The sequence below is a fragment of the Saccopteryx leptura genome, chromosome 3 (genome assembly GCF_036850995.1).
Source record: "Saccopteryx leptura isolate mSacLep1 chromosome 3, mSacLep1_pri_phased_curated, whole genome shotgun sequence".
NCBI classification, from domain to species: domain Eukaryota; kingdom Metazoa; phylum Chordata; class Mammalia; order Chiroptera; family Emballonuridae; genus Saccopteryx; species Saccopteryx leptura.
This window is the reverse complement of record NC_089505.1, coordinates 227,708,088-227,813,577: the sequence shown is the minus strand read 5'-3', so window position 1 is coordinate 227,813,577 and position 105,490 is coordinate 227,708,088. Positions and strand designations below refer to the sequence as shown.

The 105,490-nt window shown below is 46.9% G+C and overlaps 6 protein-coding genes and 1 long non-coding RNA gene across 10 annotated transcripts; 5 read left to right on the top strand and 2 right to left on the bottom strand.

The window, feature by feature from the left end:
- The first annotated feature begins 15,327 nt into the window (after positions 1–15,327).
- VAMP8 (vesicle associated membrane protein 8) lies at positions 15,328–18,479 on the top strand. The gene is made up of 3 exons (XM_066372339.1): positions 15,328–15,476; positions 16,823–16,981; positions 18,033–18,479. The coding sequence occupies exons 1-3, from the start codon at positions 15,474–15,476 to the stop codon at positions 18,171–18,173; spliced, it is 303 nt and encodes a 100-aa protein (XP_066228436.1). The 5' UTR covers positions 15,328–15,473; the 3' UTR covers positions 18,174–18,479.
- Positions 18,480–22,362: 3,883 nt separating this feature from the next.
- VAMP5 (vesicle associated membrane protein 5) lies at positions 22,363–32,531 on the top strand. Of its 2 annotated transcripts, XR_010750364.1 has the most exons (4): positions 22,363–22,444; positions 29,254–29,391; positions 29,792–30,567; positions 30,785–32,531. XR_010750364.1 is itself a non-coding variant. In XM_066377847.1 (3 exons), the coding sequence occupies exons 1-3, from the start codon at positions 22,442–22,444 to the stop codon at positions 29,999–30,001; spliced, it is 351 nt and encodes a 116-aa protein (XP_066233944.1). In that variant the 5' UTR covers positions 22,363–22,441; the 3' UTR covers positions 30,002–32,531. The 2 variants fall into 2 exon arrangements, 1 of the variants encoding a protein (XP_066233944.1); XM_066377847.1 differs by having other exon boundaries at positions 29,792–32,531.
- Positions 32,532–33,937: 1,406 nt separating this feature from the next.
- On the top strand, positions 33,938–35,974 carry RNF181 (ring finger protein 181). 2 transcript variants are annotated; one of them, XM_066377846.1, is made up of 5 exons: positions 33,938–34,089; positions 34,716–34,846; positions 35,039–35,148; positions 35,323–35,397; positions 35,642–35,974. In XM_066377846.1, the coding sequence occupies exons 1-5, from the start codon at positions 34,004–34,006 to the stop codon at positions 35,699–35,701; spliced, it is 462 nt and encodes a 153-aa protein (XP_066233943.1). In that variant the 5' UTR covers positions 33,938–34,003; the 3' UTR covers positions 35,702–35,974. The 2 variants fall into 2 exon arrangements, with proteins under 2 accessions (XP_066233943.1, XP_066233942.1); XM_066377845.1 differs by having other exon boundaries at positions 35,323–35,409.
- Positions 35,975–36,369: 395 nt separating this feature from the next.
- On the bottom strand, positions 36,370–41,053 carry TMEM150A (transmembrane protein 150A). Of its 2 annotated transcripts, none has more exons than XM_066377843.1 (8): positions 40,949–41,053; positions 40,220–40,402; positions 39,380–39,427; positions 38,955–39,041; positions 38,188–38,255; positions 37,734–37,861; positions 37,329–37,506; positions 36,370–37,118 (listed from the first exon to the last, which is right to left on the bottom strand). In XM_066377843.1, the coding sequence occupies exons 2-8, from the start codon at positions 40,282–40,284 to the stop codon at positions 36,880–36,882; spliced, it is 813 nt and encodes a 270-aa protein (XP_066233940.1). In that variant the 5' UTR covers positions 40,285–40,402; positions 40,949–41,053; the 3' UTR covers positions 36,370–36,879. The 2 variants fall into 2 exon arrangements, with proteins under 2 accessions (XP_066233940.1, XP_066233941.1); XM_066377844.1 differs by lacking the exon at positions 40,949–41,053 and adding an exon at positions 40,493–40,879.
- A 3,450-nt stretch (positions 41,054–44,503) lies between these two features.
- On the top strand, positions 44,504–48,098 carry LOC136400693 (uncharacterized). Its single transcript, XR_010750361.1, has 2 exons — positions 44,504–46,429; positions 46,645–48,098. It is a non-coding gene; the product is annotated as an uncharacterized lncRNA (long non-coding RNA).
- C3H2orf68 (chromosome 3 C2orf68 homolog) lies at positions 47,373–49,266 on the bottom strand. The gene is made up of 4 exons (XM_066377798.1): positions 49,073–49,266; positions 48,877–48,995; positions 47,876–48,027; positions 47,373–47,512 (listed from the first exon to the last, which is right to left on the bottom strand). The coding sequence occupies exons 1-4, from the start codon at positions 49,177–49,179 to the stop codon at positions 47,390–47,392; spliced, it is 501 nt and encodes a 166-aa protein (XP_066233895.1). The 5' UTR covers positions 49,180–49,266; the 3' UTR covers positions 47,373–47,389.
- Positions 49,267–53,222: 3,956 nt separating this feature from the next.
- Positions 53,223–99,946, top strand: USP39 (ubiquitin specific peptidase 39). The gene is made up of 13 exons (XM_066377797.1): positions 53,223–53,695; positions 66,889–66,958; positions 71,588–71,682; positions 73,415–73,551; positions 75,766–75,918; positions 78,907–79,132; positions 80,393–80,470; positions 83,171–83,238; positions 83,734–83,922; positions 87,025–87,167; positions 95,384–95,519; positions 97,977–98,063; positions 98,871–99,946. The coding sequence occupies exons 1-13, from the start codon at positions 53,425–53,427 to the stop codon at positions 98,916–98,918; spliced, it is 1,701 nt and encodes a 566-aa protein (XP_066233894.1). The 5' UTR covers positions 53,223–53,424; the 3' UTR covers positions 98,919–99,946.
- Positions 99,947–105,490: the final 5,544 nt, after the last annotated feature.

The window sequence follows — 105,490 nt, the reverse complement described above, 5'->3', positions numbered from 1 at the left end:
CCCACGGCACCCCTAACCAGCAGGAAATAGCCAGATGAACAGTGGCACCCCTATCTAACATAAAAGGTCAGAATGTGAGGTCCGTTGGCAATGGGGGAAGGTCATGTGAGGAACCACCCGCACCTATGTGCGCCAAAAGAAACTTTCCAGGAGTCCTTTGGAAAAGAGTGACCATCTGTCAGCCAATGAAATTTCGCCATGTCATATTAGCTTGACAACCCTAGACAACCTTTAAATTTCCACCACGTGGGCCTGACCTGTGGTGGCACAGTAGATAAAGCATCGACCTGGAAATGCTGAGGTTGCCGGTTCGAAACCCTGGGCTTGCCTGGTCAAGGCACATATGGGAGTTGATGCTTCCAGTTCCTCCCCCCTGTCTCTCTCTCTCTCTCTCTCTCTCTCTGACTCCCTCTCTCTCCTCTCTAAAATGAATAAATAATAAAAAAAAATTTAAAAAAAATTTCCACCACGTGGTTTCCCCCCTGCGACTTCTCTGGCCCATCTCACAGACCAAGATGTGCTCTGAATAAAACTTTTATTATTCCACACACACACACACACACACACACACAAAGAACATAGAAATAATAGAATAATGATAGACTGTTGAAAGTTTTAAGTATTAAAGTTCAAATTGCTGTTGGAGCATTGAGAAAGAAATGAATTATGATTGGAGAAATAGGTAAAGTTTTTTTTGAAAAGTTAAGCTTGGCTGCCTGACAAGTTGGTGGTGCAGTGGATAGAGCGTCAGACTGGGATGCGGAAGGACCCAAGTTCGAGACCCCGAGGTCACCAGCTTGAGCGCTGGTTCATCTGGCTTGAGCAAAAAAAAGCTCACCAGCTTGGACCCAAGGTCGCTGGCTCGAGCATGGGGTTACTCAGTCTGCTGAAGGCCGCGGTCAAGGCACATATGAGAAAGCAATCAATGAACAACTAAGGAGTCCCAACGAAAAACAGATGATTAATACTTCTCATCTCTCTCCATTCCTGTCTGTCTATCCCTATCTATCCCTCTCTCTGACTCTCTCTCTGTCCCTGTAAAAAAAAAAAAAAAAATGGACGAAAAGTTAAGCTTGGCTTTAAATGTAAAGAGTGTAAAGAGGGAAATTGGAAGTTTTAATAGTGTTTTAAAAAGTTCTGGCCCTGGCCGGTTGGCTCAGTGGTAGAGCGTCAGCCTGGCGTGCAAGGGGTCCCGGGTTCGATTTCCGGCCAGGGCACACAGGAGAAGTGCCCATCTGCTTCTCCACCCCTCCCCCTCTCCTTCCTCTCTGTCTCTCTCTTCCCCTCCCGCAGCGAGGCTCCATTGGAGCAAAGATGGCCCGGGCGCTGGGGATGGCTCCTTGGCCTCTGCCCCAGGCGCTAGAGTGGCTCTGGTCGCGACAGAGCGACGCCCCGGAGGGGCAGAACATCGCCCCCTGGTGGGCAGAGCGTTGCCCCCTGGTGGGCATGCCGGGTGGATCCCGGTCGGGCGCATGTGGGAGTCTGTCTGACTGTCTCTCCCTGTTTCCAGCTTCGGAAAAATACAAAAATAAATAAATAAATAAATAAATAAATAAAAAATAAAAAGTTCTTAATCGCCTGACCAGGCAATGGCACAGTGGATAGAGCATCGTCCTGGGATGCTGAGGACCCATGTTTGAAAACCTGAGGTCTCCAGCTTGAGTGAGGGGTCTCATAGACATTACCCCATAGTCCTTGGCTTGAAGTCCAAGGTTGTTGGCTTGAAGCCCAAGGTCACTGGCTTGAGCAAGGGGTCACTGGCTCAGCTGGAGCCGCCCCCATCAAGGCACATATGAGAAACAATCAATGAACAACTAAGGCAGTGGTTCTAAAACTTTTTGAAATCAGGGCGCATTTAAAATCCTACAAATAGTCCTGACCATTTGGCTCAGTGGTAGAGCGTCGGCCTGGCATGCAGGAGTCCCGGGTTCGATTCCCGGCCGGGGCACACAGGAGAAGCACCCATCTGCTTCTCCACCCCTCCCCCTCTCTTTCCTCTCTGTCTCTCTCTTCCCCTCCTGCAGCCAAGGCTCCATTGGAGCAAAGATGGCCTGGGCGCTGAGGATGACTCCATGGCCTCTGCCTCAGGTGCTAGAATGGCTCTGGTTGCAACAGAGCAATGCCCCAGATGGGCAGAGCATCACCCCCTGGTGGGCATGCTGGTGGATCCTGGTCGGGTGCATGCGGGAGTCTGTCTGACTGCCTCTCCGTTTCCAACTTCAGAAAAAAAAAAAACCAAAAAAAAAAAAAATTCTACAAATAATTGTAGGTGCATTATATACAAATTTCTGAGAAATAGGTTATATTAATTAATTCAAATATTAAAGAAAATATTAAAGTCCAAGCATGTTTTTATGGTAATTAAATGAAATAAATACGACAAAATTAAATTTATTCATTAAAAAAACATTTTATGTTACATTTTTTGAGTTATGCTTTTTAGAGTTCATAAAAAAGAGGGGTTAAAAGTTAAAAAACAACAAAAAAGTTATCTTTTTGTATATATAGATACATTCTTAGTAAGATTTAGTAAATTCGGCAGGTCCCAGCTCGAATGTTGTTGGTCGAATAAATTTTTATTTTTTATTTTATTTTATTTTTTTAAATTCATTTTAGAAAGGAGAGAGAGAGAAGAGAGAGAGAAGGGGGGAGGAGCAGGAAGCATCAACTCCCATATGTGCCTTGACCAGGCAAGCCCAGGGTTTTGAACCGGCGACCTCAGCGTTTCCAGGTTGACGCTTTATCCACTGCATCACCACAGGTCAGGCCCAAATAAGTTTTTAAATATGATATATATGTTTGCTCACTTATAGTTTGTATTGGGTGTAGGGGGCAAGCTGTAAGCAGGCAGGATGGTTATAGCCTAAGGCTTAGTTTTAAGACTAAGCTTTTCCCCATACCCTTGACTATTGCATGATGTGGGTGGTGCACTCATGAGGAATCCAATTATGCTTCAGATAAGTGACTTTGTATCAGAGACTTCCTTATTTGTATATTGGATTAAAGGTTTTGGTTTCTACACTATAAAGTGGGGCAGACCAAGAGCTTGCTCTCTCAGTTCCTGCTATCACTATTGCAGGGGCCTCCCTTATCTCTTGCCCTTCATGGGAAAAGCTGGTTTTCTGCTTTCCCCTTGTCTTCTCTTGTGGTTTGCCTGTCTTGGTGAGACACCAATAAACAGAATGGCCCAACATCCTTCGACTCCACCATTTCTTTACTGTCTGCCCGAATCCAATGGGAACCTGCATGTGAATGGCCACGATGGTGGCTCCTGGCCCTACAAATGTGTTAAGTTTTTTCATTGTTGTGTTAATGAGAAACATGAGCCTGATGTGTCCTAGTGATTTCTTCAATGTTTGGACATTTATTTGAAAGGCAAACTCTCATTTCCTCATCAATTCATCAAAGAATTCCTCTCTTTTTACTCTTAATTGTGTTGAGTGCAGAAACCCCCCACCATACATATCATCTTAACTTTACACCAAACAAAGGATAGAAGAAACTTGCCTCCAGTCTTTCCGGGGAACATGGGGGGTAGTGTAAACAATCCAGCACCACAGTTTAACAGCCTTTTGCAACCTAATCAGGCAAGTGAGGTGGGGGGTTGGGCAGACTGTCAGCTTACAGCCAATTCCCCACACCTCTGTCCCCCCAAAATCTAAACTCCAAAACCTCTGTTGGTTTTTTGGTCCCCAACAGGCACATAGTTCTCTGGAATACCATAGGGCACACCTGGAAATTTTTTAGGGCAAGTGCACCCTGGTGCACACTTTGAGAACCACTGAACTACGCTGTTGTTGCAAATGAGTTGATGTTTCTCATTTCTCTCCCTTCCTGTTTCTTTCTCTTTCTCTCTCTCTCTCTCTCCCTCTCTCTCTATCTCTTTTCCTCTCTCTTATGCATGCACTGAGATGAGTCTCAGGGGGATAAGCTTTGAAAAGTATGATGATAACCATCTTGGAATGCCAAGCTAGGGAGTTTGGCCTTTATCCTGGGGGTAGGGTGCTGCTTGTGGTTTGGGAAGTAGGCGCTGATGTGAATAGGAGGGATAGATATGAGAGACATGACTCAAAAAAAGACTTAGCCCTGGCCGGTTGGCTCAGTGTTAGAGCATCGACCTGGCGTGCAGAGGTCCCGGGTTCGATTCCTGGCTAGGGCACACAGGAGAAGCGCCCATTTGCTTCTCCACCCCTCCCCCTCTTCTTCCTCTCTGTCTCTCTCTTCCCCTCCTTCAGCCAAGGCTCCATTGGAGCAAAGATGGCCCGGGCGCTGGGGATGGCTCCTTGGCCTCTGCCCCAGGCGCTAGAGTGGCTCTGGTCAGGACAGAGCGACGCCCCGGAGGGGCAGAGCATCGCCCCCTGGTGGGCAAAGCATCGCCCCCTGGTGGGCATGCCGGATGGATCCCGGTCGGGCGCATGCGGGAGTCTGTCTGACTGTCTCTCCCCGTTTCAAGCTTCAGAAAAATACAAAAAAAAAAAAAAAAAAAAAAGACTTAGTGATATCCCACCATGGCCAGTTAGCTCAGTCGGTTAGAGCAGTGGTCCCCAAACCCCGGGCCGCAGACTGGTACCGGTCCGTGGACCATTTGGTACCAGTCCACAGAGAAAAAATAAATAACTTACATTACTTCTGTTTTATTTATATTTAAGTCTGAACGATATTCTATTTTTAAATTTTTTAAAGATTTTTTTAATTTTTTTAATTCATTTTAGAGAGGAGAGAGAAAGGGAGAGAGAGAGACAGAGAGGGAGAGAGAGATGAGAGAGAGACAGAGAGAGAAGGTGGGGAGGAGCTGGAGGCATCAACTCCCATATGTGCCTTGACCAGGCAAGCCCAGGGTTTCAAACCCGCGACCTCAGCATTTCCAGGTCGACGTTTTATCCACTGCGCCACCACAGGGAAGGCGATATTTTATTTTTAAAAAATGACCAGATTCTGCCTGACCAGGCGGTGGTGCAGTGGATGGAGCATCGAACTGGGATGCGGAAGGACCCAGGTTCGAGACCCCGAGGTCGCCAGCTTGAGTGCGGGCTCATCTGGCTTGAGCAAAGCTCACCAGCTTGGACCCAAGGTCGCTGGCTTGAGCAAGGAGGTACTCCGTCTGCTGAAGGCCCATAGTCAAGGCACATATGAGAAAGCAATCAATGAACAACTAAGGTGTCGCAAGGAAAAAACTAATGATTGATGCTTCTCATCTCTCTCCGTTTATGTCTGTCTGTCCCTATCTGTCCCTCTCTCTGACTCTCTCTCTCTGTCTCTGTAAAATTAAAAAAAAAAAAAAAAGACCAGATTCCCTCTGTTACATCCATCTAAGACTCACTCCTGACGCTTGTCTCGGTCACATGACACATTTATCCGTCCCACCCTAAAGGCCAGTCCGTGAAAATATTTTCTGACATTAAACCGGTCCGTGGCCCAAAAAAGGTTGGGCACCACTGGGTTAGAGCATCCTCCTGAAACACCAAGGTTGTGGGTTCGATCCCCAGTCAGGGAACCATATGGGAAACAACCAGTGAATGTACAACTAAGTGGAACAATAAATGAATGCTTCTCTTTCTTTTTCTCTCTCTCTCTTTTTCCCCTTTCTGCTTTCTGTCTCTCTAAACTCAATCAATAAATAAAATATATTTAAAAAGCAAAAAGCTAAGCCCTGGCCGGTTGGCTCAGTGGGAGAGCGTCGGCCTGGGATGCAGGAGTCCCGGGTTCGATTTCTGGCCAGGGCACACAGGAGAAGCGCCCATCTGCTTCTCCACTCCTCCCCCTCTCCTTCCTCTCTGTCTCTCTCTTCCCCTCCCGTAGCCAAGGCTCCATTGGAGCAAAGTTGGCCCGGGCGCTGGGGGTGGCACTATGGCCTCTGCCTCAGGTGCTAGAATGGCTCCGGTTGCAACAGAGCATCGCCCCCTGGTGGGTAGAGCATCGCTCCCTGGTGGGCATGCCAGGTGGATCTCGGTCGGGCACATGCGGGAGTCTGTCCAACTGCCTCCCTGTTTCCAACTTCAGAAAAATACAAAAAAAAAAAAAAACAAATAAAACAAAATAAAAAAGCAAAAAGCTTAGTGATGTAAGATGGCTTAGGGATTCCTAGCTTGGTAGAATGGGAGTACTTACTGCCCAGGAGGAGAAACATGGGGAAACAATAAAGGGATTGGTTTGGCTATTGGAAATTTCTATAGACTATCCACAGACAGGGTATTGAGAGGCAGCAATAGCAATTGAGAGAGAGATCAGGAATGGGCTACAGATTTGGGGTTTGTCCATAAATGGCTATTAAAAGCATAAAGGTATTGTGCTTTTCTTGGATTTTTTTTTAATTTATTCATTTTTTTTAGAGAGGAGAGGGAGAGACAGACAGAGAGAGAGGAGAGACAGAGAGAGAGAAGGGGGGGAGGAGCTGGAAGCATCAACTCCCATATGTGCCTTGACCAGGCAAGCCCAGGGTTTCGAACCGGCAACCTCAGCATTTCCAGGTCGACGCTTTATCCACTGCGCCACCACAGGTCAGGCCAGTATTGTGCTTTTCTAAGGAGACCAGAGTTTCTCAACCTTGGCACTATTGACATTTTGGTCTGTATAATTTGGTGTGTTTTTTGTTTTTAATTTTATTTATTCATTTTAGAGAGGAGAGAGAAAGGGAGAGAGAGAGACACAGAGGGAGAGAGAGAGAGAGAAGGTGGGGAGGAGCTGGAAGCATCAACTCCCATATGTGCCTTGACCAGGCAAGCCCAGGGTTTCGAACCGGCAACCTCAGCATTTCCAGGTCAACGCTTTATCCACTGCGCCGCCACAGGTCAGGTTATAATTTGTTTTTGTGTGCGTAAATGGTCTGTATAATTTGTTTCCATTGCAGGAAATTTCTTATTCTTGGCCTCTACCCACTAGAAGCCAGTACCACACTTGTCTCCCCATTACCACCCTGCCAGTTATGACAACTGAAGTGTCTCAAGACAGTATTAAAGGTCCCGCGGAGGGCAAAATCAACCCCATGGAGAATTGTTGCTCTAGGAGAGAGGAGAGAGTCAGAAGAGAAGATGGTCCAGGGCATAAACTTCAGGTTCTAAGAGCACTGTCAGAAAGGAAGAGAGTACATTAGGAGAGATAGGGGTGACTGTGTCACTGATGGGGTGACCAGTAGAGTAACAGTCTACAAATAGGGGTTTGAAGACAATAAAGGCCTTGACAGTGGTGACAGCTCTATGACTTTTCAGGGACCAATTCCAATCGAGCTTCCTGAATGTGCCTTTTTTTTTGTTTTTTAGTCTTTTCCCTGAGAGTTACAGGAAAAAACTGCCCACTTGGGTCATAAATAATAAGACTGGCCTGACCAGTGTGGTGCAGTGGAAAGAGTGTCGACCCGGAACGCTGAGGTCCCTGGTTCAAAACCTCAAGGTCACCAGCTTGAGCATAGGCTCTTTGGCTTGCGTGTGGGCTTGCCAGCTTGAGCATGGGGTCACTGGCTTGAGCATGGGATCATCAACATGATGCCAAGGTCTCTGGCTTGAGCCCAAAGTTGCTGGCTTCAGCAAGAGGTCACTGGCTTGGCTTGAGCTCCCACACTCCCTACCCCCTGACCAAGGCACATATGAGAAGCAATGACTGAACAACTAAAGTGTCACCACTATGAGTTGATGCTTCTCATCTCTCTTCTCCCTTTTTCTCTTCCTGTCTCTCTCTCTCTCTCAAATCAATAAAATTAAAAAAAAATTTTTTTTTAAATAATCTACAAAGACTGGGATATATGTCAACATATCCTTAAAGTTTACCTGATTGCTTTGCAGGCTGTTAATATTCATTCCTTTTCCCTGTTCTCTCATTCCATTTTGTGTATGTCTTCTTTTTCAATTGTAAAGTGCTTTAGCAGAAATATAGAGCCTGACCAGGTGGTGGCGCAGTGGATAAAACAGCGGCCTGGGACCTGGAGGACCCAGGTTCAAAACCCCGAGGTCACCAGCTTGAGCCCAAGGTTGCTGGTTTGAGCAAGGGGTCACTCCATCTGCTATAGCCCCCCAGTCAAGGCACATATGAGAAAGCAATCAATGGACAACTCAGGTGCTGCAACGAAGAATTGATGCTTTTCATCTCTTTCCTTTCCTGTCTGTCTGTCCCTATCTGTTCCTCTCTCTGTTTCTCTGTCACACACAAAAAAGAAATTATACCTATATCAATTTAATCCTAATAATAATCCTGCAAAGTGGCTTTCATTCTTATATCCATTTTGTAGATGAGAAAACTGAAGTTCCCAGAGGAAAACGGCCTGCCCCAGAATATACAGCCAGGCAGCAGTAGAGCTGCTACCACATCTGCTGATCACACAGGAATGGAGAACACTGTTTACCACACCACCATTCCTTCTTTGGCTACAACTCCTACCACTTAGCATCTTTTTCTTACAAGTTTTGACACTCTATTTCTCCTGGGATAGAGCTTTCCTTGACTGTAGAGAAATCAATGACCTTTTTTTTCCTCTTCTTGTACCCTGTCCATAGTACCATTTCTGTTCACAGTGTATTATTGGGTGCCTTACTAAATGTTTCACCTTATGAAGGTGTTAGCAAAACAGTCTTCATCACGTCAAAGGGTAACACTATAATATCTGTATAGGTGAGGCCAAGCCTGTAGGTAGAGATGAGGATGAACAAGTGACAGGCCCAACCGTGGCTGCTTTGGAATCTCCTTGATGGTCACTGGGGCTAGGCTAAGTGTCAGTTCCCTCAGGACACAACTGTATGTCCTAGCAGTGGCATACCAGATGCCAGTAACTCCTCAACTATTGTAACCCTGATTCCTGCCTGGAGAATCCTCCTCTGTTGCTCCCTGCTCCCCTCAGAAATCCTACCCTGGCCTTTGGTTTCTTTTTCTTTTTTATTTATTTATTTATTTATTTATTTATTTATTTATATTTTTCGGAAGCTGGAAACGAAGAGGCAGTCAGACAGACTCCCACATGCGTCCGACAGGGATCTACCCAGCACGCCCACCTGGGGGCGATGCTCTGCCCATCTGGGGCGTCGCTCTGTTGCAACCAGAGCCATTCTAGCACCTGAGGCAGAGGCCACGGAGCCATCCTCAGTGCCCGGGCCATCCTTGCTCCAGTGGAGCCTTGGCTGCGGGAAGAAAAGAGAGAGACAGAGAAGAAGGAGAGGGGGAGGGGTGAAGAAGCAGATGGGCGCTTCTCCTGTGTGCCCTGGGCGGGAATCGAACCCGGGACTCCTGCACGCCAGGCCAATGCTCTACCACTGAGCCAACCGGCCAGGGCTCTGGCCTTTGGTTTCTTGGTATCTCTTTTCTACCCCTACCCACCAACCCACTCGGCATCTGGAACTCTTTTTTTTTTTTAATTTGACTATTTTTGTAATTTTTTTATTTTTTATTTTTATTTATTCATTTTAGAGAGGAGAGAGAGGGAGAGAGAGAGACAGAGAGACAGGGGGAGGAGCTGGAAGCATCAACTCCCATATGTGCCTTGACCAGGCAAGCCCAGGGTTTCGAACCGGCGACCTCAGCATTTCCAGGTCGACACTATATCCACTGCGCCACCACAGGTCAGGCTAGAACTCTTAATAATAGTAATCACCATAGCCATCATATCATGAAGGTTTTCTAAGTGCCAGGCTTAGAGATGTTACAGAAGTTTGTTCAAGTTCATATAAATATTAAAATATAGATAAGCATATCTAGGAGAAATATAATTAGAAGGACAAATATACTGTGACAGAAAGTGATTTGACTTTGGTGATGGGACAACAATGCAATCAATAGTCTAAATCAGTGGTAGTCAACCTGGTCCCTACCACCCACTAGTGGGCATTCCAGCTTTCATGGTGGGTGGTAGCAGAGCAACCAAAGTATAAATAAAAAGATAGATTTAACTATAGTAAGTTGTTTTATAAAGATTTATTCTGCCAAACAGCAAAAATCCAACATAAAGTACTTGGTAAGTAATTATTATTATATGCTTTAACTTGCTGTAACTCTGCTTTATAAATTTTATAAAGTAAAGTTACTTCCCTACTTTATAAATTACTATTACTGTGGAACCGGTGGGCGGTTAGAAAATTTTACTACTAACAGAGATACAAAAGTGGGAAGTAGGTATAAAAAGGTTGACTACCCCTGGTCTAAATGCTATAGAAATGTACTTGAAACCTATGTACTCTTATTAATCACCATTACTCCATTAAATTTAATTTCTAAATAAAAATATTTAAAACATAAAGAAATATATATAATTTGAGCCATATTTGTAATTTAAATTTGTGTATGTGTGTGTGAGAGAGAAAGAGAGACAGACAGACAGACAGAAAGAGAGAGAGATGAGAAGCATCAAATCATAGTTGCAGCACATTAGTTGTTCATGGATTGCTTTCTCGTATGTACCTTGACCAGGGGGCTCCCACCCAGCCAGTGAATCCTTGTTCAAGCCAGTGATCTTGGGCTCAAGTCAGCGACTTTGGGCTTCAAGCCAGCAACCATGGGGTCATGTCTATGATTCCACGCTCAAGCTGGCAACCCTGTGCTCAAACTGGTAAGATCACGCTCAAGCTGGATGAGCCTGCACTCAAGCCAGGACTTCAGGATTGTTTTTTTGTTTGTTTGTTTTGTTTTGTTTTTTACAGAGACAGAGAGAGAGTCAGAGTGAGGGATAGACAGGGACAGACAGACAGGAACGGAGAGATGAGAAGCATCAATCATTAGTTTTTCGTTGCGCATTGCAACACCTTAGTTGTTCATTGATTGCTTTCTCATATGTGTCTTGACCGTGGGCCTTCAGCAGACCGAATAACTCCTTGCTCAAGCCAGCGACCTTGGGTCCAAGCTGGCTAGCTTTTTGCTCAAGCCAGATGAACCCGCGCTCAAACTGGCAACCTTGGGGTCTCAAACCTGGGTCTTCCGCATCCCAGTCTGATGCTCTATCCACTGCGCCACCGCCTGGTCAGGCAGGACCTCAGGGTTTTGAACCTGGCTCCTCAGTGTCCCAGGCTGATGCTATATTCACTGCGATGTTGCCTGGTCAGGCAATTAAAAATATTTTTACTAAGATTAAAGGGGAGAGGGGAAAAAAGATTTTTACTAGCCAAATTAAAAGAGAATGAAAACAGGTGAAATTAATTTTATTAATATTTTTTATTTAGCTCAATATATCCAAAACATTCATCAACATGCCATTAATATACAAAATTACTAATGGGATATTTATGTTCTTTTTTCATAATACGTATTTGAAATCCAATGTGTACTTTACTCATATCACATCTCAATTCAGGCTAGCCACATTTCAAGTGTTCCACAGCCACATGTGGCCAGTGGCTACTGTATTGGACAGTGCAAGTATAGATTAAGATTTCTGCCCTGGCTGGATAGCTATGTTGGTTGCTGGTTCAATCCCTGGGCAGGTAAGGTGACCAATCGTCCTCCTTTAGGGAGGACAGTCCTTCTTTTTTAAGTTCCATCCTCCCTCAAAAAGTGTCCTCTTACACATCCTCTTTTTTGTTATTGGAAGACTAATCTGTAAATGTCCATATTTGGTCGATGCAGTCAATCCATTGCATGTGATGTGATGTATTTGTATATAAATGAGTACTTTTTTCTTACAATTATTATTAAAAATTAATAGGCATGTAAGCCTGACCAGGTGGTAGCGCAGTGGCTAGAACGTCAGACTGGGATGCAGAGGACCCAGGTTCGAGACCCCGGAGGTTGCCAGCTTGAGCGCAGGCTCATCTGGTTTGAGCAAGGCTCACCAGCTTGGACCCAAGGTCACTGACTCGAGCAAGGGGTTACTTGGAGTGCTGTAGTCCCACGGTCAAGGCACATATGAGAAAGCAACCAATGAACAACTAAAGTGTTGCAACAAAAAACTAATGATTGATGCTTCTCATCTCTTTCCGTTCCTGTCTATCTGTCCCTATCTATTCTCTCTCTGAGATAGACTCTCTCTCTGTCTCTGTAAAAAAAAAAAAAAAAGACATGTAAGCATAATTACAATATAAAATATTACAATTTTTTTTTTTTTTTTTTTACAGAGACAGAGAGAGTCAGAAAATGGGATAGGGCCCTGGCTGGTTGGCTCAGTGGTAGAGTGTCGGCCTGGCGTGCGGAAGTCCCGGGTTCGATTCCCGGCCAGGGCACACAGGAGAGGCACCCATCGGCTTCTCCACCCCTCCCCCTCTCCTGTTTCTCTGTCTCTCTCTTCCCTTCCCGCAGCCAAGGCTCCATTGGAGCAAAAGATGGCCCGGGCGCTGGGGATGGCTCCTTGGCCTCTGCCCCAGGCGCTAGAGTGGCTCTGGTCGCGACAGAGCGACGCCACGGATGGGCAGAGCATCGCATCCTGGTATGCGTGCTGGGTGGATCCCGGTCGGGTGCATGCGGAAGTCTGTCTGACTGCCTCCCCGTTTCCAGCTTCAGAAAAATACAAAAAAAAAAAAAAAAGAAAAAAAAGAAAGAGGGATAGACAGACAGGAACGAATTGATGAGAAGCATCAATCATTAGTTTTTCGTTGTGCATTGTAACACCTTAGTTGTTCATTGATTGCTTTCTCATATGTGCCTTGACCGTGGGCCTTCAGCAGACCGAGTAACCCCTTGCTCAAGCCAGCGACCTTGGGTCCAAGCTGGTGAGCTTTTGCTCAAACCAGATGAGTCCACGCTCAAGCTGGTGACCTCGGGGTGTTGAACCTGGGTCCTCGGCATCCCAGTCCGACGCTCTGTCTACTGCGCCACCGCCTGGTCAGGCTACAATTGTTTTTATTATGTATTTATCATATTATAGTGTATTATTGTTGCAATGAATAAAATGTTTCTTTTATTTACAATATTGTTTTCTTCAATTTATTTTTGTCCTCCTTTTCAGTGTAAAAAAGTTGGTCACCTTATGGGCAAGGCACATACAGGAACAGACTGGAGTTCCTGCCTTTCTCTCTCTCCCTCTCTCCCTTCCTTTCTCTGAAGCCAATAAAATAAACATTAAAAAAAAAAGATTTCTGACCCACCTCCATTTGGCCTCGTTGTAGCCTTTCTAAGAATAGAAGTAGTGGGGCAGCCACATTCTCCGTGAAAGCAGGCTGTTACTGTTTATCAAAATTCAGGTCTGCAAAATATAATAATCTTATCTAATTGAGGATAAGATTTCATTACAAATTAGAAAAAAAATATCTCAAGATGTTGCAGAGGCCAAAAATTTATTAGACTTTTTAGAAAGTATTTGTTGGGGCAGCTGACATTTCCCTCATGGAACTGTTACTTCTGGGATGGGACAGGAATGTCTCTCTCTTCCTGCATGTCCCTGTTGTTGTTCTTCTGTCTTGATAAACACCATCCAGGCAGAGTGGATGTTCTCTGGCCTGGAGCCAAGTTGGTGAAGAAATCCTTTGCCTTGGGCCCCTTCTCTGGTCCACAGGGCAGTTCTCTCACCTGTTCTGACTGGGTTTACCAACACTGGTGGTAGTGCCTGAAGGGAAATGCAAGATTATTGAACTCTGGAAGGAGAGGTGTTGTTGATGCACCGTCATTTCCTGATTCGCAGAGTCCCTCGCTCTAGGCACTGTGCTAGGGATATTGCTGCTGCTCTCCTTTTCCTCCTCACCACCACGCTCTGAGGTTTTGCCTAGCATGTGCAAACCCAAAAAGTTAAGAGGTTATGCAATGAGTCGCCCAGAGCTTTATGATATCTGAGTCCAGGATCATGGCTGTTGGTCAAATAAGTTTGTAAATTGATATACATGTTTGCTCGCTTATAGGTTGTATTGTGTGTGGGGGACAGGTTGTAAGCAGGCTGGGTCGTTATAGCCTGAGGCTTAGTTTTAAGACTAAGCTTTTCCCCACACCCTTGACCGTTGCTTGATGTAGAGTGAAGAATCCCATTATGCCTCAGATAAGTGACTTTGTATCAGAGACTTCCTTGTTTGTATATTAGATTAAAAGTTTTGATTTCTATACTATAAAATGGGGCAGACTGGGAGCTTGCTTGCTCTGGGTTCCTGAGATTAGCATTAGAGGAGAGAGCAGAGAGGAGAGCAGAGAGAGGCCACGTGGAGGAGGCTAGGAGAAGCAGCCAAGATGGTGGAGTGCTGAGTGAGAAGCCAGTTTGTGCAGAGTTTGTGCAGGGAGAAGGAAGAAAGGAGATGGGGAACAGAGGTGAATAAGTCTGGTGAGCTAGAAACATTTTTTTATTTTTTTTACAGAGACAGAGTCAGAGAGAGGGATAGATAGGGACAGACAGACAGGAACGGAGAGAGATAAGAAGCATCAATTATCAGTTTTTCATTGCGACACCTTAGTTGTTCATTGATTGCTTTCTCATATGTGCCTTGACTGTGGGCCTTCAGCAGACCGAGTAACCCCTTGCTTAAGCCAGCGACCTTGGGTCCAGGTTGGTGAGCTTTGTTCAAACCAGATGAGCCGGCGCTCAAGTGGGCGACCTCAGGGTCTCGAACCTGGGTCCTGTGCATCCCAGTCCAACACTCTATCCACTGCACCACTGCCTGGTCAGGCGCAACACCTTAATTGTTCATTGATTGCCTTCTCATATGTGCCTTGACCGTGGGCCTTCAGCAGACCTAGTAACTAACTCCTTGCTCAAGCCAGCGACGGGCTCAAGCTGGTGAGCTTTGCTCAAACCAGATGAGCTCTCGCTCAAGCTGGCGACCTTGGGGTCTCGAACCTGGGTCTTCCACATCCCAGTCCGACGCTCTATCCACTGCGCCACCGCCCGGTCAGGCTAGAAACCTTTGATTCTAGGAAACTCGGATAAGTCAGTAGCTTTGTGAGCACTGAATGAGTGGGTTTTGGAGCCCAGTGTGTTTTTACTTGCCTGCCAGGTGCAAGCTAGGATTAAAGATGATGGCCCACCAGTTCTTGGCTCCATTGTTTCATTACCGTCTGTCCGAATCTAATGCGAACCGGCATGGGCCAGGTGGCTGTGATGGTGGCTGTGCCCACTGGCCTTACAATGGCACTCTAGACTTTGGGGGAATAGTGCTTTCTGCCCACCCATGGACATGGGAGCAAGGGTTGTCCAGCAAGAAATGTGCATATATGCTTTCTGCTTCCATGTGAACTAGGTTGGGCAGGGTGTTTACAGTTGGTTTCAGTCTCTAGATTGGGGTCAGACACTAGGACATAAAAAAAAAAAAAAAAAAGCCGGCTGCCCTTTATACATCAAGGGTCCAGCCTCAGGAAGCCTGGGAGGGCTGCTTCCACTTCCTTCTCTGATTCCTGACAAGTTAGAAGACTTTGGGTGCCATGGAGCCCTGTTGCTTTAAGCCTAAACCTTGGTTTGCGAGGAGACTGGGAGGGCAGCAGAGGGTGCCCGCCTACCTGGGGAACCTGCAGTGAGGTGTGGCTGCAGCCGCCCGGGATGCGAGGTAGGAGGGGGCGGGCTGAAAGTTGGAGCAAGCAGGAAGTGAACCCAGGGCCGCCCAGAGAGGAAACCGACCAGGCGAGTTCTGCTGCTGCTGACAGGCCTGAGCCGCTGAGACATGGTGAGCGAGCTGGGAACTAACTAGGAAGGGGCTCATTTAAAGACAAGCCAGAGAGGGCTGGGGATCAGGAAAGGGGAGTAGGTGGCAAGTTAGAGTACTGGGCCAGTGCTGACTGTGACCTCTGTTTGACAACTGGATGCAAATAGCTCTGAGCTGCCCAAGCTGGTGTTCCTGCCCCTTCTCTACTCCTTTCCTCCCATGACCTCTGTGCGGGCTGGACCAGGCCTTCCGTGGGGGTGGGGAATCCGAATTCCCGGCAAGGAGATGCCTGAAGGGCCCTTGATCTCCTCCTCCAGTCCCCCGCCACCCGGCCCCCCCCACTCTGCCCAAGCTCAGTGTTGTGACATTCCTGGGCAGCGCCCCTGCTGTTCCCAGTGCAAATTCCAGCCCAATGGCTGAAGCTCTCCCCTGTGCTTTTCACTTTATCCCATAGAGAAACCCAAAGAATTTGTCTCTCTGAATCCAAGGAACTGGCCTCTTCTCTATAAACACAAGAAAGAACTAAGGGTTTGAAACAGAACCAGAGTTGGTTCTCTGTTATAATTTACTTTGAACCCACACCGTGCCCTGTTTCTGGAGAGCCAGTGGGTCAGGGGAGGGAGGAGCTTACTAACGTTTTTCCCTCCTTGTTCAAAAACCTTATCTTGAAGTCTGGGGATGAAGCTTTAAGCCGGGAGAACTTGCCCTCCATTTCCCCCAACGCCTAGGCTGCTGTTTTTTTATTTAATATCTGCTTAACTGGTGATGGCTTGGTTCCTGCATATGGTGCTAAGTGGGGGGAAGAGGGAGAAGCAGAAGTTTGTGGCCCAACGGCTCTCTCTCATGGGGCCTGTGAGGAACTTGGAGCCTGGTTGCTGGTGCTCTGGGTCATAGCAGTTAGGCTGCCCAGGAGGCCAGTGCCCAAGAAGGGGCTTTTCAGCTGCCTTCTTGGAGAGAGGGAGGGTTGGGCCAGGTAAGGGTATGCTACTGGCCAGCACAGTCATTTTTTTAATGAGGGCCCTGTGAGATCTGGTAAATAGTGGTGGAGTTCTGCATTGTGAGATGCCAGCCCAGCCAGCTGTCTTCTCTGAGCAAGAAAGGAGTGGGGAGGCATTCAGCGGTGTGTTTCTTTTCATGGTCAGAGGTCCTGAGAACCTGAAAAGAAGTGTGATCTAGTCTAGTAGCATCAGGGGCTTAAAAATCCATTTATTTTTAATTACATGAGTAGTACATGAAAACATTCTCTTTGTAAACAGTTCAAGCATTACAAAAAGCTAAAGTTCACCCTAGACCTTCCCCTCCTCTGGCCTCTGGTGCTGTGTCTCAGTTCCTCTACCACTTGGCTTAAACCCTGTGTTGCTGCCCAGGAGGAGGCGAGTGGAGGTGGAGGAAATGACCGAGTGCGGAACCTGCAGAGTGAGGTGGAGGGAGTCAAGAATATTATGACCCAGAATGTGGAGCGGATCCTGGCTCGAGGAGAAAACTTGGACCATCTTCGCAACAAGACAGAGGATCTGGAAGCCACAGTGAGATGTGGAGCCCACTGGAGACAAGAGGAAGAGAGGGAGGGAGGACCTTTGGGAATTTGGGGGTTGGTAGTGTAGGGGGCAAAATGATCAGGAAGAAAGTCTGCCTCTTCACCTGTTTTGGAAATTGATGTAAGCTGAGTCCCCATTTCTGATCCTGTTGTACTCCTCTGATTAGTATGAGTCAGGAAACAAGTCCAATGACTGGGGTTGGTGGGTAGGAGCTGACCCATGGAGGCATTTTCTGACACAGAATGATGGTGCAGTGAATCCAGGCTTCTTAGTCTTTTCTCCTATGAAACGGATTTTTCCTTTGAAGACTGCCGTTGACAATCATTTGAACCTAACCTCCCCAGGGCAAAATATTGGCTTTGGAAAATCCTCCTAGGGCCTTTGACTTTCTCCAAGGGTTATTAGATAGGGGTTGAAAAACTGTTAAGAGTCTTGCTGAGTCAGCTTTAAAAAGAAGCTGAGAAGAGCAATTCAATTCCTTGATGGGGTCCCCTGCTAGCTAAAGGCACGAAAAATACTTCCCACACATCTTGCTAGACCTCATTCTTTTCTCTCTCTCCAGTCAGGGGCGAAGCCAGGTGCTCAGGAAGGGAGTAACTAAAGTTCAACAAAGGCTGGAGCCTAAAGTCCCTTGTCCATGGGGAGACACTGTTTGTGGCTTTCTGAGTCCTGTGCCTGTGTGTAATCTTGGGCATAGCTCCTTTGTCTCCTTGGGACTTACTGCTTCTTTCCACAGCCTAACCTGGGGAGCATGGCACAGTGAAATTTAGTTTGAGCATGTGTAAAAGTCCCTACAATGTGCATGACAGTGCAGGGGTGAGAAGAGAAGAAGGCAGGCATGGCGCTAGGGAGAGCCCAAGATTTCTAAATTCAAAGATGGCCCACCAGATGGTTATGAAAGTATATTTGTTAAGGTAGAAAGACAGGGCATTTTCTATTTAACAGTCTGTTATCTCAATTTATCACTTAAATATTTAGATGTATGGCATGTGGGCCTGTGTTTATATTCTTCTGAGTTACTCTAACTTATCCTCTGCAGTCCGAGCACTTCAAGACAACATCACAGAAGGTGGCGCGGAAGTTCTGGTGGAAGAACGTGAAGATGATTGTCCTCATCTGTGTGATTGTTTCTATCATCATCATCTTCATCGCACTCTTTGCTTCTGGTGTCATCCCCTAAGGAACTTAGGGGGCCTCCCACCCTGCCCTCCTCTTTGAGGCATCCCTCCATGGGGAGCATCAAGAGGGGCCTCTCTCCCGTCCTTCTCTACGGAGTATGCTGCTCAGTCCTCTGGCCCCTCACTCTGAGGCCCCTCTGTCACACTGTCTGCCCAGGAAAGTACCTTGGTCCCCCAGAAGGAGAGAGCTGAACTGTGGCTGCCTTTCACGGGTCTTTAAGAGTTGGTTGGAGAAACTCAGAGAGCTCAGCATCTGGCTGGGGCACTGATGGTGGCTGGTAGGCAATAAAGACCCTTCAGAATCCCTACATTTGTGAGATGTTTTCTCTCTTTGCATTTGGTGTTTGGCCCTTTTCTGCCTGAGGACACCCTCTGGCTGAGATTCTCTTCATTTGTGGCCCAAGTTGCTGGAGGGGCAGAGAGAGCATTTTTGGAGAAGAAAGATGGAGCTCCCTAGTTTTCTTTATTCCTCCTCCTTCCATTCATTGTCATAGGTCTTAAGAACAAAAATTTTCTTGGAGCCTTGGAACATGAAAAATTTTAAATCTTCACAGTATTTTAAGGTGGTATGCAAGACTCCTACGTGTTCAACTTGGGTCTTGCCATGTTGCCTTATTACTTTTCTGCTGCAAGTGTTAACTGAGACATGAGGCCTATGTGGACCGAGTGTTCAGGAATCTGGTTAAGGGACTCCTGCCCCTCCCATCACTGCCATTTCTCTCCTGTGGCCCTCTTGTAGTTTAGTGCAGGGGTTAGAGGAACTGGACTGCTTTTCCTTCTTTTGTGGTTCTGCAACTTCTGTTTGTCTTTTGTCTGCTCCTGACTTTCTGAGGTTTAGCAAGGACTCTGGGTCTCAGCTGTCCTAAGTGAATGGGCATTTTCCCCCCATATCCCATGGCAAAGCACAGTCAGTATCACAGGACAGAGCCTATGGCTCTCCTTCCCCTCCATGTACAACGGGACTCCCCACCAGGTTCCATCGTCATTGTCACTTTTCAGTGCCCAATCTTCCTTGGTTTGGGGGAAGGGCTTGAGCTATCTCTGTCCCTATTTCCCCCATAAGCTTTTCAAAATTGAAAATAACCTGTTTTTGCCTGACCAAGTGGTGGCGTAGTGGGTGGAGGGTTGACCTAGAATGCTGAGGACCCAGATTTGATGCCCTGAGGTAGCCAGCTTGAGCACGAGGCTCACCAGCTTGAGCATGGGGACGCTGGCTTGAGTGTGGGATCATAGACATGACCCCATGGTCGCTGGCTAGAGCAAGAGGTCACTTGCTCAGTTGTAGCCCCCTGGTCTATGCACATATGAGAAAGCAATGAACAACTAAAGTGCCTCAGCGATGAGTTGATACTTCTCATCTCTCTCCCTCAAAAATAAAAAAATACCAAAAACAAACAAACAAAAAAACGAAGAAGGAAAGAAAATAACCTGTTTTGGGGAGGGACAGGGTTGAGAGACAGAACTTGGAACTAGTACTGTCAATCAGGTTCTGGAATCCTGCTCTAGAAACTGGGGAGGGAAGAGGAAAGCACAGAAGAGACTCTCTGGTAATCTTTGCCCTGGCAATGTCCATCCTGTTTCCTCTGTCCACTCCTGGACTCCAGGGCCAAGAAACTGGGGTGAAACCTCTTCCTTGGGAACCAGACCGTCTAGGATGAGGTTTGGGTCTGTGTTTACAGGGGCTCAACCCCAGGGAGGGAAGCTCTCAACCCCCTTCTTCAAAAGGGCCCATATATGAGATGGGTGGCATGGGGTATGGTGAACAGGTAACTATTGACTTCTGTGCAGCAATGAGAAGATGAGGATGGGAATATTCACCTCAGGAAGGCTCTGGAGAGCCAGTAAACACACCAGCCTCACACATCCTCTAATTCAGGGGTCCCCAAACTTTTTTCACAGGGGGCCAGTTCACTGTCCCTCAGACCGTTGGAGGGCCAGACTATAAAAAAAACTATGAACAAATCCCTATGCACACTGCACATATCTTATTTTAAAGTAAAAAAGCAAAACGGGAACAAATACAATATTTAAAATAAAGAACAAGTAAATTTAAATCAACAAACTGACCAGTATTTCAATGGGAACTATGCTCCTCTCGCTGACCACCAATGAAAGAGGTGCCCCTTCTGGAAGTGCGGCGGGGGCCGGATAAATGGCCTCAGGGGGCCACATGTGGCCCGCGGGCCGTAGTTTGGGGACCCCTGCTCTAACTGATGGGCAGGATTATATCAGGCCAGGGCTGCACTTGCCCTCCTGGGAAATACAGAAAAGCTAAAGCTGGCACCTTCTCATGATGCTCTGTTTTCTATTTTAATTGAGATGAAATTGATATGACAGGATTGATCATTTTAAAATATACAATTCAGGACCTGTGGTGGCGCAGTGGGTAAAGCGTCGACCTGGAACGCTGAGGTCGCCGGTTCGAAACCCTGCACTTGCTGGTCAAGGCACATATGGGAGTTGATGCTTCCTGCTCCTCCCCTTCTCTCTCTCTGTCTCTCTCTCTCTCACTCTCTCTCCTATCTAAAAAAATGAATAAATTAGCCTGACCTGTGGTGGCGCAGTGGATAACGCATCGACCTGGAAATGCTGAGGTCGCCGGTTCGAAACCCTGGGCTTGCCTGGTCAAGGTACATATGGGAGTTGATGCTTCCAGCTCCTCCCCCCTTCTCTCTCTCTGTCTCTCTCTCTCTCTCCCTCTCTCTCTCCTCTCTAAAAATGAATAAAGAAAAAAAAAAGAAAAAAATGAATAAATTAAAATATACAATTCAGGCCCTGGCCGGTTGGCTCAGTGGTAGAGTGTCGGCCTGACATGCAGGAGTCCCAGGTTCGATTCCCGGCCAGGGCACACAGGAGAAGCGCCCATCTGCTTCTCCACCCCTCCCCCTCTCCTTCCTCTCTGTCTCTCTCTTTCCCTCCTGCAGCCAAGGCTCCATTGGAGCAAAGTTGGCCCGGGCGCTAAGGATGGCTCTGTGGCCTCTGCCTCAGGCGCTAGAATGGCTCTGGTTGCAACAGAGCAATGCCCCAAATGGCCAGAGCATCGCTCCCTGGTGGGCATGCTGGGTGGATCCCGGTCGGGCGCATGCGGGAGTCTGTCTGACTGCCTCCCCAATTCCAACTTCAGAAAAATACAAAAAAAAAAAAATATATATATATATATACACACACACACACACACACACACACACACACACACACAATTCAGGGCCCTGACCAGATAGTTTGGTTGGTTAGAGTATCGTCCCAAAGTGCAGGGAGGTTGCTTGTTCAGTCCCTGGTCACGGCACATACAGGATCAAATCAATGTTCCTGTCTCCTTCCCTTCCTCTCTTGCAAAAATCAATAAATAAAATTCTTTTAAAAAATCACAATTCAGTGGCAGGTAGTTCAGTTCTGTTGGTAGAACGTTGTCCCAAGATACTGAGGTTGCTATGGGTTCAATACACAGTCAGGGCACATATGGAAAGCAGCCATTGGGAACAACAGGTGGATGCTTCTCTCTCTGTGACTTTATAATATCAATCAATTAAATAAATTTTTTAAGTTCAAAACTTTTTGGGGATCTGTTTTTCTTTATAGGTGAGATGCACTCACCAAGGTGGCAAAGTCCCTATCTGGCTGTTCAAATTGTCTCTAGCACCTAGCACAGTGTACGACAATAGTGCTCATACAGTTTTTTTTTAAAAACTCTTATTCATTGATTGTAGAGAGAGAAACATCGATTGTTTCACTTATTTATGCATTCATTGGTTGATTCTTGTATGTGCCTTAACCTGGAGGATGGAACCAGCAACCATGGCATATTGGGTTGATGGTCTAATCAACTGAACTCCCCCGCCAGGGCACAGTTGCTTCTTTGGACAAAGGAATCCTGCCTCCCCAGGTCAGCCCAATCTACCTGATCTGGGATGCAGCCTCAGACATGCCTCTCTGAGCGGGCTTCGGATCCCACTCCATTGAGCCCATTTCATAGATTGGGCCCCGAGATGTGGCCAGCGTGTAAGACCTGGTTCCTGGCTGCTCAGGTTTAGCCCCAATTAATGCACAAGGCTGGGAGTGACCCGAAGCTGGGTGCCCGCAGCCCGGGAGGAGGCGCCCTAAGAACCGTGGTCGCTGTAGCCGACTGCTTTCGATTTGAACGTTTCGGTTGTTGGGGAAGGCGGCCCCCCTCCGCCCCCGCCCTGCCCCGCCCCTCTGCTTCCTCCAGGGCTCTGGCACCAGGGCCGCCCCGGAGAGAGCAGCTGGAGCCGGCCAGGCAGCGGCAGCAGCTATGGTGAGGGCAAGGGCTGGGTAGGGCGGACCGGGTGAGGGGCAGAGGGCGAGCAAAGTGGTGCGAGGCAGTCCGTCGGTGGGGCGCCCTCCAGGACCGCAGGTCCCTAGCGAGGCGACAGCTCCAGGAGCGTAGCTGGGGCCAGACTCTCCACTGCCCTTGAGGCTAGGGAGGGAAAGTGTGGCGTGAGCTTTATCAGGGCTGCCAGGCAGCCTGCCACTCAGGGAATAAGCGGGATTTGGCTTCCACTTACCTGAGCCAAGTGGTTATGAGCATGGGCCTCAGAGGCATGCTGAGAACCTGGTAGGTCCACTTATTGGCTCCGTGACCTTCCTAGGGCAAGTTACTTAACCTCCCTGAGCCTCCTTTTCCTCATCCATGAAGTGGGGTCAGCAATACCTGCCATGCTGGGTCCGTGCGAGGTTAAAGGAGATAGGATGACAGAGATCTACCTGCATGGCACTCAGAACCTGCTTCTGAGAAGCAGTAGGTAATATGATGACCTCTTCAGCCCTTCCTGGGGCTGTGAGGAGTTGAGCCTGGCCTGGGAGTTGGAAACCTGAGCAGGTGGAATGGTTGGAGATTGAGCCAACCATGGCATGCTGTTAGAAGGATAAGAGAAAGGAAGATGTTTACTATAAAAGTTCCACTGAAGTTATCAGACTGTGGCATAGGCCCGACTCCCTCCTAACCCCTATCTGGGGACACATTCCTGAGTTGAGTCATCCACCGCTCGGCTGCAGATTCCAGCCTCTGCCCTCACTTGCCATCCACAAGGCAAAGGTGTCAGGAACAGGTGGTGCCAGTTGCTGTCCCCCTCCCCCCCGGGAATATTGGCCCAGAAGGAAGCAGGCTTGGTGCTTTAAGATTCTGCTGTAGAGAAGCTGGGAGAGATGTGATGGAAGGGCCTGGCTTGGGGTTGCCATGCCTGGATGGCCTCTTCTCCAGGGAACTGGAGTCAGGAAGAGGAAGCTGGGCAGGAAGGCAGTGCTCAGCTCTACGGCCATGCCAGGAAACTGAGGGAGGCTCTGGGAATGGGACAGAATCCAGAGCCCACTTCCCAGTGTGCAGGGCAAGAGATTAGGCAGGGACAGGGGTGAGCTCCAGCTGGCCCTTTGCATTTGGGGAGAAGAAGAGACTTCTGAATTGAAGGCAGAGGGAGGGATAATTTATGGTGGGAAACTGGGAAACTCTGGGACTCTCACAGGTTCATTGAGGCAAAGAGTAGATCAGAGCTTGGGAAGGGTCCATTGATCTCTCCCACCGACCTCCTATCCTCACTCCACTGTTCATTCACTCTTACCCCTTTTGCTGACCCCAGGTCTTTCTCAACTTCCCATTCTCTTTCCCTACCTGGTCCTTCTTCCTTTCCCTTCTCTTCTCCTCTTTTCTGATTCATTCAATCAAATATTTCTTGTGTGATTCCTTTGTGCCAGCTATGGTGATGGATATTAGGGGTAGAGTAGGAATAGTGATGGGAAAGATAGAAACTGAATGGGTAATGTCTTGAATTCATTCATCTCATGTACTGTCCAAATATTTTGGGTTTTGGCCTCCTTCATATGTCCACAAGTTGAGTTGGCAGTATCAAAAGTCTGGTGAATTTTTAGCCAGCCAGCTAAAGCATTTGGCTTCTCTTTGCATTCAGTTTAGCACAGGTGTTAAGAATGTGATCTCAGCCTGACCTGTGGTGGCGCAGTGGATAAAGCGTTGACCTGGAACACTGAGGTCACCAGTTCAAAACTCTGGGCTTGCCTGGTCAAGGCATATATGGGAGTTGATGCTTCCTGCTCCTCCCCCCTTTCTCTCTCTCTCTCTCATTCTAACTCTCTCTCCTCTCTAAAATGAATAAATAAATAAAAATTAAAAAAAAAAGAAAGAAAAGAATGTGATCTTGGAGTCTATGTTGGTTCAACTCCCAGGTCCTCTACCCCCTGGCTCTGTGGCCTTAGATGGGTGAGCCTCAGTTTCTTATAAAAACTGGAATAATAATACTGTTCTCAATAGACTGTTGTGAAGATTATATGAGATAAAGTGAACATACAGCTAGCAGCACAGTGCTTAGCTCATAGTAGTGTCGATTGAATGGTGGCTGTTGTTATTGTCAGGATGTAAAACCTTCTCAACAGCCTATAATTCCTGATGGCAATAAATTAGATGCAGGTCCTCAAAAGCCCGTGGAAAGTTCTGCACTTAGGTTAGAAACAATTAAGGACACAATTTGACCATAAGGAAGAGCTTGCTTGGCTGTGTAGTTTGTAAAAATATCTAAAAGGTTGTATTGTGTAGTTTTGGGCATCTGGCTGCTAAAGAAAACGCTAGGGAAAGTTCAGCTAAATCAATAATAATAGCTATTATTTACTGAGCATCTAGTATGTGTCAGGAAATGTGCTAAGCACTTTATAATATGTCACATGTCTTTGCTAACATTATAGTAGATATTATGGTCTGGTCACCACTTTTTAGATGAGAAAGTGGGAGGTCAGAAAGATCATGTCCTCAGTTTTCATTCATTTAGCTGGTGGGTAGCAGAGGCAGGATTTGAAGGAACCCAGGGCTGCAATGCAGAGAGCCCTAATCCTAGTCTCTGAGCTGGTGAGTTCTTTCCAGGAAGGAGTTGATACACTTGGTCGCTGACCAGGTCTCTCTGACTACAACAATAATAGCTACAATAAGGTTTCTTAGACACTAACCAAGAGAGGCAGGAAAGTTAGGAAAGGGAGGTTTTGAAAGCTTTGTTCTCAGAAGAACCAAGAGCATTTGGCCTGGAAGAACCTGAGGGGACATTTGAGCATCAAAGGAGGGGTATTCTGTACAGAGGATCACTGTCAAGAACATTTCCTATATAACTGCTGCTCCCCTCTCCTCTGGTTCACAGCCTCAAGCCCTCAAGCTCCTGGCAGGGCTGGAAAGTGCCTCTTTCTCCCATCCATCCTTTACATTCTCTACTCTCCCCAGCCTGGTGGACGTCTTACAGCCTTGCTGATGGCACTTCTCATCCCTTCTGGCTGGCCTCTCTGCTATAAGTTTTCTCACTTTATTTTCTTTCTTTACTTTTTTTCAAGTGAGAGGAGGGGAGATAGTGCGACAGACTCCCGCATGCACCTCGACCAGGATCTACCCGGTATCCCAGTCTGGGGCTGATGCTTGAATCAATTGAGATATTTTTGGCACCTGAAGCTGATGCGCTTGGACCAACCGAGCCAACCTCAGTGTCTGGAGCCACACTCAAATCAATCGAGCCACTGGCTGCAGAAGGGAAAGAGGGAGAGAAGGAGGAGAGAGAAGCAGATGGTTGTTTCTCCTGTGTGCCCTTACAGGGAATCGAACCCGGTACATCCATATGCCAGGCTGACGCTCTATCCACTGAGCCATTGGCCAGGGCCAGTTTTCTCACTTTCATCCATGCCAGTCTACCACTAACAAGAAATTGTCCCAAAGCACTGCTACAGTGTTGCCCTTGGCTCTGAAACCTATACTGTTTTGTGTTCTATCCTTCCCTCCAAGTGAACTTCTCTTCTTGATTTTTACTGCTTTCTCTGGGCCACCCTGCCCCTCCCCCCTTACCCTCTGCCTGGTCCTTCCCTGTCCCAAGTGTGTCTCTGACTCTCTATGCCTAGAATGCTCCAGCTCTACCCCATCCTTCAAGGGCTCACCCCACCCTATAATGGAGATTCTCAGGGATCAACCCTCTGCTGGCATCGCCAACACTCACTCTATGTATCTCCCAGGATAACTCCTTACTCTTCTCTAATTGTATTGTATTTGTCTCTTTCCTCAGCCTTTGGGGATTTTCTTCAGAACAGGCACAATTCATTCAGAAAATATATTCCAGGTGGCTTCTGTGCCAGGCACTAGGCTGAATTCAGTGTGGCAACAGGCAGCTTGACCTTGACCTCTGGCTCCTACTTCCTTCCACATCCTGTAGTTTTTTAGTTGAGTGCGGCCAAGTAACACGTGAGGTTGATGCGCTCGGACCAGCCAAGCTATCCTCAGCACCTAGGGCCATGCTCAGACAAATCGAGCCACTGAGTCTGAGAGTGGAAGAGAGAGAGAAGGGGGAGAGGGAGAAGGAAAGAAACAAATGGTTGCTCCTCCTGTGTGCTCTGACCGGGAATTGAACCTGGGACGTCCATACACTGGGCTGATGCTCTATCCACTGAACAACCGCAATGGCCACCCCTGCTCTCTTTGTTATTCCTCTTTGTTCCTCAGTTACTGCTTCCCCTGACCTGTGAGCACACCTGTCTACCATGGTTTACCTGTACCCTCTTGAAGCAAATATTGCTTCTCTAGCTTATGAGCAAAGGTTGGCCTACTTGTATTTCAAATGCTACTCCTAGAAGCTCCTGCTGGAGTAGATAAACACACTGGGATAACAGCTTTATTTATTTATTTATTTATTTATTTATTTATTTATTTAATTTATTTATTCATTTTAGAGGAGAGAGACAGAGAGGAGAGAGGAGAGAGGAGAGAGAGACAGGAGGAGGAGCTAGAAGCATCAACTCCCATATGTGCCTTGACCAGGCAAGCCCAGCGTTTTGAACCAGCGACCTCAGCATTTCCAGGTTGACACTTTATCCACTGCACCACCACAGGTCAGGCCGGATAACAGCTTTTAAAAATAAGAGTTGCTTAGCACTGGCGGGTTGGCTCAGCAGTAGAGCGTCGGCCTGGCGTGCGGGGGACCCGGGTTCGATTCCCGGCCAGGGCACATAGGAGAAGCGCCCATTTGCTTCTCCACCCCCCCTCCTTCCTCTCTGTCTCTCTCTTCCCCTCCCGCAGCCGGGGCTCCATTGGAGCAAGGATGGCCCGGGCGCTGGGGATGGCTCCTTGGCCTCTGCCCCAGGCGCTGGAGTGGCTCTGGTCGCAGCAGAGCGACGCCCCGGAGGGGCAGAGCATCGCCCCTGGTGGGGGTGCCGGGTGGATCCCTGTCGGGAGCATGCGGGAGTCTGTCTGACTGTCTCTCCCCGTTTCCAGCTTTTTAATTAAAAAAAAAAAATAAATAAGAGTTGCTTGTGGTAGAGCGTCGGCCTGGCGTGCAGGAGTCCCGGGTTCGATTCCCGGCCAGGGCACACAGGAGAAGCGCCCATCTGCTTCTCCACCTCTCCCCCTCTCCTTCCTCTCTGTCTCTCTCTTCCCCTCTCGTAGCCGAGGCTCCATTGGAACAAAGTTGGCCCAGGCGCTGAGGTTGGCTCCATGGCCTCTGCCTCAGGTGCTAGAATGGCTCTGGTTGCAACAGAGTGAAGCCCCAGATGGGCAGAGCATCGCCCCCTGGTGGGCATGCCAGGTGGATCCTGGTTAGGTGCATGCAGGATTCTGTCTGACTGCCTCCCTGTTTCCAACTTCAGAAAAACACATACACACACACAAAAAAGAATAAGACTTGCTTTTGGATAGGCTATAATGCAACTGACCCACTCACTGAATCCTTGCAGTTGTCAGGCCTCCCAGGGCTCTGATTCCAGGCAGACAAAGGAAGGGAACTGGGCCCTGTCCTCCCTCTGGAAGCTTTTGGCTCAGTTGGGGTGGTAGGTCTCATGAATTTGGAATGCTTAGAGGTTATGTGCAAGGCACTTATAAAGATTCTGAATGAAGATTCTTGCCTGAGTAGGAGGTGGCTCTCTATGACCAACAGATCTCTTCCCTTTCTGTGGTTTTAAATGCCACAGCATCTGCTGCAGACAATGGGCAATATGGTATGGCAGAAAAGGGAGACTGGCCACTGCTCTGTGGGGAGGAGCTGAGAAGAGGGATAGACTGGGGGGGGGCTAGACTAGGAGGAGGGAATTGTTGTGGCTTGTTTTCTTCTCATACTCATCTCCCTGATCTGTCCCTGGACCTAGTCCTGGACCTCCTGCTTGCCCCAGGATCTCCTGTCCCAGGTCTCTCTTGGTTACATGTGTCCTGTGTCCATAGCTCAGTTCCTTTCTTATTTGTGACCCATGTATTTTTCCTCTCCCCTGTCCTCTCAAAAATCCCCAGCCTGGGCCCTTCACCCTCCTTCCCAGTCCTCTGAAATATGCTGGGGTACTTTAGTTGGGTAAGGCCACTGCCCGGGCTGGGAGATCCAAGGCTTGATTTCGTGTGTGACTTGGATACAAGTGAAGATCCTCATGACCTAGAAGGCTGGAGATCAGAGGCCAGAAAGGTTGAGATTCCAGGCAGAAAGGAAATAAACTTTGAGCATTGATGTGGGAGCAGGTCAGGCCAGGAGGCAGAACTGGCCTGACCAGTCAGAGGCTCAAGGAGGGAAATCTGATCTCAGTTTGTGTCTGTGTATGTATTTGTGGGTTAGGCAGAGGCTGACGTGTGATGGTCCAAAGCTGCCTCTCTAGCTAGCTCTGTGAGGTGGATCTTTCTGTCTGGTTTCTAGCCAAGTAGCTTAGTTCTCCTTTGCTGAGGGAAGCCACAGAGCAGGTATGCATCAGTTAGAGGCCATCCTAGAGCAGGTGAACAAAGTATCTGCTTTCTGTGTGTGTATGTGTGTGGGGGTCCTGGGAAGGTCCCATCCCGGGTCACTGTAGAGGAAGTGGAGATGTAGAAGCCAAGGCTGACCTAGGACCTTTCTTGATGGGCAAGAGGAGGGGCCTGTGAAACCCAGGTGAGCCACACACACCAAGGAGGCCAGCCTTTATTCCACACATATTACATCCTTAATGAAATGCTGCTTCCCCTACTATACATTACAGACACACACACACACATACACACTCACACAATGGGAGCAAGGAGACCTCCTGGTCTCAGGACCAGGAGAGGGCCAGGTCGGGGCTTCATTTAACCTTGACCTTGGCCTTGGTACCCAGGCAGGGAAAGAGTTGGAGCAGTGCCAGCGGCAGGCAGACGAAGTGACGGAAATCATGCTGAACAACTTTGACAAGGTCCTGGAGCGTGATGGGAAGCTGGCGGAGCTGGAGCAGCGTTCAGACCAACTCCTGGACATGGTGTGAGGCCTGGGGAAGCCAAAGGGGGTGAGGCTAGGAGAAGCCCTCAGAGGGAGCTTAGGCTGAGCTTGGCTCCTTGGTGGGGTCTGGAGGCCTTTGTGGGGCCTGTGGGTTTCTTGAGGCACCACTAGCTGAGATATGCAATGGGCATGCCTTGGTTTGAAGCTGTGGAGCTTCTTAAAGGTTGAGGACTGGCATTGTTAACTGGGGATGAGCCCCATAAGGCTGCAAGTCAAGGGCTACACCAGCATCTGAGCCCAGGAGTGAGGCTGGGAGGGTTTCAAGGCAGGCTAAGTGGGGAAAGGTAACATGTGGAGGGAAAGGGACAGGGTTGGGAGGAGCTGGCTCCGGGGCTCTGGGGAACTACTAACTCCCATCCTGTGTCTGGGGGCGTCCACAGAGCTCAGCTTTCAGCAAGACAACCAAGACCCTGGCCCAGAAGAAGCGCTGGGAGAACATCCGTTGGCGTACCTACCTGGGGCTGGTGGTGGGCGGCGGCTTGCTCATCATCCTGATTGTGTTGCTGGCCATCTTTCTCCCACAGAGAAATGAGGGCAGCAGTGCCCCACAGGCCCAGGACACAAGTGCTGCCTCGGGGCCGGGTGACTGACCCAGTTGGGCCTGGAGGAGAGACCAATTGGCCGCACTGGCTAGTTCTGGTCTCCAAAGAACCTTGGCATTCGCTCCCATCTGAGCCACCCCAGTGAGCGCCTAAAGGGCAGCTCCGAAGTGTGCACCTTTGCATCTCTTATCACGCCACAGACTGGCCCTTGAGGGCAGGCTATTGCACTGACCATGCAAGGTCAGCTCCACTTGGAGCTCAGTAAACTCTGCTGCTTGGTTAAAAGCTGCTTGGTTAACAGCTGGTGTGTGTGTGTGTGTGTGTGGGGGGGTGTCTCTAGTTGATTCATTCTTCTCTGCCTCCACCCCTTGGGCTGCTTAGAAAGGCTACCATCTAAAGTACTCTGTACGTGGGAAGTGGCCCCTTCCTCTCACTTTCCTACTTGATTCAACCCTACACAGACAGAACCTTCTGGAGTGCCAGTGTAAAGATACAACAGTCCCCAAACCAGACCCTTCAACTAGTGCCCTCCCTGATAATGAAATTTATTATTCTGATGGCCTGGGGATGCTCAGAGAACAAATGGAACTCCAGATAGGATGACAAACAGGAAAGCACTTCAGAGATTTTTTTTTAAAGATTTTATTTATTCATCTTAGAGAGGAAGGGGGGAGAGAGAGAGAAAGAGAGAGAGAGAGAGAGAGAGAGAAGGGGGGAGGAGCAAGAAGCATCAACTCCCATATGTGCCTCGACCAGGCAAGCCCAGGGTTTTGAACCTGTGACCTCAGCATCCCAGGTCGACGTTTTATCCACTGTGCCACCACAGGTCAGGCACTTCAGAGATTTTTATATCATGAGGCTCTCACCTTCAGATATATTTTTTTGTCCTTTGAACACATCATCCTTCCTAATTTCTCTGCCCATGTTTATCCTCAAGCTTCACATCAGATCACAGATGAGGCAGGTGACAGTGAAACAGGAAGGGTTTCTGTGGTGCTGTGGTACAGTCACAAAGAATGATCTGGAGTTGGCTTGGTAGGAAAGAATTTGGGCTGTTTAAAGCTCCAGGGCCACACAGGGCCTAGTAGTCAGTGCCTCCAGGGCCACAGGAAGCATCACTGGGTAAAGGCCATCGAAGAAGGAAAGAGGCCCTGTCAAGACTACAGAAGCAGCCTGACCAGGTGGTGGCGCAGTGGATAGAGCGTAGAACTGGGATGCCGAGGACCCAGGTTCGAGACCCTGCGGTCACCAGCTTGAGTGTGGGCTCATCTGGTTTGAGCAAAGCTCACCAGCTTGGACCCAGGGTCACTTGCTTGAGCAAGGGGTTGCTTGGTCTGCAGGCCCATGGTCAGGGCACATATGAGAAAGCAATCAATGAACAAAGATACATGCATGCTCACACACACAATAAAAGAAGAAAAAAAAAAGACTACAGAAGCAGAGTAGCCCACGCCTGGCTACTTAATTGCATTTCAAACTCAAGTGTGGGTGGGAAGAGGAATTCAGGGTCATATGTGTAACATAAACAGTTCCTTGTTAGGTAGAGAGAGGGCTACTGACAGAGAAACAAGAACAAACACAAGAGTTGCATGGACTCTTCACAGAGCTTGTTACTTCTGAGTCAGGATAGTAAAAAACTAGGAAAATTCCTTGGCAAGTGGAATGGGGAAACTGAGACAGCTGAACAAACTGGCTGAGCAATTTACAGCCAGATACAGAAGGTCACCATGGCAGAAAGCCTTAGGTGCCCAGCAATGGGCAAAATGTGCTGGCCCCCAGGATGGCCTTTCCACCCCTGGCGTATTCCTGGCCATGTAGTTTAGACCCCCAGACCTTTCATATCATTGATCATATGGTTCAAATCCCCCCTTGACCTCTCCTGCCTAGAAATAATAACTAGGCCTCAGTTGTATTTCAGCTCCAGGCCCAGAAAAGCAGCAAAACCAGGCAGGTGACACTAGGACTAGCTGTGATGACTAATGACCTTTCCCCTGGTGCCAACCATTCAGTGGGGACCATGACATTGAAAAGATACACCCTGAAAAGCTGATGAATATTCTATTAAGATCATTCCCTAAAACTGCCCCTAATATCCCAGCCTTTAGAAATCCTCAAAATGGCCTGGCCTGTGGTGGCGCAGTGGATAGACCTTTGGCCTGGAATGCCAAGGTTGCCGGTTTGAAACCCTGGGCTTCCCTGGTCAAGGCACATACAGCAAACAAGCAATGAACAACTAACATGAAGCAACTATGAGTTGTTCCCATTCCATGCTCCCATTTCTCTCCTGTCTGTAAAATCAAGTATTTTTTTTTTTTTTTTAAATCCTCAAAATGCAGGTCCCAGTGCACACTCCCAGAAGCATGTGCAAGTTTTTCCCTCCCCACTCTTTTTCCTGCACAGGTGTGTATCACCTAAGCTCTAAGGGACCACACAGACTTGCAACCAAGGGCTCATTTCTTTCCCATGTTTCTGGAAAGCCAAAGCAACCCTGCCTATGCTCTCTTTGGTTGCTTCTTCCATCCTAACCCCTTCCTTTTTATCACTGCCCCCAGCTTTAATAAACATACTCTTAAAATCACCTGGACTCAAGTTGTCAAATCTTTCCTGATGAAGTCAAGAATCCACGTGTTACAGGCCAACCGCAAGCAGACCTGCTCTGGGGCTGTCACTGTCCAGTAATACCATCACTGGGGTCATTACCATCTTTCTTTTCCTGAGGAAAATGGAAGAGAGCACTTGGCCTTCACTTAAAGACCATCTGAATTCGGGCAAGCCACTTACCTGACTTGGGTTTTATGTATGTAAAAAGGGATAATTATACTTAGCTCCCAGGACTATCATGAGGATTATTTATATTGTGTGTAAAATAGCCATCAAAGTCAAGTTTCTAGATGCCATGTGATTTAGTGCTGTGGTTCTCAACCTGCCTCACGTTAGAATCACATGTAGAAGTTGTAAAAATACCATACCGAGGCCTAGATCACTTAAATCAGAATCTTTGAAGGTTAAGTATCAGACTTCTTTTGTTCCCTGAAGCTGCAACCCCTCCTCTCCTCTCTCCAGGAGATTTCTGGGTAGACAGGGAAGCTACCCAAGGCAGTCCTTCAGGAGCTAAGTGACAAGCTGAGTAAAGGGTTGAAGGTCACATTGATAGCCCTATGAGCAAGTCAAGCCCCAGATTCCCCAGCAAGGATCCTCCCACTCTTGGTTGGGGATGTTTGCCCCGCCCTTTACTTTTACACCCAACGCGGAAGAAATAAGCAGAAAGTTTTTGTATTTGGTGGGTCAGGAAGGAATCAAAATCCAACCCCTGAACCAACTAGAGCTCAGGGTGCATCAATGCCCCGTGGGCTGCAGGCAGAATAGCAGGAAGTGCCCTAACTCCAGGCCGCCCCCCCCCCGCCCTCCCCCCGCAAACCCCTGAGCTCCGGGGGCCAGGGCATCCCTCTCTGAGGGGCATTTTTTTTTTTCCTGCCTGAGAGTCCTTTTTTCACTGTCTGTCTGAGAAACCTTCAACATCAGCATTGCCGAGGCCCTCTGAGCCCTAGAGCTCAGGCATTGGGCTTTTCAGGGAGCTACTGATGCAGTCCACACATTCCCATGTACTTATCTACCCTAGGCACACAGCTCGAACTCCAAAAGAGGAGTTTTACTTTATTTTAAAAATATTATAATTTCAGAAAGAGGAAGAAAGAAAGGGGGGCACCAGCGAGAAGTGACAACGGAGCAAGCCCCGGGTTCCAAACCAATGACCTCAGCATTTCAGGTGGATGCTTTACCCACTGCCCGCTGTAGGTTAGGCAAAACAGAAAATTTCTGATCAGCTCCCGTCCTCTGCTATTGGCGTTAGCCATTGGTCACCTGACTTAGTCGAGCCAATGAGAGATGACAGGATTAATACTTCCGCTTTCTGTATGTCTAATGAACCACTACTCTGCTTTTCGGGTGCTATGATTGGCTATTTTCTCTCAACTCGGCAGTTTATTGGCCAGCACCGCAAAAAGCAGACCATAGGGTCTGAGGGCTGCTGTGTCAGACAGGCCGTCTGCCATGGCGTCTTACTTTGATGAACACGACTGCGAGCCGCTGGACTCCGAGCAGGAGGCCCGAACCAACATGCTTCTAGAGCTCGCGAGGTGGGTGTGCGGGGCTGGAAGGTGGGGCCAGGTAGCAGGTGTCTGAGTTGGGTCTGGCTGGAGAAGGAGAATTACCTGGGTTAGCATATTCGGGAGAGGACGGATGAATGATCTGGAGAGTTAGTTCGGAGGCTAGATTGGACGGGAAGTCGGTAATTTGGCTCGTCCTTGCGACCCCCCTGGTAAGGGGATTCTGGGAAAGACTGGAGCTAGGTGGGATTGGGGAAGTCGGTGGCAGGAGGGCAGTGGGTTCTATTCTAGAAGGTACAGAAGAAGGCTAGCCATGGGGGAGGAGCAGGGGCCGTGTGGGTGTGAGTAGGTACATTGGTTAGGAACACCAAGCATGCTCACACTGCCACTGGAATCTGGCTTTACCAGGTCATCCCTGCGTGGCCTGAGTAACTTCTCTGAGCCTGTTGACTCCTATGTAAAATGGGAATAAACAGCCTGTGTGCTTGGGAGTGTCTTGGGGATAGCAGCTGGAAACCATTTCTCATTCTGCTTTTAATCTAGTGAGCACTACTGATTGGGGTAGCTATTATTACTACTAGCTGCACAGGGTATTTACCTGTTGATGCAAAGAGAAAGTATGGTTTTCTTTGGTTCTGACCTTATGTCCTTCCCAGGTCACTTTTCAATAATATGGACTTTGAAGACACGGGATTGGTAATAGATTGGGATCACCACCTGCCTCCACCTGCCGCCAAGACTGTGGTGGAAAACCTCCCCAGGACAGTCATCAGGGGCTCTCAGTCTGGTGAGAACACTAATTCTTTCTGCTCTTTGGGTCAAGTCTGCCAGACTCTCTCCCTCCTTCCCCACTCCCACAAGCCAGACTGTTGACTGGCACTTCAGTTTTCCATGCCAGGTTGGGGCAAATGTCCTTTAGGAGTGGGAGCTGGGAGGTGGGGTTTGTAGCAGCTGTCCTGATCAGCACTCCCTCCTAAAGAGCTCAAGTGCCCCGTGTGTCTTTTGGAATTTGAGGAGGAGGAGACTGCCATTGAGATGCCTTGCCATCACTTCTTCCATTCCAACTGCATTCTGCCCTGGCTAAGCAAGGTACTGCTTCCTTTCTCCCAGCCCTCACCCTGTCCAGTTCTCAAGTCCCTTTCTTTTTATGAACTCTTGGGGGATCAGAGAAGGTAGAGGGTCAGGGTGAGAACTGGGAGCAGAGGATGAATATTAGCTTATAAAGACTAGATCTGGTCTGGAACACTGCCCTGTTTTTCCCAGACAAATTCCTGCCCTCTCTGCCGCCATGAGCTGCCCACTGATGATGACACTTACGAGGAGCACAGACGAGATAAGGTAGGAGCGGAGGTAAGTGGGGGGTGGTGGTGGTGGTAACGGGGCTCCCTCAGACTGTCCTCTATGCTCTCATCTCCCACCTCAGCAAGGCTGGGTGGGCCTCAGGTCTCTGGGCTGTGTTCCCAGTGACTTTGGTGAGGGGCAATGCAGATGCCAGAGTCTGAAAACAGAACCAGCTCCATGGTAGCTGCCCCATAGCTTCACCCACAGGCCTTCAGATACGGTTCCTGCCTCTTTCCTAAAGGCTCGCAAGCAGCAGCAGAAGCACCGACTGGAGAACCTGCATGGAGCCATGTACACATGAGGCAGCTGAGGCTGAGCTCTGGCCCTCTACACCTTCCTCTGGAACCTCAAATCCTCATTAAAGGTTTTTTTTTTTTTTAAATAAGCCTGCACCTGCATTGCTCATAGACTCTGTAACCCCCACCAGGGCCCTACTGCTACTGTGGAAGGTCGGCCTGGACTACAGAAGGCCCAGGCTACATAACCTTCCCTGCCAAGCCTACTGGCCTGAGAACAGTGAAGCCCAGGTCAGGAATCTGGCCACTGAACCAGCCAGGGCTTGGGCCAATGTGTTCATGGCCAAAAATCAAAATATGTCATGGTGCGGCACCCCGTAGATATTTAAAGATGCATCCCTCTCCCCCTGTAAATTTTAGTCAACCTTGGAATCCCAGGTGCTTTCTTTTTGCTTCCAACATTTTAAAAGTGCTCTTTACACATACCAACCCCCCTCCCCCATCTCCTTATACTAAGGCATCAAACCAGATGCTGAGTGGAGGTGAAATGATCAGTCAGTTCTGAGGGATATTTGGCTGGTACTTGGCTTTCTTTGTTCCTGGCAGCCCTGCTCTCAAAGAGCACTGGGCACTCAGGACTCTCCCTAGTGACAGGGGCTTGCTCCCATTCTTTGCCTAGGAAGAGCTGACCTGAATCAGGCCTTCTGATTCTCCAGAACAGACTACAAACATGCAAATTAGAATTCTTTTAATAGATATATATAAAAAAAAAGTACTAAAATACCCATGTGGTTCTGCTGTATTATTTGCCCTAAAGAAAGTAAGGAGCAGAGTGAAGAATCCCAATGCAGTTCAGTGGGCCCCAAAGTGGGCCTTCCCACAGACTAAGGCATGCTCACTGTCGTCCCCCCCCACTGCTATCCCTCTCATCCCCAGCCCCAGTTCCTGCAGCAGGAAACCCCAGTGGTCTGGCCTCAGCACTGGGGAATAGAAGGCACCTGAAGGGTTGGCTTGGGTGGCGGAGGATATGTGACCTTGAAACAAAAACAACACTGCAGAGTGGAGAGCAGGTCATGCAGCTTGGGCAGCTGCCAGGACCCGCTCCTCTATGGCACAGGTGTGTGGGATGGCCACTCCTCTAGGAGCGAGGAAGCCAACAGAATACTTTCTCAAAATTGTTTTTGGTACAAAAAGAATGCAAAGAAGACATGGGGTGGGAGCAGTGGAGCCTGCTCCCCAGACCTCAGATCATGGCTATGCTCTCGGGGGCACAGTTGAGGTGAGTGGAGGTGCTACTGCTCCCAGAGGACTTGCAGGCCCGACCAGCAGGCTGCAGTGCAGCCACCAGTGTCTCTGAGGAGACTGCCCCAAACTCATAGCAGAAGGTGCCGTAGAAAATGAGGATGTCGATGACAAATACCCACTCGCACAGGGCGGCCCCGTGCTGCAGCTGAGAACTCTCATGAATGAAGAAGATACCACCTGGAATGGGGCTAAGGAAATGTTCAGCAGTGGAGACTGGTGACACACTCTCTGCCTTCCCAGATATATAACTAGGCTGGGGCAAAAACCCAGGCCTGACCTCCCAGGAGAGGGAGTGGAAGACCACACTGGGCAGCATTATCTGGAAGGTGTGCCATTCTGCCCGCCTCATCTTGGTGAGAGAAGGGCTGGTCTATCTTGGAAGGATACTGAGGATCAGGACGACAAAGGCGATGGCTGCCAGCACAATCCGCAGGTAGGCCATAGCCAGGTCCTGGGGGGCGGTGGCCCCATGGTAGGAGAGGACACAGTGCAGGCAGACAAACAGCAACCCAGCAGGGAAGGCCACACCAGCTCCAATGTAATGAAGAGACTTAGCATGATCCACCTGAGCCCAGAGAAGGGCTGATCAGTGAGGCAGCCCTGCTCCTCCAACCAACCCCCTTCATACCTTTTCTCTGTCCCTCTTCCTTCTTTCCCCTTTCTCTCCCAGGTCCTTCTTCCCCCACCCCAACCATGAGGGGCTGCCCCTGCAGCTTGGGTCAACCCTCAGAAGACTGAGGGTCTCTGTAGACAGCCATGGCCTTACAGGGGAAGTTCAAGAGGTGGGTATACCTGAAAGTTTCCGACCACCACAAGGCCTGCAGCATTGGTGCAGCCTGTGATGAGTGTTGTGGTGTTAATCCAGGAATGCCGACTCTGTTCCAGGAGCTGCCCGTAGAGTAGGAGGCAGAGCAGGGCCACTGGGGAAAAAAGCATGGGTAGAACCAGCATTAGTGCCTTCCTCTGGCCCAATCCTGCCCAGGAGCCCACTCTCACCCCTCCAGACACTGAGGGCCAGATGGGAATAAATGGACAGGGGCGAACTAGGTTTCTTCAGGCTCCAGCCAGCAGGGTGGCTGTGTAGGAGTCGGCTTCTGGCCTTCAAGGAACAGGGAGAGAAGTGGCCTCTTGCTTTAGCCCTTGGTTGAATGGACTGTCAAGCAAGGGCTTCCTGGGTCCTTTTGGCAGGGAGGGTGTGTGGGGTGGGCCGGACTGGGCTGACTGGGGGGCTAAGCGCACAACTCACCCATGAAAGCACCCACGTTGCCAATGAGGCTGAAGAGGCAACTCTCTGGGGGATATGTGCCGCACTTGCTGAGGGGAGGGGGCAAGGACAAAGTGAGAGGGAGCAAGGAGCAGCAGAGGGCCTTGTTCTGGCCCACTTGCTTTCTATTGCTTTATCTGTGCCCAGTTTAAGCCACCGATTTACGAGAAGAACCAGTGTATCTCACAAATAACTGGTCCCTGGCTGGTATCCCCTCCTTCCAAAAAAAGGGGAGCTCATGTGTGTGACAGGTTAGGGAGTAACCAGGATTGCTCTACAGACCCCTGAGACTGTCAAGGCCTATAGCTGGTCTGGCTTTCCTTGAGCCAGAATTTGGGCTGGGCAATCCGAGGGCTTGAGCTTAAATCCAAGTATCTCCACTTACTAGCTGTGTGATCTAAATGGATGATATAACTGTTTCAGTTTCCTTGCCTACAAAATAAAACAATAGCTGCCTCAATGCCGGGAGGATTAAATGACATTATGCATATAAAGCATTCAGCACAGAGCCTGGCACTTAGTAAATGGTAAGTAGTACTGTTATTAAGTGCTTTTAATATACTGCTCATAAAAATTAGGGGATATTTCAAAGTGAATATGAAGTGATAAAATATCCCCTAATTTTTGTGAGCAGTATATATAATTATTATTCCTATGAGATCCTTTGGGACAGGCCTTTGCTTGAGAAGCTTGGTTGGGAGTCTGTCAGGGCCTTGGGTCTCTCTGATCTGCCAGTTTCCAGGACTTACCTGATGAGGGGGACATCATCCAAGGTGCAGCAGGTCTTGGGACCCCCTTGCTGAGCAGGGTCAGGAGAGCAGGACTCGTTGTAGGACCTGGAAGGCAGGACAGAGTAGATTGGGGGGAAAGGGGTCCCCTAACCCCTTGGCCTGTACCTCAGACTTCTCAAAGACCATCTTCCCAGACCTCCCTTATCAGGGGGTAAGGGGGCCCACTTCTCAGGGCCTGCCTGAGACAGAAGCCAAAGGGGCAGAGGGGTGGTGGGAAGCAGGTAAGTGGGCACGAAGCCATGCCTGGGGAGGGGCAGGCGCGCCAATGTCAGAGAAGAGCAGTGAGGCCCAGGGTCTCCGTCTGGCTTGCAGCAGCCCCGGCCCAAGAGGGAACAGAGATGAAGGGAGCTTTAGAGTGAAGCTGTCTGCAGAGTGCGCCATACCAGTTCTCCACAGGGCATACGTGGTGGTTCATCACGGCCATGGCGTACCTGTGGAAGCAGAACTGTCACCCTCATGCCCCTCCCAATCCAGCCCAACCTAGCCTTCCCCTACTGACTATTCTCTCTTGATTCTGGCCCCATTCAGCCTCATTGTCTTTGCTAGGGACTGAGGTTGGGGTGGCCCTAAGGCCTGATGTCACATCAGAACACACAACAGCCTGACCAGGCGGTGGCGCAGTGGATAGTGTCGGACTGGGATGTGGAAGACCCAGGTTCGAGACCCAGAGGTCGCCAGCTTGAGCATGGGCTCATCTGGTTTGAGCAAAAAAAAGCCCACCAGCTTGAACCCAAGGTCGCTGGTTCCAGCCAGGGGTTACTCGGTCTGCTGAAGGCCCGCGGTCAAGGCACATATGAGAAAGCAATCAATGAACAACTAAGGTGTTGCAGCGCGCAATGAAAAACTGATGATTGATGCTTCTCATCTCTCTCTGTTCCTGTCTGTCCCTGTCTATCCCTCTCTCTGACTCTCTGTCTCTGTAAAAAAAAAAAAAAAAAAAAAAGAACACACAACAATGGCCACAAACTAGAGAACCTCTGGAAGTATGTCTGTCAGGGCCACCTTTCTGGACAGTAGGTGGTGCCAGCTTGTCCCAAGGGACTGTGTTTCCAGGCACCAGGCCAGGCTTTGCAGACAGCCCAAGTGACCCTGGGTATCACCCCAGGGCCTGAATCAGGACAAGGGACTTTGTGTGTGCCATCAACCTCCTGGTGGGTGCTGTCCCTCTCAGCCTGGGTCCATTTTGTACCCTAGTTGTCTTCCCCCTCCCCGTCTTTACTTACACAGTCCATAGGCCAGTGATGGAGAATGCTGATAAGCTCACAGGAAGGAGGATCCAGGCGGTCATGAGGAAGGGGAGCCAGGGTGGTAGTGGTGTGGGAGGGATGACGAGGTAGGTGGGGGAAGAGGGGACAGGCCCAGCTACCTTTTAAGATACCTCGCCAAAACCATCAACTGACCCCAGCCTGGTGGAAAGAGACAGGTCAAAGTACAGGGTCCAGTGAGTGGCCAAAGCCCCGGGGAGAGTGTGTGTGTGGGGGGAAGGTGGTCATCACCTGATTGGGAGCTCCTGCTGGGCTCACATTGTGGGCTCAGCCCATACCAGGACATGGCCACCCTCTGACACCCACCGGCGGCCTCCGCGTCCCACCCGAAGCCACTGGCTTGCTTAGGAACTTGGGCGGCGCCATAACATCTGGACAGGGAGTGACCCTCCCTCGCCTAAGGGAACTGGCCTAGGAGCCATGCTGCAGTCAAGGGGCCAAGCTAAAGAAATCCCGGAGGGGTGTGTGTGTGTCTTAAGTTCGGTAGAGGGGCGGCCACACGCAGGCGACCACCGCATTCCAGTGGAAGGAGCGCTCAAGCGGGAACCCCAGCCCGTCCCCGCCCGTGTGGACGCCAGTTGACCGGGGCCGGCGAGTATTCGGTCCCGGGGAACAAGCCTTCTCCTGTGATCCCTGCGGGGCGGGGTTTGGGGGGGTATCTTGGGAAATGAGGGGCCCAGTACGCACCTCCCCGGAGTACCCTGCGGCTGCCGCGCACCGCCCAGCCCGCGCGTGGCGCCGTCCCCGGCTGCGGCCCTCAAAGCGGCCCTGTAGGTTTAAAGGGCCGGCGGCCACGCCCCCACCCTAGGCGGCGCCGCACCGCCCGCCGGGACCTGGAGTCCACGCCGCGCTGGTCCGGTGGCCCGCGCTCCGCTCAGAACTACAATTCCCGAGGCCCCGCGCCCAGTGCGGGTGGAACGGGAGTGGTGCGCCAGCTTCGGGGACCTGGGCGCGAGTTTTGTGGTGTGGGACTAGAGCGGCAGCTCTGACTTCGAGATGCCAAAAGGATAGTCCTGTTGCCCCTGTTCCTGCGGTGGGAGCTTGGGGGAGGGGGGAAACTGGGGTTTACACCACCTTCCTGCTTAACCTGTGTTCGTCATGGTGCACGTGGCTGGGAGGAAGCCTCCCTAGCCGCTGGGCACATTCCGCAGCAGCCGGCCGACTAGTGAGACTTCCGGTCATCTTCCTCCGCAGAGCGCCCGGTGCCTGCCTCTGTCCCAGGCGAGGCAGTCCGTAGAGAGAAGCTTTAGCTGTTACTTACATTCAAGTGTCCTAGATTTGGCTTGTGCTTCCCTCGACTCAGCAAACTTTGGAGGATGCTACTTGCATCGGATACATTTCAAGGGTACAAGAACACAAAGTACTACTGTCCATAAGTCAGTGCCCAAAACACGTTGCCCGACTGACTGCTCACCACTTACTTAAAACAGAACAGCAGTGACCAATGGATATTTTTTTTTTTTTTTTTTTTTTTTACAGAGACAGAGATTGAGTCAGAGAGAGGGATAGACAGACAGGAACGGCGAGAGATGAGAAGCATCAATCAGTTTTTCGTTGTGACACCTTAGTTGTTCATTGATTGCTTTCTCATATGTGCCTTGACCGCGGGCCTTCAGCAGACTGAGTAACCCCTTGCTGGAGCCAACGACCTTGGGTTCACGTTGGTGGGCTTTTGCTCAAACCAGATGAGCCCACGCTCAAGCTGGTGAGCTCGGGGTCTCGAACCTGGGTCTTCCGCATCCCAGTCCAATGCTCTATTCACTGCGCCACCGCCTGGTCAGGCTGGATATCCATTCTAAGTAGACATGCGGTCAGGTGTTGGTAGGCAACAGAGGAAGGTGGGAGACCCAGTAATGTGGGAAAAGGAAGCACTATGATAGTGTGCAAATAAATTACCCACCAGCTTCACTGAAACTCACAGGCCAAGAGTGCCCTCCTGGTTCCTTTCCTAATTAAAAGGGAGTGATACTTGCACAAACCAGAATGTGCCTAGTGTTCTAAAAGGAAGCTCAGCATCTGTTGGGAACCCTTGTGGGGCCAACACATCATGGACCTGAAAGGAGCACAGGGCCAGGCAGCCAGCAGGTGGGAGCTGAAATTTCACATTGGCAAGGCAAAGGTAAAACTGCTGATACTGTGAGGGAAATGGAGCATGGTTGGACAATGGTTTGTCAAAGGAGAAACCTTTTTGAATCCAGTGGCAGTTAAAAACGGTAAGAGGAAGCCTGTTGGCAAGCCCTTTTCCAAATTGCTTCAGGACAAACCACTAAAAGTAGGGCTGGCCTGACCTGTGGTGGCGCAGTGGATAAAGCATCGACCTGGAACGCTGAGGTCGCCGGTTCAAAACCCTGAGCTTGCCTGGTCAAGGCACATATGGGAGTTGATGCTTCCTGCTCCTCCCTCCCCCTTCTCTCACTCTCTCTCCTCTCTAAAAAATTAATAAAAGAGCCTGACCTGTGGTGGAGTAGTGGATAAAGCGTCGACCTGGAATGCTGAGGTCGCCGGTTCGAAACCCTGGCTTTCCTGGTCAAGGTACATATGGGAGTTGATGCTTCCAGCTCCTCCCCCCTTCTCTCTCTCTGTCTCTCCTCTCTCTCCCTTTCTGTCTCTCTCTCTTCTCTAAAAATGAATAAATAAAATAAAATAAAAAAATTAATAAAAGAAAAATTAAAAAAAAAAAGTAGGGCTGTACTGAGAGGACTATTCAGATTCTAAACTGCCTGTTTTAACATGAAGTGGTATATAAGCGCTCCAGAGCAGTGACAAGGAGGAAGATTTTGGCTTAATATGATAGTTATGAGTAGTCCTTAAAATACAATTACCCCGAGATAGAACTCCCTCTGATAGAAGAGCTCTTCATGGGTAGTTGGTAGGGGGAAACAAGACCAGATGTCTTTAAAAGTCCCTTCCAGCTCTAAAACCACGTGAGCCTAGATGTTATGCTCTCACCAGGTCAGTTCTTAAAATAGTCAGGCTAAGCAAGAGATGAGATTTCAAGTGCTGACTTTGTAGTGTTGAATGACATTAGGGGTAGGCATTAAATCTTCACTTCCCTTACATACACAAGTGATTTTATTACTCTTGGTAAAAACAGTGCTGTAAAAATAAGTTTATTGGTTTTAAAAAAAATACTGTCTTTTAAAAGTACCTCTCTTCCAGGATTTTCAAATAATTTTCATACTTCACTTTATTCATACACATAGCAGAAACATTAAAATGAGAAAACAGAAGACTGTATGGCTTTTTATACATTTAACATCACGACTTCACCAGCGCAACCAATCTCATTCTGGTGGCTCTAAGAAGGCAGAGGGCCATTTACTCAGGTTTTTATCTCTATCATGATTCCCATCACTGGGGGAATCTGGGGTGGGTGGTTACAGCTTCTTGGACATCTAATTCCTCAGGGATAGGATAGGAATTCAAGGAGGGGGCTTAAAATGTTTCAGATAATTTTCAGTATTCCATGGTGATTCTCCCAAAGGCTCAGAGGTATGAAAATAATCTGTCCTTATTCCTCTTTACATTTGGAAAGGCTTCATTTATATTTGTGAACCAGCTGGGAATCCACAACCTGTCCATCAGCAGATCTCACCAAATGCACAGCAGGTTGGATACCCACTACCCCAAAGGTTTTAGCATCACAGGCTAAGCTCTAGTTGGCAGTGCCCCTCAGGGTAGACCATGGAGATGGAATGTCCCTTTCAGAGGCTCTTCCATAGGGAGCATTTGTTACTGCCCACGCTGTTCCTTCCCTGTCTGGCCAGGGTCCGCAGCCTCCTATTCTTTCTCAGTCAACACAAAATGCTTTACAATCTTTTTTTTTTTTTTTTTTTTTTTTTTTTTGAAAAGCTTGAGGTTTCTTTTTTTTTTTTTTTTTTTTTTTTAATTTTATTTATTTATTTATTACAGAGACAGTGAGTGAGTCAGAGAGAGGGATAGACAGGGACAGACAGACAGGAACGGAGAGAGATGAGAAGCATCAATCATTAGTTTTTCATTGCGCGTTGCAACACCTTAGTTGTTCATTGATTGCTTTCTCATATGTGCCTTGACCGCGGGCCCTCAGCAGACCGAGTAACCCCTTGCTTGAGCCAGCGACCTTGGGTCCAAGCTGGTGAGCTTTGCTCAAACCAGATGAGTCTGCACTCAAGCTGGTGACCTCGGGGTCTCAAACCCGGGTCCTTCCGCATCCCAGTCCGACGTTCTATCCACTGCGCCACCTCCTGGTCAGGCGCTTTACAATCTTTTCTTGCTTTATGTTCGTCAAAGATTTCCATGCTTGCCACCTGGCTGGCACTCAGGCTTTAATGTTCATTTTTGCACAGCCCAAGCCCCTGCAAACCTCAGCTTCCTTCTATTTGTAACATCATCCACTGTGGCTCAGGACACACAGAACCTTAAAATCCAAGGCTTACCCCCAGTAAGCAAAGGAACACTTCATTTTGGATGGACAAGAGGTATGCCTATCAGGCTACCAGACTTTCTTTTTAGACAGTCAATAATTTACTTAGGTAGTGTTGAGTCTGAAGCAGCCTACAAGAAAGCTCCAGCTAGTCCAACACTGTTCCTACTGTACTATACAGCAGGGGACAGTCCCCTTTGGCACATATCTAGAGCCTGTGGGAAATGTTCTTCACATTTTCCTTGATGGCAAAGCACCGACTTTTGAAATCAGCTGAAATATGTCTGGAGGCAAGTCTGTGAATAAACTGGACAGTACCACCAGATGATTGGTGACAATAGCAATGAGCCTGTGCTAGAAAGCTGTCCACTGACCGAAGGCCATCACCAGAACAGCATTGTAGGCACGCCCAGAGCAATGGCAGCCTCATCACCAACAGTTCTGCTCTGATGAACCTCAGTTAAGTATTAGGCTTAGTGCTGTATATAGTCACACTGTATAAGTTAGCTAAAAATTAAAATGCTTTCTTGAGTGGAAAATATTTTATATGTACTTGATAAAGTGACTCACAAATTTTACAAGCGGGGAATTCCCGTCAGTTTCTTACCTGAGTGTATGAGAATTGCATGACAAACACATAAAGACTATAGGTACATGCTTTCCTTTTCACAAGACAGGAATGGAGGCTAAAATTTCAGGTGTTATGCCCCCAACCTCTTCTGGGTTGCTGGAAGTAGGCCATCCAGCTGTGAGAAGATGGACCCCCCAGAGGTATTTCCAGACTGGGAAGTCTAAGAGTTCCAGTGAAATCCTATGTCCAGGTCAGAAGATCAGCTGAAGAGCTGGAAGACTAAAGGACCGGTCCTCTGAGCTGCAGGGCAATTGGGGTGAGGGCACAGCCTCCTTGACCCAGGGGGGCTGGAGGGTAGTTAACATTTTAAGTCAAAAGGCACTTGGAGTCCAGTTGAATAAATACAGTAAGTAGACTTTCTCCTTTAAAAGTAGAACTGAGCCCAGAACTGGCAAGTTTAAGGCCTCTAACCCTGGGCCGGCTCTATAGATCAGGGGCATTCTGGTCCCTTCATGACCAGGCCCTTCTAACACAGCCACCTCACTCACTTTTCTGACATTCTGGTCACTGCAAGCTGTGGTTGGCTGCACTTTAACAGTATAGTTTAAGAGTGCCCTCAGGTGTCTTTGAAGAGAACAGCTGCTGAGATGGAACAGCCATACTGATCTTGAGACAGATGTGGAGAAACCCCTGGGGCAGGGGGAACTTTGGTTCCAAGAAGTCTCAGTGCTCATGGGCTCAGTAAACCCCGTATTTCAAGTCACTGAAGTTAGGTAGACCAATGTGCTGGAAAACTGAAGTGGCTTGGAACTGCAGTGGACAGGATGCCTTGTGGATTTCTCAAAGTTGAGCCAAACCTTGCATTAGGAAAAATGTTCCCTTCGGTGAAAGCACTGATATTCCCAGGATCTTTATTCTAAGGATCTGCTGGGATGTTATACACTCTTGGGAGGCAGGAAAAGAAAAAGAATGGGGCAGATGAGAGAGGCTCATTTCACTTCCTCTGGGGTACTGTTTGGGCCTTTTTTTCTTTGCAACTAGGTTCCAAGCAGGCAATTATTGCTGTTGAATTTCTCTTTGTATGTACGTTCAAGACTGTTAAGTCACATTTGGAGAGGCAGTTTCAAGCATGTTTTGATAATTCCCCTTTAGGGATGAGGTTGAAAGCTAGAATGTTATAATCCTAACCAAGGCAGTTTTTTTTTTTTTTTTTTTTTTTTTTTTTTTTTTTTTAGAGAGGAGAGGGAGAGACAGAGAGGAGAGACAGAGAGAGAGAAGGGAGGGAGGAGCTGGAAGCATCAACTCCCATATGTGCCTTGACCAGGCAAGCCCAGGGTTTCGAACTGGCGACCTCAGCATTTCCAGGGTCGATGCTTTATCCACTGCACCACCACAGGTCAGGCCAAGGCAGGTTTTGCTGCAAGAAATCCTTGCAATTTAGTTTTGGCAACATCTTCCTAAGTAATCTTATCAAGACAGAGCAAAGCCATTGGGCCTGACAGAAACTTGGAAAGTCACTGAAGGGGAGGGAGACATGCTTGCAAGTTGGCCTCAAAAACAAACCTCTCTCACTGTACTGGTATCAGGATTACTGGAAGAGACTGCCAGAAAAGTGGGACCCCGTACCTCCAAAGTCCTGAACAGTTGGAGGTAGGCAGTCATATTGGGAGGGGGAGGGGGAGGGGACGTGGAACTGATGAACTCCGAGACAAAAGATAAAGAACAAAGAACAGCTGTAAAGAAAAAGATCTAGGAAAACATGAATGAAAGTGAGCAAAAGCATGGTAGAAAGGAGCCATAAAACAAACATGGCTGTGAAGTTGGGTGGAGTAGATGTGGACAGGCGTCCCCAGCACATGAACTCAGTGAGAAAGCAGCAAACTGCCATAAGTTTCATAAACCCTGGCTTTCCTTGGAGTCTCTGCTTCTAGAACACCGATCTAAATTCTCAAAAATTCCAAATGAGGATGGTCAAATTGGCCAATATACAAGAATGGTTGCAAGGAAGGTTGTCAGGCATAGTCCCTGCAACACCCTTTCCTAGCAGCCATGGGATGGGTCTGTATTTGTGTGCCTCAAGAGCCTCCAGACTGGTCCTGGCACCCCTGAACTAGGCAGTGACTCCAGCCTGGAGGGAATGCCTGCAGCCTGGTCAGTGTTGGCTCTGGCGCTTTGCAATCTCCTCCTTGATGCGCAACTTCAGGGCCTCTCGCATGGGTGGATCCAGAGGCGTGTGTGCTGACACCTCCTCACTCACCCTTCCTGGATCATCGTCCTACGTGGAGGAAGAGTCAGGAAGCTCAGGGCCTGGCCTCTTCTGGAAAGGCAACCTGCCCTCTCCCTAGTCAGCACTCTCAAAAGAACTGCAATTGACTCCTAACTTCTTGCCACTGCCTGCTATTTCCCAGGTATCCCTTGTTATAGTGATTCTCAACTGAGAGCCATAAGCCCTCCCTGTTGCCTGCCGAGAATCACTACGTGATGGGAGTTATACTCAAAAGCATTGCCCAGCAGCTTACGCGCCCATGTGGAGCAAACACTTCCCTCTGACCCTGATGAAAACAGTGGCTTGGGGGCTGGAAGTGATTTCTACCAGTTCCTAGGACCTTCAGGCTGTAGCTGTTGCCACCAGGCATACCTGATACACGATAACTGATGTGACCTCTCCGCTGTCCGCCTCATATTCTAAGCAGAAGAGCTGATGGCCAGAAGGCTCAGGCTCCAAGCCGCCACTACTGCTGCTTTCACCGGACTCCTCACAGTCTGGGTTGCTTGGGTGGGTAGAACCATCTGGAAGGATGAACCAGAGTGAGAGGGAAGACGGGAAGGCTGCTGGAGGCCCTGACCACAAAAATTAAAGCCCCAATCTTTCTGTGAGTGTGCTTATATGAGAAATGTGGTGCTGTCAGTTTATTTACCTTTGTATCCCTGTTGCAGGGCCAGTACAGTCCTGCTTGTTACAAAGCAGGTATGCAATACACATCTGTCTAGTAAATAGGGTCAGAAAGTAGTAGAGAGGTGGAGAGAGCTCTCTGCCTGGGTTCAAATTCAGACTGTCATTTATTTACTAGCTCTGAGGTTTTGGGCATGTAACTTAACCCCTCTGTGCCTGTTTTCCTTATTGTGAAACAGCAACAGCTTCTACCTTAGAAGGTCCTACCACATCTATGACAATGTACAGAAGACCTAACAACACTTTAAGTATTGTCATATGTTAATACTGTGGTCTCTAGGTCACAGGGAAGCTGGGGGAAAAGGCCCTTTGTTGGGTTTGGGCTTCATTCCACAATTACGTCCCAGTCGCCTACTACAGCTGTGCCGCCCCTTCTCTCTGTTAGACAGTGGGAATACGAATACACAGTATGATGGGGGGAACTGGCGGACAACTTCTTGCAGGCTCCCAAGTATGTCCTGTAATAGTGACGTTTAACTGGGGGCCACGAGCCCTCCCTGTTCTCCAGGAAGAATCACTTAGCCGAGATTGTGGAGCGTCGAGGCGGAGGTGCCGGGAAGGGACGAGAAGAATTGCGCTTTAGGAAGTGTGTTTTCCTTCCACATAGAGAAAGGGAGAGCGTTGAGGCAGAGGGCCCCGCGCCGGAGGGCGCGCGAGCTGGAGGCAGGCGGGGCGGACGGCCTCACCTCGGCGTCGCGGCAGGTACACCTGCAGGTCGGGCTTGCGGGGCCTCGTCGGCGCCGGCGTGTGCCGTCTCCTCGACTTCTCCTTGGCCGCCTGCTTCACCTTCTTGTCGTAGTCGTCCCTGGGGGAGCCGAGCGGGAGTCAGGGAGAGCCGGGCCGGGCAGGGGCGGGGGGATGGCAGCGGGGGCGGGACGGTACCGGGCGAGCTGATTCCGTCGGATGTGGTGCACGAAGCCATGGCTCATGTCCAGCCGCCCGCCAGGTTTGCCGCAGAGAGCCGGCTCTGGATCCGGCGCCGCTTCCATCTGAAGGCCTGGGCGTGGAGCCACCGTCGCCCTAACGGCCGCCTCCGAGTTTGGCAGGGTCCCGCGCTTGTCTTCCTTCCGGCCTCACGCCCGACTTTCCGCCCCGACAGGGCTGCTGGGCCGAGAGGCATCGTGCGCGGAGTTCCTAGTGCGGTGGATACTGGAGCTTTTCTTTGAGACACTATATTGAAGAGCACGGATTCATTTAGGCTTACTGCTAATAGGTCAGGCAATTCAGCACCCGTGACACCATTTAGCGTTCTGTGCTGAGCCTTCCCCTCCTTGCTCTGGGGATAGGTCCTGTGAAAGTTAGTCATCAGCTGCCTGATCTCTGATGACTACTGAACACCATTGTACCTCAGTTTCCTCTTTTTGAAACCGGAAAAATATTCCTGTTTGTGCTGTCACCAATCAGCCAAATAGAGACAAGGATTGGATCATTATGGGTACTTTATTCAGATGGCCAACAATCTCGGGAGATGGGGAGGGGGTTTGGTACCAAAAACCATCTTTTTTTTTTTTTTTAATTTAAAATTTTATTTTATTTTATTATTATTATTTTTTACAGAGACCGAGAAAGAGTCAGAGAGAGAGATTGACAGGGACAGACAAACAGGAACGGAGAGATGAGAAGCATCAATCATTAGTTTTTCGTTGCACATTGCGACACCTTAGTTGTTCATTGATTGCTTTATTATATGTGCCTTGACTGTGGGCCTTCAGCAGACCGAGTAACCTCTTGTTTGAGCCAGCGACCTTGGGTCCAAGCTGGTGAACTTTTGCTCAAACCAGATGAGCCTGCGCTCAAGCTGGTGACCTCGGGGTCTCGAACCTGGGTCCTCGCCATCGCAGCCCAACGCCCTATCCACTGCACCACCACCTGGTCAGGCCAAAAACCATCTTAATACCTCATCTCAGCCACCTTTTTTTTTTTTTGCATTTTTCCGAAGCTGGAAACGGGGAGGCAGTCAGACAGACTCCCGCATGCGCCCGACCGGGATCCACCCAACACACCCACCAGGGGGCGATGCTCTGCCCATCCCGGGCGTCGCTCTGCCGCGACCAGAGCCACTCTAGCGCCCGGGGCAGAGGCCACAGAGCCATCCCCAGTGCCTGGGCCATCTTTTGCTCCAGTGGAGCCTCGGCTGCGGGAGGGAAAGAGAGAGACAGAGAGGAAGGAGAGGTGGAGGGGTGGAGAAGCAGATGGGCGCTTCTCCTGTGTGCCCTGGCCGGGAATCGAACCCGGGACTCCTGCAAGCCAGGCTGACGCTCTACCACTGAGCCAACCGGCCAGGGCTGCCACCTTTTTTTTTAATAAGTAAATTTTTATTTTAATGGGGTGACATCAATAAATCAGGGTACATATATTCAAAGAAAACATGTCCAGGTTATCTTGTCATTCAGTTCTGTTGCATACCCATCACCCAAAGAGAGATTGTCCTCCGTCACCTTCTAACTCGTTTTCTTTGTACCTCTCCCCCTCCCCTTCTCCCTCCTTTCCTCCCCGCCCCCCCCGTAACCACCACACTCTTGTCCATGTCTCTTAGTCTCGTTTTTATGTCCCACCAATGTATGGAATCCTGCAGTTCTTGTTTTTTTCTGATTTACTTATTTCACTCCATATAATGTTATCAAGATCCCACCATTTTGTTGTAAGTGATCCGATGTCATCATTTCTTATGGCTGAATAGTATACCATGGTGTATATATGTGCCACATCTTCTTTATCTAGTCTTCTATTTTTTTTTTTTTTTACAGTGATTAAAGCCTTTAAGCAAACTCTTGGCCTATTGGCCAAGAATCCATAAAAGAGTAGTGTCCGTAACATGTTCACCAAGTCCAAGTTGGCCCCAACACCATGCCAAATCCCTGAAAAATGCAACCCGACCCCAGTTCAGTCTGTTATGAGCTGTCACAAGGAGCAGGAGTCCAGGATAAGTCCACATCCAGGAAAAGTCCGCATGGCACTGGAATTGTCACAATTCTATACTTTGCAGCTCACTCAGCCACCCTTTTTTATAAGGGGACAGAAAGGAATATGGGTAAGGGGTTTGGAATTTAGGGAGAAGTTAGATAAAAGTTACAGTCTAGGGATTCTTATAGCGTTTTTCCATCTGCTGACCAGTACTTTTTCCATATGTGCCTTCCCAGTCACCTCCCAGTTCCAGCTCCATCTGGTCATCCCCTGAGCCACCACAGGTCAGGCTCATTGTACTTCTTTATCTGCGTCTTGTCAGCGGGCATTCTGCCCTTGGAACACCCAGGCTTAGATACCACCTTGCTTGTGGATCTCCTGGGTCTGGGGCACAAAGGTGGATTGCTTGCAACCTTATCAAGCATGTAGGCCTATTGATGTATCCAGCTCCTGGAACAAAGCATTTTACTTGCATTAATAATTAAGCCTACTGATTATAACTAAAAGCTATTATTACTAAAGCTAAATTTCTAACTCTTGAGTTCCCCTATCAGTTTGTGTATGGGGACCAGAGAGCACCTACCTCCAAAGAGCTTGTGAGAGGTCAGTGCTCAGGCAGGACACCCAGCGGTGCCCTGGAGGCCTAGAGCTTTGCCACCTCCTGTCTGGATGACCAATGACCACTGATTGATATCTTAACTGCTCCTGCGGGAGGACCCAGGGCTTTTCAGCTGTTTGAGCATGTGCCATTTTTGAATTCTCCTTTAAAAAAAGAAAGAAAGAAAGAAAGAAAGAAAGCCAAGACTAGAAATCCCTGATTTGAACAGGGGCAAACAGTGGTGCACCCACACAGTGGAACATGGCTGCCAATCCAATGGAATGTGCCATTGACTCGATGTGAATGAATCTCAAAATAAAGGCGGCGGAGGGAAAGGGACAGCCTCTGAAAGCATTGTCTGTGTGCTTCCATGCATATGACACTAGAAAATGCCAAGTACCCTGGAGTGACACAGCAGACACCTTTGGGGCTGGTGGGTAGGTTCAGCATCTTGATCGTGGTGATGGGTTCTGAGTGTGTACATTTAGCCAAGAGTTTTGAGACAATTGCACACTTCAAATGTGTGATTCATTGTATGCCCCCAACACCTCAGTAAAACTGTGCAAATGAAGTAGTTCTGGGTCGTGAAAGGCACAGGCCCTGAAGTCTCAGCTTTATGAGCACCACTGCAAGTCCCCTCTGTTTCATGTTTTCGTTTTCTTTTTTTCTTTTTTTCCCTGAAGCTAGAAAGGGGAGAGACAGTCAGACAGACTCCCGTATGTGCCCCACCCGATCCACCCGGCACGCCCACCAGGGGCAAAGCTCTGCCCACCAGGGGGCGATGCTCTGCCCCTCCGGGGCGTCGCTCTGCCATGACCAGAGCCACTCTAGCGCCTGGGGCAGAGGCCAAGGAGCCATCCCCAGCGCCCGGGCCATCTTTGCTCCAATGGAGCCTTGGCTGCAGGAGGGGAAGAGAGAGACAGAGAGGAAGGAGGGGGGAGAGTAGAGAAGCAAATGGGCGCTTCTCCTATATGCCCTGGCCGGGAATCGAACCCGGGTCCCCCGCATGCCAGGCCGACGCTCTACCGCTGAGCCAACCGGCCAGGGCCAAAAAAACCCTTTTTTTTTTTTTTAGATTTTTATTTATTTTTATTCATTATATAGAGGGGAGAGAGAGAGAGAGAGAGAGAGAGAGAGAGAGAAGGGGGGAGGAGCAGAAAGCATCAACTCCCATGTGCCTTGACCAGGCAAGCCCAGGGTTTTGAACCGGCAACCACAGCGTTTCCAGGTTGACGCTTTATCCACTGCACCACCACAGGTCAGGCCAAAAAAAAACTTTTAAAAGTTGATTTTGAGAGCAAGAAAAACACTGATTCATTATTTCACTTATTTATTACACATTCATTGGTTGATTCTTGTATGTGCCCTGGCTGAGGCTCAAACTTACAACCTTGGCATATGGGTAAGATGCTCTAACTAAGTTAAGCTACTTGGCCAGGACATCAGCTTCTTTTATCCAGAAATTCCGCAGCCTGTAAAAAGTTCCAGCCTCTTTAAACTAGAAATTTCGGGTAAGGTGGCAATAGGCCCACAGAGCGTTCTCAGCTGCGCACGCAGTCACAAAGAGGCCGTGAAAGGCGCAGTACTTCCCAGTTCTCTGTGGTGCGATTTGTCCCTATCGGCCACTCGTACAGAGCCTTGGGCTGGATAACAGCGCTGCTTCTGATTGGTTACTTGACGCGCGCTCCAGCGTGCCAGGCCCCTACTCGGGGCAACTCTACCCGTAGTGGCGATGTCCGGCCGGGCCAAGCGGGAGTCTCGTGGTTCTTCTACCCGCGGGAAGCGCGAATCCGAATCACGGGTCAGCTCGGGTCGCGTCAAGCGGGAGCGAGATCGGGAGCGGGAGACCGACGCGCCGAGCTCCCGGGGCAGCCCTGTGCGCGTGAAGCGGGAGGTCGAGCCGGCGAGCGCGCGCGAGGCCCAGGCGCCGGTTCTGCTGGCTGTGCGGGTGAAGCGGGAGCGCGAGGCGGAAGAAGACTCCGAACCTGAGCGGGAGGTGCGAGGTGCGCGGGACCGGGCTGGACTCGGCTCTCCTATCGTTCTCCTTTTTTCCTCTTTCCAACCTTTCCAACCCGGGGAAAATCCACACTTCACCGGTATCCGCGCCACGACTCTCGACTGCGTCTTATTGAGGATAGCGCGTCTTAATAATAACCATGGTTACAGTGTTTTATAACAACAATAACAATCACAGTAGCTTTCCTTTATCGAATGCCTAAGGCGGGCCAGACGTTGTGATAACTATTTTACAGGTGTCGTCTCCTTCAGTTTTTACAACACATCTGAGAATTGAGTCTTCATGTAATTTTTGGAATTAGACTATTCAGACCGAGAGCCTGAACGCTGGGCACCTGCACCTGTTATCCCGGCTGCAGCAGCCAGGTCTGGATTCTAATCCTGACTCTTGAGACTGAGTCACTGTGGTTTGGGAAAGTGAGTTTCACATGTTTGTTTCTCTGCACGTTGGTGGAAGTAGTGCTGGAATTCATGACTTTTTTTTTTTTTAATAAATTTTTATTAATGATAATGGGATGACATTAATAAATCAGGGTACATATATTCAAAGAAAACATGTCTAGGTTATTTTGTCATTAAATTATGTTGCATACCCCTCGCCCAAAGTCAGATTGTCCTCCGCCTCCCTCTATCTAGTTCTCTGTGCCCCTCCCCCTCCCCCTAACTCTCTCCCTCCCTCCCTCCCATGTCCTCCCTCCCCCCACCCCTGGTAACCACCACACTCTTGTCCATGTCTCTTAGTCTCGTTTTTATATTCCACCAATGTATGGAATCATGTAGTTCTTGTTTTTTTCTGATTTACTTATTTCACTCCGTATAATGTTATCAAGATCCCACCATTTTGCTGTAAATGATCTGATGTCATCATTTCTTATGGCTGAGTAGTATTCCATAGTGTATATGTGCCACATCTTCTTTATCCAGTCTTCTATTGAAGGGCTTTTTGGTTGTTTCCATGTCTTGGCCACTGTGAACAGTGCTGCAATGAACATGGGGCTACATGTGTCTTTACGTATCAATGTTTCTGAGGTTTTGGGGTATATACCCAGTAGAGGGATTGCTGGGTCATAAGGTAGTTCTATTTGCAGTTTTTTGAGGAACCACCATACTTTTCTCCATAATGGTTGTACTACTTTACAGTCCCACCAACAGTGGATGAGAGTTCCCTTTTCTCCGCAGCCTCTCCAACATTTGCTATTACCCATCTTGTTGATAATAGCTAATCTAACAGGGGTGAAGTGGTATCTCATTGTAGTTTTGATTTGCATTTCTCTAATAACTAATGAAGCTGAGCATCTTTTCATATATCTGTTGGCCATTTGTATTTCTTCCTGGGAGAAGTGTCTGTTCATGTCCTCTTCCCATTTTTTTATTGGATTGTTTGTTTGTTTGTTGTTGAGTTTTATGAGTTCTTTGTAAATTTTGGATATTAGGCCCTTATCTAAGCTGTTGTTTGAAAATATCAGTTCCCATTTAGTTGGCTGTCTGTTTATTTTGATATCAGTTTCTCTTGCTGAGCAAAAACTTTTTATTCTGATGTAGTCCCATTCATTTATCTTTGCCTTCACTTCTCTTGCCATTGGAGTCAAGTTCATAAAATGTTCTTTAAAACCCAGGTCCATGATTTTAGTACCTATGTCTTCTTCTATGTATTTTATTGTTTCAGGTCTTATATTTAGGTCTTTGATCCATTTTGAATTAATTTTAGTACACGGGGACAGGCTGTAGTCGAGTTTCATTCTTTTGCATGTGGCTTTCCAGTTTTCCCAACACCATTTGTTGAAGAGGCTTTCTTTTCTCCATTGTGTGTTGTTGGCCCCTTTATCAAAGATTATTTGACCATATATATGTGGTTTTATTTCTGGGCTTTCTATTCTGTTCCATTGGTCTGAGTGTCTATTTTTCTGCCAATACCATGCTGTTTTGATTATCGTGGTCCTATAATATAGTTTAAAGTCAGGTATTGTAATGCCCCCAGCTTCATTCTTTTTCCTTAGGATTGTTTTGGCTATTCGGGGTTTTTTATAGTTCCATATAAATCTGATGATTTTTTGTTCCATTTCTTTAAAAAATCTCATAGGAATTTTGATGGGAATTGCATTAAATTTATATATTGCTTTGGGTAATATGGCCATTTTAATTATATTTATTCTTCCTATCCAAGAACAAGGAATATTTTTCCATCTCATTGTGTCTTTTTCTATTTCTCTTAATAATGCCTTGTAGTTTTCGTTATATAGGTCCTTTACATTCTTTGTTATGTTTATTCCTAGGTATTTTATTTTTTTTGTTGCAATCGTGAAGGGGATTATTTTTTTGAGTTCGTTTTCTAATATTTCATTGTTGGCATATAGAAAGGCTATGGACTTTTGTATGTTAATTTTGTATCCTGCGACCTTACTGTATTGGTTTATTGTTTCTAATAATCTTTTTGTGGAGTCCTTCGGGTTTTCGATGTATAGGATCATATCATCAGCAAAAAGTGATACCTTTACTTCTTCTTTTCCGATATGGATGCCTTTTATTTCTTTGTCTTGTCTGATTGCTCTGGCCAGAACTTCTAGCACCACGTTAAATAAGAGTGGAGAGAGTGGACAACCCTGTCTTGTTCCTGATTTAAGGTAGAAAGTCCTCAGTTTTATGCCGTTTAATATGATGTTGGCTGATGGTTTATCATATATGGCCTTTATCATGTTGAGATATTTTCCTTCTATACCCATTTTGTTGAGAGTCTTAAACAAAAAATTGTGTTGTATTTTATCAAAAGCCTTTTCTGCATCTATTGATAAGATCATGTGGTTTTTGTTCTTTGTTTTGTTGATATGGTGTATTACGTTAACCGTTTTGCGTATGTTGAACCATCCTTGAGATTCTGGGATGAATCCCACTTGATCATGATGTATTATTTTTTTAATATGTTGTTGTATTCGGTTTGCCAGTATTTTGTTTAGTATTTTAGCATCTGTATTCATTAGAGATATTGGTCTGTAGTTTTCTTTCTTTGTGCCATCCTTGCCAGGTTTTGGTATGAGGGTTATGTTGGCCTCATAAAATGTGTTTGGAAGTATTGCTTCTTCTTCAATTTTTTGGAAGACTTTGAGTAGAATAGGAACCAAGTCTTCTTTGAATGTTTGATAGAATTCACTAGTATAACCGTCTGGGCCTGGACTTTTATTTTTGGGGAGGTTTTTAATAGTTTTTTCTATTTCCTCCCTGCTGATTGGTCTGTTTAGGCTTTCCGCTTCTTCATGACTCAGTCTAGGAAGGTTGTATTGTTCTAGGAATTTATCCATTTCTTCTAGATTGTTGTATTTGGTGGCATATAATTTTTCATAGTATTCTACAATAATTCTTTGTATATCTATGATGTCTGTGGTGATCTCTCCTCTTTCATTTTGGATTTTATTTATTTGAGTCCTGTGCCTTTTTTCCTTGGTGAGTCTTGCCAAGGGTTTGTCAATTTTGTTGATCTTTTCAAAGAACCAGCTCCTTGTTTTATTGATTTTTTCTATAGTTTTTCTGTTCTCTATTACATTTATTTCTGCTCTGATTTTTATTATCTCCTTTCTTCGGCTGGTTTTGGGTTGTCTTTGTTCTTCTTTTTCTAGTTCCTTAAGGTGTGAAGTTAAGTGGTTTACTTCGGCTCTCTCTTGTTTGTTCATATAGGCCTGAAGTGATATGAACTTTCCTCTTATTACTGCTTTTGCTGCATCCCAGAGATTCTGATATGTCGTATTTTCATTTTCATTTGTCTGTATATATCTTTTGATCTCTGCGCTTATTTCTTCTTTGACCCATTCATTTTTTAGAAGTATGTTGTTTAGTTTCCACATTTTTGTGGGTTTTTCCCCCTCTTTTTTGCAGTTGAATTCTAGTTTCAAGGCTTTATGATCAGAAAATATGCTTGGTACAATTTCAATTTTTCTAAATTTGCTGATATTGTCTTTGTGGCCCAACATATGGTCAATTCTTGAGAATGTTCCATGTACACTAGAGAAAAATGTATACTCTGTCGCTTTGGGATGAAGTGTCCTGTAGATGTCTATTATATCCAGGTGTTCTAGTATTTCGTTTAAGGCCACTATTTCTTTATTGATTCTCTGTTTGGATGACCGATCTAGAGCCGTCAGTGGTGTATTGAGGTCTCCAAGTATGATTGTATTTTTGTTAGTTTTTGTTTTAAGGTCAATAAGTAGCTGTCTTATATATTTTAGTGCTCCTTGGTTTGATGCATATATATTAAGGATTGTTATGTCTTCTTGATTCAACTTCCCCTTAATCATTATGAAATGACCATTTTTATCTCTGAGTACTTTTTCTGTCTTGTAGTCAGCATTATTAGATATGAGTATTGCTACACCTGCTTTTTTTGGGGTGTTGTTTGCTTGGAGTATTGTTTTCCAGCCTTTCACTTTGAATTTGTTTTTATCCTTGTTGCTTAGATGAGTTTCTTGTAGGCAGCATATAGTTGGATTTTCTTTTTTAATCCATTCTGCTACTCTGTGTCTTTTTATTGGTAAGTTTAATCCATTTACATTTAGTGTAATTATTGACACTTGTGGGTTCCCTACTGCCATTTTATAAATTGTTTTCTGTTAGTTTTGTATCTTGTTTGATTCTTCTCTTTTGTTTTTCTATCATTTGTTTTTGTTTGTTTGTGTTCCATACTTCTTTCCTCTGTTGCTACCTTTTTTAAGTCAAGTGTTTTTTGTGGTGGTTTTTTCAAGGGTGGTTACCATTAAGTAATGAAAAGGGTACCTACCATATTCATTGTAGTACCCTATCTTATGAGTATTTCTGCACTTCATCGTCCTTTGCTACTGTTAATCTCCATCCTCTCCCCCCTTTTTTTCCTTTGTTGTCACAGTTTAAGTTTGGTTTTATTGTGTTCTTGGTGGAGCTGTTACTTGTGGTGTTGTTTTCTTTTGTTCTTTGAATCTGGTTGGAAAACCCCCTTTAGTATTTCCTGGAGTGGGGGCTTTCTGCTGATAAATTCTCTCATCTTTTCTGTATTTGTGAATGTTTTTATATCTCCTTCGTACTTGAAGGATAGCTTTGATGGGTATAGTATTCTTGGCTGAAAGTTCCTCTCTTTCAGGGCTTTAAATATTGGGGTCCACTCTCTTCTAGCTTGTAGAGTTTCTGCTGAGAAATCTGATGATAATCTAATAGGCCTTCCTTTATATGTTGTACTCTTCTTTTCCCTGGCTGCCTTGAGAATTTTTTCTTTGTCATTGGTTTGTGTCATCTTTATTATGATGTGCCTTGGAGTGGGTTTGTTGGGGTTAAGAAAACTTGGTGTTCTGTTTGCTTCTTGAATTTGAGGTTTTAGTTCTTTCCACAGGCTTGGGAAGTTCTCGTCTATTATTTGTTTGAGTATATTCTCCATTCCATTTTCTTTCTCTTCTCCCTCTGATATACCTATTATTCTTATGTTATTCTTTTTTTTTTTTTTTTTATTTAAAAATTTTTTTTTATCTTTTAATTACAGTTGATAACTTTATTTATTTATTCATTTTAGAGAGGAGAGGGAGAGACAGAGAGAGAGAGAGGAGAGACAGAGAGAGAGAAGGGGGGAGGAGCTGGAAGCATCAACTCCCATATGTGCCTTGACCAGGCAAGCCCAGGGTTTCGAACCGGCGACCTCAGCGTTTCCAGGTCGACGCTTTATCCACTGCGCCACCACAGGTCAGGCATCTTATGTTATTCTTTCTGATGGAGTCAGACAATTCCTGTAGGGCTTTCTCGTTTTTTATTATTTTTGAGTCTCTTTCTTCTTCTCTCTGTTGTGCCTCAAGTTGTTTGTCTTCTATTTCACTAATCCTATCTTCTATCTGGGCTGTTCTGTTAGCTAAGCTTGTTACCTCATTTTTCAGCTCGTGAATTGAGTTTTTCATTTCTGTTTGATTTGTTTTTATAGTTTCAATTTCCTTCGTAATATATTCTTTGTGTTCATTGAGTTGTTTTCTGATCTCCCTAAATTGCCTTTCTGTGTTTTCTTGTATATCTCTGAGTATTTTTAAGATTTCTATTTTAAATTCTCTGTCATTTAGATCCAAGGCTTCCAATATGTTAAGTCTTTTCTCCATAGATTTTTCCACATCTATTTGTGTTACCTCTCTTTCTTTTGTATCCAATATTCGATTTCCTCTTTCTTACTGGCATCTGAGGGTGGTCTTGTTGATAGCACACAGGCGCACTCCCTCCGTGGCTTGAATGAACGTCCCTGGGGTAGTTAGCTTCCTCCACACCCTCGTCTCTCAGATTCAAGTGATAACAGTCCTATCGCTTTCAGTTTGTGTGGAACTCCGGAATGCTCCGAGGATAAATTTTTCTGTTTCTAGTTGATAAATTTGTTGTGATTTTGGGGAGATCTGTCGGACGCGCTGCTCACGGCGCCATTTCCGTGACGTCACTCACCGGAATTCATGACTTTTGAGAGTCTCTCTAACAACTGCCAATGTCTCTCCCCCCACCCGCCCCCTATGGCTGCACCCCTTTCCTTTGTACTCGTTCAGCTTCTCTTGTTAATTTCCAGCTTGTTGATATTGTACCAATCATTATACTGGTTTCAACCACCTCTGAAACTTTTCCTGTTTATCTCAGGTATATCTTTTGCTTCCCTGAACTTGGAACTCTTGATTTGAACATATGGTGTGTCCATAAAGTCATGGTGCACTTTTGACCAGTCACAGGAAAGCAACAAAAGACGATAGAAATGTGAAATCACCAAATAAAAGGAAAACCCTCCCAGTTTCTGTAGGATGATGTGGCAGCATGTGCGCATGCGCAGGTGATGATGTAACACTGTGTATACAGTGGAGCAGCCCACGGCCATGCCAGTCGAGATGTGGACGGTACAGAGGAAAATTCAGTGTGTTCTGTGGCTTCCTAAATTCGAATCCGTGACCAAAGTGCAACATGAATATCAGCGCGTTTATAACGAAGCGCCACCACATAGGAATAACATTACTCGGTGGGCTAAGCAGTTGAAGGAAACCAGCAGTTTGGTGGAGAAACCCCGTTCTGGTAGGCCATCAGTCAGTGACCAGTCTGTAGAGGCTATACGGGATAGCTACCTAAGGAGCCCTAAAAAATCTGTGTGTGAGCCCACATCGAACTGCACTGAATAGGTATGAAACTGGGAGAGTTTTCCTTTTATTTGGTGCAGATTTCACATTTCTATCATCTTTTGTTGCTTTCCTGTGACCGATCAAAAGTGCACCATGACTTTACAGACACACTGTATTTCTATTTATTATTATTATTATTATTATTATTATTTTTTGTATTTTTCTGAAGCTGGAAACAGGGAGAGACAGATAGACTCCCGCATGCGCCTGACCGGGATCCACTCGGTACGCCCACCAGGGGCGACGCTCTGCCCACCAGGGGGCGATGCTCTGCCCCTCCGGGGCGTCGCTCTGCTGCGACCAGAGCCACTCTAGCGCCTGGGGCAGAGGCCAAGGAGCCATCCCCAGCGCCCGGGCCATCTTTGCTCCACTGGAGCCTTGGCTGCGGGAGGGGAAGAGAGAGACAGCGAGGAAGGAGGGGAGGGGGTGGAGAAGCAAATGGGCGCTTCTCCTATGTGCCCTGGCCGGGAATCGAACCCGGGTCCCCCGCACGCCAGGCCGACGCTCTACCGCTGAGCCAACCGGCCAGGGCCACACACTGTATTTCTATATACTTTTTTTCTGTTGAGTTCGTAGGACCCTACAGAAGTAGCAGATGAATGGTGTTACCAGGTTGGCCACCTGCTAAGATCAGGGTTTGGTAGGGAGGTGTTTCTCATTCTTCAAGATTTTATAATTCTGCATCTGGTCCTGGTTTTCCAAATGTGATTATAGTCTTACAGTAACTGTTAAATTTCTTGCTCAGGGTTCTGTGTTTTGACATATTTTTGCATTACATACAGGATTCAGAGTAGTACCTTGCTCATAGAAAGTGCTTGATATTCTCTGAATAGATAATAATTTCAGGGTATTTTCTGTTTATTGAAATACTCTGTCAGCCTTAGGACCACACATTCATTTTTTTAATTCTGGGAACATAAATTGTGTCTTAGATATTTTGTGTAGTTGTGGTATGGAGATTGTTTTCTATGGGACACTCTAAGATCCCAGTTGCTGTCACTGTTTTGTCTTTTTCAATAATTTTCCTTTTTCTGCAGTAGATCGCAGATACTAAGATGGACTGAATGTAATGCAGAAGTACAATGTAAAGAAGAGTGGATGTACTTTTGAATCTACCATTTGTCAAGAGTTAGTTAGGCAAGGTCTCCGATTTTATGCTGTTTTGCAGTCCACCAAAGTAGCCCGTCACAGTTTCATGGATGCTAAAGGAAGACATGGGAAGGTTGGGCCTCAGACAATATATTACAGTAGTAACAGTAACCAGAATATATAATTGGGATAATTTCCCAGTCAGTTCCCACAGTGCAATAGGAAGGGAACCCAGTGGTACCTCTGCAGGAGAGGAACTCTGAATTTTATTTATTTATTTATTTATTTATTTATTTTTTACAGAGACAGAGAGAGAGTCAGAGAGATAGACAGGGACAGACAGACAGGAACGGAGAGATGAGAAGCATCAATCATTAGTTTTTCATTGCGCGTTGTGACACCTTAGTTGTTCATTGATTGCTTTCTCATATGTGCCTTGACCGTGGGCCTTCAGCAGACCAAGTAACCCCTTGCTTGAGCCAGCGACCTTGGGTCCAAGCTGGTGAGCTTTGCTCAAACCAGATGAGCCTGCGCTCAAACTGGTGACCTGGGGGTCTCGAACCTGGGTCCTCTGCTTCCCAGTCCTACACTCTATCCACTGCGCCAATGCCTGGTCAGGCGAGGAACTCTGAATTTAGAGGGTGTGATCTTATTTTTGTGACGGAGACAGAATCAGAGAGAGGGGACAGACAGGAAGGGAGAGGAGAAGCATCAATGCTTCGTTGCAGCTCCTTAGTTGTCCATTGATTGTTTTCTCATATGTACCTTGACCAAGGGGGCTACAGCCGAGTGAGTGATGCCTTGTTCGAGGCAGCGACCTTGGTTTCAAGCCAGGAAACTTGGGCTTCAAGCCAGCAACGTTGAGGCTCAAGCCAGTGACCATGGGATCATATTCATGATCCTACTCTCAAGCCAGAGACCCCGTGCTTAACCTGGATGAGCCTGTGCTCAAGCCAGTGACCTTGGGGTTTTGAACCTGGGTCCTTTGCATTCCAGTCCAAAGCTCTATCCACTGCACCATTTTCTGGTCAGGCTGATCTTTTTTTATTTTTTTTAAAGGGGGGAAGAGAGAGAGGGAGAGATAGAGAGAGACAGACAGACAGGAAGGGAGAGAAATGAGAAGCATCAACTCATAGTTGCTTCAGTTCAGTTCTTTGATTGCTTATCATAGGTGCCTTGACTGGGGAACTCCAGCCAAACCAGTGACCCCTTGCTCAAGCTAGCAATTTTGGGCTTCAAGCCAGTGACCTTTGGGCTCAAGCCAGTGACCTTGGGATCATGTTGATCCTGAGCTCAAGCTGGCAATCCTGCACTCAAGCTGGATGAGCCTTGCTTAAGTCAGATATCTCCTGGTTTTGAACCTGGTACCTCAGCGTTCCAGGTCAATACTTAAGAGAGCCTGAATCTTTTTTTTTGTTTGTTTTTACAGAGACAGAGAGAGTCAGAGAGAGGGATAGACAGGGACAGACAGACAGGAACAGAGAGATGAGAAGCATCAATTATTAGTTTCTCATTGCGCATTGCTACACCTTAGTTGTTCATTGATTGCTTTCTCATATGTGCCTTGACTGCGGGCCTTCAGCAGACTGAGTAACCCCTTGCTGGAGCCAGCGACCTTGGGTCCAAGCTGGTGAGCCTCGCTCAAACCAGATGAGCCTGCGCTCAAGCTGGCGACCTCGGGGTCTCGAACCTGGGTCCTTCCACATCCCAGTCCAACGCTCTATCCACTGCGCCACTGCCTGGTCAGGCGAGCCTGAATCTTTTATGAGCTAACATTGAGATTGCCTCCCCTTTGCTCTGTAGGGAGATACTATCTCTGTCTTCCAAGGTTGTTGCTCTACAAACATACTTGACAAGATAGTCTGTGGAGAATTGTTTCCTAATACTGTTCAGCTTAAAGAGTGGGTCATCTCCAGAAATGTAAAAGCTCTCATAGGCCCCTTCCCAGTTGTATCTGCCTTCTTTGTTTAGGTAATCACTTCTGAATTTTTTTCTAATCACTTCTGCTTTTATTATAGTTTTATTTCATATATATATATTTGTGTGTGTGTGTGTGTGTGTGTGTGTGTGTGTGTGAGACAGAGACAGGGACAGATAGAGACAGATAAGAAAGGAGAGAGATAAGCATCAATTCTTTGTTGTGGCTCCTTAGTCTCCTTAGTTGTTCATTGGTTGCTTTCTCATATGTGCCTTTTTATTTTTTTATTTTTTATTTATATTTTTTACAGAGACAGAGTCAGAGAGAGGGATAGATAGGGACAGACAGACAGGAACGAAGAGAGATGAGAAGCATCAATCATTAGTTTTTCGTTGCGACACCTTAGTTGTTCATTGATTGCTTTCTCATATGTGCCTTGACCGTGGGCCTTCAGCAGACCGAGTAACCCCTTGTTCGAGCCAGCGACCTTGGGTCCAAGCTGGTGAGCTTTGCTCAAACCAGATGAGCCCGTGCTCAAACTGGCGACCTCAGAGTCTCGAACCTGGGTCCTCCGCATTCCAGTCTCATGCTCTATCCACTGCACCACCGCCTGGTCAGGCTATATGTGCCTTGATGGGAGGGGGGCTACAGCAGAGCAAGTGACCCCTTGCTCAAGCCAGTGGCCTTTGGGCTCAAGCTAGTGACCATGGGGTCATGTCTATGATCCCACGCTCAAGCTAGAACCCTGCGTTCAAACCAGCTGATCTCGGGGTTTTGAATCTGGGTCCTCTGCGTCCCAGTCCAACGCTCTATCCACTGCGCCACCGCATGGTCAGGCTTATGTATGTGTTTTAAGTAAAACTTTTATTTTGTGTTTGATATAAATGGAATCACACAGTATGTAGTCTTCTGATTTGCCTTTTTGTTTTGCGAGCCATATTTTTGGGATTCATCCAGATGGATGTTCACAGCTACATAGTGTTCCATTAATGATATTACAAAATATATTTCTCCATTTTATTTGTAGTGAACATTTGGATTGTTTCCAGTTTGGGCTCTTTCAAATATTGCTGCTATAATATTTTCTTAAACTTTTTTTTTTTTTTTTTTTGTATTTTCCTGAATTGAGAAGCAAGGAGGCAGAGAGACAGACTCCTGCATGCGCCCGACTGGAATCCACCCGTCATGCCCACCAGAGGGCAATGCTTGTCCCATTTGGGGCGTTACTCCGTTGCGGCCCGAGCCATAGCACCTGAGGTGGAGGGCATGGAGCCGTCCTCAGTGCCGGGGCCAACGTTGCTCCAGAGGAGCCTTGGCTGCGGGAGGAGAAGAGAGAGACAGAGAGAAAGGAGAGGGGAAGGGTGGAGAAGCAGATGGATGCTTCTCCTGTGTTCCCTGGCCGGGAATCGAACCCGGGACTTCCATGCACCGGGCTGACGCTCTACCGCTGAGCCTACCGGCCAGGGCCTAAACATTATTTTTTTTTTTAAAGATTTTATTTATTAATCTTTTTGGAGAGGGGTGGGAGAGAGTGAAAGAGAGAATGAAAGAGGGGGAGAGTGAGAAAGAAGGGGGAGAGGTGGGAAGCATCTACTCATGGTAGTTGCTTCCTGTATGTGCTTTGACCCAGCAAGCCCACGGATTTGAACTGGCAACCTCAGCATTCCAGGTCAACCCTTTATCCACTGTGTCACTACAGGTCTATAATTTTTAGTAAAGTATTCCTGGTACATGTGTGCAAAAATTTCTCTATGGTATATAAACAGAAGTGAGATTTTCTTCTGCATATTTTCAGCTTAGCTTTGATCTTGCTCTGCTGTTTTCCAAGAGGTTGTAACAATTCTCACTCCCACCGGCTGTATATGAGCTTTCTCATTGCTCCACATAGTCACCAACATTTGGAATTTTTTAATTTAATTTTTTCTTTTGGTAGATATAAGGTGGTATATCATTGTGCAAGGAGATTTGCATTTTCTTTTCTTTTTTTAAAAAAAGATTTTATTGATTTTACAAAGATAGGAGTGGGAGGGATAAGAATCAACTCATAGTCACTTCACTTTATAATCCGTATTTTTTTAAAAATTTTATTTATTTTTTACAGAGACAGAGAGTGAGTCAGAGAGAGGGATAGACAGACAGGAACGGAGAGAGATGAGAAGAATCAATCATTAAGTTTTTCATTGCGCATTGCAATACCTTACTTGTTCATTAATTGCTTTCTCATATGTACCTTGACCGCGGGCCTTCAGCTGACCGAGTAACCCCCTTTTTTTTAAAAATTTTATTTATTTATTTATTCATTTTAGAGAGAGAGAGAAAGGGGGGAGGAGCAGGAAGCATCATCTCCCATATGTGCCTTGACCAGGCAAGCCCAGGGTTTTGAACCGGAAACCTCAGCATTCCAGGTCTACACTTTATCCACTGCGCCACCACAGGTCAGACCCGAGTAACCCCTTGCTGGAGCCAGCGACCTTGGGTCCAAGCTGGTGAGTTTTGCTCAAACCAGATGAGCCCGTGCTCAAGCTGGCAACCTCGGGGTCTCGAACCTGGGTCCTCTGCATCCCAGTCTGATGCTCTATCCACTGTGCCACCGCCTGGTCAGGCTGGTCGCTTTAAGTTAGTTGTTTGTTGATTGCTTGTTGTATGTTCCTTGACTGGGCAAGCCCAGGGTTTCGAATCAGCTTTCCAGGTCGATGCTTTATCCACTGCGCCACAGGCCAGGCTGCATTTTGTTGTTTATTGATGAGGTTGAGCATCTTTTCATGTTTGTGGGCTGTATTCCTCATTTTCTATTGGGTTGTCTGTTTTTTTATTGCTTCACCAGGTTTCTTATGTAATCTGCAAACAAATTACGTATTTGTTGGTTATATGTGTTTCAAACATATTCTCTCAGTTTGTGGGTTGTTCCATTAGTGGGCTTTTTTGGGTGTTGCCAGCTCACATGTATAGGAGCTCCCCCTGATTGATTAATATTTTCCCTTTCTGTTTCTTTGTTTTACTGGTATAAACCCTGAGTATGGGTTTCCAATTTTCCTTTTAGCAAAGAATGGCCGCGTGGATTCTGAGGACCGGAGGAGCCGCCACTGCCCGTACCTGGATACCATTAATAGGTCAGTAGGATGGGGAGGCCGAGGGCAGCGCAAATGCAATCTATGCAGGAAGCTCTTTGTAATGCCCATTGAACAGCACATTAAAAATTTTATTTCTTTTAAAGATTTCTGCCCAGAAAATTGTGCTTCACGTCATGTTTATTAATCTTCGCTCTTCAGTTATAAGTATCAGAGGGCATGTTTTATGGTGGGCATAGGCATAAAGAGACTTTAGTGCCTGACCAGGCAGTGGCACAGTGGATAGAGCGTCAGACTGGGATGCGGAGGAACGAGGTCCGAGACCCCGAGGTCTCCAGCTTGAGTGTGGGCTCATCTGGTTTGAGCAAAGCTCACCAGCTTGGACCCAAGGTTGCTGGCTCCAGCAAGGGGCTACTCAGTCTGCTCTGGCCCCCCCAGTCGGGGCACATATGAGAAAGCAATCAATGAACAACTAAGGTGCCCCAGCGAAGCATTGATGCTTCTCATCTCTCTCCATTCCTGTCTGTCCCTATCTGCCTCTCTCTCTGTCTCTGTCACAAAAAAAAGAGCTTTTAGCTCATTTTCAATTGGTGTGATGAAATAATGGGATACATGGTATCAATGACAGTAGCAAATTTAAATATTTATTGAGCGCCACTGTGTGCTAGATACTACTCTAGGTGAATGGGATTTGGCAGAGAAAAATAGACAAAAATTATCCTAATGCAGAGGTAGCTACCTTATCCTGGTACTTTTTCTCTGATTCCAGATGATATCTTGAGGCTTTTTTTTTTTTTTTTTTTTTACAGAGACAGAGAGTCAGAGAGAAGGATAGACAGACAGGAACAGAGAGATGAGAAGTATCAATCATTAGTTTTTCATTGTGCATTGCGACACCTTAGTTGTTCATTGATTGCTTTCTCATATGTGCCTGACTGCGGGCCTTCAGCAGACCGAGTAACCCCTTGCTTGAGCCAGCGACCTTGGGTCCAAGCTGGTGAGCTTTTGCTCAAACCAGATGAGCCCGCGCTCAAGCTGGAGGCCTTGGGGTCTAGAACCTGTGTCCTCGGCATCCCAGTTTGATGCTCTATCCACTGCGCCACCACCTGGTCAGGCTGTCTTGGGGCTTTTTAATTTACAGATATCTAGAAGCTGTCCATTGTTATAGGCATAAGCCACTTGTGGCTGTTTAGCATTTGAAATATGGCTTTAGGAAGTAGACTTTAAATTTAGTTTTAACTATTTTAAATTAAAATGTCAACAGTTACCTTTTTTTTTTTTTTTAGAGACAGAGAGAGAGTCAGAGAGAGGGACAGACAGACAGGAACGGAGAGATGAGAAGCATCAGTCATTAGTTTTTCGTTGCGCAGTTGCAACACCTTAATTGTTCACTGATTGCTTTCTCATATGTGCCTTGACCGCGGGCCTTTAGCAGACCAAGTAACCCCTTCCTCGAGCCAGCGACCTTGGGCTCAAGCTGGTGAGCTTTTGTTCAAACCAGATGAGCCCGCGCTCAAGCTGGCGACCTCGGAGTCTCGAACCTGGGTCTTCCGCATCCCAGTTTAACGCTCTATCCACTGCGCCACCACCCGGTCAGGCTCAACAGCTACCTTTGACTAGTGGTTCCTTTAATGGACAGTGCAGCTTTACCAGGACCATAATCAATTAATTAGTTTATATTTGAGAAGGAATTTCTTTGTCATCTGTAGATGTAGTGGAGGTAAATATTTTTGTCCGTTACTCTCCCAGAACTCAAGTACCATTACTTTGAGTACACTTGAACAGGTAGATCTATTTGTAGTTATTTCTTTAGTATCCTTTTTTTTTTTTTTTTTTTTTGTATTTTTCCGAAGCTGGAAACGGGAGAGACAGCCAGACAGACTCCCGCATGCGCCCAACCTGGATCCACTCGGCACGCCCACCAGGGGCTATGCTCTGCCCAACAGGGGGCGATGCTCTGCCCCTCTGGGGTGTCGCTTTGCCGCGACCAGAGCCACCCCAGCACCTGGGGCAGAGGCCAAGGAGCCATCCCCAGAGCCTGGGCCATCCCCGCTCCAATGGAGCCCTGGCTGCGGGAGGGGAAGAGAGAGACAGAGAGGAAGGAGGGGGTGGGGGTGGAGAAGCAAATGGGCGCTTCTCCCATGTGCCCTGGCTGGGAATCGAACCCGGGTCTCCCACACGCCAGGCCGACGCTCCACCGCTGAGCCAACCGGCCAGGGCCTCTTTAATATCCTTTTGAGACTAGAGGAGATCAGGTGAATTCAGGTTGGTATGGCCATAGACTATTTCCCTAATATTATTTTATTTTATTTTTTGACAGAGACAGAATCAGAGAGGACAGATAGGGACAGACAGGAGGGGAGAGAGATGAGAAGCAGTTCTTTTTTTTTTTTTTTTTTAGACAGAGACTCAGAGAGAGGGATAGATAGGGACAGACAGACAGGAACAGAGAGAGATAAGAAGCATCAATCATCAGTTTTTTGTTGCAACACCTTAGTTCACTGATTGCTTTCTCATATGTGCCTTGACCGTGGGGCTACAGCAGAACCAGTGATCCCTCACTCAAGCTGGTGAGCTCGTTCTCAAGCCAGTGACCTTGGGATTTCTTTCTTTCTTTCTTTTTTTTTTTTTTGTATTTTTCTGAAGTTGGAAACGGGGAGGCAGTCAGACAGACTCTCACATGTGCCTGACCGGGATCCACCCGGCACACCCACTAGGGGGCGATGCTCTGCCCATCTGGGGCGTTGCTCTGTTGTAACCAGAGCCATTCTAGCTCCTGAGGCAGAGGCCACAGAGCCATCCTCAGTGCCTGGGCCAGCTTTGCTCCAATGGAGCTTTGGCTGCGGGAGGGGAAGAGAGAGACAGAGAGGAAGGAGAGGGGGAGGGGTGGAGAAGCAGATGGGCGCCTCTCCTGAGTGCCCTGGCTGGGAATCGAACTTGAGACTCCTGCACACGAGGCCGATGCTCTACCACTGAGCCATCCGGCCAGGGCCGACTTTGGGGTTTCAAACCTGGGTCATCTGCGTCCCAGTCTGACAGTCTACCCACTGTGCTCCCACCTGCTCAGGTTCCTTAATATTCTTTAGGCTTCATTTTTACTTTTATAGGTAAAAATAATTTTTTCTTAATTTTTTTTTTTTTTTATTAAGTGAGAGTGTGAGTGGTGGGGAGGCAGAGAGTCAGACTCTCGCATGTGCCTCGACTGGGATCCACCCACCAAGCTCACTAGGTGATGCTCTGCCTATCAGGGACTGCTTCTCTGTTGCTTGGCAACTGAGCTATTCTAATGCCTGGGGCGAGGCCATGGAGCCATCCTCAGCACCCAGGCCAACTCACTTGAACCACTCGAGCCATGGCTACAGTGTGTGTGTGGAGGTGGGGGGGTGTCAGAGAGAGAGAGAGGGAGAGAGAGAAAAGGGTGGGTGGAGAAGCAGGTGGTCGCTTCTCCTGTGTGTCCTGAGGGAATTGATCCCAGGACTTCCACATGCAGGGCCAACGCTCTACCAGCCAACCAGCCAGGGCTTAATTTTTTTTTTTTTTTTTTTCAGAGACAGAGAGAGTCAGAGAGAGGGATAGACAGGGACAGACAGACAGGAACGGAGAGATGAGAAGCATCAATCATTAGTTTTTCATTGCGCGTTGCAACACCTTAGTTGTTCATTGATTGCTTTCTCATATGGGCCTTGACCGCGGGCCTTCAGCAGACTGAGTAACCCCTTGCTCGAGCCAGTGACCTTGGGTCCAAGCTGGTGAGCTTTTTGCTCAAACCAGATGAGCTCGCGCTCAAGCTGGTGACCTCGGGGTCTCGAACCTGGGTCCTCGACATCCCAGTCCAATGCTCTATCCACTGCGCCACCACCTGGTCAGGCTTAATTTCCTTTTTTTTTTTTTTTGCATTTTGTTTTTTTTTCCCGAAGCTGGAAATGGGAAGACAGTCTGACAGACTCCCGCATGCGCTCGACCGGGATCCACCCGGCACGCCCACCAGGGGCGATGCTCTGCCCATCTGGGGCGTCGCTCTGTTGCAACCAGAGCCATTCTAGTGCCTGAGGCAGAGGCCACAGAGCCATCCTCAGCACCTGGACCAACTTGCTCCAATGGAGCCTTGGCTGCGGGAGGGGAAGAGAGAGACAGAGGAAGGAGAGGGGGAGGGGTGGAGAAGCAGATGGGCTCTTCTCCTGTGTGCCCTGGCCGGGAATCGAACCCAGGACTCCTGCACGCCTGGCCGATGCTCTACCACTGAGCCAGCCGGCCAGGACCTTAATTTTCTTTTATAAAAAGGTTTATTCACCTTTTTATGTCTTTCCACCCCTTGTCTTTTATTTTGGAATTCTGCTCTGGTCCTACTACTTTACTTCTGTGGCTTTCCATCCAGAGGAAGTGACTGCAATGGAATATTCTCAACTGGTTATAAGTACTGAAAGATAGGGTACCTGGCTCTGTGTGTGTGGTGGAGATGCCTGGACATTGCTCCGGGGCTTGATGCCTGTAGGCTCTATATTACAGGTCTAGGTGAGGAGTAGCTAATGTCCCCATGGTTTATACGGTTATTGAACCGTTCTCAGGATGTTCTGTGAAATTGTGGACCATGGAGCCAGTGCTGCTTCACTTGGGTGCTTTCCTAAAGGTCCGTCTCTATGAATTGCCTGTGTTTTGTTTTGGTTTTCCTAGGAGTGTGCTGGACTTTGACTTTGAGAAACTGTGCTCCATCTCCCTCTCTCACATCAATGCCTATGCCTGTCTGGTGTGTGGCAAGTACTTTCAGGGTAAGTCAGTGTTTGCATTATAAACTTACTAAGCTCTAAGCACTAGCCTCAGGTCTGCTCTGGAGAGATATTTTTTAAAGAAACTAAGCTACTGTTTAGAGTCATGTTTAATAATCCCTATCTTTGTTCCTAGGATATTGAAATGCTCTTAGAAAATTAATAGGAGGTTGTCTGGTTGGTCAGAACCTGAATCTATATGAAAAGGGGAAAGAATTATGTGCATATGTTATATTAATATATAGTATATACAGAGTTATCCCTAATTGCTGACAATATTTGAATTAACTTGTATGTATATAGACATGCACACACACACATGTATACTGCTCACAAAACGTAGGGGATATTTTATAATGAATATGAAGCGATAAAATATCCCCTACTTTTTAAATTTTTTTACAGGGACAAAGAGTCAGAGAGAGGGACAGATAGGGACAGACAGACAGGAACGGAGAGAGATGAGAAGCATCAGTCATCAGTTTTTTGTTGTGACAACTTAGTTTATTGATTGCTTTCTCATATGTGCCTTGACCGTGGGCCTTTAGCAGACCGAGTGACCCCTTGCTCAAACCAGTGACCTTGGGTCCAAGCTGGTAAGCTTTGCTCAAACCAGATGAGCCCACACTCAAGCTAGCGACCTCGGGGTTTTGAACCTGGGTCCTCTGCATCCCAGTCCAGCACTCTATCCACTGCGCCACTGCCTGGTCAGGCTATCCCCTACTTTTTTTTTTTTTTTTTTTTTTGTGGAATAAGAAAAGGCTTTATTGAGTACAGAGCACATCCTGTCTGATGAGGTTCCCTAGCCCTGGGGACAGAGGCTAGGGAAGTCGCATGGGGTGACCCGTGTGGAGGATATTTAAAGGGTCTCTAGGGTGGTTGAGCTAATATGACGTGGTGAAATCTCACTGGCTGGCAGACGGTCACTTTTTTCCAAAGGGCTCCTGGGAAGTTTCTTTTGGTGCACCTGGATGTGGGTGGTTCTAGCCAAAGTTCCCAGGTCTGGGTTCCTCAAGTGACCTTCCCCATTGCTGACCACCTCACATTTCGATCTTTTGTGTTAATTAGGGATGCTGCTTATTCGTCTGGCTACTTCCTGCTGATTTAGGGGTGTTGTGGGGAGGGGGAGATCGGAAGGTGGTACCTTTGAGGGGTGTCAGGAGGAACATCTATTTGGCCATGACTGGAGAAACTTCGCGGAGCCAAAGTGGGTGGAAGGTCGGAGGTCCTGGTTCTTTCTTGGAGGTCCTTGCGGATTTCAACTCCTCCTGGGTTTAAATGTAAGGTATTTCCCCCCCCCCCCCCCCCCCCCCCCCCCGCTGAGGAAGAGGGAAGGGCCTGGATCCACGAAGTATGGAATAATAAAAGGCTTTATTGAGTACAGAGTGCATCCTGTCTGACGAGGTTCCCTAGCCCCGGGGACAGAGGCTAGGGAAGTTGCCTATCCCCTACTTTTTGTGAGCAGTATATTTCATATTCATATGTAAGAAATTGGTTTCCCCACCAGTGTCTCATGCCATCTAGGGAATAAATGAACTATTGTGCCATCTTTCTTGCTAACTTTTGTATGAGAGAAGTTCATGTGGGAGATTCATTTTCTGGATGGTATAGTATTGATATATACTTTGTTTTTGCTGATTTAACACATTCGCGCACAAAATAATGAAAGGAAAATCAAGCTTGGTCTCTGCCTTTCTGGAATATGCCCTTTACAGCTTTTCATTCTTCCTTACAGGCCGGGGTTTGAAGTCTCATGCCTACATTCACAGTGTACAGTTCAGCCACCATGTCTTCCTCAACCTCCACACCCTCAAGTTTTACTGCCTTCCAGACAACTATGAGATCATTGATTCCTCGCTGGAGGATATCACGGTGCGTTTCCCGGGGGATGGCTTGCTGCCAGTTCTGAGAACCATTGCAGGTATCCTGGGATCTGTTCTGCCTAGGCAGGGATCTCAGCCCCTTCGTCCTTTGTCTCAGAGTCTTCTTTCCCTTTGGGAGGAAGTGGGGAAACCAAGTAAGGTCAGGATTCGTAGTTATGGCCTGTACTGTGCAACCTAGCCATTATTCCTGCTTTTACTGTTCCATGTTAGGGCTGTAACAATACTGGTTACTTATTGATTGGGGTGAAAGCATTTTTATGAATAAGTTATCTTTCACAGTTGGAGTAAGGATGTGAATTGGGCTGGGCATAGGACATTGGATACCAAGCTGCATTCCTGTTTCTAGCTACTTTTGACATGATGTGGCTAGGGTGGCCGCCCTGTCCCATCTCTGGGCTCCTGTTTGTGACCTGTGCCAAGAGTGACTGAACTTGAGTGGAAAGTTCTTTTGGCCTTTGCTTAATGTTGGAACTTTTTTTTTCTTTCCAAGTGAGAGATGGGGAGAGAGAGAGATAGATTCCTAAGTGCGCCCTAATCAGGATCCACCCAGCAACCCCCATCTGGGGCCGATGCTCGAATCACTTGAGCTATCCTCTGTGCCTGGGGCTGATGCTCAAACCAGTAGAGAGGGGAAGAGAGAGAGAAGGGAGAGAGGGAGGGAAAGAGAAGCAGATGGTCGCTTCTCTTGTGTGCCCTGACTGAGGATCGAACTCGGGACATTCATACGCTGGGCTGACACTATGCACTCAGCAAACTGGCCAGGGCCAGTGTTGGAGCTTTTGATTATTATCTTTTTGAGCAAGTGGCTCTATAGTCATTGTGCTGAATGCTCTGTTCTTTCTTTTTTTTTTTATAGTATGTTTATTAAACTTGGGGACAGTGAAACAAGGAAAGGCTTAAGACAGAAGAAGCAACAGGCTGCTTTGGCTCACTGGGAAGTCAGAGGAAAAGGGGCTTTGGATCCAGGTTCTGGGGGTCAGCCTGGGATGAGCTGCTGCTGCCCTTGCTCCCCTGGCTGCAGGTCTTATCGGGACCATTGGAGTTTCAGAGATGCACAGCTGTGGGGGAAGAGGAAGAAGGGAAGAATAGGGGAAAGGAAAGGCATGGGCATGTTCTCAGAGGGAGAGCCGCTGAACAATATGTTTTTTAGGAAAGCTTGTTCAGTGTTTGAAATACTCCTTATGCTACTTTTATAACTTTTATAGATATACTAATAGTTGAAGTTAAAGTGGTTATAGACAGTATTTACAGAGGGGGAAACTTAGATCAATTCAAGGTTTAAAAGGGAGTTAGTGGCAACCTCTGTCCAACCTGTGACGTGACATGTGAAGCTCTGGAACTGGGAAGGGTCTGATCCTGCCCCTGCAACCCCAGGGAGTCATGAGGTCTCGGTCCTGCACCCTGGGGGGAGGCGCTCCTGCTTGGCACTGGGTCCCCATGCGGGCTCTGTGAAGGCTTACTCTAGACTCAGTCCCTTCCTGCCACAGAGACTGGAATGTCCTGTCTCTTCTGACGGGGCTTTATCATGGGGTTGGCTGAACCTGAGGTTTGAGGAAAACCCCGAGATTCAGTGATTTTGGATCAAACATGGAGTTGCACTTCTCGATTAGTGAAGTGGAGATGGCCTATTCTATGGTGCATCCGTCTTTATACCAGTTGTTGGGAGCTCTTTTGACATGTCTTTTTTTTTTTTTTTTTTTTAATTTTTCTGAAGCTGGAAACAGGGAGAGACAGTCAGACAGACTCCCGCATGCGCCCGACCGGGATCCACCCGGCACGCCCACCAGGGGCAAAGTTCTGCCCATCCTGGGCGTCGCCATGTTGCTACCAGAGCCACTCTAGCGCCTGAGGCAGAGGCCACAGAGCCATGCCCAGCGCCCGGGCCATCTTTGCTCCAATGGAGCCTTGGCTGCGGGAGGGGAAGAGAGAGACAGAGAGGAAAGCGCGGCGGAGGGGTGGAGAAGCAAATGGGCGCTTCTCCTGTGTGCCCTGGCTGGGAATCGAACCTGGGTCCTCCGCACGCTAGGCCGACGCTCTACCGCTGAGCCAACCGGCCAGGGCTGTTGGGAGCTCTTTTGGTGTGTGGTGAGATGTTTATGACCAAAGGGTTTTTTTGTTTTTGGTGGAACTTGCTGTTCTACTTATATTTTGTGAACTCTGCAAACAACCCTAAAACAACTTAGAGTTTTCTTTTGCTTTGCAGTATGTGTTGAAGCCCACTTTCACAAAGCAGCAGATTGCAAACCTGGACAAGCAAGCCAAACTTTCCCGGGCATATGATGGCACCACTTACCTGCCAGGTATTGTGGGCCTGAATAACATAAAGGCCAACGACTATGCCAACGCTGTTCTTCAGGTAGGATCAAGATGGGAACATGAGGGAGAGGCGTAGCGTGGGAATACTGCAGAAGCCAGCCAAGAGATGACTGCCTCTGATAGAGTGCAGTCAGATGGTTCCGACCCTGTCTTACTGAGGACTCTAGTTCTGCACTGAGTAGAACATTCCTATGTCTGCTCAAGGTGCTGCTGCCAAATGGTGAGGCCTTTTCCAGCCTCTGGGCTCAGGGTCTCTGGAGCTGTCAGGGAATGAGAGCTAGAATCTCCGTGTGGCCTCGCAATACCCAATAAAAAACACGCATGCTAGGTGATGCATTTTTTTTTTTTTTTTTACAGGGACAGAGAGAGTCAGAGAGAGGGATAGATAGGGACAGACAGACAGGAACAGAGAAAGATGAGAAGCATCAATCATCAGTTTCGTTGCAACAGTTTAGTTGTTCATTGATTGCTTTCTCATATGTGCCTTGACTGTGGGCCTTCAGCAGACTGAGTAACCCCTTGCTGGAGCCAGTGACCTTGGGTCCAAGCTTCCAAGCTGGTGAGCTTTTGCTCAAACTAGATGAGCCTGCACTCAAGCTGGCGACCTCGAGGTCTCAAACCTGGGTATTCTGCATCCCAGTCCGATGCTCTATCCACTGCGCCACCGCTTGGTCAGGCAGGTGATGCATTTTTTTATGTTGCAGATGTTCATTGTGCCAGCTGTCAGATGTCTTGGTCCTGCCTATGTGCTTAAGTCCTGAGGTGGGAAAGGCAGAAAGTGGAAGTTGTCCTATTTGCAATTAAGGTTCTTATTTTAAAAATTACATAAGCAATATGTGTACATTTTAGAAAAATTAGAAAATATTGGTAAGCATAAGAACATTTAAAATAATCCTGCTATACCAAAAAAAATTGATTAAAAATTTGTAAGCACGAGCCTGACCAAGCGGTGGCGCAGTAGATAGAATGTCGGACTGAGACACGGAGGACCGAAATTTTGAGGTTGCTGGCTTGAGTGCAGGCTCACCAGCTTGAGCACAGGGTTGCTGGCTTGAGTGTGGGATTATATATATATATATATATATATATTTTTTTTTTTTTTTTTCATTTATCCAAAGCTGGAAACGGGGAGGCAGTCAGACAGACTCCCGCATGCGCCCGACTGGGATCCACCTGGCATGCCCACCAGGGGGCGATGCTTTGCCCCTCTGGGGCGTCGCTCTTTTGCGTCCAGAGCCATTCTAGCGCCTGGGGCAGAGGCCACAGAGCCATCCCCAGCGCTCAGGCCATCTTTGCTTCAATGGAGCCTCGCTGCGGGAGGGGAAGAGAGAGACAGAGAGGAAGGAGAGGGGGAGGGGCAGAGAAGCAAATGGGCGCCTCTCCTGTGTGCCCTGGCCGGGAATCGAACCCGGGACTCCTGCACGCCGGGCCGACGCTCTACCGCTGAGCCAACGGCCAGGGCCTGAGGCCATGGTATAGGCTTGAGCCCAAGGTTGCTGGCTTGAGCAAAGGCTCACTCACTTTGCTGGAAACCCCCCCATCAAGGCAATCAGTGAACAACTAAGGTGCTTCAGTGAAGAATTGATGCTTCTTATCTCTCTCCCTTCCTGTCTGTTCCTCTATCCCTCTCTGTCTTTGTCTCTTTTGTAAAAAAAAAAATGTAAACACGAATACTTCTTGAGGGGGAAAAAGATGTAGAAAGTATAAAGTGAAAGCGTAATTCCTTTCTTTCCTAGTACTTTGTCCTGGGAGAGTTTACAGTATATAGATCTCTAGAACTTTTTTGTAAACATACATACATACATGCATAATATGTATTTTGTCATGTGGTAATATCGTTATTTGGCTATTCCGAATTGCTAGATAAAAATTTTAACTTGTCTCATTTTTTTATTACTAGTGTTACAGTGAGTATCCTTCTACTTCTAGTCTTGTACTTTATGTGACAGTGTTATATTTTGTAGTATTTTTTTAACTTTCACTTTTTTTTTCTTTTCCAAGTGAGAGGAGGCGAGATAGACTCCCACATGCACCCTGACTGGGATCCACCTGGCAACCCCTGTCTGGGGCTGATGCTCTGCCCATCTGGGGCCAAGCTCACAACTGAGCTGTTTTTAGCACCTGAGGCTAAGGCTCCATGGAGCCAACCTGGGGCCGATGTGCTCAAACCAGTCGAGTCTTGGCAGTGGGAGGGGAAGAGAGAGAGGGAGAGAGAAAGAGAGAGAGGACAGAGGGAGGGGTGGAGAAACAGATGGTTGCTCCTCCTGTGTGCCCTGACTGGGAATAGAACTTGGGACATCTACATGCCAGGCCAATGCTCCATAATTGAGCCAACTGGCCTGGGCCGATTTTAATATTATCTTAATGTGCATTGGAGAGATGGGGAAACTGTGGGTCCATATAGTTATCTCTGCCTCAGCCAAATGGGTAATGAAGAGCATTTGAGTTTCTAGCTTTTAATTCATTTTGAATCCAAACATGGTCACAGGCTTAGTTAATGTAAACAAAGGAAATTATTAAATAAGCTGGTCAGTGGGTAGGAATTTTGAGTACCTTTAAAAAAAACAACTCATTTGTCATATTCACATCAACGAAGTGTGCAGAATAGGACTTTGTGTGAAACTCAATATGAAAGATGTTGCTGTAACATGAATTCTAAATGTCACTGTTGACTTCTGACTTTTTTTAAAAATTAATTTTAATGGGGTGACATAGATCAATCAGGGTACATAAGTTCAGAGAAAACATCTCCAGGGTTTTTGACATTTGATTATGTTGCATACCCATCACCCAAAGTCAAATTGTCTTCCGTCACCGTCTATCTGGTTTTCTTTGTGTGTTCTCCCTCCTCGCCTCCCCCCCCCCCTAACCACCACACTCTTGTCCATGTCCCTGAGTCTCATTTGATTTCTGACTCTTGAAGGCTGTTGCAGGCACAGCTCTATTGGAAGAACTTTAGTTGGAAGAGTTTGGCTCCCACAGGCCTTGCAAAGGGGCATTAGATTAATCAAGAGTGTTTGATTTCCAGGCTCTGTCTAATGTCCCTCCCCTCCGGAACTACTTCCTGGAAGAAGACAATTACAGGAACATCAAGCGTCCTCCAGGGGATATCATGTTCTTGTTGGTCCAGCGTTTTGGAGAGCTGATGAGAAAACTCTGGAACCCTCGAAATTTCAAGGCACATGTTTCTCCCCATGAGATGCTTCAGGCTGTTGTCCTTTGCAGCAAGAAGACATTTCAGATCACCAAGCAAGGTAAGGAGCAAGGCATTCATATTTTTTTACTTCAGGGCAACAAAACTAGTTTGATGAACAAATTTACTTCCAGTTCACATCAAACCTTATAGTAGCTAGAGTGAGTGTCCTGTGGATAGCTTGGTTAGGGGTTAGGTTCCACACTATTTTTTCATCAGCCTGCCCTGGTCAGGTTCCCAAGACAGTTCAGGTGGCCAGAAAGTCTAACTTGGAAAACTGACATGTATGGCTCAGGTGAAGAGCGGAGGCTGGGAAGAGACACCAGCCCTTCCTAAGCACCTGCCAGCTTTGCTCCTCATTTTGTTTTGTTGCAAAATAGAATATTCTGGTGAACTATTCTGACTGTTTTCATCCCTCCAACCCCAGTTAGGTTTTGCCAGATGAGTCAAGTGGACACTTTGTAGCTCTTAGTACCTAGATCTGTGTAGTGTCCTCTAGCATTTAATGTCAGTTATTTGCCATTCGTTCATGTTGCTCCTAAGTTCTGGAGTTGCAGGGGTAAGAAACAATTTTTCTCTTCCAGAAGCTCCCATCACAGTGGGGAAAATAGTTGTGTAAAAAGGTGTTTATGGGGTGTTGAGTGCTGAGGAAGCAAAGTGTGCTGTGTGGGAGGGAGCATGAAACAGGGACCCCACTGGAATTTGTGGGAGGTGTGCTGGGCATCAGAGAGGAGGAAGAGATGGCTGAGTTTTAGGTAGAGGGGAGGCGGGTCTGAGGCATTCCAGCTAGAGGGGACGCTGCTGACAGATGCATGGAAGTGCCTGGCCCAGGCAGAAGACTGCAGTTAGCTGGATTCCTGGACTCCCAGGGGAAAATGATGAGTGGAGGTGGGGAGGAAGGGATCAGATTGTTGGGTTTATGTGCCACTTATAAGGAGCTTGGATATATCCTGACAGTAATAGGGAGTCAGTGAAGACTTAAGCAAAGGTATGACATAAGATAAATGTTTAAAAACATTTTTCTGGGTGAGGAGTGACAGAAGTTCAGTAATGGCTTTTGGTGGGTGATGAGATACAGGTTTGGAGTAGAGATGATAATTGAAAGTCCTGGTTGGATCAGAGAGCCTCAGGAGAGAGTAAAGATTGGAAGATGAAGAGCTTGACCTTGAACATTTAATGGCCAGGTGGAGGAGGATCCCAGGGGATGGGATGGCGTGGCCCTGAGGAAGGAGGAAACCAGGAACATGGAGCAGGCCGCAGTGCATGGTTTGGGCTGTCATACTGCTTCCCAGCTTCAAAACGTTCCTCTCTTCTTTTCCAGGAGATGGAGTCGACTTTTTGTCCTGGTTTCTGAATGCGCTACACTCAGCCCTGGGGGGCACGAAGAAGAAAAAGAAGAGTAAGTCATTGCATTTTGTAAAAGAGAGCTCTGTTTTGTTTGCTTCCTTTTAAGAACACTTTGAAGCTTCCTATCCTTTTATTTTTATTTTATTTTATTTTACAGGGACAGAGAGAGATAGAGGGATAGACAAGGACAGACAGGAACGGAGAGAGATGAGAAGCATCAATCATCAGTTTTTCAGTTTTTTGTTGCGACACCTTAGTTGTTCATTGATTGCTTTCTCATATGTGCCTTGACCGTGGGCCTTCAGCAGACCGAGTAACCCCTTGCTGAAGCTAGTGACCTTGGGTCCAAGCTGGTGAGCTTTTTTTTTGTTTGCTCAAGCCAGATGAGCCTGCGCTCAAGCTGGCAACCTCGGGGTCTCGAACCTGGGTCCTTCCACATCCTAGTCCAACACTCTATCTACTGCGCCACCGCCTGGTCAGGCTCCGATCCTTTTATAATTAACTATTTATCTTTTTGTGCAGGGGTGATATTATGAACACGTGGGCTAAATTTTGTTCTTGAATAGGTCTCTCTCTATTTTTCTTTATTAGAATACATACAGCTTACAAAAATTAGGGGATATTTCAAAATATCCCCTAATTTTTGTGAGCTGTATATTTCTAGCCAATAGAATTTTTTTTTTTTTGTATTTTTCTGAAGCTAGAAACGGGGAGAGACAGTCAGATAGACTCCCACATGCGCCCGACCGGGATCCACCCGGCACACCCACCAGGGGGCGACGCTCTGCCCACCAGGGGGCGATGCTCTGCCCCTCCGGGGTGTCGCTCTGTTGCGACCAGAGCCACTCTAGCGCCTGGGGCAGAGGCCAAGGAGCCATCCCCAGCGCCCGGCCATCTTTGCTCCAATGGAGCCTCTACTGCGGGAGGGGAAGAGAGAGATAGAGAGGAAGGAGAGGGGGAGGGGTGGAGAAGCAAATGGGCGCTTCTCCTATGTGCCCTGGCCGGGAATCGAACCGGGATTTCTGCACGCCAGGCCGACGCTCTACCGCTGAGCCAACCGGCCAGGGCTAGAATTTTTTTTTTTTTTAGCGAGAGAGAGAGAGAGAGAGAGAGAGAGACACACACACACACACACACACACACACACACACACACACACGAGGGACAGACATGGACAGACAGGAAGGGAGAGAGATGAGAAGCATCAATTTATAGTTGTGACACCTTAGTTGTTCATGGATTGCTATCTCATATGTGCCTTGATTGAAGGGCTCCAGCTGAGCCAGTGATGCCTTGCTCAAGCCAGCAACCTTTGGGCTCAAGCCTATGATCCCACACTGAAGCTGGTGAGCCCACGCTCAAGCTGAGCCTACACTTAAGCCAGGTGAACTCTCATTCAATCTGGTGACTTCAGAGGTTCGAACCTGGGACCTCAGCATCCTAGGTTGATGCTCTATGCACTGCAACACCATTGGTCAAGCTTGATGTTTTTCTGGTGTGGTGTGATATTTCTTCTACTACGTGGCTTTGCACCTCTATTAAGTATCCTCAGACTATGCACACCTGCTGAATTTTTTTTTCTCTTTAATTCAGTGAGAGGAGGGAAAGCAGAGAGACAGACTCCCATGTGCACCCTGACCGGGACCCACCTGGCAAGCCCACTATGGAGTGATGCTCTGCCCATCTGGAGCGTTGTTCTGTTGCTCAGCAACCAAACTCTTCTTAGCACCTGAGGTGGAGGCCATGGAACCATCCTTAGTGCCCTGGGCCAACTTGCTCCAATCGAGCTATGGCTGCAGGAGGGGAAGAAAGATGGGTGCTTCTCCTGTGTGCTCTGACTGGGAATCAATCCTGGGACATCCATACACCAGGCAGATTGATACTCTACCACTGAGCCAACCAGCCAGGGCGAGTTTTCTGACTTGTGTCCTTGAGGACTATAGAACTCTGTTGTGCTTTTTATTTCATTTCTTTGATTCTGTTCTGCTCCATTCTTAGTTTGTCTTTTTTCGTTTATGTCCCATGCATGGTAGACATTTTCTCCCTTTGTAGGGATTATGTGGTCATGGGAAGTTCTTGGGTGTGCAGTTGGCTCTTGAACAACATAGGGGTTAGGGGCACTGACCCTTTGTGTAGTTGAAAATCTGTGTGTAATTTTTGACTCTCCCAAAACTAGTAATTGCCTACCATTGACCGGAAACCTTACCAATAACATAAACGATTGAATAACCCATATTTTGTGTCTTATATGTATTATGTTCTGTATTCTTACGATAAAGGAAGCTAGAGAAAATAAAGTATTATTTAGTAAATCTAAGTCATAAGGAAGAGAAAATACATTTACAGTACTGTACATGTTTATTGAAAAAAATCAAATTATAAGTGGATCCATACAGTCCAAAACTATGTTTAGGGTCAACTGTACTTTGTTTTACTTATGGATTTTTTATGATTCAAAAACCCCAGGCTCTGTAAATTATTAATTTATTTCAAACGCACTTAATTTTTCTCTTGTGAGCCAGGCTCTTTGCTGAAGGGTCAGAGGATATTTTGTGAAGACAGACAAAATTGTTTACACAAATAGTTATAAAGGTGCTATGGTGGTTTACAATACAAAGGTAATTGTGTTTAGTAATAGCTTTGGGTCTTATGCTGGGAGATGTTGGTTTGTTTCAGAAATTTAGAAGTTATGACTGTATTTTGGAAATGCTTTCTAACCTGACAGAATTTTCATTTTGATTTGTTTGTGCAGCTATTGTGACTGATGTTTTCCAGGGGTCCATGAGGATCTTCACTAAGAAGCTTCCTCATCCTGATCTGGTGAGTGGATTGAACCTGAGCCTCAGACTGATATATTGTTGGAGTGGATTGACAAAGAGAAGCTTAGAGAACCATCATGGCCTCTTGCCCCAGGAAGAGGTTCTATAGAACACCTGCCAAATGGTAGTTCCCTTGGATTCTTAGCCTATTAGTGTGCTTAAGTTTTGGATTTAATGTTTGGATAGGATCTGCTGGTTTATGTGGTCTGGCCATTGGGTGGTGCAAGTGTGTTTTTTCAGAAGCTCAGGTGAGCTTTCTACATCATTTAAAAGCTTTTAAAATAGTCTGCTATTTAAGTAAAAATCTTTGAAGATGGAAGTCTATTCATTCTTGCATTACTTCAACCAGGTGGTAAAACTGTCCAGTGTATTGTATATTGACTTCATTTCAGTATAAAAGGAAGCACAGTGTAAATGTAACAGAAACATTGTTACATTGTGGTGGTCTCTTGCTGCTCACACTCCTTCTCTCTCTTTTTTCTTCATTAATTTTTAGCCAGCTGAAGAAAAAGAACAGCTGCTTCATAATGATGAGTACCAGGAGACAATGGTGGAATCCACCTTTATGTACCTCACCCTGGACCTTCCTACCGCACCCCTCTACAAGGATGAAAAAGAGCAGCTCATCATCCCCCAGGTGCCACTCTTCAACATTCTGGCCAAGTTCAATGGCATCACTGAGAAGGTAGCCCATTTGCACACCTGCTCTGCTACCCTTTCTCTCTCTTGATTTTTCAGTTTTCTTTTTATACTTGGAAATCGCCACATGTATGTAATGCATATATTATCTTAGGTGAGCCTTCCAGACCCCATGCTGTTTCTAGCTGATTGCCCCCCCCCAACTCTTCACTTGTATTATAGTGCCCTCTCTTGTACTACTCAAATGTTCTTTAAGCCTGGCCAGGTGGTGGTGCAGTAGATGGAGTGTCAGCCTGAGATGCTGAGGACCCAGGTTTGAATCTCAAGGTCACCAGCTTGAGTGCAGGGTCGCCGGCTTGAACTTGTGATCCTTCTGCCTCTGGCCTGACCAGTGGTGGCTCAGTTGATGGAGCATCAGCCTGGGCTGCTGAGGTTCCCCAGGTTTGAAACCCTGAGGTCACCAGCTTGAGCCTTGGATCATAGACATGACTGCATGGTCACTGGCTTGAAGACCAAGGTCACTTGACTGAGCAAGGGGTCACTGGTTTGGCTGGAGCCCTCCAGTCAAAGTAGGTATGAGACGCAATCACTGAACAACTAAAGTGCTGCAACTATGAGTTGATGCTTCTCATCTCTCTTCCTTTCTGTCTCTGTCTCTCACGCTAAAAAAAAAGAATAAAATACCTAGAATACATTTAATCAAGGATTAGAAAATTTGTACTTGGAAAATTGTAAGACACTAAAGAAGATATACACTAGTGTAAGCATGTACTGTGTTCATGGACAGGAAGAATTAACTTTTTTTTTTTTTACAGAGACAGAGTCAGAGAGAGGGATAGACAGACAGGAATGGAGAGATGAGAAGCATCAATCATTAGTTTTTTGTTGCACGTTGCAACACCTTAGTTGTTCATTGATTGCTTTCTCATATGTGCCTTAACCGTGGGCCTTCAGCAGACCGAGTAACCCCTTGCTCAAGCCAGTGACCTTGGGTCTAAGCTGGTGAACTTTGCTCAAACCAGATGAGCCCGTGTTCAAGCTGGCGACCTTGGGGTCTTGAACCTGGGTCCTCTGCATCCCAGTCTGATGCTCTATCCACTGTGCCACCGCTTGGTCAGGCAAGAATTAACATAATTATAAAATATCCATATTACCCAAAGCAGTCTACAGATTCAGTGTAATCCCTGTCAAGATATTAATGGCGTATTTATAGAACTAGAACAAATACTCCAAAATTTATATGGAACCACAGAAGATGCCAAAAAGCAGCAACAATCTTGAGAAAGAAGAACAATGTTGGAGGAATCATGTTACCTGATAGCAAGCTATACTATAAAACCGTAATAATCAAACAGCATGGTGCTGCCATTCTGTCTCCCTTGGGCGATTACCCTCTGTGAGCCCGTGGGGAGGATGTGCCAGTCCTGAGAGGAGTTTTTGTCTCACTGTGTTAGGAGAGAAAGGAAGGTATAGGTTTTGGCTCAAATACCACAGACTCTTATTTTTCTTACTTAATTATAGAGTTTTTTAGTAACAACTTAGAGAAAAATATTTTCTTTTTTTAAGTAAGAAAAAATTTTATTTATTGATTTTACAGAGAGAAAAGGGGGGTGGAATGAGAAGTATCAACTAATAGTTGCTTCATTTTTGTTCATTGATTGCTTTCTGTATGTGCCTTAACCCGGCAAACCCAGGGTTTTGAACCGGCGACCTCAGCATTCCAGGTTGATGCTCTGTCCAGTTTGCCACCACAGGCCAGGCAAAAAATATTTTCTTCAGTAAATGTTTTTTCATTTGCTCTATTTTGAAGACCATTTCAATAGAATTTAAATGGTGGTGGTGCTGGTGGCTTTTTAAAATAATTTTCACCACTGTTGTTGGTGAGCAGCTCTTTGGTGCTCCTGATGCTGTCATGCTTAAAGTGAAACTCTTACTTGATGGTTTAGAGCAGTGGTAGTCAACCTGGTCCCTACTGCCCACTAGTGGGCGTTTCAGCTTTCATGGTGGGCGGTAGTGGAGCAACCAAAGTTATCAATAAAAAGATAGATTTAACTATAGTAAGTTGTTTTATAAAGATTTATTCTGCCAAACTTAGCAAAAATTCGACATAAAGTACTTGGTAAGTAATTATTATTATATGCTTTAACTTTCTGTAACTCTGCTTTATAAAGTAAAGTTATTTCCCTACTTTATAAATCACCATTACTGTGGAACTGGTGGGCGGTTAGAAAATTTTACTACTATCAGAGATATAAAAGTGGGCGGTACGTATAAAAAGGTTGACTACCCCTGGTTTAGAATGTCATCATCTAGGTGATTTTAGAGTATGTGTATCCTAAATGTTCTTTAATCTTAATTTTAAATTAAAATAATTTTTTGGAAAACATGGGGTCCCTGTGGGGATCTCTTGTTACTTCTGTTGCTCACCCACTCCAGAGAGCAGTGGTTTTATTGGTGTTTTCTCTCTGGTTGTGGTTAGTTTTTCACTCCTACCTTAGTTTTTACTGTACTAAATTGTGTTTTGTTAAAGAAAAATAAATTTATGTACACTATCTTAGTCTCTTGGGCTGGGTAGGCTGTCCTGTGTCCTTCACCCCTCTATCCCCTCAAACATGCTGAATGAGTCCTCAGTAAATGTTGCCTGACAGATTGCACTTGAACCCCGAGTCTTGAGACCTTTGAGGGGGAAGAAACGTTGGCAGAGTGTTGACAGCTCTGCGGGAATTCCCTTTATGATGAGGGCTCCTCACTGCTTCAGAAGAGCCTGGTTCCTTGGGTACACGCAATGGTCAAGAATTCCTTCCTTATTTTGGAAGTGAGACTTTTCATGATTGTAATTCTGTGCCTTTTAACCAATCCTCTTTTTCATTTGACATTTTTGTTTTCTTTGTAGAAACACACACCCACACATTACTATGGTTAGAGTTCAACAGCATGCTCATGCTGGCTGAAACACAGCCCACAGTTGAGGTGATGTAGTCAGCTGGAGCCAGTCCTCTTCCTAAGCCTGTACGTGGTTTCTGGTGTCAGGTGTCTTGTGAATTCTAAGTGTAAGGCAAATTAGATGAAAAAATTCAAACCACAACAAATCTCATGCCCCTGCTCCAGTACTCAAGCACCAATTTGATAATTTTCTTTTTGTCTCTAGGAATATAAGACTTACAAGGAGAACTTTCTGAAGCGCTTCCAGCTCACCAAGCTGCCTCCATATCTAATATTTTGTATTAAGAGATTCACTAAAAACAATTTCTTTGTGGAGAAGAATCCAACTATTGTCAACTTTCCTATTACGTGAGTATTACGCTGTTACACCTTTTTTTTTTTTTTTTTGTGACAGAGTCAGACAGAGGGACAGATAGGGACAGACAGAGAGGAAGGGAGAGAGATGAGAAGCATCAATTCTTCGTTGTGGCACCTTAGTTGTTCATTGATTTCTCTCATATGTGCCTTGACGGCCGGGGGGAGGATTATAGCAGACTGAATGACTCCTTGCTCGAGCCAGCAACCTTGAGTCCAAGCTGGTGAGCCTTGCTCAAACCAGATGAGTCTGTGCTGAAGCTGGCGACCTCAGGGTCTCAAACCTGGGTCCTCCGCATCCCAGTCCGACACTCTATCCACTGTGCCACTGCCTGGTCAGGCTCCACTTTCTTTTAGTGGGAGTGAGCCTGAATTTCTTTTCATATTTTTGTATCACTGTTAATTTTGGACTGTTTAGTTCTTAGGGAATCTTAGGGAATAGAGCTTCTCTACACTATGTAAGTTAAGAGTTTTTATTTGAAGGCTATAAATATTTCAAAGCCTCAAGGATAGATGTTTACCTGGAAGCAATTCCTCCTTTGCCTCCTTTCCTATTGCTTGCTGGGAATTGTAGTCTTTTCCTTGTAGGAAAAAACAGTTGATGAAATGAGGGTAGAACAGATAGGAATCTGTTTGGTTTTGGAAATAATCCTGTGCAGTTAATCCTGAGAGTTCCTCCATTGCTGGTCATCACATCTTCTGCACACCATAGTTAGGCATGAAAAGTGGGGATGACTACAGATTTGTTTTCTCCTCTTGGGGTCCTTCTTTCTAATTTTTTCTCTAGAGGGTGGAATATGTCTAAAATCTTCCTATTGATGAGGAAGTTATAAATTTTTTAGGAAGTTATAAATTTTGATGTCTTATTTTTATTTAATATTTTTAGCGAGAGAGAGACAGGAAGGGAGAGAGATGAGAAGAATCAGCTCGTAGTTGTGACACTTTTTAGTTGTTCATTGATTGCTTCTCATATGTGCCTTGACCCCTTGCTTAAGCCAGTGACCTTGGGCTCAAGCCAGCAACGTTGGGATCACGTAAATGATCCCATGCTTACGCCAGCGACCCTGCACTCAAGCTGGTGAGCCTGTGCTCAAGCCAGTGACCTCAGGGTTTCGAACCTGGGACCTCAGTGTTCCAGTTTGATGCCCCATCCACTGCACCACCACTGGTCAGGCTTATTTTTAAATTATTTTTAAACACAACCGTGCAGTTTTCTTTTTGTGAACATTTATGAATATTTTAATGCAAAATTAGGACGTGTACCAGGTATTTTTAATTTGCCACCTTCTCAGAAAGCTCCTTCAAGGTCCTTTTCAGGGTTGGCAGTTGGCTTTTATTTCTCAAGAGACATGGTTTTTCACCTGCTGAAATAGGTATCTCTGAGAACGTGGAGAAACCTGGTGGTACAACTGGCAGGAAGAAATGTGGGTCTCTGTGTTGGCTTTTAGCTCAGGTAACAGTTTCTTTTTTTTTTTTAACAGAGATAGAGAGTCAGAGAGAGGGATAGACAGGGACAGAAAGAGATGAGAAGCATCAATCATCAGTTTGTTTGTTTTTTTGTATTTTTCTGAAGTTGGAAACGGGGAGGCAGTCAGACAGACTCCCGCATGCACCGGACCGGGATCCACCCAGCATGCCCACCAGAGGGCGATGCCCCACCCATCTGGGGCCTCGCTCTGTTGCAACCAGAGCCATTCTAGTGCCTGAGGCAGAGGCCATTAGCCATCCTTAGCGCCCGGGCCAACTTTGCTCCAATGGAGCCTCAGCTGCGGGAGGGGAAGAGAGAGACAGAGAGGAAGAAGAGGGAGAGGGGTGGAGAAGCAGATGGGTGCTTCTCCTGTGTGCCTTGGCCAGGAATCGAACCCGGGACTCCTGCACGCCAGGCCGACGCTCTACCACTGAGCCAGTCGGCCAGGGCCAGTCATCAATTTTTTGTTGCAACACCTTAGTTGTTCATTGATTGCTTTCTTATATGTGCCTTGACTGTGGGCCTTCAGCAGACCGAGTAACCCCTTGCTCGAGCCAGCGACCTTGGGTCCAAGCTGGTGAGCTTTTGCTCAAACCAGATGAGCCCACGCTTAAGCTGGCGACATCGGGGTCTCGAACCTGGGTCCTCCACATCCCAGTCCGACGCTCCATCCACTGTGTCACTGCCTGGTCAGGCAACAGTTTCTTATTGAGAAGGATTTGGATGGATATATGATAGGGCTAACACAATGTTTAGCTTAGTAGTATTGTTTTGTTTTTTTTTTGAACCTTTACAGATGAGTATGGGACTGTAATGGACAGATGCCATCATCTTCTTTTCTTCCTCCCTCCATCCCCCTGCATTACCCAGCTGCCCAAACTGCTAAGACTGCCACTCTTCTCCTTTGGAAATAGTTTCGGTTCTGAACTCTCTGTAGTGTTGACAAGGGTACTGTCTGAAATTAAAGGGGTCTGAGTTCTGGGCTGTCCTACCTGTGTGTTTTCTAAATGTTGTCTTATAGATAAAATGAGAGACTTTAACTAGATGGCCCCAGGGGTCCTTCCATGTGTAACATTTTATCATTTTTGGTTCCATGATTACCAACAATCTGAGGACAGTACGGGGTAGGAATAGGAAACCTGGTTAGAAATGCAGTTCTTTTTCTCCTTTCCCACATTTTTCTTTACTAGTATCTTGTTTGTGTGACAATTAGAATGAAATTGGGGGGGGGGGGGTGTAGAGGCCAGCTTTCTGCTGCCCCAAGAGGAGATTTCTTTGAAAGTCTACACATCAGGGTTTTATTTCAGAATCGGACTCTTGTGAATTGCCTGAGTCACCAGTCTGTTCTTGGTAGGACGGAACACTTGGAACTCCAGGGCAACTTCAGGGCAACTCCAGGGATGGAGAACTGTGTGTGGGTAGTAGTTGCTGCTCAGTCACCATGGAAATTTCCTTACTGCATTGGTTCTTTTTTATATGGGGCCTGGAATATGTTTATTTTGCCATCAGTTTCATTTGTATTTTTGGTAACTGACTTCAGTGGTTTGCCGTTCAGAAAGCTTACTTTGGACAAGTTGAGAAAAAGGTTACAGCTGACCTTTATTTTTTATTTAATTTAAATTTTTTTTTAGCGAGAGAGATAAGAAGCATCAAGTCTTTGTTGTAGCTCCTTAGTTGTTCACTGATTGCTTTCTCATATGTGCCTTGACGGGGGGGCTTCAGCAGAGCAAGTGATCCCTTGTGAAGCCAGCGACCTTTGGGCTCAAGCCAGTGAGGATGGGGTCATGTTTATGATCCTATTCTCAAGCCAGCGACCCCACACTCAAGCTGGTGAGCCTGTGCTCAAGCTGGTGACCTCAGGGTTTTGAATCTGGGTCCTCTACATCCCAGTCCAATGCTCTGTCCACTGCGCCACCACAGTCAGACTGTAGGTGGGTTTTTGACTGCACAGGGGATCGTTGTTCCAAACTTCCACATTGTTCGAGGGTCAGCTATACCTCTTGCCTAGTCAGTCTTTATGAGAACATCAAATTGTGTGACTAGTTCTGGAAACTGCGTTTTCATTACTTTATGTACTTTAATTACTTTTAGAGTAATTTGGTTTTGGATTAGCAAAATCCCTATTCTTGAAAAGGACCCTTTTCATATCTAATTCTTCTCCTGTGTTTTATTCATAGCACATCTTTTTATCGGCATTTATGACACTTGCAATTAGGTGTTCTCTGCTCATTTGGAGATAGGGTTTTTGGAGCATAGATTTAAAGTTTTTTATTTTTTATTTTTTTAATTTTATTTATTCATTTTAGAGAGGAGAGAGAAGGGAGAGAGAGAGAGAGGAGAGAGAGACAGAGGGAGAAGGTAGGGAGGAGCTGGAAGCATCAACTCCCATATGTGCCTTGACCAGGCAAGCCCAGGGTTTCGAACCGGCGACCTCAGCATTTCCAGGTCGACGCTTTATCCACTGCGCCACCACAGGTCAGGCAGATTTAAAGTTTTACTTCTAGCTAATTAGATGTTCTTTAGTTTTGACCATTCTCATTGGGAGATGAGTGTGGTTTGCTTCTTTGGTTATTTTCTTTTCTTTTTTTTGTGACAGAGACAGAGACTGAGAGAGGGACAGATAGGGACAGACAGGAAGGGAGAGAGATGAGAAGCATCAATTCTTTGTTGTGGCACCTTAATTGTTCATTGATTGCTTTCTCATATGTGCCTTGACCGTGGGGCTACAGCAGACTGAGTGATCCCTTGCTCAAGCCAGTGACCTTGGGCTCAAGCCGGCGACCTCGGGGTTTCGAACCTGGGTCCTCTGTGTCCCAGTCTGACGCTCTATCCACTGCACCACTGCCTGGTCAGGCTCTGACTATTTTCTAAAACAAAATGTTGTAATATATCTTCATTCCCTTTTGCCACTTAAACAGTTTCGTTCAGCCATGAGAACTTGATTATAGATAGTCCAGATTTCTCAGGGACTCTTTCAGACAAGTCTGCATAGCTGTTAAAGCAGAGGAGAGCAGAACCTGGAGAGTCAGCTCTTAGCAGCTGGCAGGCACTGTGGCTCTCTAGGTCTCGCATGGATTCCTTAGGACTCGTATCTAAACTCTCTTAAACATTGACTATATATTGCAGTTTATATGGTGTAATGCCGGTGGCTGAGGCCAGGCAGGTTCACATTGGATATGGGCAGATGGTGGAGGAACTGCAGAGCGGAAAGTGTTGGGCCATTCCCATTTATTAGATTTCCACATGGAGGGCAAGCAAACAAGGCAGGGGAAAATCTCTTCTTGTGGTGGCGGGCGAGTAATCTGCCAAATGGCCCCTCGCAGTGGCGGGCAAGCGATCCACAATCAGCCCTGAGGTAAAGCACCTGTAGCCTTAATGCAGGCTACATACACGTGGCCCTGCCACATGCTCCTGCACTAATCATACAAAGTGCAAGCAAGCAAGCCTAACACAGCTGTTTTCTCTACATGAGTACTGTCAACCTGTAGAAATAGCTAACGCTAACACATAGAAAGCTACATAATGTAATTAGAACAAAGTTTCATATTTATTTATAATTACATTGTTTACATTGAAAAGGTTTTGTATTTTTTGACATGTAAAATGTATTAACAGTCTGAAATTCAGAGGGAGATATCTATCCAGAAGTGACCATAACCACTGTTAGCATGTCCTGTGAATCCTTTCAGAGGTGCCATTATCGTATTTCCCGTTATGAGTGGCGGCACAGCAGACAGTTCTACATAGATTGGAAACATGATGATACAATCTCTCTTATTCTTCCTTGTATTATTTAAATTTTTATAAATATTTGTAAGCTAAAAAGGATTTATTTTCCTTAAAATTATGTAGTTAACATATGTTCTTAATGTTCACATTAACTGTCAATCTATTTCCCTATTTAAATATTTGAAAGTTATTTTTTGTTTTTTAAATTTTTTCATTGATTGAAAGAGGGAGGGAAGCATCAACTTGTGGTTCCATTTAGTTGTGTACTCACTTATTGCTTCTCATACATGCCCTGACTGAGGATCAAACCCGTGACCTCAGTGCACTGGGACAATGCTCTATCCACTGCACTACCTGGCCAGCGTTTGAAAGTTCTTCATAACTGTCTTGGCACAGTCTTCACAGCCAGCATTTTTTTTTTTTTTTTTGTGGGAGAGACAGAGAGAGGGACAGATAGGGACAGACAGACAGGAAGAGAGAGAGAGATGAGAAACATTAGTTCTCGTTGCGGTTCCTTAGTTGTTCATTGATTGCTTTCTCATATGTGCCTTGATTGGGGAGCTGCAGCAGACCGAGTAACCCCTTGCTCAAGCCAGCGACCTTGGGTCCAAGCTGGTGAGCTTTGCTCAAACCATATGAGCTTGCGCTCAAGCTGCGACCTCGGGGTCTTGAACCTGGGTCTTCCGCATCCCAGTCCAACGCTCTGTCCACTGCGCCACCACCTGGTCAGGCAGCCAGTATTTTTTTTTGTTTTTGTTTGTTTGTTTTTTACAGAGACAGAGAGAGAGTCAGAAGGATATATAGGGACAGACAGACAGGAACAGAGAGAGATGAGAAGCATCAATCATCAGTTTTTCGTTGCGACACCTTAGTTGTTCATTGATTGCTTTCTCATATGTGCCTTGACCGTGGACCTTCAGCAGACCGAGTAACCCCTTTCTCGAGCCAGCGACTTTGGGTTCAAGCTGGTGAGCTTTACTCAAACCAGATGAGCCCGCGCTCAAGCTGGTGACCTCGGGGTCTTGAACCTGGGTCCTCCGCATCCCAGTCCGATGCTCTATCCACTGTGCCACCGCCTGGTCAGGCTGCCAGCATTTGTAATAGCAAGTTCTTTGCAATAACCACTATTCATTTATACTTCAACCAATGGCTAGAGTTCAACAAAACACAAAAAGCGATTTTATTCCAGGTACAGCAAGAATTTTTTATTTAATATTTGAAAGTGAGTGTACAGATATTAAAAATAAATTTTCTGTTTCTAAGTCCCAACCGAAGGAACCTAGTGAGTAGTTTCTCTTGGCAACTAGAACTGAAATTGGGGGCCTGGAGGGTAGCTGAGGTGGGTCGCATAAAGGAGGAAAAGCCGGCTGCAGAAGGAAGGAGAAGAATGAAGCTGACATCAAAAGCAGGAAGGAGGGCCTGACCAGGCGGTGGCGCAGTGGATAGAGTGTTGGACTGGGATGCAGAATGACCCAGGTTCGAGACCCCGAGGTTGCTGGATCGAGCAAGGGGCTACTCGGTCTGCTGAAGGCCCGCGGTCAAGGCACATATGAGAAAGCAATCAATGAACAACTAAGGTGTCACAACGCATAACGAAAAACTAATGATTGATGCTTCTCATCTCTCCATTTCTGCCTGTCTATCCCTCTCTCTGACTCTCTGTCTCTGTAAAAAAAAGTAAAGAGGACATTTCAAAATATCTAAAAAAAAAAAAAAAAAAGCAGGAAGGAGGGCGAGTAGCTCTCTTAGACCCTGCTTCTTCTGTGCCTTGTTCCAGCTGAATTTCCTAGTCTGAAAACCTTAAATAAATTCCCCTTTTGTGCTTAGCTGCCTTGGATTGGTTTTTATTAATTGCAACTATTCTGCTTGGCTAAAAGAAAGAAAATCAGATAAAGAAGCAAGATCCCAGAAAATCAAACGAAAATCATAAATCGGAATGACTGATTTGCCATATTGGAATTGTTACTATGATTACATGCAGTGGCAACCCACATAATCGTGTGGTCAGGCCTTCCATAGCCTGAGACCAGAGGCAGGTATGGACCAAACCCCGCAGCTGCAGCAGGTCCCAGGCCAGGCAGAGGATGAGGCCATTACACCTGTTCTTTCATTGAATTCTCACCATCTCAGAGATAGTGACTTTCTTGCTCATCATAGAAGAGCTTCAAAGTTATATATCCTGCTCAAACTCACACGTACTTCAAAGTGGCAGAGCCCTGATTCTAGTTCAAGTCCGAATGGGCCCTACACTGCACTTTTGACTGCTAGAGATGCTTATAAAATGTTCTTTTAAAATGACCCATAGGCCTGACCAGGTGGTGGCGCAGTGGATAGAGCATCGGACTGGGATGCGGAAGGACCCAGGTTCGAGTCCCCGAGGTCGCCAGCTTGAGCGCGGGCTCATCTGGCTTGAGCAAAGAGCTCACCAGCTTGGACCCAAGGTCGCTGGCTCCAGCAGGGGGTTACTTGGTCTGAAGGCCCGCGGTCAAGGCACATGTGAGAAAGCAATCAAGGAACAACTAAGAAGTCGCAACGCGCAACGAGAAACTGATGATTGATGCTTCTTATCTCTTTCCGTTCCTGTCTGTCTGTCCCTGTCTATCTCTGCCTCTATAAAAAAAAAAAAAATGACCCATAGTTCCTGACCTGTGGTGGCGCAGTGGATTAAAGCATCAGTCTGGAACACTGAGGTCGCTGGTTCAAAACCCTGGGCTTTTATGAGAGTTGATGCTTCCTGCCTCTCCCTCGCTCCTTTCTCTCTCTCTGTCTCTCCTCTAAAATGAATAAATTATTTTTAAAAAATGTCCCATAGAGCCAATCTTTCTAGTTTGACTAATTTTTATAGCAGATTATGTGAATTTCCACAAACCTGGGCTTCCTTGGGTCTGTAAGCCTACCTAGATCCAGGGTCCTAAAATAGGTTCCAACAACTTTGTGGTCTGTTTGTGTAGGACAGTTTTCCTAACCGGGTAGCCTTTGTCTGATCTTCTGGCTTTATGTTTATCATCACCAGAAACGTGGATCTGAGGGAGTACTTGTCTGAGGAAGTGCAAGCAGTACATAAGAACACCACCTATGACCTGATTGCCAACATCGTGCACGATGGCAAGCCCTCCGAGGGCTCCTACCGGATCCATGTGCTTCATCATGTGAGTGGCGCTGACTTCTCATGGCACAGGGTGACAGAAACAGGTGTTTCTTTGGCATCTTGGAGGGCAGCTCCCTCAGTTTGTTCTTTCTTTACCCTGACTTTGGGACTCTGCGAATAATAAAGCTGTCAGTTATTGCCAGACCACGTGGTGGCACAGTGGATAGAGCGTTGGACTGGGATGCGGAGGACCCAAGTTCAAGACCCCGAGGTCGCCAGCTTGAGCACAGGCTCATCTGGTTTGAGCAGAGCTCACCAGCTTGGACCCAAGGTTGCTGGTTTGAGCAAAGGGTTACTCGGTCTGCTGAAGGCCTGCAGTCAAGGCACATGTGAGAAAGCAATCAATGAGCAACTAAGGTGTTGCAACGCACAATGAAAAACTAATGATTGATGCTTCTCATCTCTCCGTTCCTATCTGTCTCTCTCTGTCTATCCCTCTCTCTCTGACTGTCTCTAAAAAAAAAAAGCTGTCAGTTATTGAGTTTAAGGCAGTGGTTCTTTGTTTTGGCTGTACATTGGACTCATCTGGGGAGATTTAAAAATTCTGGTATTTGGGCACTATCTTTGGCCAATTATATACATCAGAACCAATAACTTGTGCCTGTTGGTTTTCAACTGTGGTAGAGGTCAGGGTTGCTGGTAAATATTCTAGAATGCTCAGGCAGCCCCCACAGCCAAGAATTATCTGGCCTAAAATATCATTCAGGATTAAGACACTGCATTAAAGTATCTGAAGGTGGGGACCAGGCATCATTGATGTTTTAAAGTTCCCTAGGAGAGCCTGTCCAGGCAGTGGTGCAGTGGATAGCATGTCGGCCTGGGACCCTGAGAACCCAGGTTCGAAACTCCAAGGTTGTGGCTTGAGTGTAGGCTCATCCGGCGTGAGTGTGGGATCATCGACATGACCCCATGGTTGCAGGCTTGAATCCAAGGTCGCTTGCTTGAGCGAGGGGTCACTGGCTCGGCCCAGAGCTGTGCCCCCACCCTCTGTGAAGGCACATATGAGAAGCAATCAGTCAATAATTAAGTTGCCACAATAAGAAGTTGATGTTTCTCATCTCTCTCCCTTCCTGTCTGTCCCTGTCTCTCTTTCTTTTTCACTTAAAAATAAAAGTTCCCCAGGATATTCCACTGTGTAGCCTGGTTTGAGAACCACTGTCCTGGGTTAGAGCCTCCCCATTGAAGGTGGAGTCCTTGGACCAGCAGCACTGACGTCATAACAACATTAGAGAGGCAGAACCTTAAGCCCCACCCAAACCTGCTGAATCAGAAGCTGCATTTTAACAGGTCTTTTGATTAACAGAATTAAAGTTTATGAAATACTTGTCTAGAAGTTCTGTTTCAGCTAAATTTTGTGAATTTGACTCAAGCTGAAAGTGGATGAAACGTACTTCAGATATATTTGGTATTGCCCAGATTATTAGCACAGATTGTTCCAATAGTTTTCTAGGACTGTTCTGTTTACCGGGTGCCATGCTGTGCTCTGGAAAGTATTCCAAGTACTCAGCATATGTTCATCTCATTTATTTCCATAAAACACATCTCCAGGACGGGTGTTAATACCATCGTTTTACAAATGAGGAAACCTGCAGGACAGGTGTTAATACCATTGTTTTACAAATGAGGAAACCGTCCCTCATAGTTCGAGTCATTTATGTACTGAAGGCAGTAGAATTGGGTTTTAAATCCAGGTGTTTGGTTTTACTATGTTCTTAACCAGGCCTTTAACTGGGAATGGCGACTTGATTATGTGATCCTGAGCTTTTATGTTTCCTGTATTCTGAACTATTGGAGTATCTGGAATGACTCTGTTCTGTAGTGTGTCTCTTCGGCATTTCTTAGAAGTTTGGATGGATGAGGCAGGTGAGCTTCTGGAAGGGCCTCTGCTATGATCCAGAAACCTGTTTTCCTTGTTTATGGAAACATCAAGTGAGGTGGGGTTTGCTGTGTTGGCAGCACTAGTTCTGTAGGCCAAAGGGGATGAGTTAGTTCGATTGGCATTGTCCACTAAGGATGCTTTTTCTTGACTATTGCTGTGTTCTGTGGGGTGGGGGTGGCAGTGTGTATTTTTAGATATTTTCAATAGTTGACACTGTACCTTCTTGGTCCTTGTGTCTAGTCTGTCATTTCTGAGCAGCAAAGAGACATCTTAGGTGAAGAGTAGAGGACTTTTCCTTTTTCTCTTTGTTGGTAACCTAAATTCAATAGGTGTAGAGTGTTTGGGCTCCATTATACTTAAGGAATCTTTGGCAGGACTTGCTTTGCCAAGATCAGTACCTCAAAAGCTCTTTAAATTGAAGGATGCCTAGCAGAGGTCATGCACCCTTTTACTTAGGACTCTTTCTGGGGGATGGTCTTGTGGCTGTTCGGGATTTTCTAACTTCTTACTGTGTTGCCTACCTTGTACACCTTTCAGTTTTAGGGGGCAGATTAATTCAGCCCTTCATACTTTTTGCAGGGGACTGGCAAATGGTATGAATTACAAGATCTCCAGGTAACTGACATCCTTCCCCAGATGATCACGCTGTCGGAGGCTTACATTCAGGTGGGTTGGACACAGACTTAGTCAGTGCCAAATAGGGGGGGTGTGGGGTCAGCGAGAGGAACGATGGGTGTGAAGGCAGGAAATGGTTATCTAGAGCCTTTGTTAAGCTGGGTGCCTGTTGGGATGCACTGAAGAGGAAGATCACATGGCCTTGAAAGTCCAGGAGATTTTCAGAGAGAGAAGAGTGGGGCGTATGGAAGATTTATGAGTGAGCAGGGAGGTTCTATTTATGCCCAGGTTAGCTTTAGATTGTATGATCTGATTTCAAAGAGGAGCAGCCTGGAATCCTCAGGACACCAGTTAGGAGTTGGTTCTGAAGCTTTCCCCGGTTCTCTAGGCACAGTTAGCACTCTGCGTGTCTTCATTGGAGCACCAGTATTATTTTAACTGTCTTTTCTATTGGGGTGAGAGCGGGGGGGAGCAGAGTATCTCTGTCTTCTCTTCATAACTGCTCTGGTGCCTGGTGAAGAAGACTGACACTAAGAAAAAGCTATAGCTTTATGAAAAAGAGAGCAGGCACTTCTTGTTTAGAGTTACTTTCTAGCAACTTTGTTTAAGATTATAGGCTTGACTGTGAGTTATTTTTTAGAAAGGGAGTTTGGAATGGAAATTAGGAAAAAGGGGGATATATGGAAAAAATATTGAATGAAAAGAAATTTTCTGTAAGATAAGTTAGTTTTAGGGGATTTGACAGATATGTAAGTTGAGTCACAGGCTATTAATTGCCTAGGGTAGAATAGGTATTTTATGAATATTTGTAGATTGAATGCCTGCCACCTTCTAAATATCTATTCTCATTTCTAACAGATTTGGAAGAGACGAGATAATGACGAAACCAACCAGCAGGGGGCTTGAAGTCCAGAAGTCAGGGCTGTGCTTCCATGGGGCTTCGGACAAGAAACTGAACAATGGCTGACTGGCACATTCCCTGGACCGCCCAGCTTTTATGGGGTTTGGTTCATACCAAAGCTCGGGCCTGCCCGCCTGGGATGGCTCTGTGCTATCACCCAGCAGCCCTTTGATCAGTTTATTGTAGATTGATCTTTCTCCTTCCTACCTAGCTCTCCTCTAGCTTCAGCAGGCCAGAACTCTTAAAGATGTATGTAATTTATTTTTGAGTAGCCACGAGTATCTGAAGGACAAAATAATTTCTTCAAAGCATCAAAGCCTCAGGATTCTAGGAATGAGACCCTAAAGCCACTAGCAGCCCATTTTCATCATAGTATGTTGTTTTCCTGTGGGTCTCATCATTTCCTGATTTTTTTTAGAATGAATTAAATATTTTCCTGTTTTAAAACCAACCTCATGTTTTATATCCTTCCTTTAGGTTGTCTTTATTTTTTTATTTTTTAAACCTCAGAAACTATCCTGTAGTCTGTCATCTGGTTATGTCTTCCTATCAGCTTGTAAGTGATGTCAGTTAGGATGATTTGTCTCTAAGTAACAGAATATCTGACTAAAAGTGATAAATTATGATTGTTCTGAACGAGAAGTCCAGAGGTGAGTGGTTGAGGCCCTCAGTGCAGGGCTGCGAGGGCAGGGGACGGGGGCGGCCGGAAGAGCATCTGACTGCCCCGCAGCGTGGAGAGTCTGGGCCGCTTCAGCAGGGAGCCCAGGCAAAGCTGGCTTGTTTGAAGTATCAAGCAGAAGTGGCTTCCATCAAGCCTAGCCATTGATCAGGAGCAGTTTGGAGAAGTGTGACCTTGGCCTGAGCACTGTGTCCAATCTGAAGATGTGGAGGGGCAGCTGGTGACAGCCAGTCAGCACAGCAAGTTCTCTGAAAGGGTGGTGGGAGCTGTGCACTTTGGGCTGCCACCCTTTACTTCTGGGACATGGTACTGTCCTTGTTTCCCTCTGCCTCTGACAGCTTCAATATTTCCTCTGTCCAGCTATTAAAAGTTGGGGTTTCTCAAGTTAGGCTCTCTCTTCTCACTGGTTACTTTTCCATGGGGCATTTCAACTATGCTTGTGGGCTTCACTTGTCACTTTAATGGAGAGGACTCCAATCTTAATATCAGACTTCTCTCAATTCTCAGATTCAGAGCCAGCTGCCTACTTGATATAGTTTGGGTGTCTTAAAGTCAGCTCAAACTCAACCTTGTTCAAAACAACTGTTTTTTCTCCTCATACTTGACCCCTTTCCAGTAGTTTCTATGTAGGTGAAGGGTTATATACACTAAAAATTATCCTTCCCCCACCCTCACTTCCGCTGTCTAATCTATTACCAAGTCCTGTTGATTTCACTTAGTGTTTCTTGAGTTTTCCCACTTCTTTACATTCTCTGCCAATGTCTAGTCTAATATAGTATCAGCTTAGTCCAGAGCTAATCGGGAGAGATAAAGTATATACTAATTTCATCAGGGGAAAATATTTTATGAATTATTAACTATAATGGGATTGGAGTCCCAGGGGTTTGCTGATAATACAGAATTCTAAAGGATGTGGGAGTGGGAGATGCAATGAACACCTACTACCGCCAGGTCTGACATGCAGCATCCAAGGCTGAGATCCAGACCTGGCTGAAAATCTTATGTTACCCCTGGAACTTGTCAGAAGTCTGCTCTCACTTTGCTACCAAACTGCCTGGGGTGCAGGATGTGGGGCATGTCTCAGGGACCCTCTGACTCAGTGGTTGCTACTTCCTGCCAGTTCTCTCCTCCCACTAGCTGGTCAGCTCCTGACCTTTTTTAAAAAAACTTTTTTTGTTTTAAAATTTATTCATTTTGAGAGACAGAGAGAGAGAGAGCGCGCGAAAGAGAAGTGAGGAGGAACAGGAAATATCAAATCCCCGTAAGTGTCTTGACCAGGCAAGCCCGGGGTTTTAAACCAGCACCTTCAGCATTCCAGGTCAATGCTTTATCCACTGCGCCACCACAGGTCAGGCAGCTCCTGACCTTTTGAGTGAGGGCTCTTCCATTGTCAGCAGCTCATTACCACACTTGCTTGTGTAATAACCTATTAATGCTGTAAAGCCAGTAGCCACGGCCACCACCACAGCCGCCTGGCCAATGCAGGCTCTCATTGGGTTCGAACAGACGGTAATGAAACAGTCCGTTGTTTTATTCCAAGAACTGGTGGCCATTAGCTTTAATCCTAGCTTGCACCTGGTGGGCAAGAAATACACACAGTGAGAAAACACTTCCCTTTTCATTCAGGGCTCCCAAAGCCACTGACTTATCCGAGTTTCCTAGAATCAAAGGTTTCTAGTCACCAGCCTTATTCACCTCTGTTCCCCATCTCCTTCTCTCTGCACAAACTGGCTTCTCCCTCAGCACTCTGCCATCTTGGCTGCCTCTACTCTCCTCCATGTGGCCTTTCTCTGCTCTCCTCCAGCATGGGCTCCTCTGCCCCATTTTATGTTTTTGTTTTTTTTTTAATTTTTTTAATGCATTTTAGAGAGGAGAGAGAAAGGGAGAGAAAGAGACAGAGAGGGAGAGAGAGAGGAGAGAGAGAGTGGGGAGGAGCTGGAAGCATCAACTCCCATATGTGCCTTGACCAGGCAAGCCTAGGGTTTCGAGCCAGCAACCTTAGCATTTCCAGGTTGACGCTTTATCCACTGCGCCACCACAGGTCTGCCCCATTTTTTTTTTAATTATTTATTTATTACAGAGACAGAGAGTGAGTCAGAGAGAGGGATAGACAGGGACAGACAGACAGGAATGGAAAGAGATGAGAAGCATCAATCATTAGTTTTTCATTGCGCGTTGCAACACCTTAGTTGTTCATTGATTGCTTTCTCATATGTGCCTTGACTGCGGGCCTTCAGCAGACCGAGCAACCCCTTGCTGGAGCCAGCGACCTTGGGTTCAAGCTGTTGGGCTTTTGCTCAAGCCAGATGAGCTCATGCTCAAGCTGGTGACCTCGGGGTCTCGAACCTGGGTCCTCTGCATCCCAGTCCAATGCTCTATCCACTGTGCCACCACCTAGTCAGGTGTCTGCCCCATTTTATAGTATAGAAATCAAAACCTTTAATCCAATGTACAAATAAGGAAGTCTCTCATACAAAGTCACTTAGGGTGGGAGAGGCTTAGTCTTAAAACTAAGCCTTAGGCTATAATGACCCTACCTGCTTACAGCCTGTCCCCCACACCCAATACAAATATAAGTGAGCAAACATATACATCATATTTGCAAACTTATTTGACCAACAAATGCCTCCCCTCCTTTACAGTATGGCTCTTCATCTTCCCAACCAAGCTTTTAAAAAAAAGTTTAAAATATTCTATGTTAAGGGGCCTTGGTATTGCAATTGCAATAGTGGCTTTCAAGATAATAGTCTGCTACATGTTTGCAAAAGTCTACTGGAGAGTTTAAACTCGGAGGCTGAGGATGTGTGTGTGTTGGCCTGGCATAGGTGGCCCTGGCTGGTTGGCTCAGTGGTAGAGCATCGGCCTGGCATGTGGAAATCTCGAGTTTGATTCCTTGCTGCGGACCAGTGCAGCTAGTAATTCCAGGTCCTGAGGGAGAACGGTGTGGAATTAAGGAAATAGACTCACTGAGAAAAGAAGATGGGATCGGGAGGCCTCTTCAATGCTAAAGGTAATATCAGAGAGAGTGAGCCCCCGGTCTTTGCTTTATTATATAGCATAGACAAAGCCTTTAATCCAGTATACAAATAGGGAATCCTGATACAAAGCCGCTCATCTGAGGCATACATTGGATTCCTTATAAGAGTGCACCACTCTACATCATGCAATAGTCAATGGTGTGGAGAAAAGCTTAGTGTTGAAAGGATCTTAGTATTAAAAGATCTTAGTTATAAGAGTGGGAAAGGCTCAGTCCCAAACCAAGCCTTAGGCTACAACGACCCCGCCAGCCCACAGCCAGTCTCCCATAATTCCTGGTGAGGGCATACTTGAGAAGCAACTATCTGCTTCTCCCCCAGCCTCTTCTCTCCCTCTTCCTCTCCTATAGCCAGTGGCTCTATTGCTTCGAGATTGGTTCCAGCGTCTCCCTGGGCACTGAAGATAGCTTGGTTGGAGTGCATCAGTGCTCAGGTTCTAAAAATTGCTTGATATTCAAGCATCCACTCCAGATGGAGTTGCTGAGTGGGTCCCTGGCGGGGTCCATGCGGGAGTCTGCCTCACTATTTCCCCTCCCTCCTCTCACCTAAAAAAAAGGTTGTCTAGCAGGCTCCCTCTTGGTGCTTGAGTGGTGGAGGGGATAGAAAAGGGATGGAGAAGTCTATATCCTGCTGTAGTGCTCTGCTGGGACGGGTGAGATTGTGGGATTCCCACTCTTGGTCTGCATATACATGTATTTCTTTTATAATAGAAAACATAATGACAAAAGTTCTTTTGTAAATAAAAGGACACTTTGATTTAGGTCTTTAATGCAAAAGGTTTACTTGTTTTTCTATATATTTTGATTATTTGGAATGTTAATATTCTCACTTCATCCAGTGATGGACTCTCGGGGGGGGGGGGGTCGAGGTGGGGGCCCGACTGGGAGCAGTGATAAGATGAAGAGGTGATACGCACCTCTACTTAATCAAGGAGGGGCATGAGGCAGGCCCCTAGTCACTGCCTTCACTGGAAGGCTGTGGCTTCTGCAGCATCTAAAAGAATAGTGTCTTTCTTTTTAGTACAAGGAAATAAATAGGATTTTATTAGCATTGTTATAGGCGTTGTATTATGTTGGAACTAATCCTTTTTTTTGTTAAGAGAGAGGTGGGTAGACAGACGTGTCCCGACTGGGATCCGCCCTGCAAGCCCCCTACTACCAGGTGATGCTCTGCCCGTCTGGGCCGCTGGAGCAATTGAGCTATTTTAGTGGGTGAGGCGAGGCCATGGAGCCGTCCTCAGTGCCTGGGGCCAACTTTTGCTCGAATCATTTGAACCATGGCTATAGGAGGAAAAGAGAGAGAAATAGAGAGAGGGAGGGGGAGAAGATAGAGAAGCAGATGGTCGCTTCTCCTGTGTGCCCTGATTGGGAATTGAACCTGAGACTTCCACATGCCAGGCTGCTGCTCTACCACTGAGCCAACCAGCCAGGGCCACCTAGGAACTAATCTTTAGAATGCACAACACCAGCTGAGCTTTAAGGAGATAAATCATAGCAGAAATGAATAGACCTAGAGTTTCAAATAAAAGTCGGAAGTTTACTTTACAAAAAGATGAAAAGAAAACCCCTTTTTGCAGCTCAGGCAGCAGAGCATTCAAATATGAAAGTTTGCCCAGTTACCTTCCCATTGTGCTTGAGATTCCTGATTGTTTATTTTTTTTAAAGCTTAAAGATTTCATATCTATTTTTTATGGTACTTTATGTTCTTTTTTTATTTTTTTTTTATTTTTCTGAAGTTGGAAACAGGGAGGCAGTCAGAAAGACTCCCGCATGCGCTCGATCAGGATCCACCCAGCATGCCCACCAGGGGGCGATGCTCTGCCCATTTGGGGCGTTGCTCTGTTGCAACCAGAGCCATTCTAGTGCCTGAGGCAGAGGCCATGGAGCCATCCTCAGCGCCCGGGCCGAGTTTGCTCCAATGGAGCCTTGGCTGCGGGAGGGGAAGAGAGAGACTGAGAGGAAGGAGAGGGGGAGGGGTGGAGAAGCAGATGGGTGCTTCTCCTGTGTGCTCTGGCCGGGAATCGAACCCGGGACTTCTGCACGCCAGGCTGACGCTCTACCACTGAGCCAACCGGCCAGGGCCATATGTTCCACCACCATTTTTTATTGTACTCAATTTTGAATTTTGTGAAAGTGTTAGCAAAAATATTTGTAAAAGCCAGTATCTTGTGTACGTGAAGACCGAGTAAGGCAGGCGTGGTTCCTGTCCCTCTGCCTCCTGGAGCGGGGAAGGACTGCGTGGCTGACATGTTTACCCTGGCCCAGCCCTGTGGGGTCTGCGGGGGTCAGCTGACTCCGGTGGTGTGGAGAGGCTGGTCTGGGCTGGAGCCCCTTCTCACAGACATCCTGAAAATGCTGCCCTGGCCATGCCTCACACCCCGGGAGGAAGGAAGTGGCTCTGGTTTGGGACTGTGGTTATCGATAGGATGGACAAGGACTGACACAAGACTGAGGGCACAAGTTACAATCATGGTCCACCAGTGCTGAAGAGAGGAGGTGAGCGTTGGAGTGAAGGCTTCTTTTCAGTGGGGGCAGGGAGCCTGCCCGAGCAGGAGCCTTGTCATGTGGAGGGCTCTGGAGTGCTGGCCATGGCCTCACTGGTCCTCACTTGGCTTCTGCTTTGCTGCTGAGAGTGAGGGCCAGTGAGAGGGCAGCATATCTTTGTTGGGGACCTGTGGCCAGTTGATGGTAGAGTTGGGACCAGAGCCTAGGTCTCATGTCCCAACCCACTGGTTTTCCTATTTAAACAGGGATGGTTGGCCCAGTTCTTCCTGGGAGCTGGGAACAGGTGGCTGCCTGTCTCCTGGGCAGCTCCCTGACCCTAGGGTCCTACTAGTTGTCATCATTAAACTGGCCCTGTGGGA

Bases quoted from the DNA above. Each gene is read 5' to 3' on its own strand.
- VAMP8 (XM_066372339.1), top strand. The intron at 16,982-18,032 runs GTGAGATGTGGA...TATCCTCTGCAG, and splicing joins CAGAGGATCTGGAAGCCACA to TCCGAGCACTTCAAGACAAC.
- VAMP5 (XM_066377847.1), top strand. The intron at 29,392-29,791 runs GTGTGAGGCCTG...GGGCGTCCACAG, and splicing joins CAGACCAACTCCTGGACATG to AGCTCAGCTTTCAGCAAGAC.
- RNF181 (XM_066377845.1), top strand. From the start codon at position 34,004: ATGGCGTCTTACTTTGATGAACACGACTGCGAGCCGCTGGACTCCGAG. The intron at 35,149-35,322 runs GTACTGCTTCCT...TGTTTTTCCCAG, and splicing joins TTCTGCCCTGGCTAAGCAAG to ACAAATTCCTGCCCTCTCTG. The intron at 35,410-35,641 runs GTAAGTGGGGGG...TCTTTCCTAAAG, and splicing joins GAGATAAGGTAGGAGCGGAG to GCTCGCAAGCAGCAGCAGAA.
- TMEM150A (XM_066377843.1), bottom strand. From the start codon at position 40,284: ATGACCGCCTGGATCCTCCTTCCTGTGAGCTTATCAGCATTCTCCATC. The intron at 38,256-38,954 runs GTAAGTCCTGGA...CCCTCCCCTCAG, and splicing joins GATGATGTCCCCCTCATCAG to CAAGTGCGGCACATATCCCC. The intron at 37,862-38,187 runs GTGAGTTGTGCG...TTTTTTCCCCAG, and splicing joins CAACGTGGGTGCTTTCATGG to TGGCCCTGCTCTGCCTCCTA.
- C3H2orf68 (XM_066377798.1), bottom strand. From the start codon at position 49,179: ATGGAAGCGGCGCCGGATCCAGAGCCGGCTCTCTGCGGCAAACCTGGC. The intron at 48,996-49,072 runs GTACCGTCCCGC...CGGCTCCCCCAG, and splicing joins CGACGGAATCAGCTCGCCCG to GGACGACTACGACAAGAAGG. The intron at 48,028-48,876 runs GTGAGGCCGTCC...TCATCCTTCCAG, and splicing joins GTACCTGCCGCGACGCCGAG to ATGGTTCTACCCACCCAAGC.
- USP39 (XM_066377797.1), top strand. From the start codon at position 53,425: ATGTCCGGCCGGGCCAAGCGGGAGTCTCGTGGTTCTTCTACCCGCGGG. The intron at 80,471-83,170 runs GTAAGTCATTGC...TTGTTTGTGCAG, and splicing joins CACGAAGAAGAAAAAGAAGA to CTATTGTGACTGATGTTTTC. The intron at 98,064-98,870 runs GTGGGTTGGACA...CATTTCTAACAG, and splicing joins TGTCGGAGGCTTACATTCAG to ATTTGGAAGAGACGAGATAA.